At 42.3% G+C, this 108187-nt stretch overlaps 1 protein-coding gene, 1 long non-coding RNA gene and 1 other non-coding gene across 10 annotated transcripts; 2 read left to right on the top strand and 1 right to left on the bottom strand.

Annotated features, from left to right (window-relative positions):
- Positions 1 to 38612: 38612 nt before the first annotated feature.
- On the bottom strand, positions 38613 to 83127 carry LOC148791853 (uncharacterized). Its single transcript, XR_016076094.1, has 2 exons — positions 82153 to 83127; positions 38613 to 39955 (listed from the first exon to the last, which is right to left on the bottom strand). It is a non-coding gene; the product is annotated as an uncharacterized LOC148791853 (long non-coding RNA).
- LOC148791854 (small nucleolar RNA R71) lies at positions 39374 to 39480 on the top strand. The gene has a single exon (XR_016076890.1). It is a non-coding gene; the product is annotated as a small nucleolar RNA R71 (small nucleolar RNA).
- Positions 83128 to 98817: 15690 nt separating the features above from the next.
- LOC104610179 (SUN domain-containing protein 4-like) lies at positions 98818 to 106947 on the top strand. 8 transcript variants are annotated; one of them, XM_010276686.3, is made up of 6 exons: positions 98818 to 99212; positions 99381 to 99453; positions 100044 to 100229; positions 100641 to 101923; positions 102015 to 102100; positions 106687 to 106947. In XM_010276686.3, exons 3-6 carry the CDS (start codon positions 100070 to 100072, stop codon positions 106913 to 106915), a joined length of 1758 nt encoding a protein of 585 aa, XP_010274988.1. In that variant the 5' UTR covers positions 98818 to 99212; positions 99381 to 99453; positions 100044 to 100069; the 3' UTR covers positions 106916 to 106947. The 8 variants fall into 8 exon arrangements, with proteins under 8 accessions (XP_010274988.1, XP_088744020.1, XP_088744021.1 ...); XM_088887894.1 differs by having other exon boundaries at positions 98899 to 99212; positions 99381 to 99428; XM_088887895.1 differs by having other exon boundaries at positions 98899 to 99242; positions 99381 to 99428.
- Positions 106948 to 108187: the final 1240 nt, after the last annotated feature.

Below are 108187 nucleotides of genomic sequence, written 5' to 3'. Positions count from 1 at the left end.
CTCTGGGGCTTCGACTCATGCATGTAACTCACTGCAGGGGTTCAGGATAAGCAAAAGATTGAGTGACGGAGAAGTAACTCTTTACTTGGGGACTTCTACAAGTGTTGCAGCTATGGCCATAGGAACCGTAGAGTTAATTTTCAGAGAATGAATAATTGTACTCAAAGATTATCTTTATGTACAGAATTTGAGAAGAAATTTGATTTCTTTTTCAAAATTGTGTGCGGATGGATATTCTATTCTTTTTGGTAATACGATTATTATTAAAACAAATAACAAAATCATCGCATACGGAGAACTTGAGAATGGTTTCTATGTTCTCCATCCTTCTCTAGAAACTAACATAGCCGAAACAACGTCGGTTGATATTCCCAAGAAAAGAACCCGTGATATAGTTAATCCCACTTGCTTGTGGCATTACCGACTTGGCCATATTAATATAGATCATATCCCAAGGTTTGTAAAGGATGGTCCTTTGGATTTTTTAATTGTAGAAGATCTTCCCACTTGCGAACCTTTTCTTCAAGGTAAGATGACGAAACGGCCATTTAACGGTAAGCCTGAAAGATGTACAAGCACGCTTGACCTTATACATACTGATGTATGTGGTCCCCCAAGTGTTAGAAATCATAACCAGCACATGTATTTTATTACATTTACCGATGATTATTCTCGGTATGGTTATGTATACCTAATGAGACACAAGTCTGAATCATTTGAAAAGTTCAAAGAATTCAGACAAGAGGTCGAGAAACAGTTAGGGAGAGAAATTAACACCCTTCAATCGGATCAAGGTAGCGAGTATCTCTCTGACGAATTCAGGGACTACTTGAAGGTCAGCGGGATAGTATCACAGTTAGCTCCTCCTACTACACCACAATTAAATGGTGTTTCAGAGATGAGAAATAGGACCTTATTGGATATGGTCCGGTCACTTCTCGTGCACTCAGAGTTGCCCACATCCTTTTGGGGTTTCGCATTAGAGACTGCGATATACGTGCTGAATCAGGTTCTAACCAAATCGGTTCCGAATACTCCATATGAACTTTGGACCGGAAAGAAACCAAGTGTTAGACACTTGAAGATTTGGGGTTGTCCAGCACACGTTAAAATAACAAGTACAAACAAATTGGAATCCAAGACCAGTCGTTGCCTATTCGTAGGCTACCCCAAGGGCTTTGTGGGTTACCTATTCTATGATCTAGGAGAACAGAAGGTGTTCTGTAGCCGAAATGCCCATTTCTTGGGTTTCTAGGCCTCCGGTTTGTCTCGGCTATGAGCAAGATAGTTACCTAGTGGAAGTTACGACCAATGAGGAGGATCCCGTGACTTATATAGAAGCTATGTTGGACATAGATTCCTTGAAGTGGGTAGATGCCATGAGAGCTGAGATGGACTCAATGAAGACCAATGGAGTCTGGACTCTAGTTGATCCACCCCCCGGGGTAAAAGCAATTGGTTGCAAATGGATCTATAAGAGGAAGAAGGGCCCCGATGGTAAGGTTGAGACCTACAAGGCTTGTCTGGTGGCAAAAGGGTATACTCAGAAAGATGGCATTGATTATGGGGAAACCTTTTCGTCGGTGGCCATGCTTAAATCCATTAGGATGCTGCTAGTTGTAGCAGCATACCATGACTACGAGATTTGGCAAATGGTTGTCAAAGCTGCGTTCCTGAATGGAGATCTTACTGAAGATATCTATATGTAGTAACTGCAAGGTTTCATAGCTATGGGTCAAGAACACATGGTATGTAAATTAAATAGATCCATCTGTGGACTTAAGCAAGCTACTAGGAGTTGGAACATCCGGTTTAACTCTACTGTCAAAAAGTTTGATTTTGAGCAGAATTCGGATGAACCCTGTGTTTACAGGAAATCCAGTGGGGATAAAGTTACGTTCTTGGTTCTGTATGTAGATGACATTCTACTCATTGGGAATGATGTAGGAATGTTGACTACGGTGAAAGTATGGCTTTCACAACAATTCTCCATGAAAGATCTTGAAGAAGCTTCCTATATACTGGGTCTTCGACTCTATAGAGTTAGATTGAAGAGGATAATAGGATTATCCCAATCTGCTTACATTGACAAAATAGTCAAGAGATACAGCATGGAGAACTCTAAGAAAGGAAATGTTCCTTTCAGGCACAGAGTCATTCTCTCCAAGGGGATGTCTCCCAAGACTCCCGAGGAGATTGAGGGCATGAAGGATGTTCCCTATGCCTCAGTCGTAGGGAGCATTATGTATGCCATGCTGTGCACTCGTCCTGACATTGCTAAGGCAGTGAATGTGGTAAGCAGATTCCAGGCCAACCCAGGGCAGGAGCACTGTGAAAAAGATACCTAAGTACCTTCGAAGGACAAAAGAATTTTGTCTGGTATTCGATGGTAGCTCACTACAGATCCAATGGTATACTGATGTTGATTTCCAGTCAGATCCAGATGATAGAAAGTCTACATCTGTGTATGTTTTCATGATAGGATCGTGTGTTGTTTGCTGGAAAAGCAGCAAACGGGGGTCCACCACAGATTCCACAACCGAAGCCGAATACATTGCCGCAAGTGAATCTGCCAAAGAAGCCGTATGGATGAATAAGTTCATTCATGAATTGGGAGTAGTTCCATCCAGCACATCACCCATTCCGTTGTTTGTCTGACAACAATGGAGCTATTGCTTAGGCTAAGGAGCCACGAGCCCACTCGAAGTCGAAGCACATCGAGAGGAAGTACCATGTACTGCGGGAGATAGTTGGAAGAGGGGACATCCTGATTCAGAAGGTAGCATCAGCGGAGAATGTAGCAGACCCATTAACTAAGCCATTGACACAGAAAGTGTTTGAGAAACGTGGAAAGTATGGGACTCCGGCTTATACCAGATTGGACCTAAGTGCAAGTGGAAGCTGTTAGACAGTGTATGCCCTTAGCTCCAATCAGAATGATGTACCTTATGACATTTAATGTAAATGAATAAAGTACATATTTGATTCATGTTATTCTGGTGTGTTTCTGTGTAATACCCTTAAACTAGACACATATGAGAATCGTGTTAGTTTAAAATGTTCACAGCCGTTGGATAGATCTGGGGAGATTTATCCTGATAAGGCTGACACTGATGTGCCGCCAAGTTGGTTGGGGTAGCCTGTCTCAGCTGCCAGGGTGAGACCCGAGGTACTTGCAGTGTAGGTTTACTTGAAACCTTGAACCGGACCAGAATTCCAGTATTGTTCTGGACCTTGGTGATTAGTGGGCAAAACTGCAAAGTTACACCTGACCCCTAGACTTGATTATGATACTGCACTAGGTGTCGGATTGGGCTGTCTTTGATATGCCAATCAGTGAGATCCTTAGAGGGGGTCAAAACCTGGGTATGTTGAGACAATCTGAGAATTCATCTGAGTGGGTGATCATAGTGACAGGATCAGCCCCTTTGTCGGACAAAGGTAATGATCGGGGATGCACTCTCTTTGATGGAAACCAAAGTTGCCGGTAGCCGATTTCAGTCGTTGAAATTTGTTTTTGCAAAATATATTTATATAAAGATATACATATATATTACGGTTTCAAAATGTTTGCAAAATGTTTTAATTCTTGGGATCCATGTGAGTAGAGAGTGCAGCACTGTTCTTTGCCACCGAGGGAGAGGTCCTCTCTTTTTAGGCAATGTTTGATCATTTTGGGCTGAGAGGTTAAGTGTAAGACCAATGAGGGTAATACCTGATGGGTTAATCTTGCATCTGCCCATAGTCCCTGGGTTTTTATAAGGTGGCTTGGCCCAAGGACCGCGTAGTGTAAGTGTTGGGCCCATTAAGAGCCCATGGTGATGACATTAGGGGTTCACTGCCCATAACAGTGAATTCGGCCAGGCCTTGTAACAAAGGCTTAGATGAACCCATGTGGTTGATGTGTAGATCAATGTTTGGGTCCCACGCCATACAAGGAAGCTCAAATGGGCAGCAGTCTGGAAGGTTAGTGAGCACATGGACTTAATGGGCCTAAAGCCCAATTCGAACTGGTCTAATTTGATTAGTTAAAGAAGGGGCGGATCTGGGATTTGGATCAGTAGATAGGATAGAGAGCTATCCCTATCCACTCAGAGAGTCCAGATCCAAATACAGATTTGGATTTGGAAACTCCTAATAAGATTATGAGGGTTGATCTAATCTACAGATAAGATAAGGGCTTATCCGTATCTCTTAAATAGACGTCCTGATCCACATACATATTTGGATTAGGAAACTCCTAATGAGATTAGGAGCTCTCTTTAAGGCTATAAAAGGAGTAGGAGGGCGAACATCCATTCATCTCAAACAATAAGATCTCAGATCACAGAAAAAGAGAAGACAACTACAGTAAGACTGTGCCATTTTCTGCTCTTGCGCCCTTCTTCTGCTGCCGCCATTTCCAGCTCGATCTCCACCGTAGGAGCGATCAAGAAGTGTTCTTGATATCAGTCTTTGGAGAAAGGCCGCTCTGAAGTCGTGCTCACACTCCATCCATCGAATTCTTGTTGAAGAATTTGGTTCTTGTGAAGAACCTACTGATTTTGCTCCACCCTACGCTGTGTCATCTTCGGTGGGAGTAGTTTTTGGAATTTTCCTTGGATGTGAACACCTTCGTTGGGAGTTACTGCTACTCTGTATCTGGTATATCCCTTTCCTACCTTTTAGTTTCTGATCTGGTCCGGCTTAGGTTTAAGATTGATCATTGAAAATGCAGATTTTCTAAAACAGGGAATGTGATTCCCACATGGGAGAGAGAGAAAATTTTGAAGTTTCGCCCTACCTACCTGCAGGGTTTGGCTATCCATATGATGGATCTCTCATCTCTCCACCGTTCTTCAGGTATCCCGATAAATCAATTCTCCTGTAGGTATTTAGAGGCAAGGGCTTGTACTTCTCTATCTAGGTTTACGAAGGTAGAAAGTATTGAGGCTTCTTCTTAGTTCACTATGACTACAAACTCTATATTTGAGTGAATGTATGAGCTGAAATTTTCTATTTTTTCTAGACATGGAGATGGTTCCCTTTTTGAGGGAGGATAAAGAGGTGTAAATCTATTGGATTGATAAGTCTTGGAATTTCCTAAGTTCTTATTAGATCTCTGGTTTGATCTTTGTGGGAAACTCCTGCTACTACTTGCCATTTTTCAAATTTCCCTATATATATATATATATATATATATATATATATATATATATAATCTCAAAATCAAAGACTTATAAAATGGCCTGCCACCAGGCAAATATCTGTTTTGAGAGCATATTTTAACATCCTTTTCTAAGATTTCTTTGGCTTTGCAATCTATTTTCACAACAAAATGCGGATTTATAAAGTCACTTGGGAATTTGGCTATGCACAATACTATCCTTAGCATTTCTTTTTTAACAGTGGAGCAATTCTTTTGGGTCTCGTTCCATGTTCTCTGAGTAGACCATGAGTCACTCTCGGAGCCTAAGGGCCAGGATGCTGAGCTAACATGACCTCGGCACAACAAGACCCAATTGCCTCCACGGCATGGGCAAAATTCAGAGGCAGACTGTCACCCCCTCAGTCTAAGGGTTAAAAGACCAAGCCATCAAAGACCTCAGAATCAAGAGAGACAGTCACCTCGGTGGCAAAGGCAATGTCTGAAACATCAGAGGCGTAAGCAGCTCGGGTTTTAACCCCACCAAGCATAGCTCGTCTCAGAATGTTGGTTGAATTAAGGAATCGCCGACAAGCGTATAATTCAGGCCTACATGGTAACCACTTCACAATATATCATAGAGATGCCCTAAACGGTAAGGGACAGCTCGGGAAAATGACTATTGAACAATAAAGGAATTATTGTTAACAGCTCGGGCGGTGAGCTCGCTTTGGCAAAAAATAGAGGGAGCACGCCATACTTTGAACAATAAAGGAATTTCATTACTGTCTCAAAAAAAGAGAGAGAGAGAGAGAAAGAAAAAAGCAACAACCGGGCTAAAAAGCCCAAAAAGTCTGACAAAAGGGCACAACTGCCTAGCAAAATATCCTGTCAAGACTGGGTTTAGGGCACCCGGGAGCCACCAGAAGTAGTAAGAGATGATCAAACGCCGCCAAAGCCTCAAGAATCCGCCTCCTCCTCATCCTCCAGAGAGTCAGGCTCCTCTTCCTCCTTCTAGTCCGCCGTCTCGGGAGACAGGCCCTTCATAGTGATGCCATCAAGGTTGAGCCCAGAGAATTTCTTCCGGACCAACCACAGGCAAAGCTGGAACCCAGATCGGTAGGAACTTGAGCCATACTCTACCTAGAGGTCATGAAATTCTTGGGAATCTTTGAAGTCCCAGACCGCCTTCTCTAGCTCGGCCTCCACCATGTTGTCGAAGTTCCGAGTTCGGTTTAGAAGAGTGGACTCCAAGTCCCGAACCTGTTGGCGAAGGAGCTCTCTCTCTGCTGCAAGCCTCGACGACTCCTCCCTATAGAGCGTGCTCTCTTCAGAAAGCCTGACAATCTGCGCCTCCTGGTCTCGGACGAGCAGCTCTTGGGACTCATTCCCCTTGTGAGTGTGAAGGAGCTCGCCCCGAGTTCGGTCGAGCTTGCCCTGAAGCTTCTGAATGTTCACCTTCTGGTTATGAGCATCGTAGGAGTGGACATGCGTCTGGAGGACCATGGCGTGTATGGCGGTGTTTACCTACCAACAAGAGACTGGAGTCAAAAGACATCAAAAAAGGAAAGAAGGACAAAGGAGGATAGAAGGACCACTTACCACCATACATTGAGAGGCGGCAAAAGTGGAAAGATCCCCAGGCTCCATCGCTCCCCACTTAGCGACCTCCTCGTTGCAGATTGCTCTCCAGCTCCTCCTATGAGCCACGACGAAGTCGTTTACGCCCTCCCAGTTCCACACTAGGAGCCACGGATAAGGAAACGATCGAGAAGGACCCGGGGGGACAACCTCTTGCTGTGGGAGCTCGCCCTCCTCGAGGCTGGCCCCGCCGGCACCTCCTTCGCATGAAGGCGGCGGAACTTCGTGCGGCGGAGAGGTGAAGCCCGGCTCAGCAGACCCATACTCGGTACCCCCAGAGGGGGGAGTCTGGTCGGGGCGCGACCTCTTTACTTTGTGCCTCTGGTTGGTTGATAGAAGACGACACGAATCAACACCAAACATGATGGCTGCCAGGAAGAAACCATAAGGTATTAGTTCGGTAAGAACAAAGTATATGTATATATACAACATTGTGACAATGTACTACGCGACCTAAAGAGGCAACCTACCCGGGCTCAGACCGGCCTGCACGAGCTTCTTCTTGGTCAAGTAATCCGAACAAAGGAAGCCAACTGATGCCCAGGACAGCATCATTTTTTGAGCATCAGGGTCCAGCTCGACCCCGGAGTCTTGAATGGCGCCCCTGCAAGAAGAAGGGAAGGGCCACCCCTCAGGGTTGCGGACCAAAAAATAATCCCGCTTCTAGGCAGAAATTTTATTCGGGAGCTCATATAAGAGCTTGTAGCCACGGCGGGGAGAGAAGTAGTAGAGACGCCTCTCCGGTGGAGCCCTGGGAATGGCATTCTTTATATAGAGGATAGCAGAAAAAAAATCGAGGTTCAAAGGAAGACAGTATTCACAGCACAAGGATATAGTCCCAACCATGTTCCGAATGGCGTTGGGATGAAGCTGATCGATAGTGACGTTGAAGTGGTTTAGCACTTCCACTATCAAGGGGTGTAGGGGGAGACGCAGGCCAACTTCGAGCTGCTCCTGGTAGATAACTATCTCGTTGGGACCATGCTCCCACAGAAAGTTACCGGTGGGAATGCAGTAAACAAGGTCCCTGGGGAGGTGGAAATAGCTTATTAAAGACCTAAGCCTCCCCTCCGTCATAAAGGAAGGGATGAAAGTATCGGGCTCCCTTCCCCGGGAAGTGGAGGCTCCATCACCGGAGGTCTCCTGGGCCCCCTGGCCCTGTTCCCAAGCTCCTCCCGAACTCGAGGGAGCATCATCACCCTGGCCACTGCCCCGGTGGTGACTATGGTACGGGCACCCTGACATGACTGAGTGATCGAGACTCACCGAAAAGGACGGGATGAAGTAAAGTGAGGAACTCGAGTAGACTTGACAGATGCAAGACCATAGAATCCGAAGACAGCAAGATGGCGTGAGAGAGTGAGACCCAGAGGGCCCTCCTATTTATAGGCTCCGTGCCTCCGAATCAACGGCCCAGATTAAGGCAGATCAGACAGTTCGCAGGTGTGCTGACCGCACTCCTTCTGAAACCGAAAAGCGATTGGCTGCACGTCTCCCATGATTGAGGTAATGACGGCTGCACGACATTCGGAGTTAAAAGCCACCCCAGCACGTTTTCAGAATACGAAAGGTCAGAAAATCTCCTGATTCCCGCGAATACATTTAGTGTGATCAGTCAATCAAGTTTGAATTTTGGTCAAATCAGTTCATCATACTTCATGAACTCCTTGCACTCAGGCAACACTCTTAGCTCAAGGAGTGGGGGGCAATTGATGGAGGATGATTTGACCTGACCTGTGAAATAATGGCACGTGGACCTGACTCAGCACGGGCAACAGCTCAGTATCATAGCCTGATCACGGCTAAGTAACGAGCCCATAAAGCAGCTCACTATATCATAGTTCGCTGTAGAAGTTCTTTACAACACGAGCTCTGGGTTCCCCGAGCTACCCAAAGGGGGATACTCCAAGACTGCTTTAGCTCGCGTACTAGGGAAACCAGCTTGCTCCAGTCCCCGAGCAGATAAGTCACCCCAGAGAACAACCTTAGTAAGGGTAACACTGAAGTATTCCCAAGCTCGCTACAAAGTAGCTCGTGAGTAAGCGGCGCGGATGTTTGTCAGGAAGCTTCTACCTGACGAACCATACCGATCAGTATGTGCCACGTCTCCTAACTGACAGCGCAATCCCCTGTCCTTTCGATAGTCTGCACCCACGTCTCTCAGTAGGCGGAAGTGTGCCTGCCCCTTTAAGACGTGTCACTCATCCGAGCAAGAGGTACGTTGCAACGATCACCTGCGCAGCCCTGGCAGGTAACGACTGTAGCAGGGGCACAGTGGCAGTTACACTTGATTTGACAGTAATTCCCCTATAAAATCCCTGGAGGCAAACAAGAAGGGCTCTCTCAGACTTTTGAATACTTTCGCACTCATATACTCAACCTGAGTCTTTGCTTGCTCGCGAGCTAATCTCTCAAGCACATTGATAAGGCGCGACCTACACTCTTAGCTTTTGCACTCTTTTTCTTCTCCTTCCCCAGCGTTTTGACTTAAGTTTCGGAGTATTCCCACCGGGTAAATCCTTGAGAATCCTTCTTTCCATCTTCTCTGGTGCCGTCCGTTGCCAACAAGGACCCAATCAGCAGCCAGCTAGGAGTGCCTGGATCGTGCCGCATCAAGATGCTCGACTAATTCTATCAGGGATGACCTTGCAATAGGAAGAACCTATATTCTCGGTGTAATTTTAAGGCTGCATTGCTAAGGGCATCAATTCAGGGGTATTTTCAGCCTTAGAATAGTCAAGGTATGCTTTTTTCCTAGTTGATTTCAGTATTGTGACCTCTGAGGGTCCCTATGCAAATTTTGTAGAAAACTATGGAGGTTTCATGGCTGAAATGAAGTTTTTGGGAACCCGGCGTGAAGTCCAGCTGAGAGAGGGGGTGTTTTTGTGAAAAACTAAAAGCAGGAGGGCGCCTCCTATCTGCTAAACCCAGTTTGGCGCCCCTCCTACTGTATTAGCATGCTCCCCATGCCTTAGCTAAATCAAGGGTGCCTTTTAACCTATTCTTTTCATCCTTAGCAAACCTTAGCTGCCCTTAGCTGTTTAATCTTCACCCTCCACCCCTTCTAATCTCCACCGTCCATTCTAGGGCACTCTCCCTTTAGCATTCTAACCCGAGGGAGCCACCTAACTTCTAATCTTCGCCATTCAACCTTTAGCCATTAAATCTCAGCCCTACATAATATTGCACTACCTCTCCTTCTATTCTTAGCCTTAGGATCACCTCAAAACCATCATAACCCTCCATTAGAAACCATAGGGCACCCATAACTTTTCTAAAACCCAGCTGACACCCCCTTCTTTCTCTCTAATCCCAGTTGTGTCCACCCTTCTCTATAAAATGGACTCAAGAGCTCCTGAGAAAGGGTTGGATTCTGCTCCCAGGTAAGACAAAAGGCTGATCTTGAGTAGTTCAAGGGTAGAGGAAGGGGAGGACGCCCAGGCAAGGGGAGGGGTTCCTACTTGTAGGAAACAAGAAAAAACAATTCATCCTTGTGGAACCACAAGACAACAACAAAATATCTGCCTTCCATGAAACCAATAGATTTAGCTTTGTTTTTCTTTTATAGATAAGTTAGATTTACCTTTGTTATGGTTGCGTTTGGTTTAATTTATTCTATTTCATATCTTAATTTATATGGATTATTGAAAAGAATAAGACATGTATTTGGATATTTCCCTTCAACTATGCAATGTTGTATTTTTTATTTATTAAGAATAGTTGAAGTGGTTTCTCCGAAGAGAAGATGGATTATGAGAGTGTGTGACTTGAACTATTGATTGAGCCGTGCGGCAAGGAAGCTCAGGCCATACTTCCAAGCCCACAACGTCCACGTGCTTACCAACCAACCTCTCAGACAAGTGTTATAGAGATCGGAAGCATCTGGCCGCCTAATTAAGTGGAGTGTGGAATTAAGTGAGTTAGACATAGAGTACGCTCCGCGACCTGCCATCAAGGCCCAAGCCCTAGCCGATTTCTTAGCGGAGTGCACATTTACAATACAGGACCCAACCCCAACACTACAAATATGGACTCTCCATGTGGACGGTTCATCCAACAAGCAGGGTAGCAGAGCCGGCCTCATTCTCTTTGGGACAGAAGAAATAGTGCTCAAACATGCCCTGAGGTTCGAGTTCATGGCCTCCAACAACGAAGCCGAGTATGAGGCTCTGATTGTCGGACTCTGACTTGCACTTGACCTCGGTGCGTGGCACATAGAAGCCTTCAGCAACTCCCAATTGGTGGTTAACCACTTCTCTTGGTAGGAGGTATCTGACTGGATTGGAAAATGTCCTCTCTTTAAAGGATGAGAGAGTGTCTGCGAGGGAAAAGGGTCTAAAGAGGTAAAAAGGGTTGTAACCACTTGGGAGTTTCAGTAGCAAACTACCTAGGATCCGTGATGTCTAACACGAAGGGGACCCCCTTATTTATGGAGGTTCCAAGACCCCGAAAGGTAGGAGGTGGGGATATTCGCTCTATATCAGGAAAATGAAGGGATGAGAGATCCATCGTATGGACGCCCAAATCTTACGGAATAAATGGGTGAATTTCAAAAATATTTCTCTCCCTTTCAACTGGGAATCACATTCCCTATTTAGAAAATCATATTTTCAATGATCAATCTTGAACCATAAACTGAACCAGATCTGAACCAAAAGGAGTAGGAGAAAATTATACCAGATCTTGAACCTTTGCTCCCCATTAAGCTTATGTGCTCACTTTACCTTCCTAACTGCTGCCCAGTTGGGCTTCCTTGTATGGCGTGGGACCCAAGCATTGATCTACACATCAGCCACATGGGTTCGGCCCATCCTTTGTTACAAGGCCTGGCCAAATACACTGTTATGGACAGTGCAACCTCTGAAACCCATCAAATGGGCTCTATGGGCCCAACACTTACCCTAAGTGGTCCCTGGGCCAAGCCACCTTGTAACACCCAGGGACTGTGGGCAGATGCAAGATTAGCCCATCTGGTATTATCCTCAATGGTCTTACACTTAACCTCTCAGCCCATAATGATCAAACACTGCCCGACAAGAGAGGACCTCTCCCTCGGTTGCAAGGAACAGTGTTGCACTCTCTACTTATATGGATCCCGGGAATTAAAACCTTTTGCAAACATTTTAGAAACCATAATATATATATTTTTATATCTCATATAAAATATACTTTGCAAAACAAATCTTAACGATTGAAATCGGCTGCCGGCAGTCTTGGTTTCCATCAGTGAGAGTGCATCCCCGATCATGACCTTTGTCCGACAAAGGGGCTGATCCTGTCACTATGATCACCCACTCAGATGAATTCTCAGACTGTCCCAACATACCTAGGTTTTGACCCCCACTAAGGATCTCACTGATTGGTACATCAAAAACAGCCCAATCCGACACCCAGTGCAGTATCATAATCGAGTCTAGGGGTCGGGTGTAACTTTCCAGTTTTGCCCATTAATCTCCAAGGTCTAGGGCAATATTGGAAATCTGGTCTAGTTCAAAGATTCAATTAATCCTACACTGTATGTGCCTAGGGTCTCACCCTGGCAGCTGAGACAGGCCACTCCAACCGCTTGGTGGCACAACAGTGTCAGCCTTATCAGGATAGGTCTCCCCAGACCGACCCACTGGCCGTGAACATTCTAAACTAACACGAGTCTCATTGAGTGTCCAGTTTAAGGGTATTACATTGAAACATACCAAGGGAACATGAATCAAGTATGCACTTTTTTTTATTTACAATAAACTCATAAAGTACATCATTCTAATTGAAGCTAAGGGCATACAAAACTGTCCAACAGCTCCCACTTGCACATAGGTCCAATCAGGTATAAGCTGGAGTCCCATGCTTTCCACGTGTTTCTCAAACACTTTCTGTGATTGTGGCTTCATCAATGAGTCTGCTACATTTTCCGCGGACACTACCTTCTGAATTAGGACGTCCCCTCTACCAACAATCTCCCTCTGAATGTGGTACTTCCTCTCGATGTTCTTCGACTTCGAGTGGGCTCGTGGCTCTTTAGCCTGAGCAATGGCTCCATTGTTGTCACACAACAACGGGATGGGTGATGTGCTGGACGAAACTACTCCTAACTCGTGAATGAACTTCTTCATCCACACGACTTCTTTGGCAGCCTCACTTGCGGCAATGTACTTGGCCTCGGTCGTAGAATCTGCGGTGGACCCCTGTTTGCTGGTTTTCCCGCAAACAACACACGATCCTATCGTGAAAACATATCTAGATGTAAACTTTCTATCATCTAGATCCGACTGGAAATCGGCATCTGTATACCCTTGGATCTGTAGTGAACTACCGTCAAATACTAGACAAAACACTTTTGTCCTTCGAAGGTATTTAAGTATGTTTTTCACAGCAGTCCAGTGCTCCTGCCCTAGGTTGGCCTGAAATCTGCTTACTACACTCTCTGCCTGAGCAATGTCAGGACGAGTGCACAACATGGCATACATGATGCTCCCTACGACAGAGGCATAGGGAACGTCTTTCATGCCATCAATCTCCTCAGAAGTCTTTGGAGACATCTTCTTGGAGAGAGTGACTCCATGCCTGAAAGGAACATTTCCTTTCTTGGAGTTTTCCATGCTATATCTTTTGACTATTTTGTTAATGTAAGCAGATTGGGATAATCCTATTATCCGCTTCGATCTATCTCTATAGAGTCGAAGACCCAGTATATATGGGGCTTCTCCAAGATCTTTCATGGAGAATTGCTGTGAAAGACATACTTTCACCGTAGTTAACATTCTTACATCATTACCAATGAGTAGAATGTCATCTACATACAGAACCAAGAAGGTAACCTTATCTCCACTGTACTTCCTGTAGACACAGGGTTCATCCGGATTCTGCTCGAAATCAAATGATTTGACAGCAGAGTCAAAACAGATGTTCCAACTTCTAGAAGCTTACTTAAGTCCATAAATGGATCTATTAAGTTTACATACCAAGTTTTCCTGACCTGCAGCAATGAAGCCGTGCGGCTGCTACATATAGATATCTTCAATAAGATCTCCATTCAGGAATGCAGTTTTGACATCCATCTGCCAAATCTCATAATCATGGTATTCTGCTACAGCTAGCAGGATCCTAATGGATTTAAGCATGGCTACAGGCGAAAATGTTTCCTCATAATCGATGCCCTCTTTTTGAGTGTACCCTTTTGCCATCAGACGAGCTTTGAAGGTCTCAACCCTATCATTGGGGCCCTTCTTCCTCTTGTAAATCCATTTGCAACCAATTGCTTTTACCCCAGAGGGCGGACCTACTAGAGTCCAGACTCCATTGGTCTCCATTGAGTCCATCTCTACTCTCATGGCCTCCACCCACTTCTGGGAATTTATGTCCAACATAGCTTCCGTGTAACTCACAGGATCCTCTTCACTAGTCAAGGTTTCCACCAGGTAACTATCTTGGTCATAACCATAACGGACTGGTGGCCTGGATACCCGAGTGGATCTTCTAGGTTGGTTACTACCTGGAACTGGTGGGACATCTCCCACTGCTCCTGAACTCTCCCCATCATGGACTATTTCCTGACGATGGGTGTCTAGGATATAATCGGTTTCCAAGAACTGTGCATTTCGGCTGCAGAACACCTTCTGCTCACTTGGGTCATAGAAAAGGTAATCCACAGAGCCTTTCAGGTAGCATACAAATAGGCAACGGCTGGTCTTGGGTTCCAACTTGTCTGCACTTGTTCTTTTAACATGTGCTGGACAACCCCAAATCTTCAAGTGTCTGACACTTGGTTTCTTTCCGATCCAATGTTCATATGGAATATTCGGAACCGATTTCGTTAGAACCCGATTCAGCACGTAAATCGCAGTCTCTAATGCGTAACCCCAAAAGGACGTGGGTAAGTCTGAGTGTATGAGAAGTGACCGGACAATATCCAATAAGGTCCTATTCCTCCTCTCTGAAACACCGTTAATTTGTGGTGTAGCAAGAGGAGTTAATTGTGATACTATCCCATTGTCCTTTAGGTAGTCCCTAAATTTGTCAAAGAGATACTCGCCACCTCGATCTGATCGAAGGGGCTTTAATTTCTCTCCCTAACTGTTTCTCGACCTCTTGTCTGAACTCTTTGAACTTTTCAAAGGATTTTGACTTTTGTCTCATTAGGTACACGTAACCATATCATGAAAAATCATCGGTGAAGGTGATGAAATACATGTGTTGATTTCGTGTCCTAACACTCAGGGGACCACACACATCACTATGTATAAGGTCAAGTGTGCTTGTATATCTTTCATGCTTACCGTTAAATGGCCGTTTCGTCATCATGCCTTGCAGGCAAGGCTCACAAGTGGGAAGATCTTCTATAGTTAGAAAATCCAAAGGACCATCCTTCACCAACCTGGTGATTCGGTCAACATCGACGTGGCCAAGTCGGTAATGCCACAGGCACGTGGGATTAACTGTATCACGGACTCTCTTCTTGGGGATTTCAGCTGACGTAGTTTCGGTTATGTTAGTTTCTAGAGAAGGATGTAGAACACAGAGACCGTTCTCTAGTTCCCCGTATGCGATGAATTTGTTATTTCTTTTAATAGTAATCGTATTACTAAAGAAGACAGAATAACCATCTGCACACAGTTTTGAGACAGAAATCAAATTTCTTCTTAAATTTTGTAGATAAAGGCAATCTTTCAGTACAATAGTTCATTCTCTAAAAAGTAACTCCACAGTTCCTATGGCCGCAGCTACAACAATTTCAGTAGTCCCCAAGTAGAGCGTGACTTCTCCTTCACTCATCCTTCTGCTTACCTTGAACCCCTACAGTGAGTTACACGCATGAGTTGAAGCCCCGGAGTCAATACACCAGGACGCAGAATTTACCAATAAGCTGGTTTCTTTAACACAAGTTTTGAGATTACCTTTCTTGGATTCTAGGTAGGCAGGACAGTTCCTTTTCCAGTGGCCGGTCTTCTTGCAGAAGTGACAGGTATCCAATGCCTTGTTCTTCCTTTGCTTCTTGGGTTTGGTAGCCTTCTTCTAGGGCTTTCTCTTTGCCTTCCTTTTCTTGCCCGATTTTCCAGTTTCAACAAGCATGGCAATGGGCTCATCCTTTTTAATCAATTCTTCGGCCCTCTGCAACATATTGCTGAGTTCCTGCAAGCTGACGTTCAACTTGTTCATGTTGTAATTCATGATGAATGGATTAAAGGATGGAGGGAGAGAGTTGAGAATAGCATTGATCTGTGTTACCAGATCCAGCTCAGGTCCATGAGCCTCCAATTCGTTGATATAGCCCATCATCCAGAGACAATGGTTGTGAACCGGTTGGCCCTTGGACATCTGCGTGGTCATGAACTGTTTCAAGACCTTCTACCGAGTAGAACGATTCTGCTCTTCGTACATTGTCTTGAGACTGTCCAATACGTCCTTAGCAAGTTTGATCTGATCGAACTACCTCTGAATTGGGTTGTCCAAGGAGGCAATGATATAGCAGCGGGCAAGGGAGTTTTTCTCATCCCATTCTTGGTATTTTCTTCTGCGGGCCTCAGAAGCCCTATCTCCCGGACGATCCGGGGCAGGATTCTTGGCTACCTTGTCCAATTTCTCAGAGGTTAAGACCAACATAAGGTTCCTGTACCCGCCGGCATAGTTTGGGCCCTTCAGCTTGTTGTTATCAAGCAACTTTGCAAATTGTCTGTTTGCCATTTTCTGATAAAAGAGCAAACATCAGTCCACAACCTAATTTGATTCATGTTCTTTACATAGATATGGATTTTAATCTATGTTCCATTTCCATTTATTCATCTCTGAGATTTCCCTCCTTTCTCAGTGACGGAGACTGCGAGTTGTCTTTGGAAATGTAGGAAATCACATAGGGTGCATGGAGCCAATTGTTTCAGTTGCATAACCCCACCACCTTTCTGTGAAGGATCATATCCACTCATCATATGAGCTTTCCCTTTGGCCTCTGTTAGACAAGGTTCAGAGCCGTTTTCAAGTAAACCTTTCTGTCCAGTGAGTGCTTACCCATCATGTTCGTGAATGCCAAGGTACCGTGAGAGAGTTCCCATTTTCTAGTGAAGCCCCTCCCACATCGGTCTATGAAGCCCCTATCATCTTATGAAACATTCAGACAAGCCCAACAGCAAATGGATAGCCCATTTTCTGGTGCATTTCCTCATTACTGAAGGACCCATCCTCATGCTAATGATGGAAGGCCTTTAGAGAGTTCATCATATGAATCTCCCTATCACATGCACTCATATTAGCTGGAGGGAACAGTCAATTACGCCCTAGTTTGATTTAGGTCAAACCCAAGTGGTTCCCACTGACTTTCATAAAGCTAGATTTCAGTGGGCCTAAATCGGCTAGGATTCTGCACGTAACCTCTCCATGAGGTGTGGGGCCCACCACTGAGAGAGGTCATCAAATGACCAAAAGGGACACCATGGCAATGGTGTGCATTCAGCCATGGTGTGCGCAAGAGCCACTGTCGATTGATTATGGGCCAAGCATTTATGGCCCATGTATGTAGCACATCACACATCCATACATCACATGCAAGGATAAATTGATCAAATCAATTAATTATCTGTAAAGCGCATTTGAAGCCCATTTTAAATCCATAATATTAACCGTTAATATTATCTAGGTATATATATGGGCCGAATTAGGGTTGATGGGTTCGGCCCATATAGCTTTATCCGTAGAGTGGGCTTTTAGCAGTATTAACCATTTAAAACTGGGCCTTTACAGGTAGGGCCGAATTGACCATTTAATTAAATATCAATCCTCAGGACCATTAGTGGGAAAATTAGGGCTGACTTTCAGCCTTGATTGAACCCTAGATTCAGTCCAAACAATTTGTACCAATCTTGGTTCGAATGGGTCTAGGGTTTGATCTTTAATTAAATCTTCAATTCAAGAAAATAATCTGAAATTAAATACTGATAAAAGAAAAACAATAATCAGTCTCATAGGGCTGTTCGCACACTCCATCCTGCAAAACAGAGGTTAGATCACTGGTTGCAGTTTCACAAACTGCTAATCGCAAATTGCAATTCTCCCATCTGCGAAATCTCCTTCTCTGCGCCGCCTTCTTTGATTCAAAATAAAATAAAGAGAAATCCTAATTTCTATCAATAATTACATCAGATCGAATACCTATACATTCAGTCTAAAAAATAAAAAAAAAAATATTTTACAGACCAAATGTAATAAAACAATCCATAAACATAAAAACGCAGGTTCCCTACGCAAATCAAGAATTCGATCTCCTCTTGTAAGAATAGCCCATAAATCAAGAAAATCATAAAGAACAATTCTAAACAATAATCAGATTTATATAAAAATTAATTTCAGATTATTCACCCATAATTTTGGGAACAAATTTCCCAAAACCCATATTTGCGCAAATTGGGTAGAACGCCTTCTGCCCATTTGCACAGGTTCAGATCTGAAACAAATTGGTTCAAGATTTGAACCTGACTCTGATACCACTGAAGGGATGAGAGATCCATCGTATGCACGCCCAAATCTTGCGGAATAAAGGGGCGAATTTCAAAAATTTTTCTCTCCCTTTCAACTAGGAATCGCATTCCCTATTTAGAAAATCATATTTTAAAGGGTCAATCTTGAACCATAAACTGAACCAGATCTGAACCAAAAGGAGTAGGACAAGATTATACCTAATACGGAGAAAAAGTATATCCCAACGAAGGTGTTCACGCCCAAGGAAGGATCCAAAGACTGCTCCCACTGAAAAAGGCGCAGTGCAGAATGGAGCAGAATCAGCAGTATTCTTCTCTAAGAATTCTGTCCTTCGCAAGAAACAGCAGGATGGCACGTGAGCACAACTTCCTATCAATTCTTTCTCAAAGAACTGATGTCAAGATCGAATCTTGACTTCTCCCACAACTGGAGATCGAACTGGATGTTTGGCAGTTGTAGGAAGGAGGCGGCAAGTGTCCAGTTTAAGGGTATTACATAGAAACATACTAAGGGAACACGAATCAAATATGCACTTTTATTCTTTTACAATAAACTCATAAAGTACATCATTCTGATTGATGCTAAGGGCATACAAAACTGTCCAACATAAAAGAAATATACTGCTCACTGGAAATTATTGGGTACGCTACTAGGTATCGCCACATGTTTCATGAAGATATCCTCAAGGATCAGCTTTCCTTATCCTCGAGTTTCCTCATTACCCACATGTGCTACCACCTTTTCTACGCACCATCACTAATCCTACATGGAGGTAATGACATCACTGTCCAAAAGTCGATATTCATTAATGTCCTGCGGCGATTTGCGAGGTGCTTCTTTTTAATAGTCCCACGTGTTTGGGTACACGCTCGGGTCTCGCCATACGCTTGGTTCATTGTCCTCATCTATCGTGAGTGTGTCTTCATCGCACACTCGAGTGTGCTTGGTTCTTGTAGGGCTGATCTTTCTGAGGCTTGGTTGATTTTTGGTTACTGATTGGATTTGGTGGGTTGCGGGCTTATCATGGTTCAATTTAACAAGCTACGGATTCATCTCAACGACCACGATAGACTGTAGGTTAATCGTAGCGTGGGGAGCTAACCGTGGACTATTTGTAAGTATTTCTGTGGTGGTATTCTTGGTGTCTGAGTATTCTTTGAGGGCCTAAGTAAGTTGGACATACCAACATTAGCCCCCCTGCTTATTGATAAGTAGGAATTTATCGACAAGCACATTGCTTTTGTTTTTGAGTTAGGGCAGTTTTGTAGGGTCTGGTGTTTTGTTTACTTTGCAGTTTGTACGAATCACATATACCTTATATTTTGGTTTGGTAGCTTATTACGGTCTAAGGTATATCCCCCCTATCTTTTGGTGAGTTGTTTTCTGTCAATATTCAGTGTTATGTAAATCATGTGTTTTGGATCCCCTTTTTTTTTAATGTTGTCAGAAAAGAAATTACTGAAAGATAACTAGTCGGTTGGTTGCGGGTACATCTATTCCGTTACCCCCTTTGTAGATGCACTAGTGGTTAGGTTGCGGCATCGGTCATCATTTCTTTTGTGTCAATACGACAAGTGCCACATGCAGCGTTTGGGTTCCCGCTGGCTCAGTGACGATGTTAGATTCATCATTACTTCTAATGATGCATGTCACAACGATGTATTTGTTCCGAGGCGTATTGGTGAGGAGTGTTGTTTTGTGCCTCGTGACGAATCGTCTAGGTGCACCTTTTCGGTTTCCCCTTTTTGAGGTGTAGATTATCTATAAAAGGTATGGTGTGTCTTGTTTCACATCACAATGACTCGTCTCCGCATTCAATTTTTCATGTAGAGAGAAGCAAGGTTGTATTAGAACACTAATAGATTCAGTTCAGCAATTAATTAATGAAGTTATTCAATTGAATTGGGATTCAACCATGGTTAGGTGAAAAACCATAATGGCATGAGCAGCCTCTCTCGAGCACAACTCATCCTATCCATGGGTGACAATTCTTATATCTCTATCAAGAATTTAATCCCCATAGATGCATTAAGGGCAAGCAATTCGAAGGGCATCAATTCAGATTTGAATGAACACCAACCGAATCACACAAATTATCTCTAAGATGTATTAGATTCGGTTCTTGATTAGCAGGTCTGATTTCCTAAATTCTTTCTCAAGAAATTCAGACAATCCAAGAATCAAGAACAATTCAACCAAGACTGTTCTAACAATTAAAACCCTAACCAAGAAACATCAAGAATGAATCCAATCAATCGAATAACCCTAGAGAACTAATTACAGATCTGAAACATCATCAAACATGGTTCGAATTCTAGCAAGAAAGAGAAATTAATTGACAAAATTGCATGAAACCATAGCTGAATTCGGTTACCAATTGCACAGAACCAAAGAAAAAGACAACCTAGAATTCTGCTTCAATCTTCAATTTCTTGGATGTGATTCTCCTCCAATTCGCATTCAGCAACCTTCTTCTTCCTCTAGATTTTCTCCTTTCTCCTTTATCGTGCCTCTCTTCTCTCCTTTCTCCTTTTGGGGGTTCAAACCCTTTTTTCCCCTCTCTCTTCTCCTTTTATACTTTTCTCTTCAGCCCTCTCACTTCTAAAAGGTGGCCGCCTTTTGGACCCCTTGGGCTGCAACTTGGGCTGCCCTTGGCCTGCACTTGGACCTCCTACTTGGTGGGCCGAAAGGTCTCCCTTGGAGAGTCTCGGCTGGGCTCTCTTCTTCGTGTCCCCCATGGGCCTTTACTTCTTTATGGGCTGAAAGTGCCCTCCTTATGACTCTCAGTTGGGCCTGTCTTCTAGATGGGTCAAATTGCTTCCACATTTTCCCTCTCAACATGGTTTTATGCCTTCTTCCCCCTAAGCTGGTCCACACTCTTGAATTCCTGAAATCATTCGCAATTAGGGTGAGAAATCATGCAAATTATCATCAAAACCATGCATAAAACAATAGAAATGTTGTATTGGTTGCGCACACATCAAACTCTCCCACACTTAAGCTTTTGCTTGTCCTCAAGCAAAGATATCACCCATAAACTGATCAACCCCCAGATTATTACCATCTACCGGATGAATTTTAGGATGAGAATGCATTAAGTGGTCGGGAAACCTATATAATTATTCTGATTTATTCCTATGATTAGCCATTCTTACCACATACATAAGAGCAAAGGAAGGGGAGAATATGAGATCCTTCATGCTCCAACATTCAGTTCAATTCAATATGTATAGCAGCTCCTTGACCGCCAATATTAACCATTACTTTGAGCTCGGTCTCAAATCTATTAATGCATCTAATTGAATGTTCAACCACATTTTGTCCCTTCGAACCTCAGCCATCATTGAATTCTTTTATTTCCCCTTTTTTTTGGTGTGAGTGCATTTTATGCTCCATCTCACACTGGGCACTTTCTTCTTTCTCTTTTTTATTTTTTATTTTTTTGGTGTGAGTGCATTTTATGATCCATCTCACACTGGTCACAGGCTAGAGGCAGATAACAATACTCATATTCCAAGTTGCTAGTTTTACTATTCAGCTTGGATAGCGGAGTTGGGACTGAACTCATGTCATAAACCGCTAGTTTTACTATTTAGTTCATGACAACGGAGTCATTTGGACTTTGTCCCTTTTTCTTTCTCTTTGTTTTTTCTTTTAAAATTGTTGAACTTCATGCATTAACAGTTCGGATGTGGACTAATAGCTCGAATGATCTTTAAGATGTCAATCAAGTACATTATACACATGAAGAGAGTTAGGGCTGGTCATGATGAAAGTCCTATTCGACTTCCTTAACCTCATGCAATGTGATAAATTTGGATCATTCAGAAGAATAAATTTTAACACTTACAGTGATTTCCCTCAACTTAATGTATTACCTCTTGGAATTCACCTTATAAACAACAATAATCTTGAAGGAATTCTAGTTTATTCGGTCTATCAATGCATGTATGTGTTGGGGTGATTGAGGTGCATAGCTACGGCCTAACTCCCCCACACTTAACATGAACATTGCCCTCAATGTTCCTAGTGAGAGAATGTGAAGATGAATCCAGCAATGAGGGTCTTTTCTTGAAGAGCATTATCAAGTAATGAGAGGGGTTTAGAGGACTTCCCTGAAGAGTGTTCTGAAATCTGGAATAGCTCCCTTGTTTGGAACCTCTAGCTGCTAAGAACCACGAGAAACTGAATGGAGAGAATGATAAACACTCAAAGAGATCAGCAATCTACCAAGTTAACATCCTAGACAAGAAAACTCGAATGATACAGAAAAGAAAAGCAGAAAAACAAATGAAAATAAAAACTATTCATCGGTATTGGGTTGCCTCCCAATAAGCGCATGTTTTCAGTCTGAAGCTCGACCTTCCAGTAAGATCACCGGTCGTCTAAGTATACAGTGGAGGGAGTAGGCAATGTTCCACCCACTATATATGGCTTGAGGAGCTGACCATTGACCTTAAATGTGCCTTGTGTCAGGTGAGTGACCACAACGGCTCCATAAGGGAAAACTTGTGTGATGATGAAGGGTCCAGACCATCTCGATTTCAGCTTGCCCGAGAAACAACCAGAGACGTGAATTATACAATAACACTTTTTGGCCCACGTGAAAATTACGTCTCAACAAATTCTTATCATGCCATATTTTTGTTCTCTCCATGTAAATCTTGGCATTCTCATAAGCTGCAAGTCTGAATTCATCCATCTCATTCAGCTGCAGTCGTCTCTCGACTCTTGTGGCCTGAAAATCAAAATTTAAGAACTTTAGTGCTCAATATGGCTTATGTTCCAGCTCAATAGGTAAATGGCATGCCTTACCAAAGACTAGCCTATATGGGGACATGCCGATGAGTGTTTTATATGCAGTTCTATATGCCCACAATGTATCATCTAGCTTGATTGCCCAGTCCTTCCTAGAAGAGTCTATCGTCTTCTCCAAGATTCTTTTGAGTTCCTTATTAGATAATTCGACTTGGCCACTTGTTTGAGGGTGATATGGGGTTTCTAATTTATGGGTAACACCATATTTCCACATTAGCCGCTCAAATTTGGTGTTGCAGAAATGGTTTCCCCTATCACTAATTATAGCTCGAGGTGTGTCGAATCGGGTGAATAGCTTTTTAAGGAAGTGTACTACCCTCCTAGAGTCAGTTGTGGGTAAAGCCGAGGCTTCCACCCATTTGGATACATAATCAATAACAACTAGGATGTACTTGTTACCAAAAGAATTCAGGAAGGGTCCCATGAAGTCTATACTCCATACATCAAAAATTTCACAAATTAAGATATTACTGAGGGGCATTTCATTCTGTCGGGAGATATTACCAGTTCTCTGGCAATGGTCACATGTGGACAAATACCTGTGAGCATCCTTGAACAAGGTTGGCCAATAGAAACCTGATTGCAAAACCATGGCTGCAATGCGGTTGGCTCCGAAGTTGGCGTATTTGCCTTTTTTTCTCTCTAGGGTTTCTGAGATCCAATCTCAATCTACAGGAGGAGGTTCTTTCTTGCTTGAAACCCTTGGTTCGAATTCTAGTAATTCAAGACTAGGGTTTCTCCTCTTTCTTAGTGATTAAGAAACCTCCTAATCCTATTAGGAGTTATCCCAATCCAAATCTGTATTTGGATAGGGAATTATCTTAATCCTATCTGCAGATAAGATCAGCCCACTCCTGATCTTATCAGGAGATTATCATATTCAAATCTTCATTTGAATCTGAAATTCGCCCCTTTAAGTGGGTAATAAAAACAACCAATTCGAAATGGGCTTTAGGCCCAATAAGTATTAAGTGCTGAATAGGCTTCCAAACAGCTGCCCCGTTGGGCTTCTTTGTATGGCGTGGGACCCAAGAATTGATATACATATCAGCCATTTGAGTTTGGCCTAGCCTTTGTTACAAGACCTAGCCGAATTCACTGGAGAGCCCAATGAACCCCCTAAGCCCATCACATGGACTCCATGGGCCCAATACTTACATTAAGTGGTCCCTGGGACAAGCGATCTTATAAAAACCCAGGGACTGTGGGCAGATGCAAGATTATCCCATCAGGTGTAACCCTAAAAGGCCTTACACTTAACCTCTCAGCCCATAATGATCAAACACTGCCCGACAAGAGAGGACCTCTTCCTCGGCTGCAAGGAACAATGTTGCACTCTCTGCTTATATGGATCCCGGGATTTAAAACCATTTGCAAACATTTTGAAACCATACATATCTATATATCATATATATAAATTTTGCAAAACAAATATCCAACGATTGAAATCAATTGCCAGCAGTTTGGTTTCCATTAGAGAGAGTGCATCCCCGATCATTACCTTTGTCCGACAAAGGGGCTGACCCTGTCACTATGATCACCCACTCAGGTGAATTCTCAGACTGTCCCAACATACCCAGGTTTTGACCCACGCTAAGGATCTCACTGATTGGCATATCAAAGACAGCCCAATCCGACACCTAATGCAGTATCATAATCAAGTCCAAGGGTTAGGTGTAACTTTCCAGTTTTGCCCATCAATTTCCAAGGTCCAAGGCAATACTAGAAATCTGGTCCAGATCAAAAATTCAAATAATCCTACACTGTATGTGCTTTGGGTCTCACCCTAGCAGCTGAGACAAGCCACCCCAACACTTGGCAGCACACTAGTGTCAGGCTTGGAAGGATAAATCTCCCCAGACTTATCCAATGGTTGTGAATGTTCTAAACTAGCACGAGTCTCATTAAGTGTCCAGTTTAAGGGTCTTACACAGAACCATACCACACAACATGAATTAAACATGCACTTTATTCATTTACATTAAAGGTCAAAAGTACATACCATGTGTTACTGACCAGTAGCAATCAAGCCTTGTGGCTACTACATGTAGATATCTTCACTAAGATCTCCATTCAGGAACGCGGTTTTGACATCGATCTGTCAATTCTCGTAGTCATGGTATGTTGCTACAGCTAGCAGGATCCTAATGGATTTAAACCTGGCCACAGGCGAAAAGGTTTCCTCATAGTCGATGCCTTCTTTCTGAGTATACCCTTTCACCATCAAATGAGCTTTGAAGGTCTCAACCTTGCCATCAGGGCCCTTCTTCCTCTTATAGATCCATTTGCAACCGATTGCTTTTACCCCGGAGGGCGGATCTACTAGAGTCCATACTCCATTGGCCTCCAATGAGCCCATCTCGGCTCTCATGGCCTCCACCCACTTCTAGGAATCTATGTCTAACATAGCTTTCGCGTAAGTCATGGGATCCTCCTCACTAGTCAAGGCTTCCACCAGGTAACTATCATGGTCATAACCATAACGGACAGGTGGCCTGTACACCCGGGTGCTCCTGAGTTCTCCTCATCAAGAACTATTTCCTGACAATGGGTGTCCAGGATATAATCCGTCTCTAAGAACTGGGCGTTTCGACTGTAGAACACTTTATGCTCACTTGGGACATAGAATAGATAACCCATTGAATCCTTTGGGTAGCCTACAAATAAGCAACGACTGGTTTTGGATTCCAACTTGCCCGCACTCGTTCTTTTAACGTGCGCAGGACAACCCCAAATCTTCAAGTGTCTAACACTTGGTTTCTTTCCGGTCCAAAGTTCGTATGGAGTTTTTGGAACCGATTTGGTTGGAACCCAATTCAGCACGTAGATTGCAGTCTCTAATGCATATCTCCAAAAGGATGTGGGTAATTTCGAGCGTGTGAGAAGTGACCAGACCATGTCCAACAATGTCCTATTCCTCCTCTCTGAAACACCATTAAGTTGAGGTGTTGCAGGAGGAGCTAACTGTGATATTATCCCATTGGCCTTCAAGTAGTACCTGAATTCGTTCGAGAGATACTCGCCGCCTCGATCTGATCAAAGGGCCTTAATTTCTCTCCCTAACTATTTCTCGACTTCCTGTCTGAACTCCTTGAAATTTTCAAAGGATTCAGACTTCCATCTCATTAGGTACACGTAACCATATCGTGAATAATCATCGGTGAAGGTGATGAAGTACATGTGTTGCTTACAAGTCCTAACACTCAGGAGACCACATGCATCAGTATGTATAAGGTCAAGCATGCCTGTACATCTTTCAGACTTACCGTTAAATGGCCGTTTTGTCATCTTACCTCAGAGGCAAGGCTCACAAGTGGGAAGATCTTCTATAGTTAGAAAAGCCAAAGGACCATCCTTTACCAGCCTTGTGATTCGGTCAATTCCGATATGGCCAAGTCAGTAATGCCACAGGCACGTGGGACTAACTACATCACGAGTCCTTTTCTTGGGGATTTCGACCGATGTAGTTTCGGTTAAGTTAGTTTCTAGAGAAGGATGTAGAACATAGAGACCGTTCTCCAGTTCCCCGCATGCGATGAATTTATTGTTCCTTTTAACAGTAATCATATTACTAAAACAAATAGTATATCCATCAGCACACAGTTTAGAAACAGAAATCAAATTTCTTCTCAAGTTTTGTACATAAAGACTATCCTTAAGTACAAGTATTCCTTCTCTAAAGACTAATTCTACGGTTCCTATCGCCGTAGCTACAACACTTGTAGAAGTCCACAAGTAAAGTGTCACTTCTCCTTCACTCAACCTTCTACTTATTTTGAACCCCCGTAGTGAATTACACGCATGAGTTGAAGCCCCGAAGTCAACACACCAGGACACAGAAGCAACTAACAAATTAGTTTCCATGACACAAGTTTCGAAATTACCTTTCTTAAATTCCAGGAAGGTAGGACAATTCCTCTTCTAGTGGTCGGCCTATTTGCAGAAGTGACAGGCATCGGATGCCTTGTCTTTCTTTTGTTTCTTAGATTTTGTGGCCTTTTTCTAGGATTTCCTCTTCGCTCTCTTCTTATTGCCAGATTTGCCAGCTTCAACAAGCATGGCTATTGGCTCATCCTTCCTAATCAATTCCTCGGCTCGTTGCAACAAATTGTTGAGCTCTTGAACGCTGACATTCAGCTTGTTCATATTATAATTCAATATGAATGGATTAAAGGATGGAGGCAAGGAGTTAAGAATGGCGTCTATCTAGGTGACCAAATCTAGCCCGGACCCAAGGGCCTCCAGCTTGTTTATGTAACCCATCATCCGGAGACAATGGCCTTGAACTTGCTACCCCTTGGTCATCGGCGCGGTCATGAACTATTTCAAGACCTTTTGATGAGTAGAACGATTCTGCTCTTTGTACATAGTTTTCAGACTATCCAATATGTCTTTGGCTAATTCGATCTGATCAAACTGCCTCTGTATCAGATTATCTAAAGAGGCTATGATATAGTAGCAGGCTAGGGAGTTTTTCTCCTTCCATTCTTGGTATTCCCTCCTGCGGGCTTCTGAAGCCCTGTCTCCCGAACAATCCGGTGCAGGATTCTTTGCCACTTTATCTAACTTTTCTGAAGTCAGGACCAGCATAAGGTTTCTTTACCAGTCGGCATAGTTTGGGCCCTTAAGTTTGTTGTCGTCAAGCAACTTAGCAAATTGTTTGTTTGCCATTTTCTGGTAAAACTGCAAAACGTTAGTCCACAACCTTAGTTTGATTCATGTTACCTACATAGATATGGCTTTTAATCTATGTTCCATTTCCATTGATTCATCTCTGAGATTTCCCTCCTATCTCAGTGACGGAGACGGCGAAATGTCTCTGGAAATGTGGGAAATCACATAGGGTGCATGGAGCCAACTGTTTCAGCTGCAGAACCCCACCACCTTTCTGTGATGGATCATATCCACTCATCGAACCCTAGATTCGGTCCAAACAGCTTTGGTCCAATCTAGTCCAAAACAGTCCAAAACCAATTTTTAATTCAAGAAAGATCTGAAATTAATATTTCTGATTTCAAACAATCACAAATCAGAAATGGACTATTCGTACCACCTGCAAAACAGAGGTCAGTAATCAAGGCCTGCAGTTTCATAAACTGCAAAACGCAAGATGTGATATTCCAATCTGCAAATCTCCAGCGTCGCTACCATCTCCAATCAACAAAATAAAAAATTACAGAACCCTAATTTCTATTAATTAATTACATTCTTGATTGAATCCTATACAATCAGTCTAGAAAAATAAAAAAAAAATTATTTTACAAACCGAATAGAATAGAAATTGCAAAAAGATTGCGCATACTATCTACGCCAAATCTGCACTTCGATCTTCATGTACGAACAACCCATTAAATCAAGAAATAAATCAAGAACAATTCCAAATAAATTTCAGATTTAACAAAATTAATTTCAAATCAATCGCCCACATCCAGAAATAATTTCTTGGAAAAAACAACAATCTGCGCAAATCCAGGTAGAACAGCTTCTGCCCATTTGCCCAGGTTCAGATCTGATTTTCTTGGTTCAAGATTCGAACCTATGGCTCTGATACCACCGAAAGGAGGGACAGATCCACCGTATGGACGCCAAGACTGCAGCAGAATAGGGTGGGCAAATTTCAAAAATTTCTCTCCTCCCATGAAACTAGGAATTATATTCCCACATTTCAGAATACAATATTCAAGGATCTAATCGAACCAAAACCGGACCAGATCTGAACCAAATAGAAAGGGAAGGGTTATGCCTAATATGGAGAATCGGTATCTCCCAACATCGGTGTTCACGCCCAAAGAATACTCCCAAGATCTGCTCCCACTGAAGATGACACAGTGATACTAGAACAGAACCAGCAGTGTTCGTCCTACGAACCAAATTTTTCACAAGAATTCGATGGAAGCGAAGAGCACCGTACACAATCAGCCTTTCAGCAAAGACTGATATCAAGAACACCTTCTTGATCTTTCCCTCTCAGAGAGATCGAACTACGCAGTGAATGGCGGCGGTGGCTGAAGGAGAACTCTAGAGCTGAAGTTGGCGTATTTGCCTTTTTTCTCTCTAGGGTTTCTGAGATCCAATCTCAATCTGCAGGAGGAGGTTCTTTCTTGCTTGAAGCCCTTGGTTCGAATTCTAGTAATTAAAGACTAGGGTTTCTCCTCTTTCTTAGTGATTAAGAAACCTCCAAATCTTATTAGGAGTTATCCCAATCCAAATATGTATTTGGATAGAGAATTATCTTAATCCTATCTGCAGATAAGGTCACTCCACTCTTGATCTTATCAGGAGATTATCAGATTCAAATATGCATTTGAATTTGAAATTCGTCCCTTTAAGTGGGTAATAAAAATAGCCAGTTCGAAAAGGGCTTTAGGCCCAATAAGTGTTAAGTGCTTAATAGGCTTCCAAACTACTGCCCAGTTGGGCTTCTTTGTATGGTGTGGGACCAAGCATTGATCTACACATCAGCCACATGGGTTCGCCCCGGCCTTTGTTACAAGACCTAGCCGAATTCACTGGAGAGCCCCGTGATCCCCCTGAGCCCATCACATGGACTTCATGGGCCCAACACTTACACTAAGTGGTCCCTAGGCCAAGCCATCTTATAAAAACCCAGGGACTGTGAGCAGATGCAAGATTAGCCCATCAGGTGCAACCCTAAATGGCCTTACACTTAACCTCTCAGCCCATAATGATCAAACACTACCCAACAAGAGTTGACCTCTCCCTCGGCTGCAAGGAACAGTGTTGCACTCTCTGCTAATATGGATCCCATGATTTAAAACCATTTGCAAATATTTTGAAACCATACATATAAATTTTGCAAAACAAAATTCCAACGATTGAAATCAATTGTCGGCAGTTTGGTTTCCATCAGAGAGAGTGCATCCCCAATCATTACCTTTGTCCGACAAAGGGGCTGATCCTGTCACTATGATCACCCACTCAGGTGAATTGTCAGACTGTCCCAACATACCCAGGTTTTGACCCCCGCTAAGGATCTCACTGATTGGCATATCAAAGACAGCCCAATCCAACACCTAGTGCAGTATCATAATCGAGTCTAGGGGGATCAGGTGTAACTTTCCAATTTTGCCCATCAATCTCCAAGGTCCAAGGCAATACTGGAAATCAGGTCTGATTCAAAGATTCAAGTAATCCTACATTGTATGTGCTTTGGGTCTCACCCTGGCAGCTGAGACAGGCCACCCCAACACTTGGCAGCACACCAGTGTCAGCCTTGGCAAGATAAATCTCCCCAGACTTATCCAACGGCTGTGAACGTTCTAAACTAACACGAGTCTCATTAAGTGTCCAGTTTAAGGGTCTTACACAGAAACATACCGCTCAACATGAATCAAACATGCAATTTATTCATTTACATTAAATGTTAAAAGTACATCAGAACTGATTGGAGCTAAGGGCATACAAAACTATCTAACACCTCCCACAAATAGTGTTTCACATCAGAGAAGAATATCTTCCTCTGCTGATATGAAAGATGAGGAGGGATAACATGTCCAGCTAGATAATTTGCAAAATCAGCATACCAAGGTGATGCATCTACCTGAATGGAGTAGAGTTGTTCATCCGAAAACTCCTCTCGGATGGTGTTGATTGTCTTCTCTTCTAAATCTGCATTCTCTAACCAGGAAAGATGATCAGCAGCTAGGTTCTCGATACCTTTCTTGTCACGGATTTCAACATCAAACTCTTGCAGCAATAGGATCCACCTAATCAGCCTCGGTTTTGCATCCTTCTTTGCGAGTAGGTGTCTTAATGCCAAGTGATCTGTATAGACAATGACCTTGGATAAAATCAGATATGAATGAAACTTATCAAAAGCAAAGATTACCGCTAGTAGTTCCTTTTCTGTTGTGGTGTAATTCTGTTGAGCTCCATTCAAGGTTCTGCTAGCATAATAGATCAGCTGAAAGTGTTTGTTCATCCTTTGCCCTGGAACCGCTCCCACTACTGAATCACTCGCATCACACATCAGCTCAAAAGGAATGGTCCAATCCGGTGCTATAATGATCGGGGCATTGATCTGCTTGTCCTTCAGGATGTTGAACGCTTGTAGGCATTCATTTGTGAACTCGAAGGGCACATCTTTCTGAAGCAAAGTGCACAATGGCTTAGTAATCTTGGAAAAATCCTTGATAAATCTTCTATAGAACCCGGCATGTCCCAAGAAGCTTCTCACAGATCGGACGGATGTTGGTGGTGGCAACTTCTCAATTGTCTCCACCTTGGCTCTGTCAACCTCAATACCTCTCTGTGAAATCTTATGCCCAAGCACAATGCCTTCTGGAACCATGAAATGGCACTTCTCCCAATTCAGCACTAGATGTGTGTCCTTGCACCGCTTTAGTACCTTCTCCAGATTATTCAAACATGCATCAAATGAAGAAACAAAGACTGAGAAACCGTCCATGAAGACCTCCATAAACTTCTCAACCATATCAGAAAATATTGCCATCATACACTTCTGAAAAGTTGTTGGAGCATTGCATAACCCGAATGGCATCCTCCTAGGCAAATGTACCATAGGGGCAAGTGAAGGTGGTCTTCTCCTGATCTTTCGGTGAAATTGGAATCTAATTATAACCTGAATACCCATCCAAGAAATAAGAATACTCATGTCCGACCAGCCTCTCTAGCATTTGGTCAATGAAAGGGAGAGGGAAATGATCCATGCATGTGGCTTCATTCAATTTTCTGTAATCAATGCACACTCGCCACTCGGTGACGGTCCTAGTTGGTATGAATTCATTCCTTGCATTCTGTACTATGGTCATGCCACCTTTCTTTGGCACTACTTGCACGGGGCTCACCCATGAGTTGTCTGAGATAGGATAAATGATACCAGCATCTAGCAGCTTGATGACTTCAGCCTTCACCACCTCTTTCATATTCGGGTTCAGGCATCTTTGGGGCTGAACCGAGGGCTTGCTTTCATCTTCCATCAGAATTATGTGCGTGCATATAGATGGGTTGATGCCCTTGATGTCGGCTACCTTCCAAGCCAAAGTTGTCTTGTGTTCCCGTAACACCCTCAACAGTTATTCTTTTTGCAATTGGGTGAAGGCTGCTGATATGATCACCGGTAAGGCTGACAGTGCCTCTAAGAAAGCATCTCCAAATGCAGTGGGAGTTGCTTCAGCTCAAGGGTGGGTGGCTCTTGGGTTGAAGGCTTGCTTTTTGGCATTGGCGGTTAGTCCAAGCTCTCCATCTTGAGAAATCCTTTCCCTTAAAATTGTGGATTGGCATTCAGGTATGCTGCCATACTTTGAATCTCTTTATTTTCTCCCCTTGTAGCTTATCCATCTTGTATACATAGCTCAAGGGGATCGGCCAACTTGCTAACCTGAACGCAATCATCAACCACATAATCAATACCATCATTCATGTAACATGAATCATCACTAGAAGGTGCATGTTTCATAGCATCAGACATTTTAAAAATTATTTCATCATCTTGAATCCTAAGGCTGAGTTGCCCTTATTGGACATCAATCATTGCCTTCCCCGTAGCTAGGAAAGGTCTCCCTAGGATAAGAGAGACATCAACATCCTCTTGCATGTCTAACACAATGAAATCAACTGGAAAGATGAATTTATCAACTTTAACAAGTACATCTTCTATGATTCCCCTAGGATGCTTGATGGATCTATCAACTAATTGCAATGCAACACAAGTGGGTTAAGGTTCACCCAATCTCAATTTCTTCAAAACCGAATATAGCATCAAATTTATACTAGCTCCTAAATTATACAATGCCTTATTAATTTACAAACTGCCTATAGTGCAAGTGATAGTAAACTCCTGGGATCTTTGAGTTTCTGGGGCAGCTTGTTGAAGAGGATTGTTGAGTATTCTTCATTTAGTGCAACTGTAGCCACATCTCCCAATTTCCTTTTGTTTGCCAATATCTCTTTGAAGAACTTTGCATAATGTGGCATCTGGGCTAAAGCATCAGCAAAAGGGATATTAATATGTAAACTCTTAAACACTTCAAGAAACTTATCGAGTTCCTTTTCCAATTTGTGTTGCTTTAACCTATTCGGAAATGGTACTGATGGGATGAGATATCCATCGTACGAACGCCCGAATCTTGAGGAATGGAATGGGCGAATTCCAAAAATTTCTCTCCATCCTACCGGGAATTGTATTCCCTATTTTAGGAAAATTATATTTTTCAAGGATGAATCTTGAACCAAGAACCGAACTAGATCTGAACAAAAAGCAGTAGGAGAGGGGTATACCTGATATGGAGAAATAATATATCCCAATGAAGGTGTTCACACCCAAGGAAGGATCCAAAGACTGCTCCCACTGAAGATGGCGCAGTGCAGGATGGAGCAGAATCGGCAGTGTTCTTCCCAAGAACCTAATCCTTCGCAAGAATTAGTAGGACGGAACGTGAGCACAGCTTCCTATTGGACCCTTCACAAGGAACTGATATCAAGATCCAATCTTGATTTCTCCCACTGAACAGGAGATCGAACTGTCAGGTGAGGTGGCGGCGGGAAGGAGGCGGCAAGAAAGAATTTCGTAGGGTTGCTGAATTCTTCCTTCTGTGATTTCGGCTCTAAAGAGGATCTGAAAGAATATCTCATTTAAAGGCTGTCGCCCCCTCCTCCTTTTATAACTTTAAAGGGATCAGCACCTAATCCCATTAGGAGTTGCTGATCCAAATCATATTTGGATCAGAATTCCCTTTAAGTGATAAGGGTAAACCCTTATCTCATCTGCAGAATAGATCAACCTTCTCCTAATCTCATTAGGACGTTTCCAGATCCGAATCACATTTAGATCTGGACTCTCTGAGTGGATAGGGTTAAGCCCCTATCCTATCTGCTAATCCAATCCCAGAATTTGCCCCTTATTTAACTGATCAAATTAGTCCAGTTCGAAATGGGCTTTAAGCCCATTAATGTTATGTGCTCACTTAACCTTCCAAACTACTGCCAAGTTGGGCTTCCTTGTATGGCGTGGGACCCAAACATTGATCTACCCATCAGCCACATCGGTTTAGCCCATTCTTTATTACAAGGCCTGGCCGAATACACTGTCATGGACAGTGCACCCTCTAAAACCCATCACATGGGCTCTATGGGCCCAACACTTACCCTAAGTGGTCCTTGGGCCAAGCCACCTTGTAACACCCAAGGACTGTGGGCAGATGCAAGATTAGCCCATCAGGTATTACCCTCAATGGTCTTACACTTAACCACTCAGCCCATAATGATCAAACGCTGCCCGACAAGAGAGGACCTCTCCCTCGGCTGCAAGGAACAATGCTGCACTTTCTACTCACATGGATCTCGGGATTTAAAACATTTTGCAAACATTTGGAAACCATAATATATATACTTTTATATCTCATATAAATAATATTTTGCAAAACAAATCTCAACGATTGAAATCGGTTGCCGGCAGTCTTGGTTTCCATCAGAGAGAGTGCATCCCCGATCATTACCTTTGTCCAACAAAGGGGCTAATCCTGTCACTATGATCACCCACTGAGATGAATTCTCAGATTGTCCCAACATACCCAGGTTTTGACCCCCGCTAAGGATCTCACTGATTGGTATATCAAAGATAGCCCAATCCGACACCTAGTGCAGTATCATAATCGAGTTTAGGGGTCAGGTGTAACTTTCCAGTTTTTCCCATCAATCTCCAAGGTCCAGGGCAATACTGTAAATCTAGTCCGGTTCAAAGATTCAATTAATCCTACACTACATGTGCCTTGGGTCTCACCCTAGTGGTTGAGACAGGCCACCCCAACAATTGGCAGCACACCAGTGTTAGCCTTGGCAGGATAAATCTTCCCAGACTTATCCAACGGCTGTGAACATTCTAAACTAACACGAGTCTCATAAGTGTCCAATTTAAGGGTATTACATAGAAACACACCACAAGAACATGAATCAAGTATGTACTTTATTCATTTACAATAAATTCATAATGTACATCATTCTGATTGGAGCTAAGGGCATACAACTGTCTAACAGCTCCCACCTAGCCTGAGCAATCACTCCATTGTTGTCATACAACAACGGGATGGGTGTTGTGCTGGATGGAACTACTCCCAATACGTGAACGAACTTCTTCATCCACACGGCTTCCTTGGTAGCTTCACTTGCGGCAATGTATTCGACTTCGGTTGTGGAGTCTGCCGTGGACCCCTGTTTGCTGCTTTTCAAAAAAACAGTACACAATCCTATCGTGAAAACATAGCCAGATGTAGACTTTCTGTCATCTGGATCCGATTGGAAATTGGCATCAGTATACCCCTGGATCTGTATTGAGCTACCATCGAATACCAGACAAAACTCTTTTGTCCTTTGAATGTACTTTAGTATGTTTTTCACAGCAGTCCAGGGCTCATGCCCTAGGTTGGCCTGAAATCTGCTTACCACACTCACTACCTGGGCTATGTCAGGACGAGTGCAGCATACATGATGCTCCCTACGGCTGAGGCATAGGGAACGTCCTTCATGCCCTCAATCTCCTCAGAGGTCTTGGGAGACATCTTCTTGGAGAGAGTGACTCTGTGCTTGAAAGGAGCATTTCCCTTGTTGGAGTTTTCTATGCTGTATCGTTTGACTATTTTGTCAATGTAAGCAGATTGGGATAATCCTATTATCCACTTCGATCTATCTCTATAGAGTCAAAGACCCAGTATATAGGAGGCTTCTCCAAGATCTTTCATGGGGAATTGCTGCGAAAGCCACACTTTCACTGTAGTCAACATTCCTACATCATTCCCAAGGAGTAGAATGTCATCTACATACAGAACCAAGAACGTAACCTTGTCTCCACTGGTCTTCCTATAAACACAGGGCTCATCCGGATTCTGCTCAAAGTCAAACATTTTGACAGTAGAGTCAAATCTGATGTTCCAACTCCGAGAAGCTTGCTTAAGTCCATATATGGATCTATTTAGTTTACACACCATGTGTTCCTGACTTGCAGTTATGAAGCCTTGCGGCTACTACATATAGATATCTTCAGTAAGATCTCCATTAAGGAACGCAGTTTTGACATCCATTTGCCAAATCTCGTAGTCATGGTATGCTACTACAGCTAGCAGGATCCTTATGGACTTAAGCATGGCCACAAGCGAAAAGGTTTCCTCATAATCGATGCCCTCTTTCTGAGTGTACCCTTTCGCCACTAGACGAGCTTTGTAGGTCTCAACCCTACCATCGGGGCCCTTCTCCATTGAATCCATCTCAGCTCTCATAGCATCTACCCACTTAAGGGAGTCTTTGTCCAACATAGCTTCTGCATAAGTCACGGGATGCTCCTCACTAGTCAAGGCTTCCATCAGGTAACTATCCTGGTCATAACCAAAACGGACTGGCGGCCTGGATACCCGAGTAGATATTCTAGGTTGGTCACTACTTGGAACTTGTGGGACACCTCCCACTACATCTGAGCGCTCCTCATCAAGAACAATTTCCTGACGGTGATTGTCCAAGATGTAATCATTTTCCAAGAATTGTGCATTTCGACTGTAGAACACCTTCTGCTCACTTGAGTCATACAATAGGTAACCTACAGAGCCTTTTGGGTAGGCAACGATTGGTTTTGGATTCTAATTTGTCCGAACTCGTTCTTTTAACGTGTGCCGGACAACCCCAAACCTTTAAATGTCGTACACTTGGTTTCTTTTCGGTCCGAAGCTCATAGGGAGTCTTCAGAACTGATTTGGTTGGAACCCGGTTCAGCACGTATATCGCAGTCTCCAATGCATATCCCCAAAAGGATGTGGGTAACTCTGAATGGACGAGAAGTGACCGGACCATATCAAATAAGGTCCTATTCCTCCTCTCTGAAACACCGTTAAGTTGTGATGTAGCAGGAGGAGCCAACTGTGATACTATTCCGTTGACTTTCAAGTAGTCCCTGAATTCGTCAGAGAGATACTCGCCACCTCGATTTAATTGAAGGGCCTTAATTTCTCTCCCTAACTGTTTCTTGACCTCTTGTCTGAACTCTTTGAACTTTTCAAAGGATTTAGACTTTTGTCTCATTAGGTACATGTAACCATACCGAGAATAATCATCGGTAAATGTAATAAAGTACACGTGCTGGTTACGGGTCCTAACACTCATGGGACCACACGCATCAGTATGTATAAGGTCAAGCGTGCCTGTACGTCTTTCAGGCTTACCCTTAAATGGCCTCTTTGTCATCTTACCCTGAAGGCAAGGCTCACAAGTGGGAAGATCTTCTACATTTAGAAAATCCAAAGGACCATCCTTTACCAGTCTTGTGATTCGGTCAATACCGATATGGCCAAGTCGGTAATGCCACAGGCACATGGGATTAACTGTATCACGTACTCTTTTCTTGGGGATATTAGCCGACATAGTTTCGGTTATGTTAGTTTCTAGAGAAGGATGTAGAACATAGAGACCGTTTTCCAGTTCCCCATATGTGATGAATCTGTTGTTTCTTTTAATAGTAATCGTATTATTGGAAAAGACAGAATATCCATCCGCACACAGTTTTGACACAGAAATCAAATTTCTTCTTAAATTTGGCACAAAAAGACAATCTTTAAGTAAAATGGATCATTCTCTAAACAATAACTCTACGGTTCCTATCGCCGTTGCTGCAACACTTGCAGAAGTCCCCAAGTAGAGCATCACTTCGCCTTCATTCAGCCTTCTGCTTACCTTGAACCTCTGCAGTGAGTTACACGCATGAGTTGATGCCCCGGAGTCAATACACCTGGACACAGAAGCCACCAATAGATTGGTTTCTATGACACAAGATTCGAAATTACATTTCTTGGATTCCAAGTACTGAGGACAATTCCTCTTCCAGTGGCCGGTCTATTTGCAGAAGTGACACGCATCTGATGCCCTGTCTTTCATCTGCTTCTTGGGTTTGGCAGCTTTCTTCTGAGACTTCTTTGCCTTCCTCTTTTTCTTGCCCGATTTGCTAGCTTCAGCAAGCATAGCCACAGGCTCATCCTTCCTAATTAAATCCTCGGCCCTCTGCAACATGTTGATGAGTTCCTGGACGTAGACATTCAGTTTGTTCATATTGTAATTCATTATGATTGGGTTGAAGGAAGGAGGCAAAGAGTTAAGGCTGGCATCCACTTGCGTGGCAAGATCTAGCCCGGATCCAACGGCTTCAAGTTCGTTGATGTAACCCATCATCCGAAGACAATGGTCAGGACCCTGTTGTCCCTTGGACATTTGAGCGGTCATGAACTATTTCAAGACCTTCTGCCGAGTAGAACGATTCTGCTCTTTGTACATTGTCTTCAAACTATCCAATATGTCCTTGGCTAGTTCGATCTGATCGAACTGCCTCTGTATTGGATTGTCTAGAGAGGCAATGACATAGCAGCGTGCTAGGGAGTTTTTATCCTCCCAATCTTGGAATTCCCTCCGTCTGGCCTCAGAAGCCCTATCGCTCGGACGCTCTGGGGTAGGATTTTTAACTACCTTATCCAATTTTTCAAACGTTAGGACCAGCATGAGGATACGGTACCAATCAGTATAGTTTAAGGGTATTACACAGAAACACACCACTAGAACATGTATCAAATATGTACTTTATTCATTTACACTAAATTCATAATGTACATCATTCTGATCGGAACTAAGGGCATACAACTGTCAAACAGGTACTTGCGGCTGTTGGTTTTTCTCCTTCTTTGGATCAGCTTGCTCTTCCTCCTTCTTTTCGGTTTCAGGGGTTGCATCCACCTTGTCTTCAGCCCTTGCTTTCTTCTCCACTTCTTGCAGCTCCTTATCACTTCTTAAAGTGATAGCCTACACTTGCTCTCTTGGATTCACTTTGGTATTGCTGGGTAGAGTGCCCGGTACTCTAGCTGATATCATTTGTGTCAACTGCCCGACTTGATTCTCCAAGTTCTTGATTGATGCTTATTGGTTCTGAAATCTTGTTTCTGCACTTACTATGAACTTGGTCATCAGCTCCTCTAAGTTTGTTTTCTTTTTCGGCTGATTGAAGTTTTGGGGGAAGGGTTTCACCACATTTTGATTTGGCCAAGACTGATTCGGGTGGTTCCTCCATCCGGGGTTAAAGGCACAAGGGTACTGATTGCCTTGCAACCTTTGCAAGTTACCAACAAAGTCTACCTACTCGAGGGACTGCACAAACTGATTTCCAACTTGACATTCAATGCTGATATGACCTCCCCCACACCATTCACAAGTCACGGTCTGAACATGCATAGCGGCTATCTGCATCCCATCCCAGCTGCAGCATCCATAATGGTCTTGTTGGCTTCGGTCAGCCCATTATAGAAGGTTTGGACTTGCAGCCATACGGGAAGTCCATGAAGAGGGACCTTCCTCAACAGCTCCTTGTAACACTCCCATGACTCATACAATGACTCTTTGCCCTGCTGAAAGAGAGTGGTGATATCATTCCTCATTTTTGTTGTTTTGGATGGAGGAAAATACTTGGAGAGGAATCGGCTAGCCATTTCATCCCATGTTGCTATAGATCCAGCCGACAAAGAATTCAGCCCAATCTTGGCTTTGTCCTTTAATGAGAATGGGAACAACTTGAGCCTCACCGCATCATCACTAACCCCATTGTGCTTGAATGTATCACAAATTTCCAAGAAGTTGGCAATGTGAGTGTTCGGATCTTCATGAGCCATGCCGCAGAACTGAACTGTGTTTGGTATCATTTGAATCATGGTTGGTTAGATCTCAAAGTTGTTAGCAGCTATAGCAAGTCTCACAAAGCTTGAAGCAGCCCCGGTGAGGGTTGGTTTGGCATAGTCCACCATGGTTCTGGGTTCGGCCATCTCTTCAATTTCAGCTCTCACTTGCCTAGAAGCTCTAAGGCGGCTGCGGAGAGTTCTTTCAATCTCGGGATCATAGGTGATGCTCTCCGTTTCACTTCTGCGTGTCATAAATTGTACAAGTCAAAGTCATAAAGAGGTGAATATATACATATCAGAAAAGCAATCTACCAAACCAAGAAAACTGAATACTACCAAGAAAAAAAAAGAAAACCAAACAAAGACAAAGCGCAAGAAGAAAGGAAACTACTTATCAGTAGTGGAGGCTAATATACACATATCAGAAACATAATATACAGAATTAAAATCAGATTAATAATGGCTAATGGTTCTTAATATTGTTGTAATAAATCCCCGGCAACGACGCCAAAAACTTGATGCGTATTGCTTACACTAGCAAGTGCACTAGCCGATCAAGTAATAAAGTGATGAGTAGAGTACCGTTCCCACGAAGATTTTTCCAACAACTACTATTAAGAAATTAGTCAATAGTTATCTAGTAAACCGAATTCTTAACCTAATCAAAATATGAATTCCTAACTAGCAAACTATCCTAATCAATTCGGATCAAACCACCTTCATGTAGAGAGAAGCAAGGCTGTATAAGAACACTAACAGATTTGGTCCAGCAATTAATTCATGAAGTTATTCAATTGAATTGGAATTCAACCATGGTTTGGTGAAACCCTAATGGCATGAGCAGCCTCTCTTGAGCACAACTCATCCTATCCATGAGAGACAATTCTTATATCCCTATCAAGAATTTAATCCCCATAGATGCATTAATAGCAAGCAATTCGAAGGGCATCAATTCAGATTTGAATGAACACCAACCGAATCACACAAATTATCTCTAAGATGTGTTAGATTCGATTCTTGATTAGTAGATCTGATTACCTAAATTCTTTCTCAAGCAATTCAGAAAATCCAAGAATCAAGAACAATTCAGCCAAGACTGTTCTAACAATTAAAACCCTAACCAAGAAACATCAAGAATGAATCCAATCAATCGAATAACCCTGGAGAACTAATTATAGATCTGAAACATCATCAATCATGGTTCGAATTCTAGCAAGAAAGAGAAATTAATTGAAAAAATTGCATGAAACCCTAGCTAAATTCGGTTACCAATTGCGCAGAACCAAAGAAGAAGACAACCTAGAATTCTGCTTCAATCTTCAATTTCTTGGATGTGATTCTCCTCCAATTCGCATTCAGCAACCTTCTTCTTCCTCTAGATCTTCTCCTTTCTCCTTTCTCGCGCCTCTCTTCTCTCCTGATGTGTGGCTCATTGTGACACTAGCAAGTGCACTAGCCGCTCAAGTAATAGAGTAGTGAGTAGAGTATCGTTCCCACGAGAACTTATGTAGCAACTACTAGTAATAAATCAGTCTACTGTTATCTGATCAACCGAAATGTAAAATTAATGAAAATCTGAAATTCTAACTACAAAGCTATTTCTAACACATTGGACCAAACACCTTGTATGCAAGTGTGGAGACAAGCTAAAGATGCATAGAAAAATAAATTCAGCAACTACTTTTCTAGGCAATTCGAGTAGAATAGGATTCAGCCTAGGTTTGGTGAAATCCCAAAGCAATGAACAGCCTCTCTCGAGCGCATGTTCAATCTATGCATGAGTGATGGTCCTTATATCTCTATCAAGGATCTAATCACCATGCATGCATTCAGATCTAGCAATTCTAGGGTTTCATTTCAGCTAGATGATCATCAACCCAACTGAATGAACACCAACCGAATTGTGCAAGTTATCTCTAACCTTGCACTCAATTCGGCTCTTGATTGGCAGATCTGGAATCTGAGAGTCTATCTCAAGCAGTCTAGGAATTCCAAGAAAGAGGAACAATTCGGCCAGACTGAATTAAACCTACCTGAATTCTTTCTCAAGTAATTCAGGTATTACAAGTTCATGATCTGAAATCACAGATTTGATTTTATAGAATAACAGTTCGAATCTCACTATTTTTAGATCTAAGATTCGAAAATAGCAATTCAAACCTTGTAAATTCATGATCTGAAATCTCAAATATGAGATTTCAGAATAGCAATTCGGCCAACAATCCACAATTGATATTCCAAACAAGAAACTTCAAGATTGAATCTACTTTACTCAAATGAACTTAGAAAACAAATTACAGAATTGAATTTGCATAATACATGCTTTGATTACAGCAAGAAAGGAAAATTTGATGGAGAAATTACATAAATCTTAGCTGAATTCGATTACCAATTTGTGCAGAAATCAAGTGAGGATGAAACCTTGATCTCCAATTGCTTTCTCCCCCTTCGAATTCAGCTTCTTCTTCTCTTGAAGCTGCTTGTTCCTCCTCTCTTCTCCTCTCTTGTGCCTATCTCTCTCTCTCTTCTTCTCTCTTAGAACAAGAGCTCAATGAGAGTTTGAAATCAGATGTTGGACCCTTTTTCCCCCTCTAGAGACCTCCTTATATAGGCTTTCAATGAAGCTCTTGCCTCTTCTTGAAGTCTCTAGAATTGGGTGTATTACACCCCTCATGAACCTTCTAGAGTACTCCCTCCTTCTCTTCAAGAAACTTCTAGGAGTTGCCACCCCTAGCTCCCTTTGGGCTGCTATTTGGGCTACAACTTAGCTTGTTTTTGAGCACATGTAAGCTGCACTCTAGGCTGTTCTTTGGGCTGAAAATGGGTTGGGCCGAAATTTCCTTCTTGCTAGGCTTCTTCCCTTGGGTTTTCTAAAGAGTTAGCTTGCACTACTTGGGCCGAATGAAACTCCCTTCCTCTCAAGGCTGGGCTGGGCTGAACTTGATAAATTTTGGGCTTTCTTTTCTTGCTTTTGCCTTCTTTTTCTTGAGTTGGCTGCCCCTGAAATCTTTCTTGCAATTAAGCTAAAAATAGGGGAAAAGTTAATTAAATCGGCATAAAATTTCATGCAAAAACCTCATAAAATATAGATAAAATGTAGGTTCATCATCTCCTTTCTCCTTTTGGGGGTTAGAACATTTTTCTCCCCTTTCTCTTCTCCTTTTGTACTTTCTCTTCAGCCCTTTCTCTTTTAAAAGGCACCTTTAGGACCCCTTGGGCTGCAACTTGGGCTGCACTTGGGCCTCCCACTTGGTGGGCCGAAAGGTCTCCCTTGGAGAGTCTCGGTTGGGCTCTCTTTTTCGTGTCCCCCATGGGGCTTTAAATCTTTATGGGCCGAAAGTGCCCTCCTTGTGACTTTCGGCTGGGCCTGTCTTCTAGATGGGCCAAATTGCTTCCACATTTGCCCTCTCAAAATGGTTTTGTGCTATCTTCCCCCTAAGCTGGTCCACACTCTTGAATTCCTGAAATCATTCTCAATTAGGGTGAGAAATCATGCAAATTACAATCAAAACCCTGCATAAAACAATAGAAATGTTGTGTAGCTTGCGCAGACATCATTGTCCCTTCTGGATTTAATGGTTGGTTAGGCTTGGATAGGTGACACTTGTTGGTAGTGTCATTCGACTGGCGCTTGCAAAATTATTACACATCTATGGGAAACTCGGTGACTGCTATGGTTCGGCGATGATTACTGGCGTGGTGTGCTATTTGAACTAATGCGCCTTGCCGGTCCCGCCTTACCAGGGGTAATTGAGGGATTTCACATAATTGCTTACACTCTAAGTAATGCCTCAAGATTTTCACGGGCATCTGTTTGTGTGTGCTGCTACCGTTCGCTCTGCTATGTGTGGCAGTGTTCTAGGAAATCTTCATAAGACGGGGTGGGCAAACGGGGCAGTGCTTCTTGCTCGCAGCTCGTGTGTGAGGTTACCTCTGCTCCAAAGCCCCTTTTGTAACGTGCTTTGGTTTTTATTCATGGCTCTGCGTCACCGCTGGGATGTTAGGGTTGCCAAGGGGCAGGGGGTGACAAAAACTGAAAAGAGGGTTGAGTGCCCTTTTGTGGATTTCGTGAGGATGGTCGATATGTCGGAGATGCTTCTGGAGAGGGAGGCCACCTTAACAGGGGAACAGGGGTTTTGGCCTCCGGTCCCTATGACAAGAGGCATAGAAGGCATATTCGACTCTATTCAAGGGACCGAGTTGTTGTGCCTTTGTGGACACTCTGAGCCCTGTGCTAGGAGTCGAGGACTGACAGCTCGAAGTCTCCTAACATCTATTCAGCATGGATAGAATTTGCACTCGAAAACCCCATGTACTGTCGGATGTTGTAGGATTCCAGCTTACTCGTGCTCGTAGATTGCTATACAACCCTATCCAGTAGAGAAGGCGTGAAATATGTAGGCCGTTTGTTGGAATTGTGGTGTTGTCGCACACACATTCGTTGTAGCTTTTGGAGAATTCACGGTGACAGTCGAGGACGCGGCTGCCCTATTGGCATTGCCTGTTAGTGGTGCTCTGTCCGCCCATCATCTGCAGCACATTGAGTCAGTCCTAGCAGATTATAGAGAACTGTGCGATGGGCTTCTTCACGCGGTAGGTTTGTTCAAGGCGCAAGAGGATCAGACCACATCGTGTAGGAAAATTTCATTAGATCACTGGATAGAGTTTTGGTTTGAATCGCATGGCAGATGCGATGTAATGGTGTGGGGTAGGGACAGTCAATGTCATCTTGCGGCATTTATCCTGTACGTGGTGTCCCGATTCCTCTTCCCAGGTCTGCTAGACTATGGGTTGCAAACTTCCCTAGTCCCCCTCACCGTCCTTGCCGGGACTAGACACCAGCTTCCCCTGGCTTCTATGTTCGTGGGGTATCTACATGAGCAGTTGGATGACACAGTGAGGCAGTTGGTGGATCCGAGTTGCAAATGCCGTTTCAGCTACATCTGTGCGAGCAGTTCGATCTTAAAGTTACCCCACGTCAGCTTGCACGCCTCAGAGTTCCAGTGGCAACTCTACATGGAGATGAATTCAATGACATGACTTTTGAAGTATGCAAAGGGAAATGGTGGTTACAGGCCGTTCGCCATAAGAGCTTTAGGATAGCTGAAATTAGTGTCTAGCTAGCCTCTTTAGGTGGGTTCAAGTGGAGGCCCTATTCCCAAATGGTTTGCGACACTATGCCATTTTGTGTTGGTGTGCCCATCCCTAGTTATGCGAACGAACATTGCACTCTAGATGTGGACAATGTTGTGGTGGGCATAACACGGTTGATTGCATAGCCCGAGGTCATAGCTTATCTCGATCGCAACATCCAATTGCAACTAGTTTTGTATCGTCCAGACCGGGTAATGCATCAATTTGGTATGACGATATGGGTGGGTAGTTCCTACACCCTACCGGGGAAGATGTGTTCTGGACCCGCCAACACGGTCGCGCTTTCTCAAGTTGCTCGCGTTTGCCAGTTGCCGGTTTCTACAAGGAGCCATGGTGCAAGGCCCTGCAATTGGCCTATCTATGTGCGTTGTTGGCGGGTTTCCAAGAAGTGGTCAGGAAATCCCCTAGACCTCGTCACTCCCTAACGCCTTCGGAGGGTCATGCCACCAACCGGGGTGCCACCCCTATTTCTGTTACGATGGGTCCTTCAGAGAGGGGTGTAAGTGAATGCAAGAGGAGTTCATTGTTGTCAGGAGAAGGGCATAGAAGCCGCCCGCCGGTTATCAAAAGGGTGCGATCTGCAAGGGTATTCCATCCATGGCGACAAGGGAGTGTGTCGAATCCTCCTATTATCGATCTGTTGCATCTATCCGTCGACGACTCAAAGGCTCAATCAATAGCATCTGAGGGTGCGGCCGCGCCGACGACCCAATGGTCACTGGAATTGCCAATTTTGGATCTTGTTGTTGTGGGGGTTGTCATCTGGTTCTCAAGTGGATGGATAAAGAAAAGGGTTGCTCCTCGCTCGAGGCGTTGCCATAGAGGTGATTACACAGTAAGCGCCCCTCATTTTTTATGACCACGATATGTTGTTCCTCTATGTTCCGACCGTGGTTTTGCTCATGTACTCATTCGTTGTTATTGCAGCCAGGGGAAAGCGAAGGCGAACGGACTATCAATGAAATATCAATGAGAACTTCAGATCAGTCGATGTGGGTTGCGCTCGGCTCCCATGATGGGGAAATTTTGGTAAGTGTGTGAACCTATGTCAGTACTTAGTATATGTCGTGTGACTTCGGAATTGACTATGGGGCCATCTTTAATCCTAAAGTGAATAGATCACAGTGGTGCCTGACCCGATGAAGATGTCAACGGGGCCAGTGAGCCTGGTCATGGTGTAAGTTATAACTGTTCTCCCGTCGACCCTCCATTATTCTCTCTCTTCTCTTGGGTTGTAGTGTGCGTTTTTTATACTAACTAGTTGTGTTTGATTTGTTACATGGTTCATTCACCGAGCATCTCGATGGTGCCTCAGATGCCCTCCTGTTTGGTCGTTCAGTGGAGGAGTTAAGGGTAGAGCAGCCCCTAGGGCTGAATCCGTGAGCGGTATAGGGGGTGTTGGTTTTGACGAGAATGTCTGCGATGTGGCAGCATCGGCGGCACACCCGGTCAAGCAAACGACAGGAAGCTCGCATACAGCAACATCGCGTCAGGAGGTCGTTGTTGCTGCCAACAACATTCATGTACCAATTAGTGTAGAGGAAAGGGAAACTGCAGATGATGGTGATGACGTTTCTCCTCGATCGGGAGTCGTCGGTGATCTGGAGTGCTGTCCCTAAATCGAAGGAGGGAATCCAACATTTACCCTCACTCTCAAAGAATTATCGTATGAAGAAGAGTTGCTTCATATACGACAACAAATGTTGGGGTATTGTGATTGCCACAACATCCCTCCCCTACATTTCCCAATGGTGGACCCAGTGTTGGTCCAAGGTAAGGAATTCAAGTATAGCATATCCAGTGCTATCACCTCATTCACGTCTCATGCGATTCAGGCAGGGTGGTTGCCGAAAGGAAAGTTACACCCCGAGTTCATGGGTCCTATTCTGAATACTGTAGCGACCTTGATGAATTGCATAATGGGTTAACCATTCGAGGAACTATCATGGACTGATTTCGCCTGGCTTGTCGAGCTTTTTCATCAATGGGCTTTTGTGTGGGTCGAATCGAAAGGCATATTGTGGTACTAGCACATGCTTTCTGGAAAGCAGGCCGAGATATTCCTCAAGTAGACGTGTTTCGTTCATTGAAGGACGCTCGAGACCATCGCCAGGTTGTCGAGGCCAGCATGAAGAGGGTTACTAATAAGCTTGCAAAGCTGAGGGATAAGTGTGTGCGACAGGAGCGAATCCTTGAAGATTATAGAGCAGAGATGGACTCCTTAAAGAAATATGAGAAGACCAGCGGGGTAGTGGACACTATAGCGGCTAGACGTAGGGAATGGACCAAGTGATTTCGTTGTAATAGACTAACGCTAGATCATCCTGTGTTTTGAATAATAGAATCTTTGTATCAATAAAACTTGCGATGTTTGTTTGTACTATGTGATTGTGTTGCGCTAAGGTTGTCATGTTCTTTGGCGGGTTTACATAATCTATCATTACTTATTCACAGTTTTCGATGTCATAAAAGAACATTATCGCGTATGTCAAATGCTTGTTGCGACTAGTATCAACGTATATGTCGAATGTTGATCAAATCATTTGGAATTGATTATTTTGTACACTCTATCACAAATAAGTAGTTTCGTGAGCATTATAGGGGTAAATTGCAATTGAGCACTGTTGTTGGTGTAATCGGCAATGATCGTGGGTACTCCTTAGTTTTTTGATAGTTGAGAAGAAAGAAGGCCACATGTGTCTGATAACTCTGTATTTTTATGCCTTAAGGGCATCATTTCAGGGGTATTTTCGGCCTTAGAATAGTCAAAGTATGCCATTTTCCCAATTAAATTCAATGTTGTGACTTTTGAGGGTCTTTGTACAAATTCTGTGCAAAACTGGAAAGGTTTCATGGCTGAAATGCAGTTTTTGGGAAGTGGGTGTGAAGTCCAGCTGAGAGAGGGGGTGTTTTTGTGAAAAAATGAGAACAGGAGGACGCCTCCTATTTGCTAAACCCAGAATGGCGCCCCTCCTACTTTATTAGCATGCTCCTCTCTCCTTAGCAAACCCTAGGGCACCTTTTAACCCATTCTTTTAATCCTTTGCAAACCCTAGCCGCCCCTAGTTGTTTAATCTCCACCCTCCACCATTTCTAATCTCCACCATTCATTCTAGGGCACTCTCTTTATAGCTTTTAAACCCTAGGGCGCCACCTAACTTCTAATCCTCACCATTCAGCCCCTAGCCGTTAGATCTCAGCCTTCCATTCCATTCTCTATCTCAGCCATCCACCCTACGACGCCCATATCTTTGCTAAAACCCAGCTGCCACCCCCCTCTTTCTCTCTAATCCCAGTTTTATCCACCCTTCTGTATAAAAAGGACCTAACGGGTCCTAAGAAAGGGTTGGATTCTGCCCCCAGGTAAGACGGAAGGCTGATCTTGAGAAGTTCAAGGGTAGAGGAAGAGGAGGACGTCCAGGCAAGATGAGGGGTTCCTACTTGCAATTCGCCAACACCACTACTGCCACCTCTAGATTCGGATCCCAACCATTTGTCTTAGATTTAATTTGTGTTCTTTTATTTCCAGTTCTGTTTTTCTTTTCAGCAATTTACTTTCATTCCGTTTAAATTTCGTTTTCTTTTCTGCAGATTTGGAATTCAACCAGGTAAGATGGAAGGCCTAGGTCGAGAAGTTTGAGGGACAAAGGAGAGATCTGGAGACTGCTACCTTTGATCATATTACAAACATTTTAATTAGTTTCTTTTATTTATTTATTTTTTTGCACTTTTAATTTTCAGCAATGTTCGAATTCTATTTTTCCAGTATAATTAATTAATTTCTGTAATTCTGCAACTCCTACTTGTGTTCTCTTTCTCGGATTTAAGTACGTTCCAGTTTATTTATTTTTCTGTAACAGTTTTTCCTTTGCTTCCCTGTGGATATGACCCATTCTCACCATTTTACTGCATTTGTAGTTGTTTGAAAATCGAAAAAAATTTATAAATATTAAACTAGTGTTTTGAAGTGCTTAACGACATGCTTCCGGACACACCAGTGTCCACTTTTATTAGGAGGGATTTCACAGGTGTTTTGTAATAAATGCTGGGAATACTAAGGTTTAAGTGATTCAGGGTCGAGCACCCGCTGGGCAGTGCGATCATGGTCAAGGGTTGTTGTGTCTTTGGAAGATGGGGACCTTCATGGGCGACGCCATTAATGTTCAGCCATAGTACAGATAATTAGCGTAAGTTGGAATTTTATTGCAACCATGTTTGAAGAACAAAATGTTGCTCGTAAGCAGAGTGTTATTGTTAGTGTTAAATCGGCTAGGAATTATACTTGCGTCAATAGAGTCTCCCGAAAGCTACAGGGAGGCATGGGCATGCTTGTGTTTTCAAGGCTTTTGCGGTGCCCAGGGTTGCTGGAGCTTTTTCTATGCCTGGGGTTACTAGGGCTTTTTTCTGTACCTGGGGGTTACCAAGGCTTTATGTGCCTAGGGTTATTAGGGCTTTTTTGTGCCTGGGGGTTATCGCTAAGGTGCCTGGGGTGTCTAGGGCTTTTATTGAGATGCCTGGGGGGTCGGGGCTTATCGCTAAGGTGCTCGGGGTGTCCAGGGCTTTTATAGATATGCCTCCGGGGCTTATCGCTGAGGTGCCCGGGGTGTCCAGGGCTTTTATAGAGATGCCTGGGGGGCCGGGGCTTATCGCTGAGGTGCCTGGGGTGTCCAAGGATTTTATAGAGAAGAGAGGTATATGTGTGTGCAGTCACATGAACATGTCAAGCGTATGTGTTTTAATCAGTAAAAGGCATATGTCATGGTATGAGACTATAAGAAAGCAATCTAGAAGTACTATAAGAAAGAAAGTGGTTTCATCATCGTATGAGACTATAAGAAAGGAATCTAGAAGTACTCAGGAAGAGAGAAAGCTAGTATCACAATGCAAAAAAAGAAAAGTATCATGGAGCAAAATGGAGTATATGTTTGTAAGGAAACATGATTACACAAAGTAAGGTTTCAACCAGTAGCTACTTATGGTTTCTTCATCATCACCCGTGTCTATAGTTTTCAGTACATAGTAACCTGATTTGTGGGCATCTTTTATTAGATAGGGCCTTTCCCATGTCGGTGCAAATTTCCCTGCAGACTTTCCCTGCCTAATGTTAAGGGTTATCTTTAATACTTTGTCCCCTTCGTTGAAGCTTTTTGGTCTCAAGTGTCTATTGAAGTTGGATGCAAGTGCTTGTTTATATTTGTTTTGCTTCTCTACTGCTTTGTCTCTGATTTCATCTACCACTTCGAGTTCATTTGCAAGCAAATTATCTAGATCCTCTAGTTTGATCTTCTTACCCATCGTCGCAGCTACCGGGCGGACACAGCCTTGATCTCTGCCAGCAGTACTACTTCTTGCCCATAAACTAAACAGTAGGGGGTCGCATGTGTGCTTTTCCTAATTGTCGTGCGATAGGCCCATAGCGTCTCTAATAGCTTCTCTGCCCAATCCTTCTAGTTGTCGGATAATATTTTACTTAGCATTTTTAGCAACATCTTGTTCGTGGCCTCCGTCCGGCCATTGCCTTGGGGGTAGTACGTTGTTGATGTACCCAATCTTGCCCCATACAGCCCGTAAAGGTCGTGAACCTCTTAATTTTTGATGGACATGCCGTTATTCATTAGTATCCGCATTGATACCCCAAACCTATGGACAATGTTTTGTCGTAGAAAGTTTGCTATGTTAGCGGCACAAATTCGTCGTAAGGGAGTGGCTTCCGCCCATTAGTGAAGTAATTTGTTGCAACGATGAAGAAACAATACCCCTTGGATGGTGGGTGTATCTTCCCAACAAGGTCTACTCCCCAAGTGTGAAAGGGCCAGGGTGTGATAACAGGGTGCAGGGCATTGGCAGGTTTACGAATCCTCTCCCTGTGAACTTGGCACTTGTGACATTGGCGCACATGCCGTTGCTGGCCATCCATCATAGTTGGCCAATAAAATATAAGGTGTAAGATGTGGTTATGTAAGGCAAGCTGGCCCTAATGGATTGCGGGTTTGGAATTGTGGGTTGCCTCTAAGATGTCGTCAATTTCCTCGCCAGTCAAGCACCGTAGGGGTTTGCTTGTGTAAGACTTACTGTACAGCATGCCGTCTTGGAGGTAGAGTCTCTTGATTTTGGACAATAACTTCCTCCACAAGTGAATATCAATTGGAAGTATGCGATTTTGCAAGTATTCGATATATATCTTCCTCCAATCTTCACTGCAAACCATCAAGCATTCCTTCTTGTCTGTTTGTGGAATGTATTTACCGCATTCCTACTGCAATCTAACCGAATCCCATTTCATTGTAGGCCAATAATACCCCAACCACTGTAATTTGCGAAACAGGGGACTCATGACTACCCCACAGGTGGCCTCATTAATCTTGCCCTAGGTGGCCTCCGCTTCCTCCTTGCCTAAACACCTTGTCGTTATGTCGTTCGACTCTCGATAGTACAATACCCCACGCACTAGCTGGAACGTTGCGATCAATCTAATGTCTTGAGTCCCCATGGTCTGCCCCTTTACTTTCGGTATTATCTCATATCTCCAATCGTCAACACTTATCTGCTTTTCATTTTCCACTTGATCCTTCAAAGTGACAGTCGACTATTTGTTGATGGTTTGAACGGGTGACTTCTATCGGCTCGGGGCTAGCTCGTATCTTGGACCCTAATGTGGCTAAGGCATCGGCGAACTAGTTCTTGGCTCTATTTTGATGTTCGAAGCATATGTTGAGATCGTAAACTAGTTATTGTATCAGGGTTCTATAAGGTAAGATAGTGAATTCTTTTATCATCGTGCTTCCGTCGAGCTGCCCGATTACTAGCTTCGCATCACTGAACACTCTTATCTTCTTCGTGTTGGCTTCAATCGCCTTTAGCTGGCCAAGAACCAATGCCTCATAATCTACTATATTGTGTGAACACGGGAAAAGGAGTTAAAATGAAAAGGCTGACGTCATTCCATCAGGCGAAGTCAGAGTTACCCCAACGTTGGTAGAGGTGCTTGTGTTGCTCCCGTCGGAGGTTAGGATCCACTCACTACTTCCTGCCAAAGCAACCATGGGCATGTCTCTAGGGCTTTCTTCTGATATAGTGAACTCAGAGGTGGACGGGAAAATGTCTAGTAAGTCGGCGGCAACTAGACATTTAACGGCCTTGGGTTATGTCATACTCATTAAGCTGCATCATCCATTTCACGAGTCGGTCGGACAAGGGAGGCCTATCCATGAAAAACTTGATCGGATCACTTCGTGCGATAAGCCTCAGCTTTTGCCCCAGAATATAATGCCTAAAATTCTGTGTAGCGAAGACTAGGGCTAGACATTGTTGTTCCATGTGGGAATAGTTCTTCTCTGCCATTTTGAGGGTTTTACTAGTGTAGTAAAAATTTCTAGTTTTCTTTCGTCTTCCTTTGCCAACATGCATCCTATAGCTTCCGGCCCTGTCACGATATACATCTTGAACTCTCATCCATTTTTAGGAGGCTACATCACGGGCGCTTTGGCTAATGTTTGTTTTAACCGTCCGAAAGTGTCTTGGTGCTCTTGGGTCCATTCAAACCCAGCAGTTTTCTTAACCAGATTCATTAACGGCAAGGCTGAGTGTAAAAGACTAGGGATGAATCTCCTTCAATAGGACACTGTCCCGAGGAAAGTCTTCAACCGGGACTGATTCACTGGCCATGGAAAGTCTAAGATGGCTTTGACCTTGTTCTCATCTGGGTGTATCCCATCCCAGTCCACTCGGTAACCTAAGAATTTGCCTGGTTGTACTCCGAACGCACATTTCATGGGGTTCAGTCTCAGTTTGAATTCCCTGCACCTGGTGAAAATTTTCCTTAGGACTTTGGGGTGTTCTTCGTTCATCTTAGTTTTGACGACTATATCATCCACGTAGCACTCTATCTCCCGATGGATCATATCATGGAAAATACTGGTCATTGCCCTCTACTATGTGGCCCCAGCATTCTTTAACTCGAAGGGAATCATCTTATAGTAGAAATTTCCTACTGGCATTCTGAAAGCTATGTGAGGGGTATCCTTAGGGTTCATAAAGAATTGGTTGTATTTGCTGTAGGTGTCTAGAAAGGAGAAGAGTTCATGCCCCGCTGTTGAATCTATTAGTACTTCCATATTAGGGAGAGGGAACTCGTCTTTTGGACAGGCTTTGTTCAAGTCTCTAAAGTCAACGCAGCATCTCAAATGTCCGTTCTTTTTCTTCACTGGGACCACGTTGGCTAACCACTGGGGATGCGCTATGGGCTTGATAAAACCTACCTTCAGAAGTCGTTCTATTTCTTTCTTGATTTTCAGTGTCACATCTGGCTTGAAAACCCTTTGTGGTTGTTTCACCGGTGGAAACTTTGGATCTATACAGAGGGAGTGGTGAACTAGCTCTAGCTCAAGTCCTAGCATTTGGTAACCTAGCGGATATGTACAAAGATTTTTTGTCAGACCCATCTGCCGCGAGGTTAATTTTTGTTAATGGCTCTTCGACGGTATCGATGGAATCCATCATGCTTTTTGGAGGTATCCTAACTTCATTGCAATATTCTCGTGTGTCACCTTCCAATTCCTTCATGCTTAATTCAGGGGTCAATCCGTCGCTGGTTGAAACATCACTCAGAGTCTTTTTAAAAAAAAAATGCACTGATTCCCCCTTTTTAATAGATATTCTTTTGGAAACATGTAAAGGGTGGGATACATGTTGCGATTAAGTTATACTAAGTAATTATATATGAAATGAAATTATCTTCATACCTCGGGAATGGCCTTCTTGATCACGGGCGATCCATTACTCTTGTAGTCTTCAACGATGGTGTAATATTCGCTCCCATCATCCCCTATCATCCGTACACATCTGCTCCTCTTCCATCGCTCTAATGTCCCCGCGAGCTTCGCTCTTGGGTGGCTATAGCAGCTTCATCCCCTCGGCTTTGGCTATCTGGGCCTTACCGTTCTCCGCAAACTCTGTGAAGTAGATAGCATCCCGAAGGTGTGTTTCGGTCTTATTGAATGGAGCCCTAGTAGCCAGAACCCTTATCGATCTCCCATGATATCTTGCCTTGATACATACATTGATGGTACGTCGAAGGGACAAGCGCCAGGTCATGTATCGGTGGTCATCCTAGGAGTGCGTGATAAGAGGTTTTTCCTTGGACTACTTGAAATTCTTGCATTATGTTGAATGGCCCAATTGTGACTTGTAGCTCTATAGAACCCTCGGTGGTCGAAGGGATTCCATTGAAATCCGTTATTTCCAGCGGGAGCCCTTTGACATCTTCCTTTCTGATGCCCATAAGTTCTAGCGTGTGGGTTGGGATAATATTTACAGAGCTTCTGGGTTAACCATTGATTCCTGCATGTCATACCCCCTATCTTTGCCATGATGTATAGGGGCCAGTTGTGGAGGGGGTTGGCTACTAGCATGTCATCTGTCGTGAACTCCACGCTACTACGATTGCCACGGTACGGTTGTAGGGGTAACGGAACACTTCTTCCAATGCCTTGATGGCTAATTTTTATGTTGCCGTGTTGCCTCCTTGCTTAGTGAAGAATTGGCGTAGTTCTTCACTCCGCTCCAATTTGTCTATCAAGCGTCTGCTTGGTGTAGTCCTGTAGCCCCAACTACATTAATGCTTCCTCCTCGAGTATGTGCAGGAAAGGGATTGGTCTCAACGCGAGCTGGTGCTTTTGTTACAAACTGATCTAGTTTTACTTTCTGCGTGAATATCCTTCTAAGGGAGAAGTAGTCCATCAATTCATGGCGCGGTGTTTGGTGGTAGTTGCACCATCCACCGCCGTGCTTGCCTTTCTCTCGATTTACTCCCAGGGGCGGTGGTGGCAAGCTGATGATCCTGTCTTCTGCTAATTTGTTCATGATCATGATCACTTCTTCTTTAGTACAGGGAAAGGGGGGAGGTGTTGGAGCATCTCTTCTTCCTTGGGTTTTGCTTCTCTCGTACAGTCCCTATCTGGCCATCCCCTGACTCCGTGGCCTTCTATCGACCGCGTATGCCTCTTCCCTGCCATGCGGAGTTGTGCTCCTAATTGTTCGTGTTGTTCTCTCTGTGAATTTCTAGAGCGGGATAAAAGTTTCCACTACGACATTTTCGATGTCGATCCGGTATTCTGGTCTTATTCCCTGAATGCATTGTTCGATGAAAACTTCCTTTCCAGCATAAACAATTTCAATAGGAATTTCTTGGCTAACTCTCCCCATGAGTCAATGCTCCCAGGAGTGAGATTCACGACCCATGTGTATGCTGATCCTATCAGTAATTTTGAGAATTCACGCACCTTGAGGTCCCCGTCAAGAGAAAAGGGACTGAGAGAATCTTCAGACTTGTTGATATGCTCCTGTGGGCTGCTTCTCTATCCGTCATATTGTGGCCATTGTTGAGGAGAAGCATACTCGGTAGGATACAATTTGTACAGGATACGATCGGAATAAGGCTTCTGCAAAACTGCTGAGTCCTGCGCTCGGCCACGGCTCTCGACCACTAACCCTTGAATGAACTCCTTTAATTCATCCCTGCTGAGGGAATTTTCTAATAGTGGGTCGATGCTGGGTGGAGCACGAGGTTGGAAGGCAGGCGCAGATCCTGCTTGGAATGGGGATGGTTTTGAACCTGCATGAGATGGAGTTGGATTGTCCCTATGGTGTTGTTCGGGGACTCCAGGGAAGGTGGGCATGACACTAAGAGTATGCCAGTTGGGATTTGGAACGTCAGGAATGGTAGCAGTGGGTTTTTGCTCCGTGATTTGCTTTATCCTTTTGAAGCGTTCTTCAAAGAGCGAAAGGGAAGCCTCAGATCCATAGATCTTGTTCGACAAGATCTCAATATCAGCCTGAATGGGTGTCTCGGTCTCGAGCTGGTTCTCGGTCCCAGGGCTAGCATTCTCTTGAACATCACCCTGTTCCTCAGGGATGGTAGTGAGATTGATTCTTCTTGAGGCCATCATCCGTGATCAAAGAGTGAACCAGAGATTCTACTATTGGTAGGAGGTATCTAACTAGATTGGAAAACAGTCTCTCTTTGAAGGATGAGGGAGAGCATGCAAGGGAAAGGGGTCTAAAGAGGTAAAAAGGGTTGTAAGCACTCGGGAGTATCAATAGCAAACTACCTAGGATCTGTTATGTCTAACACGAAGGGGACCCCCTTATCAATAGCAAACTGGCTATATCATGAAAAGAAATATACTACTCGCTAGAAATTATTGGGTACGCTACTAGGTATCGCCACGTGTTTCATGAAGATATCCTCATGGATGAGCTTTCCTTATCCTTGAGATTCCTCATTACCCACGTGTGCTACCACCTTTTCTGCGTGCCATCACTAATCCCACGTGGAGATAATGATGTCACTGTCTGAAAGTCGATATTCGTTAATGTTTTGCGGTGATTCACGAGGCGCTTCTTTGTAAGGGTTCCGCGTGTTTGGGTTCACGCTCGGTTCTCGCCACAGGCTTGGTCCATTCTCCTCCCGATCTATCCTGAGTGTGACTTCATCGCACACTCGAGTGTGCTTGGATGTTGTAGGCAGATCTTTCTGAGGCTTGTTTGAGTTTTGATTACTGACTGAATTTGGTAGGTTGCGGGCTTATCGTGGTTCTATTTAACATGCTACGAGTTCATCGCAATGGCCATGACAGGCTGTAGGTTAATTGCAGCATGGGGAGCAAACTGTGGACTATTTGTAAGTGTTTCTGTGGTGGTATTCTTGGTGTCTGAGTATTCTTTGAGGGTCTAAGTAAGTTGTACATACCTACAAGTTCCACGGCCAGTTCGAAACACAGACACCGACGATGGCAAGTTACCTACAAAAGGTGCAAGAGCTCGCTCAACGGCTCGATCACTTCACTATCCAACAAATCCCTCGAGCTGAGAACGTCCGAGTATATGCACTCTCCAAGTTGGCAAGTTCACCACAAACCAACATCAATGCAACAGCCCAGGTCGATGTCCTGGCCCAACCCAGCATTGCTCCAATGGCACTCCTCATCCTCCCCATATAGCAAGGCTCGTCTTGGATGGATTCCATATCGTACCTACAAGAAAGCAAGTTGCCCAAAGAGCGCACGGAATCAAAGCAGGGAAAACTCTACCATCAGTCTCACACTCTCCCCAACCTAAAATGCCTCTCCCCTTCCAAGGCCAACTACATCCTCAAGGAGATACACAAAGGAATCTGTGGGGATCACCCCGGCACCCAAACCCTGGCTCACAAGGCACTTCGGCAAGGGTACTACTAGCCAACCATAAAGCAGGATGTCGCCCAGCTCGTCAGAAAGTGCGACCGATGTCAAAGGCACTCTAACCTCCATCACCAGCCAGCGATTACCCTAAATCCGATCACCAGCCCATTGACCTTCGCGCAATGGGGAATGGATATCCATGGGCCATTCCCTATCGTGGTCAGGAAAAAAAGGTTCCTTCTGGTCGTCGTAGACTACTTCACCAAGTGGGTGGAAACCGAGAACCTGGCATGCAACACCACACACAATGCCTGGAACTTATTCTAGGAAGGTGTTGTCTGCCGCTTCAGCATTCCACGGGTTCTCATCACCAACAATGGAACGTAGTTCATTGATCGGAAGTTCGAAGCGCTCTGCACCGAGCTGAAGATCGAGCACCAGACCACGACCATACAGCGACCACAGAGCAATGGGCAGACCGAAGTTACTAACCAAACCCTACTGCACGGCCTAAAGATTATACTTGATCAGGCTAAGGGAAGGTGGGTCGAGCATTCTCTGGGCATATAGAACCACACCGTGGACAACCACCAGAGAGACACCCTTCAGCTTAACCTACGGGGCTGAAGCCATGATCCTTGTAGAAATAGGCTCACCAACTCTCCGGGCTGAGTTCTATGATGAAGAGCAGAACATTGAAGACCTCCACGGAGAGCTTGACTTGGTAAAAGAAGCACAGGACCAAGCGCACCTCAGGATGGCCGCGCAGCAACAAAGAATGGCAAAGTACAATGACTCAAAAGTCCAAAGGAGAGAGTTCAAGACAGGTGACTTAGTTCTTCGGAAGGTCAAAGTACCCGCACCAGGAGAAGGGAATCTCGGACCAAACTGGGAGGGACCATACCATGTCACCAGAGTGGTCAGACCCGGCACCTAGAGGCCAGAAGACCTTGATGACAAACTTATACAGAGGAGCTGGAACACCAACAATCTCCGAATGTATTACCAATAGTTCTTCATTAATAAATATGTTGCTTTCTCTACCAAGCGGATTATCCAATGCCCGGAACAAACCATACACACAGCACGGCACACACTGCACCGCACACTGCACAACACGCAATGTCCAACCAAGCTAACTGAAACATCCACGCACTGACTCGGCTGATTTGTAACAGCTCGAGCCCATAACGCACAGCTAGTAACTAGATCGACAGCGTATAGCTGACCTATTGACTCGGCTGATTGACGGCCAGAGCCTAAAATGGAGAAGATCGCTCCCGCCTTCCAAGGCCAGACGGCAGTCACCACACTCTGTAAGTCACTAAAAAAATGTCAGACAAAGCTAGCTGGAGAACGGCTAACCCACGAAGAGCCGAAAGCTCTCGAGACCAGCAAATAAGCATCCCTCCAAGAGATGAGAGCTCGGATAACACCTCGGCCAAAAACCGGGGACCAAAGATCTCATCCATGCATAACCTTGGTCGTAAGAAGATCAAGGCCTACGACAAAGAAAAGACGAAAGGAAGCGGTGCAAGTACACAATCTCAGAGCACAAAAACATCCCTTCATTAATTTAGTGAAAATTTTGTACAAGTCCTAAAGCCCAGCATACCGAGCTGTTTACATAAAAAAAAGGACGAAAAGGGGTATCAACTAAGCAGAACGAGAACACATACAGGCAGTAGTAATGGTAGTAGGCGACAACTCACTCTTCGGTAGGAGGATCCGTGGCTTCTCCATTCTCTTCGACCCTGACATTCTCTTGAAGCACGTCTACGGTAATGTCATCCTCGGTAGGTGGGGAAGCATTGTCAAGGGGGCCCCAAGTCTACACAACCTTGGCGAAGTCAGGATAACGACGCATCACCCTCCTCCTGAAAAGATTGAACCCTGCCTCAAAGGAGCTCATGGAAAAAACGTCCATCGCATGCTGGTACTCCACCGAGGACTTGAACTGATCAACGGCCTGCTCACCAGCCTCCCTCTTCAACCACTCCTGCTCTTCCTTCAAATCAATAGTGCACTTCTTGAGGCAACGGATCTCCTCAATCACGTTGATCTCCTCAATCTTGTTGATCTCTTCAACCAAGAAGGAGGTGTATAGAATCACATTGATCCCCTCAATCATGTTTATGGCCACTCTCTCCTCCTCGGTCAATCTACGCTGCTTGGGTTGCGGCACCTTAGTCCTTGGCTCCTGGAGCATGGAAGGAAGGGGCGAGCCCCCGAGATAGCACATGAAGAAGAATCCCCCCTTCCAGATCTTCACTGAGGATGGGTCTCCGACTAGCACCTTAATGCGCTACCTAGCTGAGAAATAGTAATAACACTGTTGGTGGTGCTTCAACTAAAGAAAATAACCCACCATTCCCAGGATAAGCTCGTGATTGTGGACGAAGCAATATGACATAAGGCCGATCAAAAACCTAAAAGAGTTCGGCATCAACTACACTGACAACACCAGATACCACTCAAATACCCCAATTATTCCCTCCTGCAAAGGGAACTTCAATCCAGCCTCCAAACTACTTTCATACACACAAAGCTTGCCCGGCTGAGCATCTGTGGACCTCTCACCAAGTAGGGAACACCTTAACTCGTACTCCACGGGAATGCAGTACAAAGCTCAAATCCGAGCAATATCCCCGGAGTCAAACAACAAGGGGTGGTACCTAATCCTCAGCCTCGGTGGCTCTCCCAGGCTCTACACCCACAAAGTCCGCAGCCTCAATAAAGGACCCCGGCTCAGACTCATAGTAGGAAGAGCTAAATCTAGAAGAAAAGGAAGAAGAGGAAAAATGGAAGGATGAGGAAGACATCTTACCGAAATTAAAATCACGGAACCAAAGCAGACTTCGAGCACTACAAACCATCCATTGTCGAGCTCTTTAAGCAATTCCACTCGCAAATGACAAAGGAGAAATGCTCTCCCCCTCCCCCTATTTAAAGACTCGCGAAGGGGTCAATCGAAGCAAGATTGATGGTGAAGATCAAGGCTGCTCTGACAAGCCGAGGAAGGCCAATCGGTGCAACTGCTCATCGCACGCGTACGGCCTCGGGAACCAAAGTGATGCTTCTAACGACTCGTTTCGGAGATGGTGTAGTCATTGACCCAGCTGGTTCATCCTAGAAAACCGGTCCAATCAAGCCCGTAGACCCCCACGATGCAGTCAACAAAAACCAACTTTGCAGGCCTCAACCAGCGACCAAGGAGTCCCCGCTACACCTCGGTCGAGCACTCCTCTCCTTGACTTCAAAACTTGGGGAGTGGTGTTCGGATCTCGAATTCTGAATTCAAAGTTCATTAGCCGGTAATCAGAGAGATCTTCAATAACATCCCGCAGATGAGCACTAAAGGGCAATGCATGGATTCCAAATTTCGGCAAGCTCTACGTAAACAAGACCAGGTGCTCAGATTTTGAATTTCAGCAAGCTCTACATGAACCAGACCAGATGCCCAACCAGACCTCAACTTTGAGTTCCTCAGTCGATAAATAAAGCTCTCTTTCGTGCTACACTTCTGCTGAGCACTTTACACCTCGACTACAGAATTGGGGAAGTGGTGTTCGGGTCAAGGAAAAATTGGCTCTGGGCGCCACATGGCCGTCCAATCACTTCGGCCACGTCAGTGCCGCGCCACCACCTCCGCGGCCTACCTTGACTCCGCGGCCATGACAGTGCTAGGCTACCTCCGTGGTCCCCACCTTGTCACCCCAAACAGGTAGACTCCACGTCATGCGGATAAGCATGACCAAGACAGGAGAGAGGATGGGGACAACTCTACTAGGGATTAGGTCTCATTCCAAAGACCTCGGCGGTTGACCTCATCTCGACAACCCCGAAAGCCTAATCCAATCAGGACACGGATCTTCGGCATTAAAAAGGTACTCCCCACTCGAGGTAAGGGATCCAACTTCTAGTTCTCATATCGTTATACTGCTCGGACCAGCACTGTTCTCCAATTGCTCGACCTGACTACCTACTACCCTCTACTGACTTAAGCATCGGAGTATCTACCTGGAGATACCTCCTCGGACCTCTGACATTTTCTTGTTCGCAGATCTCACTGTGCGGCTTCATCCTTCCACCTCAGCTCCTTCCTGTTGGCAAGGACTATCTAAATGTGACTTCAGTTCTTGCATTACCTAGGATTGAGCAACATCAAAGGCAAAACTCACTTGTTTAAAATCCATACCAACCAGGCATTTAACTTGTTTAAATATAGGGTCCAAAATTGGTAATAATGCTTATTGTGTAAATACTAAATGGAACTGGAAAAGGTTATAAATGCATACCCACTGACGCAATGACAACAAAAGATGCATAAATGATTTATGAACAAAGTACAAGAGAGAGAGCATACACAAATACTTGAATACAGAAGCAACCAAAACAACATCTATGATAATTTTATGGCCACATCATTTTCATTCAAAAGAAAAAACAAAATATAATAGCTACTTCACAAAAAATGGAGAAAAATAAAGAAATAGATCCAAAACATTACCACATTGGCCCTAGTTGCCTCATCCATTAGGGATGCACCAACAAGCATTTCATTAACATCTATTCCTTGAAGCAACACTAATTTAAGAATAAGGAAATATATGAAAAAATAAAGTTTTTGGATACTCAATATAACAAACACATACCCGGAGTGCTTGTTAAACAGTGTATGCCCGTAGCTCCAATCAAATTGATGTACACTAAACATTTATTGTAAATGAATAAAAGTACAAAATTGATTCATGTTATGCTTGGTATGTTTCTGCGAAACTACCCTTAAGCTAGACACTTATGAGACACGTGTTAGTTTAGAATGTCCTCAGCCATTGGATAGACCTAGGGAGGTTTATCCTGCCAAGGCTAACACTAATGTGCTGCCAAAGTCAGTTAGGGTAGCTTGTCTCAACTGACAGGGTGAACCGAAGCACATGTAGTGTGTGTTTACTTGAAACACTGAACCCGGACCATGTTCCAGTTATGCCCTAGACCTTGGAGACTAGTGGGCAAAACTGGAAAGTTACACACAACCCCTAGATTCGATTATGGTACTGCACTGGATGTTGGATTGGGCTGTCTTTGATATGCCAATCAGTGAGATCCTTAGCAGGGGTCAAAATCTGTGTATGTTGGGGCAGTCTGAGAATTCACTCGAATGGATGATCATAGTGACAAGATCAACCCCTTTGTCGGACAAAGTGAATGATCAGGGACTACACTCTCTCTGATGGAAACCAAAACTGCTGGCAGTTGATTTCAACCGTGTTTGAGATTTGTTTTTGCAGTGTATATATATATATATATATATTATGTTTTAGAAAAAGGATTGCAAAAGGTTTTAATTTTTGGGATCCATCCGAGCAGAGAGTGCAGCACTGTACCTTGCAGCCGAGGGAGAGGTCCTCTCTTGTCGGGCAGTGTTTGATCATTATGGGCTGAGAGGTTAAGTATAAGACCATTTAGGGATATTATACCTAATGGGTTAATCTCACTTAACACCATAGTCCTTGGACCTTCATAAGGTGGCTAGACTCAAGTACCATTTAGTGTAAATGGTGGGCCCATTAAGAGCCCAGATTGATGGACTCAGGGGTTCACTGTGTGGAGCAGTGAATTCGGCCAGGCTTTGTCAAAGAAGCTAGGCTGAACCTATATGGCTTTTGTGAAGATCAATGTTAGGGTTCCATGCCATACAAAGAGATCCAAGTTAGCCAGCAATCAAAAGGGTACGTGAGCGCGCTTGCTTAATAGGCCCAAGGCCCATAATAAACAAGATTAATTGGATTAATCAGTGTGGGCAAATTTGGAGGGGGATATGGGTTGGGATCAGCAGATAAGGATAAGAAGATAAGTCTTATCCACTTAAAAAGCCCATATCCAAATAAAGATTTGGATCAGGAAGCTCCTAATTGGATTAGGAGTGCAGCTCTTAAAGCTGTATAAATATAAGAGGGCGAACTTCTCCAGGTTTACACACTGCTCTCAGTTCTCCCTCTCCTTCTGCTATTGCTGCCATATACCCTGTTCGATCTCCATTCTTGAACAGATAAAGATCAGTTCTTGATTCTGATTTTTGCAAGAAAAATCAGATCTGAATTCGTGCTCACCTCCCTTGCTTGATCCAAGCCATTGGATTGCAGTTCTTGCTGAGGGACTGCATTGTTGAACCTGCTTCATCTCAAGCTGTGCCATTTTCAGAGGAAGCGGGTTTTGGTACCCTCTTTGGGTGTGAATACCTACTTTGGGAGCAACACGGGTGGATTCCGTATCAGGTATTTCTCTCACTTTCTTTTGATTTCAGATCTGGTCGAGTTTGGATAAAGAACGGTCCTTGAAAAATGCAGTTTTTCTAAAACTGGGAATACGATTCCTGAAAAGGAGAAAAGAAATTTTTAAAATTTTGCCCAGCCACCTTCAATGGTTCGGCCATCCATATGATGGATCACCCTTCCCTTCAGTGGTACCAGAGCCAGTTCAAGTCTTGAACCAAATTTAGATCAGATCTAAAGCAGCACAAATCGGCAGAAACTATTTTACCAATTTGCGCAAATTAGCAGGATAAATCTCCCTAGATCTATCCAACGGCTATGAAGATTCTAAACTAACACGAGTCTCACAAGTGTCCAGTTTAAGGGTATTACACAAAAACACACCATATAACATGAATAAAAAATGTACTATTAGTCATTCACAATAAATGCACCAGTACATCAATCTGATTGGAGTTAAGGGCATACACTGCCTAATAGCTTCCACTTGCACTTAGGTTCAATCGAGTACAAGTCGGAGTCCCATACTTTCCACATGTTTCTCAAACATTTTCTGTGTCAATGGCTTAGTCAATGGGTCTGCCACATTCTCTGTTGATGCTACCTTCTGAATTTGGACGTCCCCTCTACCAATAGTGTTGTCACACAACAGTGGTAGGATTCCAAATTCTAAGATGAACTGTGAACTGTTATTCTTACTACACAAGACCCCATCGTGAAGATGTAACCAGATGTAGACATTCTATCATCTAGGTCTGACTGGAAGTCGGTATCAGAATATCCAACAATCTGTAGTGAACTACCATCGAATACCAGACAAAACTCTTTTTGCCCAGTGCTCCTAACCTGCGTTTTGATTGGTATCAACTTACCACACTCACTGCCAAAGCAATGTCAGGCCAAGTGCACAGCATGGCATACATGATGCTCCCTATGGCTGAGGCATAGGGAACCTCTTTCATGCCCTCAATCTCCTCAGGAGTCTTGGGAGACATACCCTTGGAGAGAGTGACTCAGTGCCAGAAAGGAACATTTCCTTTCTTGGAGTTCTCCATATGAAACCTATTAGGGAAGCAACCTAGGGTTGTTCAGTAGGTACGACGAAGTATAGAATTAAAAGGTAAGATCAATGAAAAGATTATTATTTCACTTGATTGAGATACCTTATTTTTTATTTTATTATCGTCGTCGAACAGAAGCACCCCTGCCCGGGCTGCCTACGTACCCCTCATGAGGGATCAGACCGAGCATAGTTTAGATTATTTATAACCTCGACTAAAAACAAGAGAACAAAGGAACACAAAAAAATAGATGCTCAAAATTTGCGGTATTCCGCTAAGGCTGAAAGATTCTACTATCAATAAGACTCCATATTGCAAGCCAGAGAGGGATACACCGAACAGTAGGATGTCCAAGCATTTGATGATAATCGCAAAATATACTCAATTTGAGTTCTCAAGGAAAACGGATTTGAAAAGGACTTGGACAAGGCAGATTTGCAATTCTCCAGGGTTATCTGATCCTAATGACATGATATTCTTTGAATCGATGTCTAAACTCTTTTGGAACTAGATGCCATGGTCTTGAGGAATCTCTCTGATGCAAAAATGTGATTGGTAGCTCCATCTTTTTTTTATTTGTTTTTTTTTCTATTCTCTTTTTTTCTTTGCTTTATTTGCTCTTTTTTGGTTTTTATTAAGAACTGGACAACCAAAGGGAATGAGAAAACTACTAAGGGCTATGTAGTGTGAGGTCATACCTAAGGTTACTAAGGCAAAATATGCATAATGCTGAATGTATGTGAAAACCATGCAGTGTCGACAAAATATCGAGAAAACAACGGTAAAACTGGTCTAACCCTAGTTCAAAACCAGATGGGGTGAACACCAGGGCAGATAAAGAAATATGCATGAAGTTGGGAGTGGGTTGGCCATCTACAAAGTGGGTAGACTGCTATGGACTGGCTATCTAATTATAAAGTCCAAGGGTAATGTTGGAAATGTGGGTGTCAAGGAGCTGAGTGAGAGGAATATTGGTTTATTAGGCTCTAGTTGCATTAGAATGGGAAAGAGCAAAATAAGGATGGCAAGGAGAAGAAATATAGGATGCTGGCTCAGGATTGCTCTATGGCTGGAAAAGCTGCTAATGCCTCTATAGCCGACTAAGCTTAAGGAAATGCAAAATGCAATACGGTGGAAATGAACTGGACCTCTATTGTGAAAGAAATAAAAATTAGAGAAATATTTCCAAAACACACCAAAAAACTGAGGAAAAACCATATCTGCCCCCTTATTTAACTAATCATATCAGCCCAGTTCGAAATGGGTTTTAGGCCCATTAAGTCTAAGTGCTCAAACTGCTTCCAAACTATTGCCCAGTTGGGCTTCTTTGTATGACGTGGGACCCAAGCATTGATCTACACATCAGCCACATGGGTTCAGCCCAGCTTCTGTTACAAGGCCTGGCCGAGTTCACTGAAGAGACAGTGAACCCCCAGAAGCCCATCACATGGACTCCTAATGGGCCCAACACTTACACTAAGTGGTCTTTGGGCCAATCCACCTTATAAAAACCCAAGGACTGTGGGTAGATGCAAGATTAGTCCATCAGGAATTACCCTCAATGGTCTTACACTTAACCTCCCAGCCCATAATGATCAATCACTGCCCGACAAGAGAGGATCTCTCCCTCGGCTACAAGGAACAATGTTGCACTCTCTAATCACATGGATCCCAGGAATTAAAACCTTTTGCAAACATTTTGAAACCATAATATATATATATATATATATATATATATATATATATATATGTATATCCGTATATAAATATATTTTGCAAAACAAATTTCAATGGTTTGAAATCGGCTGCTAGCAGTCTTGGTTTCCATCAGAGAGAGTACATCCCCGATCATTACCTTTGTCTGACAAAGGGGTTGATCCTGCCACTATGATCACCCACTCAGATGAATTCTCGGATTGTCCCAACATACCCAGGTTTTGACCCCCGCTAAGGATCTCACTGATTGGCATATCAAAGACAGCCCAATCCGACACCTAGTGCAATATCATAATCGAGTCTAGGGGTCAAGTGTAACTTTCCAGTTTTGCCCACTAATCACCAAGGTCCAGGGCAATACTGGAAATCTGGTCCGGTTCAGGGTTTCAAGTAAACCTACACTGCATGTACCTCGGGTCTCACCCTGGCAGCTGAGACAGGCCACCCCAACACTTGGCGGCACATCAGTGTCAGCCTTAACAGGATAAATCTCCCCAGACTTATCCAATGGCTATGAACATTCTAAACTGACACGAGTCTCATAAGTGTCCAGTTTAAGGGTATTACATAGAAACACACCACTATAACATGAATCAAATATGTACTTTATTCATTTACAATAAATGTCATAATGTACATCAATCTATTTGGAGCTAAGGGATGTCATGCATCACATCCCATGTGTTAGCCTAGTCATTTAGGATGTCAACCACCTAATTTGTTTGCTTGCATACCCCTTGTGGGGCCCACATCAAAATAATAACATAAAATATAAAATATAAAAACAAAACAAAAAATGTTTAAAATGTAAAGATTCCAATAAAAATAAAATAGGAATAGGATAATAGGATAAAATATGTATAGGTAAAAAAACTAAAAAAGAAATAATAAAATCATAAAAAATAAAAAGGGGGATAGGAAGACTAGGCCCAAATACACCTAGAAAAACATCAAAGAAAATAATAAAATGACAAATTTCAAAGCAATCAAAATCCCATAAAAATAATAATAAATAAAAATCAAGTAAAAGTAAAAAAAAATAATAAATAATCATAAACGAAAAAAAACACAAAAAGAGGAAAAAATAATAAAAAATAAACATAAAGGGTAAGTTTAAAGGAAAGGAAGGAAAAATAATAATAGAAAAAAAATAAGGTAAAAGAGAGCTCGCATCGAATCCCCGCAGGCCCCCACCTCCGAGCCCGAGCTTCCACAGGCTCCTACCTCTGAGCCTGAGCTCCCTGATGTACCTCCAATCATCGATTTGGAGGAGATCTTACCACCTCGGGAGCTCGAGACATAGGTAGAGCCTGTTCCAAAGGCAGCTACGGAGCCCGATGTCACCTCCGAGGTCGCTGATGCAGTGGCTGAAGCTTCCGCCGAGCCCATTTGCACAACCGAGATGGCAATTTCCAGCTCGAGGAGCCAAGAGGGAGCCCGGAGTATCCTGATCCCACACTACAGCCTTCGGAAGAGCAAGGGGGTTGTCTACACCGGGCTTCCACCAACTCAATGGTGGTAAGCTCTAAAGACTCCTCCCCCCTTTCTTTTCTCCTTTTTTTTTGTTTCTTCGGTGCTAACCAATCTTCTTTTGTCAGGTGAACTCCACCGTGCACGCTTTGACCCTTCAATCCGAGAGGCACCTGAAGCGGGCTCTGGCTACTGAGGACTCGGCTCGCGCAGCCCACACCGATCTGAGGGTAGCTCGCGATCAAATCCGACGGCTGGAGAGCGATGCTTCAGCTTAGAAGAACATCATTGAAGCACTGATGGCGGAGAAAGAAGAGCCGGCATGCGAGAGGGATGGGTTGAGGAGCGAGGTGAACGCCCTCAAGGCAAGCAAGGGGGCCTTAAAGCTCGAGGTGAAAGGCCTCAAGGAGGATAAGGGAGCCCTGGAGCATGAGGAGGAGTTCCTCAAGGCTAATATCGAGGAGAAAACCGAGATCTTCACCCAGGCCATAGAGGAGACTAAGGCCAAGGCCATCATGGACTATGTCAAGTCCGACAGGTTCGATACTATGCTGGGGGAGGCCTATCGTAAGGGCTTCAAGCTTAGCAGGTGGTTGATAAGGCACACGTACCCCGAACTCAACACAAGTGCCATCACCACTTCACGGATCATGAATGGCATAGCCCGACAAGCTATAGAGGATCCGGACTACGAAGAAGAGGGTGGCGACGACGAGGTAGATGTCACCGACCTGCCCGAAGCTCCTGAGGAGGTCCCGAGCAGAAACGATGAGCCAAAATAGTTGTATAACGAGCCTGCGAGCTCAACTTTAGTTTCTTCTTTCTCTTCTTCTCTTTTTTTTTATTGATCTCGTTGTATAGAACTCTTCCATTAATGAAATTTATTTTTTGCCAAGTGTTGTTACTTGCCGAAGTGATTTGTTTTATCCGAGCTATCAGAGTTAAGTGCATGAAGTAGGGTTTCTCAACTGTCGCCACCCCAAACTGTCTCCCAGTACCTTGTAGGGGTGGTTTTTATAATGTACACTGAGGTGAGCGACATAGTTAGGCATATGCCCGAACTGTCTCCTAGTACTTGATTTGCTGGTTGTCCCTAGCGGGTCCAACCTGTTGCAGGCCGAGGTGGGCTATGCACCGTAGGGTCCATACCCGAGCTGCTTGCGTCCTTGGCGTACTATGCACTACAGTGCCGAGGCCCTTGGTTAGCTTAGTGTTTTAGCCCATTGGCTGGGGGGAGTGACTTAGTCACACTCTCCTAGAGTCTGCCCATGCCGAAGAGGCGACTGGGTCTTATAGTGCCAAGGTCATCGTTAGCTCGGCATTTTGGCCCTTAGGCTCTAGGAGCGACTACGGTCCACCCCCTCCTGGAGTTTGCCCATGCCAAAGAGGCGACTGGGTCTTATAGTGTCAAGGTCATTGTTAGCTTGGAATTTTGGCCCTTAGGCTCAAAGAGTGACTTGTAGGTCACTCAACTCGACGATCATGGGTAATATTGCCTTAAGTTGACAATGTTCCATGCCCGAGGTACTTGTTTCCCTTCTAGGGTTTCGAGCTCATATGCACCTTCCCCAAGCACCCGCTTTACTCAGTAGGGTCCTTCCCAATTAGGCCCGAGCTTACCAACGACGGGCTCAAGCACCATAACTTTACGAAGAACCAAGTCTCCGACGCGCAAATTCCGCTTTTTTACCTTGGTGTTATAGTACCGAGCAACTCTTTGCTGGTAGGCCGCAGTCCTGATATATGCGAGGTCTCGTACCTCATCAAGTAGGTCGAGGTTGGTGCGTAGCTCGTCTTCATTTGCCTTGTCATCATATGCTTCTAGTCGTAGCGTGGGGACCTCGATCTTGGCTGGGATGACTGATTCAGTGTCGTAAGTGAGGTTGAAGGGAGTTTCGCCTGTTGCGGTCTTTATTGTGGTCCGATAAGCCCAATAATACGTTGGGCAGCTCGTCTGCCCATAGTCCCTTAGCTCGGTCCAGGCGTGCCTTTAGTCCGCGGAGGATAGCTCTGTTCATGACCTCCGCTTGACCGTTTGCTTGGGGGTGTACCACCGAGGTGAAGTTCTATTGAATTCCCATGTCTTGGCACCAGTTCTAGAATATAATGTCTTCGAACTGCTTATCGTTGTCAGAGATTAGTACCCAAGGTAGTCCAAAACAGCACACTATGCTCTTCTAGAAGAAGTTCTGCACATTCCGAGTTGTGATTGTTGTGAAGGGTTCAGCCTCAGCCCACTTAGTAAAATAATCGACTGCCACCACTAGGAACCTTCTTTGCCCTGTTGCTGGTGGGAATGGCCCGAGTATGTTGATCCCCCACTATGGGAATGGCCACGGGCTAGTAAGGTATTTTAGGTCGGCGGTAGGCTGGTGGTGGATGTTGGCGTGCTTATAACACTTGTCGCATTTTTTGACGAGCTCGGTCGTGTCTGCCTTCACCGTTGGCCAGTAATACCCCGGTCACAGTGCTTTCTGGGCGAGGGCCCTGCCCCCCAAGTGTCCGCCGCACAGACCCTCATGAGTATCACGGAGGACGAGCTTAGCCTCAGAGGGTCGCAAGCAGCGCAAATAGGGGAGCATGTAGGATCTTCGGTACAATCATTCGTCTATCATGACGTATTTGGCTGCATGACGCTCTACCCTTCTGGCGGCATTACAATCTGTAGGGAGGGTTCCGTGTAGCAGGAAGCTCGCGAGCGGATCGATCCAGCTCAGCTATGCTTGAACAACGGGAGCGACCTCCTCTGCCCCCCCGAGAATGCTAGGCCGAGGTAAGTTCTCTATATACACGGTTCTCATGGTGTTATCACTAGTGCTGGATAATTGGGATAGGGCATCAGCCTTAGCATTCTTTGATCTCGGGATCTGTTGGATGAAGTGTGACTAGAAGTTGAGCAGAGCCCCTCTTACTTTGGCTAAGTAAGCGATCATGGTTGGCTCGCGAGCTTCGTACTCACCCGTAACCTGGTTGACCACGAGCTGAGAATCACTACAAATGACAATGTGCTTGGCTTTCACTCCGTTTGCTAGAGCCAGCCCGGTGAGCCAGCCCGGTTAGTAACGCCTCGTACTCTGCTTCATTGTTGGATGTCGCGAACTCAAAGCGTAGTGCATACTCCAGTTTCACACCGCTTGGCCCGTACAGAATGACCCCAGCTCCGCTGCCCTACTAGTTTGACGAGCCATCTACGTGAAGGATCCAGGGCTCCTCAACCCAGTTCGTGCTTGGTCTAACTGCCGCACTGGTTGCTACTTCACGATGCTCGAGCCCAACCGGCCTGGGAACCTCAGGCTCGCCGAGCTGGGGGCCTCGTGTTCGACCGACCTGGGGACTTCGGAGCTAAAGGTGCATTCTGCGACAAAATATGCCAAGGCTTGGGCCTTGATAGAAGTTTGCGGCTTGTACTGGAGCTCGTACTCGCTGAGTTCGATGGCCCACTTCGTCAACCTTCCGAAGACCTCGGGCTTGAGCAGGACTTGCCTCAGAGATTGGTTGGTAAGGACAATGATGGTGTGAGCTTGGAAGTACGGACGGAGCTTCCCTGCTGCAATGACTAGTGCATAGGCTAGCTTTTCTATCTCTGGATACCTCGTCTCTGCTCCCTGCAACACTTTACTAACATAGTAGACAGGTCATTGGGCCCGATCTACTTCTCTTATTAGTACCGAGCTGGCCACCTTGTCACTTGCCGAGAGGTACAGCTCTAAAACATCACCCTCTTCGGGTCGAGTTAAGACTGTGATGCTGGCGAGGTACTTTTTGAGCTCATCAAATGCGAGCTGGCACTCTTTGGTCCATTCAAAGCCTTTGCTTTTTATTGCCTTAAAGAAAGGCAGGCAGCGATCTACCGACTTGGACATGAAACGGCTCAGAGCGGCTAAACGGCCGTTCAATTTCTGAACCTCCTTCAATTTCCAGGGTGGTCTCATTTCTAGGATAGCCTTAATTTTGTCCAGGTTAGCCTCAATACCACGTTGATTGACGATGTACCCTAGGAATTTACCCGAGGTGACACCGAAGACACACTTATTCGGGTTCAACTTCATGTTAAACTTACGCAGAATTTCAAAAACTGAATGCAAATCTTGTATTAAATCATGTGAAAATTGGGTTTTGACGACCATGTCGTCTACATAACAATCTACTTTCCTACCAATTAATGGCTCAAATAATTTATTTACAAGTCTTTGAAAGGTTGCCTTAGCATTTTTTAACCCAAAGGGCATGACTTTGTAACAGTACAGGCCGAGCTCGATTATGAAGGCAGTCTTTTCTTCGTCAGCTGGGTCCATCCTAATCTGGTTGTAGCCCGAATAGGCGTCTAAGAAACTCAACAACTCATGCCCTGAGGTCGCATCCACCAGACGGTCGATCCTGGGTAGTGGGAAGCAGTCCTTCGGGCAAGCTCTGTTTAGGTCGGTATAATCAACGCACATTCGCCACTTACCATTAGCCTTTTTTACTAGAACGGGGTTGGCCACCCAGCTCAGGTAATGGACTTCCCTGATGAAATTGGTTGCGAGGAGCTTCCCGACCTCCTCGTCAACTACTTTCCAGCGCTCTAGGGCTAAGCTGTGTTTCTTCTGTCTAACAGGCCTAACTATAGGATCAGTATTTAGCTTGTGAGTTATGATGCTAGGGTCTATGCCGAGCATCTCTGCCGCAGACCATGCAAAAACATCTAAATTTTCAGGTAAGAAACTTACCAGTTAGGATCGCAGAGGCTCCTCAATAGAAGCGTCGATCTGAAGTGCCCAAGCTAGGTCCTCTATTGATGTCGAGATGGAGACAGTCTCTTCGGTGGGTGCGGCTCGCTCCTCGCACTGCTCCACAGGACGCTCCAGCTCAAGGTCGTCTACCACCTTGGCTTTTTCCTTGAGGGCGGCGACGTAGCACTTGCGGGACTCGAGCTTATCACCTCGCGCCACCCCGACTCCGAAGTCTGTAGGGAACTTCATCGCCAGATAGTAGGTGGAGACCACTACACGTAAGGCGTGGGTGATGGGCCAATCTACTATGGCATTGTACGATGAGGGAGTCGCGACCACCAAGAAATCATGGTTGAGCCTTACCATGCTAGGTCAGGTGCCGACTATTGGACAGTTTTTGTATGCCCTTAGCTTCAATCAATTCTGATGTACTGTTGATATTTAATGTAAATAAATGAAGTACATGTTTGATTGATGTTCAGTGGTATGCTTCTGTGTAAGACCCTAAAACTGGACACTTAATGAGGCTTGTGTTGGTTTTGAATGTTCACAGCTGTTGGATAAGTCTGGGGAGATTTATCCTACCAAGGCTGACACTGGTGTCCTACCAATTGTTGGGGTGGCTTGTCTCAGCCGCCAGGGTGAGACTCAAGGCATATGCAGTGTAGGATTAATTGAACCCTTGAACCGGACCAGATTTCCAGTATTGCCCTGGACCTTGGAGATTGATGGGCAAAACTGGAAAGTTACACCCGTCCCCTACACCCGATTATGGTACTGCACTAGGTGTCAGATTAGGCTGTCTTTGATATGCCAATCAGTGAGATCCTTAGCAGGGGTCAAAACCTGGGTATGTTGGGACAGTCTGAGAATTCATCTGAGTGGGTGATCATAGTGACGGGATCAGCCCCTTTGTCGGGCAAAGGTAATGATCGGGGATGCACTCTCTCTGATGGAAACCAAACTACCAGTAGTTGATTTCAATCGTTGGAATTTTGTTTTTGCAAAATTTATATATATGATATATATTTAAGTATGGTTTCAAAATGTTTGCAAATGGTTTTAATTCCCGGGATCCATGTGAGTAGAGAGTGCAGCACTGTTCCTTGCAGCCGAGGGAGAGGTCCTCTCTTGTTGGGCAGTGCTTGATCATTATGGGCTGAGAGGTTAAGTGTAAGGCCATTTGGGATAATACCTGATGGGAAAATCTTGCACCAGCCCATAGTCCCTGGGTTTTTATAAGATGGCTTGGCCCAGGGACCACTCAGTGTAAATGTTGGGCCCATAGGGTCCATGTGATGGGCTCAGGGGTTCATTGGGCTTTCCAGTGAATTCGGCTGGGCCTTGCAATAAAGGCTGGGCCAAACCCATGTGGCTGGTGTGTAGATCAATGCTTGGGTCCCATGCCATACAAAGAAGCCCAACTGGGCAGCAGATTGGAAACTAATTGAGCATTGATTACTTAATGGGACAAAAGCCCATTTCGAACTGGGCTGATGTGATCACCCACTTATGGGGCGGATCTGAGATTAGGGTTAGCAAAAGGATTGGACTTTTAACCTAATCCACTCTTGGAGACCAAAACCAAATCAGATTTGAAACTGGTAATCTCCTGATAAGATTAGGAGATTAGCTAACCAAATCTACAGATAGGATTAAGATCATCCCCTATCTAGATGTTGATTTGGATTGGGATAACTCCTAATAGGATTAGGAGATTTCTTAATCAAGAAGAAAGAGGAGAAACCCTAAGGATGACTAATAGAATTCGAACCTAGGGTTTAAGCAGAAAATCCTCCTGCGAATTGAGATAAGGATCTCATACACTCCAGAGAGAAGAGAATCAGCATTCGCCATCTTCATCTCTGGAGTTCTCCTCCAGCCGCCGCCATTCACTGCAAGATTCGATCTTTGAGAAGAGGAAATCAAGAAATCAGTTCTTGATTTCAGTTTTCCAAAAAGAAACTGATCAAGTTCGGTGCTCATTGTTTCAAGAGGATTCTTCTGAAGAATTCGATGTGTAGGACGCACTCTACTGGTTCCGTTCCATAGTTGTTGTGTCATCTTCAGCAGGAGCGGATCTTGGTGTCTTCTCTAGGCGTGAACACCAACTTTGGGAGATATTATTTCTCTGGATCAGGTATAATCCGTCCCTTGTCTTTTGGTTCAGGTCTGGTTAGGTTATGGTTCAAGTAGGATCCTTGAATATTGTATTCTAAATTTAGGGAATATGATTCCCAGTTGGAAGAAAGGTAGGAAATTTTTGAAATTCTCCCACCCATTCCGCAACCCTTTTGGCGTCCATACGATGGATCCTACCATTCTCTCACCGACCTCCACAAGTACGGCGACTCTTCCCAGGGGCCTGACTTCCTCTCCGCTGAAACCCACCAAGGGAGTCCTCACAGGCTTGAGATCGCTCTCCCAGAGCAGAAGTTTGTCGAATGCTGTTTTGAAAAGGATATATGCCAAGCTGCCAGAGTCGACGAGGACACGCCTAACTTCAAAGTCATTGATCTTTATCTTTATGACGAGCGCGTCATCATGGGGGTAGTGGACCCCGCCTGCATCATCCTCTGTGAAGAAGATTGGCTCTTCCATCCTTGGCCGCTTCGGGGGATTCTGCTCTTCCTTGGTGGCCTCGCGAGCAGATGCCCAAGCTGCAGTCGAGGTGCAGCCCGCGACGATTGAACCTCCAACAATTACATGAATAGTTCCCTGAACTGGCCTTTCTTCAGGGGGCTGCCTCTGCGGCTGCTCTGCTTGCCTGCTGGATTCGGGAACATCACTACTCTGCTCCCCCTGTCGACCTGTTTTATTATTACTACTATTCTGTACAAAATTTCTTAAGTATCCGCGATGGATGAGCTCCTCTATCTCGTCACGGAGGTTTTTACAATTTTCGGTACTATGACCGTGGTCTTTATGGAAATTACAATACAAATTTTTATTTCTTACACTAAGATCTGCCTTCAACCGAGGTGGCCACTTCACATACGAGGCGTCCTTGATCGCCATAAGGATCTCGGCCCGCTTCGCGTTCAGTGGTGTGTAGTCCTTCCTCTCTACCGCTAGAGCTCGGAAAGGCTGTCCTGGCCTTGCCCCCGAGCTTGGTCCTTCTTCTTACCATCGCCCTGAGTTGAGAGCTCTGTCTCCCTTTTCCTTTTCACAAGGGCCTATTCACCTTTCTAGTTGATTTCCTCCATCCCTATAAACTGATCCGCGAGCTTGAGGAACTCAGTCACAGTCTTGGGCTGATTAACAACCGCATGCCATTGAACTCCTTGTGCATGATGCCCCTTTTGGCCACAGTGAGCTGGACTGTGGAGTCCAGGTCGGGTATTTGCAGACAAGCGTCATTGAACCACTTGACATAACTCCGGATGGACTCTCCCTCCCTCTGGACTATGCCAAGGAGGCTCTCCTGAGTTCTAGGGCACCGCTTACTAGTGACAAAATGAGAAGTGAAGATCTATACGAACTGTGCCCAGCTCCTTATTGATCCGAGCGCAAGGTTCCGGTACCATGTGCGGGCCACCCCTTTGAAGGTGGTGGAGAAATCCACGCACATGCAGGACTCGCTGGCCCTCGCCAAGTGCATCTGGGACTGGAAGGCGTCAACATGGTCATTCGGATCAAAGGATACATCATACTTATCCAACGGGGGAACTTTAAAGTCTTTGGACATAGGAACAGCAAGGAGTTCTGGAGATAGGGGGGATGGAACTGAGAGAAGTGGAGTAGCTTTTACTTCACCCGAGCTTACCTCTTTCTTACCCTTGAGCTCGGGCAGGTCGTGAGTGGCAGCTCGGTGAGCTCAGCGACGCCTCCACTACTTCTTTGCTGGTTCGACGTTAGTATTGATGGCCTCTGTATTACCGAGCTCGATGGGCCCGGGGAGGGGCTCGGACTGCTGCCAGTAGCTGCGAACTGAGGGGCCTTGCCTCAAATATGTGGCCAGTACCTCAAACTGGTTTTCGGCAAGCGGGAGCTCGAATTGCGAATGCTGAGGCGACGTGGGCGTAACTAGCTGGGAGGCCCCCGACCAGACTACAGCCTGTGAGGCAGGGGTAGCTGGTCTCTCTTTCCTACCGTGAGATGATGCTGAGGTCTCCCCCAGCGAGAAGGAAGTTCGTTCCGTCAGCGAGGCTTGGCTTGCTACGTAGCCGGATGCCGAGGAGGGAGTGGTTGTTGGGCCTGAGGTAGTGGAGGAAATTGTTGTTGATACTGATACTGTGAAACTTGGTGCAGCACTCGCTGCGGATAGAGTTGAAGCTGCTGGAACTATTCCATTTGAGCTTGCATAGCTCACATGCACTGCATCAGGTCTTCAAGCTGGCTTTGGCTGGCCACTAGAGGAATGATGGAGGGTTCAGTTAAGGTTGTTCCGGTCGTGGAGGGAAGTGGAACGTTCACAGGTGCCACGGTCTGAGGCACCTTCAGGCTGGGAACTTCGTCCGTAGAGAGGGGGATGGTGAACTGTCCAATGCAGATAGTGGGAAGTTGGGGTTGTTCCCCAGAGGCATTTCGGTTTGCACCTCATCCGGCATTGCTGGAGGAAGCCATGGATGCTGAGTTCTGAGAGTTGCAGAGATTGGAGGAAGGCTTTTTGAAGCTTTCCCACAGACGGCGCCAAATGATGTAGCGCAATCCGGACACTCCTAGTTGGCAGAAACCGGGCTCCTAGCTGGTGACGGACGGTACCTGAGATGAATAGGAAAGTGAAGAATTCCCGGGGAGCTCGCCCGGCGGGAACACTCCAATGCTTAAGTCAGAATTCTGAGAGAACTGAAGAGGATGCAAAGAGAGAGCTAAGAGGGCAGATGGCACAAGTTTAGTACCTTTACTCCTTGGGGCTCGGGGTCCTTTTATATTGAAGGTCTCTCAAATCAGGTGTAACCGCCTCTGCCACAGCCGTTACTGCCAGAGCCGAGGTGGCGGATGAAGGCAGCCATTGTAGAGTACGGACCTGTCAGGCGTGCCACATCTGGCAGAAATGGCAAGCACGACGCCACCTGACAAGAGACGTGGGCACAGCGCAGCCTCCAGATTCGGCAGGTACTATTGTCAGGCAGATCTTTCCTGCAGGTTGCCGAGCTACCTTACGTCGGGGTGCTGGGGGTGCGCCAAGGTGCTTATGCTTGAGGCGAGCCTTAGGCAAGTAAGGACAGGAGTGTTAATGGGGCTGACCCGAAGTGTTTCCACTCCGGGATGCTTATCCGTAGATCGGGGTGTTCCCTTCTCAGGAAGAAAGAGTTCGGAGCTCACTGGGAGGAGCTCGGGTCTTGGGAGGAGCTCGGGGCTCCTCGCTTGGAGGGAGCTTGGGACGCTCCTCCCTTAGGGAGAATTCGGGGTAGGCTGGATATTACTTCTCGGCGATTTGCCACGTCCACCGAGCTGTATGGTCGGGCTCCTGAGGGGATGAGAGATCCATCCTATGGACGCCCAAAGATTGCGGAATAAGGGGCGAATTTCAAAAATTTTTCTCTCCCTTCAACTGGGAATCGTATTCCCTATTTAGAAAATCATATTTTCAAGGATCAATCTTGAACCATAAACTAAACCAGATCTGAACCAAAAATAATGGGAGAGGAATATACCTGATACAGAGATGTAATATCTCCCAATGGAGGTGTTCACGCCCAAGGAAGAATCCAAAGACTGCTCCCACTGAAGATGGCGCAGTGCAGGGTGGAGCAGAATCAGCAACGTTCTTCCAAAAGAACTTGACCCTTCTTAAGGATCAACTGGACGACTTGAGTACAGCTCCAACCAATCTTTTCCCTAAAAGATTGAAATCAAGATCCAATCTTGATTGCTCCCAAGAACTGGAGATCGAACTGAAGGAATGGCAAAAGCAAGAAGGTGGCGGCAGGAGAGAATCGCAGTATGCAGGAAATCTCTCAATCTCTCTTTCTTCAAAGAGAAGAATGCTATGGATGTTGTTGTGTAGTAGGCTGCCGCCCCCTTCCCCTTTTATAATCTCAAAAGGGATCAGCTCCTAATCAGATTAGGAGTTGTTAATCCAAATCATATTTGGGTTAGAAGTCCCTTAGTGATAAGGGATAACCCTTATCTTATCTGCAGATAAGATCAGCTGTCTCCTAATCTAATTAGGAGGTTTCCAGATCTAAATCCCATTTAGATCTTGGACTCTCTGAGTGGATAGGGTCTAAGCCCAATCCTTTCAGCTGACCCTCTTTAGAATTCGCCCCCTTTAAATGACTGATCAAATCAGCCCAGTTCGAAATGGGCTTAAGGCCCATTTAAGGTTATGTACTCAAAAGGCTTCCAAATTGCTGCCCAGTTGGGCTTCCTTGTATGGCGTGGGACCCAAGCATTGATCTACACATCAGCCACATGGGTTCGGCCCAGCCTTTGTTACAAGGCCTGGCGAATACACTGTTAATGACAGTGCACCCCCTGAAACCCATCAAATGGGCTCTATGGGCCCAACACTTACACTAAGTGGTCCCTGGGCCAAGCCACCTTGCAACACCCAGGGACTGTGGGCAGATGCAAGATTAGCCCATCAGGTATTATCCTCAATGGTCTTACACTTAACCTCTCAGCCCATAATGATCATACACTGCCCGACAAGAGAGGACCTCTCCCTCGGCTGCAAGGAACAGTGTTGCACTCTCCACTTATATGGATCCCGGGAATTAAAACCTTTTGCAAACATTTTAGAAACCATAATATATATATATATATATATTTATATCTTATATAAAATATATTTTGCAAAACAAATCTCAACGGTTGAAATCGGCTGCCGGCAGTCTTGGTTTCCATCAGTGAGAGTGCATCCCCGATCATTACCTTTGTCCGACAAAGGGGCTGATCCTGTCACTATGATCACCCACTCAGATGAATTCTCGGACTGTCCCAACATACCCAGGTTTTGACCCCCGCTAAGGATCTCACTGATTGGTACATCAAAGACAGCCCAATCCGACACCTAGTGTAGTATCATAATCGAGTCTAGGGGTCGGGTGTAACTTTCTAGTTTTGCCCATCAATCTCCAAGGTCCAGGGCAATACTGGAAATCTGGTCCAGTTCAAAGATTCAATTAATCCTACACTGTATGTGCCTAGGGTCTCACCCTGGCAGTTGAGACAGGCCACCCCAACCGACTTGGTGGCACCACAGTGTCAGCCTTGTCAGGATAGGTCTCCCCAGACCGACCCACTGGCTGTGAACATTCTAAACTAACACGAGTCTCATTAAGTGTCCAGTTTAAGGGTATTACACAGAAACATACCAAGGGAACATGAATCAAATATGTATCTTTATTCATTTACAATAAACTCATAAAGTACATCATTCTAATTGAAGCTAAGGGCATACAAAACTGTCTAACAGCTCCGGCGAGTTCGTTACGCCGAGTTATGGCCAAGCTGTCACGCTGAGTTGTCACTTATGCTAGGTTGTGTCCACGTGTCCCTGTGCTACGAGGTCGGGCCAAATCACCCTCCATTAGAAACCAAGACTGTCGACAGCCGATTTCAAACCGTTGAAATTTGTTTTGCAAAATATATTTATATACGGATATACATATATATATATATATATATATATATATATATATTATGGTTTCAAAATGTTTGCAAAAGGTTTTAATTCCCGAGATCCATGTGAGTAGAGAGTGCAACATTATTCCTTGCAGCCAAGGGAGAGGTCATCTCTTATCAGGCAGTGATTGATCATTATGGGCAGAGAGGTTAAGTTCAAGACCATTGAGGGTAATGCCTGATGGGCTAATCTTGCATCTGCCCACAGTCCCTGGGTTTTTATAAGGTGTCTTGGCCCAGGGACCACTTAGTGTAAGTGTTGGGCCCATTAGGAGTCCATGTGATGGGCTTCGAGGGGTTCACTGTCTCTTTAGTGAATTCGGCCAGGCCTTGTAACAGAGTCTGGACTGAACCCATGTGGCTGATGTGTAGATCAATACTTGGGTCCCACACCATACAAAGAAGCCCAACTGGGCAACAGTTTGGAAGCAGTTCGAGCACTTAGGAGATAGGATAGGGTCTTACCCTATCCACTCAAAGAGTCCAGATCTGAATTCAGATCTGGAAACCTCCTAATGAGATTAGGAGAGAGATGATCTAATCTGCAGATAAGATAAGGGTTTATCCTTATCTCTTAAAGAGAACTCCTAATCCAAATACAGACTTGGATTAGAAAACTCCTAATGAGATTAGGAGCTCTCTTTAAGCCTATAAAAAGAGGAAGGGGGCGAAGCATTCAGATCATCCCAAATACTCCAGCCTTCTAGAGATACAAGATCACAGAGCACAGAGAGAAGTCGAATACAGTGTGACTGCGCCTTCTCCTTGCGTTCTCCTCCTGCCGCCGCCATACTGCTAATTCGTTCTCCAGTTTTGTAGGAGTGATCAAGATCAGTTCTTGATAACAACTTTTGGAGAAAGACTGATTTGAAGTTGTGCTCACTGCCTCCATCGAAATCTTGTGAAGGGTTCGGTTATTGGGAAGAACACTGTTGATTCTGCTCCACCCTACACTGTGTCATCTTCAGTGGGAGCAGTCTTTGGAGATTTTCTTTGGGCGCGAACACCTTCTTTGGGAGATATTATTTCTTCGTATCAAGTATAACCCTCTCCTACCGTTTTGGTTCAGATCTGGTTCAGTTCTTGGTTCAAGATTGATCCTTGAAAAGTGCAGTTTTTCTAAAACAGGGAATGTGATTCCTAGATGGGGAGAGAGGAAATTTTTGAAATTTTGTCCTACCTTCCTGTAGGGTTCTGCCATCCATATGATGGATCTCTCATCCCTTCACATTGGACAAATGGGCTTCTCAGGTTGGTGGTTGGTTGAGAACCATTAGCACGGCCAGCAAGTACTTAGATCCCGTGGCTTAAGCCTCTAACCCTCTCCTAATAGAATAATAGGATTCTAGAATCTAATGCAGGATGATGTGCAGAATGTGTACAAGCAGATAAAAAAAGCAAAAATAAAGCAATAAAGAGTTATCACACAAACATAAAGAGATAATCAGAGATTATTCTAACAGATAAGCAAGCAATATATACAAAAATGACAATAAAGCCAAACGGGCCCCATGTGGGCCCCACCTATGGTCCAAGAATTCCCTAATGGAGTCGCCAATCTGTAAGCATTGGAAAACTGACTCACTTGCCAATTGGGCTAGAAATGGAGTCGCCATCCATCAGTTTAGGAAATGGAGGCGATGGGACCTCCTAGAATGATGTTCAAAAACATTTTATTTCTATAGTGACTCCAAAGCCCAAAGGCACCGGCTAAACCAGTTCGGGTAGGTCTTGGATGGGAGAGGGAAAGGATTAGGCACCCCTCTCCTGGTTCCAATAGGTGGGGCCCACATGATATCCTAGTCAGGTATGATAACAATCAATTAAGCAAATGAAAAACATGACAATAACGGACAAGAACAATAAATTTGTCCTACCAAATTCAAACAATTACTAAACTTATATTAGAACAAGGGAGCACGAAGAAACTATAATCTAATTAACAGGCTTAAGGAAACAACCCAAATGAAAGAAACGAACGAGATTCAAATTCTGTCAACTTTAACCCATCTAAAATATAATCTACCGACATTGATCAAGAAAAGAAAGAACAGATTATAATAAGATCCCTAAATAGCTAGCAATTTTATAGTAAGAACATGCAAAATATGATTACAGCATAGAAGGAAAATCTACGACAGAATTGGGCAAACAGGAGCTGATTTGGTGGAACTTCATCACCGACTCTGTCAGCTTTCCCTCTCCTCAAATCCCGACAGCAACAAGATACAAGGTGATGAAATTTAAAAAAGCGAAAGAAGAAAAACAAACAACGAGGAAGCGATGACAGGATTACCTAGTAATGTTCGGTTTGATGTTTTGTTTTGAACACCACAACGGGGAAGTGTGAACTTTGCTGGGTTTTAGATCGTTCTAGAGTAAGATCGATATAGGCTTGCAATCGGGAGCTGATCAAGGATAGTGCTGCTTAGCGTAGATCGTGTTCAGTATCAAGAGAAGGCCAAAACACCTGAACAACAACTGGAAACTATGTTCAACCGGTGAAGAGAACAGAGCGGGGAACTGATCTTTGATCGCGGGACTGAGAGAATGTAACTGGTAATTTGGTGTGAGGAAACTAGCTCCAAAATCGAGTTCCGCCTATCAGAGAATCTGCGGTTTGTCGTCGCTGCTACATCGGAGAAACGAAGCGATGCCGCCGCTGCACTCTGTTCATTGACGGGAGAAGGAAGACGAACAAACAGTGTTTTCGGTTGCCGCTGGTTTGAGTTCGATTTCCGCTGGAGACCGGCTGGTTTGAGTTGAGTTCGCCTGCCGCTCTTGCTGATTTAAGTTTCGTCGCCACAAAGAAGAAAATGGCGAGCAGTGACTAACAGAGGATTCGAATGAATTTGGAAGAGGAAGGAGGAGAAGCAGAAGGGAGCGAGGGAAAGAACGAGCAGCACAACCATCGCTGCCCGAAGTTGCAGCAGCGATGGGTAATAGGGGGTGAAGCCGGGGAAGAAAGACGAAAAGAAGAAGGTGAGGAAAAGAAGAGGCGGAGAGAGAGAGAGAGAATAGAGATGGGAAGGGTCGAATCTACCGTCGCCGCGAGTTGCAGCTGCGGTGACAAAACGGAGGGAGAGACATATTGGGGGAAGAGGAGAAGAAGAAGGAAAAGAAGAAGGAGAAGAGGGAAGAAGGAAGAAGAAAGAGGAAAGAAGAAGGAAGAGAGAGGGAGAGAAAACGGTCGGAGGTTTGGGGATCGAAACCACCGCTGCTATGCTTCTGGGTTCGAACAGGGAAGAAGATGAATAGTTAATTCGGAAAAGTACGGACAGGAGTTATACAGATTTCTGATTCCGGAAAGCTATAAATATTCAAAATTCCAAAAACCACACTTTGTGTACTTTGAGGGCTTATCGGTCATTTTCTCTAGTTGATTAGGGCAAATAAATAGTTTAACTTGAAATTTATATTAGGACTAAGGGGTAGTTTTGTAAATTTAGGGAAATTCGGGGTGCTTTTGTAATTTTGAGAAAATTAGATCAAACCGGTCCAGGGGTTCAGACCAGGGTCATGGTCAATGATGGGTGGTTCCGGGTCAAAAAAAATTGGAGGATTGAGATGGGTCTCATGGTTGAAAAGGGTTTTGATGCGTGCGGACCAATAAAAATGACCGAAACAAAATCATTTTAGACGCAAGAGTAAATGAGGGTGTTTTAGGCTAAGATTACACAGGGTAGGGTTTTCGGACACTTTAAGTTGATTAGTAGGGTTGAATTGGCCCGACTGGGCCCGTATTAGGCAGATCTAGAAAGGGTTTGATTTGGTTAATTTATGGCTCGAAATGAAATCTTTGTGTAATGAAGGGGAAAATAAAGGCAGTTTTGGGTGAAAATTCTCAGGGTAGGGTTTTCCGGTAGTCTGAGATGATTGGTAAAATCAGATTGAGCCAATTGGGCCTGGATAGAGCAGATTTGTAATCCGGTCAATTTGGAACCTTGAAATGGAATCTTGGTATGATTTAAGGTAAATGGAGGTGTTTGGGGCTGAAATTTTACAGATGGGTATTTGGAGTTGTACACTATCTGATGATGAGATCTGATCAGTCTTAGAGTGTCAAGATTGTAGGAATTTGGGCCAATGAGATATTTTGGAGTGGAATCTTGGTTTGATGGAAGGGCAAATGAGGGAATCTTGAGTTGAAACTTCATGGGAAGGCGTTTTGGTGTGTCTGGAGTTTAAGAGTGTGGTTTGATCGGTTTGGATGTGTCAAGATCAAGGTAATCTGGGTTCTGAGTGTTTAGGCTAACGTGAGAGGTCGAAATGGAATCTTCATTTGATGAGGGGTAAACAGGGGAATCTTGAGTTGAAATATTATGGGTAGGTGTTTTGGGAGATCCTGGGTCTGATGGTTTTGTCAGATCTAGTGGTTGAGGTGTAAGTAGGGGTCGATTGGGGCCATCGGATTGGTATTGGACAGGTTTAACGGTGGATCTGAGGGCTCACAGGGTGAAACTTGGGTTTTTTGGGTTTTTAGGTGTTTTGGAGAGGTCAAAAGGGTATGATCGGGTTTTTGGGGTGAATTAGATGCTCAGGTGGCGAAACGAGCAAAAATCGTGTGTTGACAAATGTCAACCATTATGTTTTTGTTTTTTATTTTATTTAAAAATAAAAAATAAAATAATTAAAATTTACAATCATATTAGAAAAGATTCAAACATATTCAACAATATTTTTAAAAATATTAACATATAGACATATGTGTACATATATACATATATAAATGTATGCGTATATATACATATATATTAGCGGGGATTAGGGTCCACGGAGGGCAGGGAGTGCTCTCCCCGTCCCCACCAACGGGGATGAAAATTTCCCCATTTTCATTCTCAGGAGGGGAATCGTCGCCATCCTCGTCCCATTCAGGTTCAAGGTAGATCCCCCTGGGGGTCAAGGGAAATGGGGAAAATTGCTATCCCTGAATTTGATAAATAACCCTATCTGAAATTAATTATTGTTATTTTTGTATTGTAAAAAATTATTAAAAGTACTATATAAAATATAAATGATTATTAATTATCTATACTACTTTAAAAAGCACGAATGACCTGAAGAATATTTTTAGAATTTTCTAAGGACATAATTTACCCCTCTATATTTAAATTTATTGATAAAAAATGAGGGAAAATTGGGTAATCGGTTCTTGATATTAAATGAGTTGAAATGAGGTAATTTTAAGATATTCAATGCATTCAATTCTCTCATTAAATCCTATATTTAAGTTATTAACTTGCACTCGTGTTCATTGAATCCATACTTAATAAATTTTAAGCCATTTTTGTTTATTCTCATCATTAAGTTCTATTAATTAAATCTATACTTAATAAATTAATAATTCCAATAACATAAAAGCTTTTACTTTAAAAATCTACCTAGCAAAAATAGTGTTTTCATCTAGGTGGTGGTAAGAAATTAAATCATTTTGGATCAAACAAGCTTTAGAAATATATCAAATGAAAAAAATAGAAATTAAAAAAAAATTGGGACATTTTTAACATACATATTAAACAATAATAAGTATGATAAATAAGAAGTGTTTTTATTAATGATGGAATTGAATGTAAAATTTAAAACCAATTTGAAATAAATATATTTTCCTATTCTCTCTCATTAAATCAAATATTTAAGATATATTTTTTGTCATCATTAAATTCTTGTAATTAAATCCACAATATTATTTTTAATAATATAAAAATAAATATTTTGGAAATTAATTTGAAAACCAAACCATTTTCTTCCCTCTCGGTGGTGGGCAAGCAATTAAACCATTTGGGGTCAAATGGACTAGTAAGTAATTCCATAATTAAATAATAAAAAATTAAAATAAATAACTATAAAATTTAAGAAGTATTTTTTATTAATGATGAAAATGGAATGCCAAATTTAAAATCTACCTAGAAATGAAATGATGTCATAGTCAAATAATAAAATTTTTAATAATAGAAAATATAAAGAATCACAAAAATAAAAAAAAAAACAAAGATAGAGAAAAATTTAGGCACATATCTAATGTTATATATTTATAAAAAATAAAATATTTGGTACATCTCTAATATTATGAATTCATTATATTTAACAAAAATAAGTTTTATATATAAGAAATAATTTTATCAATGATGGAAATGTAATACAAAATTTAATGTCAACCTAGAAATCAAACTATTTCTTTTTAGATGGTGGGTTAGTGGTTTGAGTCATGATACCATAGACAAACAAAAATTAAGTGTGATAAGTAAAAAACATTTTATATAATGTAAATGAAATATATAATTTAAAGGAAAAGAGTATAGTCAAAGTCGGTTGTACATTTAAAATTAGGTTGCAGGTTGGTCCAAAAACCAACAAAACTCTATCAACCAACTCTACATTTCAAATTATAAAAATCCCCACTATGTCATCGGAGGCTTATGTGGTTGTTGCAAACATGAGACTCTTAGTCCATGTTGGACACAACAAAAAGCCTATACCAAAAATAGGTTTTTAGTTTCTCTCCCACTCCCTCTATCTCTCGATCTCCCTCCCTTATCTCTCACTCTCATAGTCACCTCTCGATCTCCCACTCCCTCTATCTCTCCTGCTCTCTCAACTTCGGTTTGTAGCCAAACCAAAACATCTCTCTCTATCATTCTCTCAATCTCTCTCATTCTTCTCCCTCACTCTCCCTCTTGGTCAATATCTCCTTCTCCCCCAATCTCTATCATTCTCCAATTGGTGTAAATTTCATAGCAAGAGTTTCTTGTGAATTTTTATCAAATTGGTATAATGATCTTTTAACCATACCAAGTTGGTCTCATGTTCTTTTATATGATTTGATTAATATCATATAAGTGTGTAAGAAAATTAAAAAAAAAAGAACAAAAGAGGGAGCAAGAGAGAAACTATGGGAGAACGATATAAATTAAGGGAAAATGAGAGGTCGACCAAGAATGAGAATGAGAGAAATTAAGGGAGAATGATAGATAGAGAGAGAATGAGAGAAATTGATATAAAGAACGTAAATACAGAAACCAAAAACCATTTTTATTTATGTTCAAATTACACAGTCGTTGAGTAGATAAAGATGAATATGAGAGTAAGAGTCTGAGGGATACGCTTTTTGTTGTGTCCAAAATGGATTAAGAGTCACATGTTGGCAACAATCACATAAACCTTTGATGACATGGCGAGGTTTTTATAATTTGAAATGTAGAGTCGGTTGTTAAAGTTTTGTTGGTTCATGGATCAACTTATAGCCTAATTTTAAATGTACAACCAACTCCAATTATAATTTTCCCTAATTTAAAACTAATTCAAAAGTAAAGTTATTTTCTTATCTAGATGGTGGGTCAATGATTCAAATTTTCAAAGAAACCCATGATGTCATAATTGAATAATAAATATTTAAAAAAAAAGATAAAACACCAAAAATAAAAATGTACAGAATTTTTTCAAAAACATTTGAGAACATTTATGATGTTATATATTCATCATATTAAATAAAAATAATTGTTAGAATAAAATTTATTTTTATTTAAGACAAAAATGCAATACAAAATTTAATAATAACAATTGTTATTTGCTAGGAGCATTTAGGTTTATTTTTAATCATATTGTCACTTTTCTTAATTTTTAATTTCTATCTTAACTATGATTATCTGAAATTCAAGTAATTAATATGAAGAAAAAATTTTCATGTGCAATGCATGTTCTTAATTACTAGTTATATAAAACAATTATATACTCTTACATGTTTCTATTGTTTATCTATAGTTTAACAAATCCCATGTATCATACGGGTCCCCACTAATTATTATATAAATATGTTATTTTTATTACTAGCCAATATTAGTTGTTCTTATCAACTAAAATTCCTTTTAAAAATATGAAAATTTAGAGCAAATGGTTTCTTACACTAGTACATTAAGGTTGTGTTTGGTTTGAAGAAAAATGTAGGGAAAGAAAGAAAAAGGTAGGAAAACACATTTATGTATTGGTTTTTCTTACTTTTCCCTTCTTTTCGTACATTTTCCTTCAAACCAAACGCAGCCTAAACATTCAAAAATCTAATAAAATCTCTCAAGTTGACTGAACTCAAATTTCCTTCTTCTTTTGCCATTGAGGACGAGTTGTTGTCACCGTACAAGAACCTCACTTTCGGGGAAGGAGCGGTGGGGTGGGGGCCATCATGAGACCAACGTAGGCGCCCTCCATACTCCTTACAACGGACACTTCACTGCACAGCCTGTTTTTTATGCTGCCACGTGGTAATCATCATGCTCATTCTCCTTCTTCATTATAGTGTGAGAGGATGCCCTCAACGTGTCAGAAATTTGAAGCCGAAAGTACGCGCTTTTCCCATCAACATCCAATTTGATGTCTTTTTCGAATTATGTGTTTATTGCACCGCTCGCTCGAAACATTTTCGGATTTCGTCGTTCTCATATCCATACCCATACAGTATTCGGGTCATAATTGAATTGGATAAGGATGTCAAGTTACAACTTCTGCGGCCATTCTCTCTCTAGTCATGTCGGCATCATGTATAATGAATGATTACAACTAAAAAGTATCCTATATGGATGAGGAAACGGACTCCGCCGGGGAAGAGGAGACATCTTGAAGATCTTGACATACGATCTCATCCCGATAACCCTAGAAATATTATCCACTTAGAACATGGATATCTAACTATAAATAGGTAATTTTCGCTCGATATAAGAGATTTTTGAAAAAAAAACATATTATGAGAATATCTTTGCACCATCTTTTTTACTCAGACCAACACTATTCTCACTTGCTCGACCCGACTACTTTCTTCTCTATTCAATTGACTTGAGTGTTAGAGTACCTACCCGAGGAATAATTCCTCGAGCCCTCTGACTTTTCTCCTAGTTGTAGATTTCAGTACGTTATTTCGTTCTTCCACCTTGGCCTCATCCAATTTATAGGACTATCTCATTATGTATGTAGTTTGGAACACCTCGGATCGGACAACATCAACACCACCACCGTGTATTGGGAATATCTCCCTATGAATGACAAAGGAAATATTTCCAATGCACAACTGTCATGTCTCATGAGTAGAAATGTGGAAATAGGGGCAGAGCCAGGAAATTTTTATAAGGGGGACCAAAACCTAAATGAAATATAGATAGACCCATAGGGGGGCCAACCATTAAAGTGGACAATGGAAAGAGAAAATTTTACATAAAAAACTGTATTATTATGAAGATTTTTTGAACCATAGGGAAAACCATGGCTCCCCTCGATCCCCCCAGCTCCGCCCATAGGGAAAGCCATTCCAACCCTCTATTAATTTGATCTAACACCATTTATTTCACTATAAAACTAAAATCCATCATAAAAGTAGAACTCCCGATCACCTGCCAATAAAATAGAGATTCGGAGTCGGATCACCTGCCAACCAAACACGTTCCAACCCTTCACCTATATGATTTTACACTGCACATGGCGGATCCACTTTTATGATAGGACCCAATCTTATGATAAGATTTAATTGGTAAAGAGTTGGAACGTGCTTTATTGGCAGAAAATCTCAACTGAGTTGAGTTGGGATTTGGGATTGGAGGCAGCATATCGTATTCAACGGGTCGGGTCAACTACCTACGCTTGCTAATGATCCCAACGGAAAAGTAAAGGCTTACTCGGGTCAACATTAGAAAGGTATGGATTCGTATGAACTAACAAATTGAATTTTGAAATGGACTAGACAAACTCTTTATAGTGTGCGGGTCCCTCCATTCATTAGGTTATGGGTCCATCTCCATCCAGGAAGTTGCCGAAAAGCCTCTATCTCAATCTCAACATGATTCGATGATTCTTTGCCATGGAGATTGGAGAGTATCCCACCCTTCCCGGATCTATTTAGTCTGAGCTATGTTGTGTGTTTTGGGTCATTTATTAGAATACCATTATAGTTTATAGATTTACTTAGACCTATATGGTATATTATAGTTTTCACACTCAGAGTTTGCAACCTTTTTTACTTAATCGACCTTTCACTAAAAATTATTTATTTTAACATTTGAAAATAGTAATATGGCCTATGATTATTTATTTCAAAATTATTTCTAATAATTCCTAACACAAAAAATAAAATTGACCAAATATAGTCAAATAGTGGTTGTTGGTATCTTATTTGGGGTAAAAATGGTATTTTAATTTTTTTGTTTAATTAAATTTATTCAAATTGCCATTAGGTCAAAATTTTCATTTTCCATTATCATCTAATGGAAGGTCAATTAAGTAAATTGATTACAAACTATAGGAGATGTTTTAGTAAAACACAAAGTATAGGGTAAATTTTAGTAAATCCATGAAACTATACGGGGTTCTTTAGTAAATGACCTTCCTATTACAAGGGATGAGCAAAAATGGTAGATTTAGGGGTGTGAGCGAGTTGAGCCCACTTGTGAGCCATTTGGTCTCAGTTTCCTAAATACTTGAACTCAGCTTGAAGTAATTGAGTTCGAGTTGAGTAGTTGGTCCTACTGAGTTCAAGCTTCACAATACCTAGCTTTAGTGGCTTGCAAGACTAATTGAGCTCATAATAAAATACTAATTTTTAAGAATACATAATTGTTTTATATTTTTAATTTTTTAAATAATTAATAATTATTTATATTTTATATACCACTTTTAATAATATTTTACATTACAAAAATAACAATAATTTATTTTTAACTAGTATTTCCGACGGCTTTCGATCAATACTTGACCCAATGTTTTACTTTTAATAATGTTTTAATAAGAGTACACAACTTGACCCAATAGGATTTTCCCTAGAACTGCGATCCCCCTTCAAGAGAGAACAAATAAAGTCAATGGTAGTTAGGGCTTGAGTGGTAACAAGTCCAATCTCTCAATAGGGAATACTTTAGGTTCCCATTCCATTATTAGCAGGACCTAGATAACATAAGAAACAAAGGTCCTTGGATCACTTATGACCAATGGTAAAACCTGGTTGAGTGGTAGGAAGGTAGAACCCAACGTCAATGGATCCTAAGCTGAGCTAAAGTTTGGCATCAAGTTCATAACCTTCCATTCAAACTTGTGTAGGATAACATTGCACAAAGAATTGGTTCGCCTTTCTTAGCTTGTAGGCAATCTGAGTCGTTAGGTTCTTTTATCCGTTTAAAAGTGGTAATTAAACATCCTTTGAAAGTTGGAGGATTTATAACCTCTCGAATCTGGGTTGTTTACCAGTATGGAAATCTTCCTAGTGCCTATTTCATTTGCAGCCATCTAGGCCATGGTTACTGCTGTTGTTCTCGACAGTTCTACTTGCCATCTAACCCTAATTCGTTACTTGCTAACCATCCTATGAACCACTTTGGCCTGTCGCTCAGGGTGGAAAATCAGTTTAGAGAGGAGTTGTATCTACCCTCGCTTCGAGGCTATCTTGAGGAACAACGTGGGCGCAAGCTTGTTCCCCATTCTGCTCCAAGCTCTAGCCAACAACAGTTAGAGAGTAGACAGAGTTGGGAGACATGTAGTTCCTCGGGAATGGGTGGGAACAGTGGGGAAAGGGCAATGCAAGAGTTGGTACATTCTCATGATAGCATCAAAGAGCATCAAGCTCAAAATGGTGGCGAAAGATTTGCTAACCAGGTTACCAAGGATTTACTGATGCCAGCCTGCCATATTCTAGAATCTCTTCGAAAGTATGCTCTTGGATCCCCCTCAAGTGTTTTGGATCCAGGTCCGAGTGGTAACAGGCCTTCCCTGAATCTGGGTAGTGGTTTTTCGGGTGTGGGTTTAGGTCATTCAAGACATGAACCCAAAAGGGCTCATACTAATTTTAAAGGGGAGGCTTCTTCTGCAAACATAATGGGAAAGACTAACAGGCATGGGAAAAACCCAATCTTCCATGAGGATATTAATGATAAATGTGTGGCCTTCTCAACTAGAAATCAAGGCATTCGGATTAGGGAACTAGGGCAAGGAAGTAGTCAACCTCGAGGTACTTCAGAGCCTCAGGTGCAGGAAGATTCGGATGGTAACTCTGAGGAGAGTCAGGTTGGTATCTTTCAAAACCTTCCTTTCCATAATATGCACACTGCTTTGTCCTTTTTTGATTGGAACTGTGGAGGGGTAGCTAGGAAATCTTTTTTTTTTTTTTTTCAGAATATTGTTACTTTTATCAAGCACAAAGCCCTATATTTTTTATTTCTTTTAGAAACTAAAGTTTTTGAAGATAGAGTTAAATTGATTGGAAGAAAACTTAAGTATCATAATTATTGTGTTATTCCCCCTGAAGGTGGATGTTCAAGCCTCAAGTATGTTTATTTTGATCTCCATAAATTTTCTTCATGTTTCCATGAATTGTTATGTTTGTTTCTTATATGTTGAATCTCATAAAGGAATAAACTGAATTTTTGGGAATCTTTTTGTAAATCCATTAGCTCTTGGTTTTGATGGAATAGTAGAGGAGGACTTTTCTAGACCAAACCAGTCAAATTATTATAAGAATAGAAATTTGAGAATTGTTTTCCAAAATTCCTCTTAGAAAGACAACTTTAAGAGATCTCCATTTACGGGGGACAGAAAATTGGACCAATGGGCAACAAGGTTTAGCAAGGGTAGAGAAAAAATTAGACAGAATTTTTCTATCTATGGAGGTCTTAAGAAAATTTCGGAATATTTATGGCTATGTTTGCCTAAGGTGGGGTTCTAATCATAAGCCTATCATTCTTACTCTTAATTCTGAACCCCTAAGGAGACCCTAACCCTTCAGGTTTATTGAAACTTGGATTGAAGAGGAGGAATGTGCCCAAATTATTAAGGAGGAGTGGAGTTCCCCAGTTAGAGGCCATTCTAGCCACAGGGTTGTTGTGAAGTTAAATCGGGTAAACATAACTTAAGAAAATGGAATTGGAACTCCTTTCATCACATAGATAAAAAGGTGGATCAAGTGAATGGGGCTATTATTAAATTGGAGCAAATGGAAGATACAGTTGAAATCACATACTAATTGAGATCTCTAGTCCAGATTAGAGCCAAACTCTTATCCCAACAAGAGTCCTGTTTTTGATAGAGATCCCAACAACTTTGGTTAGCAAAGGGTGATTAGAATACCTCTTTCTTTCCTAATGAAGCATTGTTTCGGAGACAAAGAAATAGTATAGACAGGATCAAAGTGGAGGATGGATCTTGGATAATTGATCGAGAACATATCTCGAAGGCTTTTGTGGAATACTATAAGGAGCTTTTTACCTCGACAAGGGAAGCTGAGTTTGCTCTACCCCTGATTTTTTGAAAGAGTTGTCTCTGAAGAAGATATCAAGAAGCCTCTAGAACCCCCTACTATTGAAGAAGTAAGGTCAGTGTTCAACTCCTTAGGTGCTTTAAAGGCTTTGGGGCCTGATGGGGTTCTTGCTATAGTCTTCCAAAAGTTTTGGGATGATATGGTTCAAAACTTGTACCAGATGGTCTGTGAGCTTTCCCAAAACAAAAATTTTTTAGCTGAGATTAACCACACCTTTCAAACCCTCATTCCAAAGGCTAAGGACCCTCACAGGATCAAGGACTTCCGGCCCATTAATCTTTGTAATGTTCTGTATAAAATCATGTCCAAAATCCTTACCGATCGTCTAAAGCCTTTGCTTCAGAAGTGCATCTCTAACTTCTAGAGTGTGTTTGTTCCCAATAGGCAAATTCATGATAATATCATAATAGCTTAGGAACTCATTTACTTTGCTAAAAAGAAAAGGAAGACAAGGGGTCATATGGCGATTAAGCTTGACATTTCTAAGGCTTATGACACTCTAGAGTGGGATTACCTACTGACTATTTTAGAAGCCTTGGGTTTTTGTAGTGATTTGATTGATCTTGTCAAACAATGTAGCTCCACCTCCACTTACTCCATCCTCATCAATGGGGTCCTTGAAGGTCATTTGAATCTACTAAGGGTCTTAGATAGAGTTATTCCCTCTCCCCATATATGTTTGTGTTGGCCATTGAGGGGTTGACTAGGTTGATACAATGAGCTAATTTTGAGGGTAAAGCCAAAGGGATCAAAATTGCTAGAGATGCTCTAGAAATTTCCCATTTATTGTCTGTTGATGATGTTCTCCTCTTTGGTAGGGCTAATTGGGAGGTTGTTGTAGATTTCTTGGAAATTTTAAATAACTTTCAATCATTGTATGGCTTATAGATAAATTTTCAGTAGTCTAGGATTTGGTTTAATAATTTCTATTCCCCTTAAAGGCCAGGCTAGTAAATGATTAGCAGGAAACTTAGAATGGCCCCCTGCTAAGAGATGCCAAATACTTGAGGGGTCCCTTTGCTTTGGAGGAAGAAGAGAAGGGAGTCCTTGGACTTCATTTAGACAAAGTTAAAGGCAAAATTCAACTCTAGAAAGCTTCATGCTTCTCTTATGAGGGTAGGCAGGTTTTAGTCCAATCCACTCTACAGTTGATCCATGTGTACTATATGAGTGTAGCTTAGTTCTAGAAAACTTTGCAAAATTTGGAGAAATTCCAAAGGTCCTTTTGGTGGCAAGGCTCTTCCAATAGGTCTAGTCTCAAATGGTCTAGTTGGTAGAAGCTTACTACTCCCGAAAAGAGAGGCGGCCTGGGTTTCAAGAATTTAGTTTTGTTAAACCAAGCTCTCCTAATCAAAATAGCTTGGAGGTTTCTAAAAGAGCCAACTCACTCTGTGTGTCTCTTCTGAGGAGTAAATACCTCACAAACAATGAGCTAATTCCCTCCAAGATACCAGTGTCAGTGTCTCATTTTTTGAAAATCATTTTCAAGTCTCTTTGATCCCTTGCTCGCAATTTGGGAGTTCATGTGAGTAGATCTTCTAATCTAAATGTTTGGAACTTACCGTGAATTAGAGATCAGAGAGCGTTTAGAACCCCAATAGTTTCCCCCAATTATGATGATCAAAAGATCCTTGTCATAGACCTTATTCGTGACTTAAGATTTTCGAATGCTCCAGGACTTTCTAACCTCTTTAACCCAAGGGAAGTGGATGTGATTCTAGAGACCCCAATGCCCCACTCTCTTCAAGAGGATAAATTCATCTAGGTACCTGCCCAAAATGGGTCATTTTCAATTAAAATCTATTACAACTTGCTTTGGCCTTTTCAAAACTCTTCCCTGGATAGGAGGGTGCTGTTGACAAGGAAAAGAATATGGAAGCTGAAAGTTCCTCCTAAATTTAATTTTTTTTATGGAAATTGTCCTAGGACTTTATAGCCACAAAATAAGTTTTGTCTGATAGGAGGGTGTTGTTTTTGTCTTTATCCTTCTGCTCGAGCCATCATATTTGCTTCCCTGTGGGGATTATGTGTTAGTAATAGCCTTTTTGATTCTATCTCATCTTTCATGAAGTTTCTTTTTGACAATGTCAAGTTGTTTGACCAATTAGACCCCTTGCTATCTTGGTTTGCCATTCCTTTGTATTATATCTGGTTGTCCCGTAAATGGTATGGTTTTTAAAAATTTAAATCATTCAATTTATTAGGTCCTTAACCTCTCTAGGAGGACTTTTTTTGGAGCTGAGTATTAATTTTGATGACATCATTTCTAATTTTTAGAATGTTTCTGATCATTTGGATTGCCCTTATAGCCTGCCATCTTTGGATGCTTTTGAAACCATTATAAAATGTGATGGTGGAATAATCAAGGGGTGGGGAATCTCTTTGTGGTTTATGTGCATTTAATAATACAAAATCTTTTCTTCTAGTTGTAGGTGGTAAGTTTATGGGCCCGATTTTGTCAATGGAAGCGGGGCTTTTTGCTATATGGTTAGCCTTGGAAGTGGTTAAATCTCACACCTAGACTTCGATATTAGTCCTTTCAAATGCCAAGAATATTATAGATTTTTTGAATCTTGGCTCTCCCCCCTTCCTTGGACTGTCATTAAGTGGATTGATGACATTTTAACTCTTAAGACCTTTTTTTTTTCTTTTGTAAATATTAAGTTCTACTATATTCCTAAGAACTTTAATATGCAAATTGGGTAATTGGGTAGTTTTCTCAGGAAATGAAAACTACGTCTAGTATGCAAATTTTTTGGAGCAGCCCTCCTTCTAGTATTGTATAGTTTATTTCAAAGAAAGAAAGAAAAAACAACAATGGGTAATTGGCTTTCTTTATGTTCTCTCCCCTAATGCAATCATACCTTTTCTTGACTTTCTCAAAATTAGTGATATTTAAGCAATTTAAAGAAATCCTTAAATTAGTTTATGCTAAGATGTAATCTTTTGACTTGGATGGATTTCCCTTAGGCTTAAAAATTAAAAAAAAAAGTAAAATATAAAAACCTCTTTCTGACAATCATAAAATCCTCCCCTAAGGTTTCATTTTATTAAAAGCCTCCTCTATAGTTTTGAAAAAAGCTTGCAATTACCTTACTTTGGTTATTGTTCCAGTAATGAAGAAGTAGAATTTACCAAGTTTCCCTTACTACTTGTTAAGGCATCTTTCTACATACTTTAAAATGTCAAATTTGCCCTTCTATATTTCATCTAGTGTACAATTTTACAAAGTAAAACTACTTTATTCTTTTCAGTTTGACCAAGAAACTGTTTTAGGGTCCGTTTGGGTTCCAGGAATAAGTGCTTGGAATCAGAATTGGAATAACCCATTCCAATTCCTACCGTTTGTTTGGCAGGAATGGGATTTCGATTCTCATTCTTGGGGGAATGGGATACCCATTGTAGAGTCTATCAAGATGTAAAGAAAAAGAACTCATGAGAAAAACCCCCAAACCTTGATATTAATAAAATAATAAATATTATTAAATTAATAATAAGATAATAATAAGGGAAAATGCTTGATCAGTACTATGTGCTTTGGCTTGAGTGACAATTTGGTCCCCGAACTTTAAAATGCGACAATCTAGTACCCAAACTTTCGAAACACAACAATTTAGTACCTACCATTAACCAGTCGTTAAGTGGCATGTGAAAAGACACAAATGCCCTTCAAGTGTCATCTAATTTTATTTATCAACCATCAACTAAAATCAGAACCAACCGTCAAGTTTTTCATCCTTGTGACAACACTTTTGTCTTTCTTCTCCTCTGAATATTTCATCATCTTCAGACCAAAACCAAAGCAATTTATGGGAGAAAAGTTTCGTAATTATCTTATCTGAAAAACGGAAAAAGAGAAAAGTCTCTCGCCACCATCACTGATCTCTCTCTCTCTCTCTCAAGTATCAAGACAAAGCTTCCAGTTCTTCTCCTCTCTTTTACCTGTAGGAATAAAATATTACCGTGTTAAGTTAAAAAATAAATAAAAATAAGTTGTATAAAACCTGGAATTTTTTGTTATTGGCAAAGACTTGCAACAACTTTGCAAGGGAAATTTTGACATGATGAACAGTGTGTTTTATTTTCAAGGGAAATTTTGACATTTTCAAAAGTCTTAAATCACACATGAGGTCATGTGATATACATAACTAACAGTCCATTAACAGTAGGTACTAGATTGTCGCATTTCGAAAGTTCAGGTACTGGATTATTGCATTTTAAAGTTCGGGGACCAAATTGTCACTCGAGCCAAAGTATAGGGTACTGATCAAGAATTTTCCCTAATAATAATAAATAAATATTAATAAACCATTAACTTATATTAGTAAAATAATAATAAAATAATAATACTATAATAAAATATTGGTAAATTAATTATAACGAACAATGATATCAATTATTAAATTTAATAGTAATAAAGTATAAATAAAATATCAATACAATATAATTAAAGTAATATTAAGATAATAATAATACAATAAGAATATATTAATAATTAAAATAATAAAAAATATTAGTAAAATATTAATAAAATAATAGTACTACAATAAAATATTAATGTATTGGTAATGGAAGGCAAAGATATTATTTATTTAATAATAATCATAATAATAATTAACTATAAACAAAATATTAATATATTATAATTAAAGTAATAATAAAATAACATATTATTTATTAAATAGTAATAAATTAATTTTAAAATAATAAACAACAATAACAGAGCATTAATAAAATAATAATAAAATAAAAGTGATATATTTATAAAATATTAATAAAGTAATAATAAAATAACAAATAAACTAATAATTGATTCAAATTCCAAGTCCAAATGAACCAAACGACAACAATTGGAATCTAATTCTAATTCCTGATTGAACCAATTAGGCGTTAGAAATAGATGATTTCAGTTCTGATTCCTAAAGGTAAAATTGATACTTAAAAAAAAGAATAATGCATTATACCAACATTTTCCTAAAAGGGAAAGTAGCTGCAGCTTTTTTAAAGCTATAGGGAGATTTTCGTTGGGTAAATTGCTAAAACCCCTCATAACAGTATTATAACAAAAAGATATACACTATCTCCACAAAAAGTTCAGAGAGGTGCCAAACTTCAGGAGAGGTTTCGGTTTACCCAAAAAAAATCTTTCCCCGCACGAAACGCCTACGAGGACGCCTTGTGTCGTCCATATACATGCTCCCTGATTAGAAAAGTTTGCCGTGGGCACGACGAGTTAATAGCCGGATTTTACACGAAATTAGCTCCACAATGACCAACAGGTCCAACACGCTACGAAATCTGATTTGTAATTTTTTCGGAGCATTTAGATCCGAATCCAGCGGTACATGAATTGTACTTTGGAGCCTTTAGTTCCTTAATTACATCATCAGTTATAGAAAGCTAGGTTCGGACTCCAGACACTACTCTGAACTGAACTCTGAAGATCTGGCTCCAGGTGGAGGCAAAAGCAAAAATTATATAATTTTTAACCTTTTTACATTTAGTGAAAAATCCTAAGGCTGTGTTTGATTGAAATGTAAATAAATTTGTACTCATACAAAATTATGACGGTACAAATGATTTTAATGTACATTCTGACCGACCTATTTTTGTTATTAAGACATGAAGAAGAATTAAGTAAAACTCAAAATAAAATTAAACAATTGCATTTATTTCATTTGCACTCCTATACTTTTATACCAGTGCAAATAAAATTACACTACAACCAAACACCTAAATTACTTATTAACTTAGAAGTTAGAACACAGATTTTGAATTTAATGGAGAGTGCGAGAGAGATTTCAGACATTCGGCGCAAACAAAGACATATAAAGCCGTTATGAAACAATCCTATCTCAAGAAATAATAAATAAAAAAAGTGAATAAATACATCGGCACGACAACACATTAAAATATGGATTTTTTTCGTTTTAATTATCGGTAAGATTTCAAAATTTATTCTTTAAGCCTTCGGAATTTCGGATCCCTCCACCTCTCGTTTTCTCGTCCCGAAATCGTCACGAAGACTTGAATTGGGCCGAAGATCTCGTGATTGGCAGGCGATCTTTGTGGTCCGAGAGGTATTGCGGATCGTCGATCGTGTTTCCTCTGTATTGACTTCTCGTTTTCTGTTTATTTAATTCGATTTTAATTTCAATCTCATCCCAGTTTTAAGATACCGGTGAAGGCTTTCGTTCAAGTTCTTTGTTTCTTGTGATCTGATTATGGTTCCTGTTTCCTTGTTTTAGATATTTTTGAGACCTTGTGGTGAGATCTGCTTTCGGTCGATCTTGCAGGCAAGATTTCATCTCAGCTATTGAGGTAACCGTAGATGGTGTCTTTCTGTAATTCTGTTTTTGTTAAACTTGGGTTTTCTTTTCATGGATTTGTTTCAAATGATGAGTTAATAAGCTTAGTATCTGGGTTTTGGATTGAGATTTTGAAGATAGAAGGACATAATATATTTATTCGCTGCGATAATGCCATAAAGGAAAGGTTCTTTGACTTTATGGCATAAAGAGAAAATAAGAGGCGCTTTTATTCTAGATAATGAAACTAGTATAGAAAAAGAAAAGGGTATTGGGTATTCTTTCGTTGTTTCTTCTCTTCTAATTCACCTGAAGGCTTAGGCTATTTCGAGTCATTTCGCCATCCATCTTGGTCGGCTGTCGTGTTTCTTGTGAGTAAAGGTGATATTTCTTGAATGCCAAGATGAATTTTCCTGTAACAACCATTATGACACATCGATTTGGACACGATTGGAGCTTGAATTGGAATCCATTTGTCTTTTTTGTTTTCTTTTTATGGTTTTTGAATTTGTGATTTCTTTTACTATGCAGAGCAGGAGCAAGTGCATCGGTTGGTAAATGGGTTTCTAATTCTTTTGTCTTTCCGTTTCTGGTGGTTTACAGTCCATTGTGGATTGGATTAATGTACGATGCAGAGGTCACGTAGAGCTCTTCTTCGGAGAAGAGCTTTGGAGAATGCCATTACTGGAAGGAAACGGTTTTTCAAGGTGTCTCTGTCTCTGCTTGCTGCTCTATGGGCTCTTGTGTTCCTCTTAAACTTCTGGATTAGTCGCAGTGATGGGTATAGAGGTAAGCTCGGTAATTGCTTTCTTCCCCTTTACCAAAATCTTTACTGGTGACTACCCCTTTTTTAATTTTTGAATGCATGCACTGAAGTTGCATCAAACTAGATTTGCCAAAACCAAGAGTTGCAAATTTTCTTCATCACTTGCTTTTATTATATTAGTTTCCATCATTTTTCCTTGTGTGGGTGATTAGATAATCTACTTAATGCAATGCGGTAATAGATGTAATATGCAATGTGTTTGTTTAGGAAATTTATATCCTCAAATTAACTCTTTCCCATTTTTCATCTTGGTTGAACTTTAAGTATTTGGTGTTATTCCGGCAGTAGATTTGGTGTTATAATTTAGAATTTTCATATATTCAAAGATTTTCTTATTAACTGGTTGACATTCTCAACTATTTGTAATAATGTAGATGAATCAGGAATGCCAGTTGATGAATCAGCTTGGCTTGAAGAAGCTAAGCTGGGACTGAGTAAAGGGTCTGATTGTGGAGTTGAACTTCCATCTGCAGAAGCTAGTTCCAGGCCTTCTGATCAGAGGTCATACACTTCTGGTGCTGAGACCAAGCTCAGTAATTGTGAATCACAGGCTAGTGAAGGAAAACTAAATTATCTGTCAGCTGTCAAAGAACAAGCAGATGTGAGAACCTCTTGTTTGGGGGCAAAGCTAGAAAAGGATACTGCAAAGAGTGACAGGTTAGGTCGTACTGCACCTCTTGGTCTTGATGAATTCAAAAGCAAAGCAATCAATCCTAAAGGAAAACCTGTGTCTGGCCAGTCTGGCAATGTGATACACAGAGTGGAAACTGGTTGGACAGAATATAATTATGCTTCTGCTTCAAAGGGAGCAAAAGTATTGGCTTTTAATAAGGAAGCAAAAGGAGCCTCTAACATCTTGTGCAGGGATAAGGACAAGTACCTCCGAAATCCATGTTCAGCTGAAGAGAAATTTGTTGTCATAGAACTTTCAGAAGAAACATTAGTGGATACAATTGAAATAGCAAACTTTGAGCACCACTCGTCCAACTTGAAGGATTTTGAACTGCTAGGCAGTTTGGCTTATCCAACAGACAGCTGGGACAAACTTGGGAATTTCACTGCTGGAAACGTGAAACATGCACAGAGGTTTGCTCTTCAAGAGCCAAAATGGGTGAGATATCTCAAGCTGAATCTCCTTAGCCACTATGGTTCAGAATTCTACTGCACATTGAGTTTTGTGGAAGTGTATGGAGTGGATGCTGTTGAGCGCATGCTGGAGGATTTGATTTCTGTTCAAGAAAATATATTGGGATCTGATGAACCAACTGCTGAGCAGAAGCCAACACCCCCTCAAGCAGAGCCCATAGAGAGTGAGGATGCTTATCAAAATCTTATTACAGAAATTGACTCTGAATCTGGACTTGAAAACTCCAACTCAAGACGTGAAGTTCCAAAAACAAATATTCCTGACCCAATCAAAGGAATGCGACCTCAGCAGCTGGGAAGAATGCCTGGCGATACTGTTCTTAAGATACTGATGAAAAAAATACAGTCACTGGATTTAAGTTCTTCAGTTTTGGAGCGTTACCTGGAGGAATTGAACTCCAGATATGGCAGCATTTTCAAGGAATTTGACAATGAATTTGCAGAGAAAGATGCACTTTTGGAGAAAGTAAAAGTGGATATTAAGGAACTTTTTGACAGCAAGGAGGTCATTGTATGTGATCTATTATTTTAATTTTTTGTTGATTTGCTTTATTGTTATCAACTCCATCAATTTATTCTCTAATATCTAAATCTCCTTGCAGGCCAATGATGTTGGTGACCTCCTTACTTGGAAATCCCTTGTTTCCTTGCAACTAGATAATCTACTCAGAGATAATGCAATTCTCAGGTTGAATTTAGTCCTTAAACATATATATTTTTTTCTTTTATATTTACATTTTATTGCATTCCTTTATTTTGAGTTTATGCTGGATTAGTTGTGCATTAACCCCTTTTTTATCAGAAAATTGTGCATTAACCCTTGACAAAAATACATTTGAGTATATTATTATTATAATATGCATATGATATTCAGGTTATGCGATGAAAGTTAAAGTTGTGAAAATTTTTAATTATATTTAGCCATGAAAAAATGCTAGCTCTTGTTGCATTGCAGACAGATGGAAAACATAGATGTGCAATGCAAAATATGGGGTTTGTATTCACTGTATCAAGTAGTTGGGAAACCCCACTTGAAACTAGATGCATATTTCAAGAAGGAAATTCTGTGCTTCTAAGATTTGAATCTAGTCTGATTTTGCTTATAACTGATACCATGACAACATGAAAATGATTTCCTTTATCTTCCATCCATCCACCTCTCCTGCTGCAATACAGCTTCTGGAAGAAGATGGGTTATGTCAAGATCCAATAGTTGCATAAACAACCATACCAAATATTTGAACTGTGCAAGATGTAATTTGTGCTCTAATGGGCATGTGATGGGAATTTGATAAATAGACATAGCATCTTGCTTGATTAGTTTGAAAGTTCCTTACAATAACTTACATAGAATTAAGAAGGGTGTGATCAAATGGACTATGACATAGGCTACATCTTGCTGAAATAAGGTTTTGTTCAGTTGAATTGAGATAAGTCATCTAATGTAAGTTGTTGGACTGGGCTTTGTTGAGTTTATGGACCAATATTTTATGTGGCATGCTGCTGGTGCAGCATACCTTCAGGTTAAGGGCATATTTGCCTGCACCTTGAAGAAACTTCACAAAAAGGGAAGGAATTAGAAGAGGGAAAAAGAGAAAAGCAGAAAAAGTAGAGTACGGCCATTTGTAGAGAGACAAGAATCCATAACCAGAATATTTTCCATTATATTCTTGAAGTATTCTTTTCTGATGTCTTTCATTGTGCTTCTATGACTAGTATCAGCAAACATTACAAGAGACCCTAGAAGAGGTGAAAATAATTCAAATTACAAGTGAGCCCAGAATGATCCCTATTAAACCCTTGGTTTGCTAAAGCATCTGCATCCCATTAGTTGTTCCTCTTTCCCATTGAATTCTTGGAGTCGTATTGGAATCTCTTGATTTCATCCCTATAAGTCCATATTGCTGCATCCAGGTCCATTGAACCATCCTACCACCAGCTTAGGATCCCCTTCAATGACCAATTTGTTAAAGATCAACTGTCTGCTAGCTGTACCTGTGTACCCCTTGGAGTACAACAAGAGTTTAATCGAGTCCCCCACATTGGCTGGTCTTAAGGAAAACATAACAATATTTCCTTCTTTATTCTTGAACACACTCCTTACACCCGATGGACCTGGGTTACCCTGATTGCTCCTATCAAAGTTTAGTTTAATAAAACCTTCTTCAGTGGGTGACCAAAGGGGAAGTAATCTTTTCCTTCTTTGAAGAACTTTTTACCACTAAGCCCCAATTCCTACAAATATCATAAAATGAGAAATGTGAGAAATTGTCCAAAGTTTTAACCTAATGTATCACCCTTTGTCACTAAACACTCCATCCCTGCTTCCTCATTTCTTTCTTTCTCTAGTAAGATTTTTCCTTTTTCTTTTCTTTACTTTTTGATTAGCAGTTTCTCTAGTAAGATTCTAGCATTTCTTTAAAATAGTCCAAACCAGGGCCATCCTTGTACACCTCCAAAGAACTCTCCCCCTTCTCTTGGGCCATATAAACATGGAAGGGTCAAAAAGCCTGTTTAGCTCCTAAGGCAAGATCCACCTACACCTAGAGAAAGGAGAAAACCTTTCCCCAAATAGCTGCAGCCAAAGAACAAGAGATTAGTACGTGATAATGGCTCTCCCCATTAGCTTTGCAAAGACATCAGTTTGGAGACAAGCAACGGAGAGGTCTTCTCTTTTGCACTAGAGTTGTGATCTCATGGAGTGAGTATTATGAGGAACACTAGAACAGCATTACTTTGGAATTCTTGGGAGGAAAGAAATGCAAGAATATTTGAAGAAAAGGAAAGAAGCAAGGAAGCCTTGGGGTGTTTTCAGACTTCAAGATTGAAGATTTTTTCAGAGCTTGGGGTGTTATTGTTGTGTCCTCATCTACAAGACAGAAATCTGTTGAGACATGGTCTCCCCCAATAAATGGATGGAAAAAACTGAGCTTTGGTGGGATCTGTTTGGATGATCCAGGCCCTTCAGGTAGGGGGGGAGATGGCAATTAGGGATGAAGATGGGAACATACTTGCTTTATACTCCAGTCCTGTGGAGCCAAGGTGATGTGGCAAGGTCAGAGCTCTTGGCTGCAGTGTATGGGGTTGAGAAGGCAAAAGAATGGGGTATTAGTAGACTGATTATTGAGGGAGACTCGAAAACTGTGGTAAAATTTCTGCATAAGGGGGAGCAGGTGACATGGCATTTGAGGAATGAATTCAGGAGATTTAAATCGCTATCAGAGGACATGTCAGTCTGAGTGAGATGGGTGATGAGAACTGCCAACAGTTTGGCAGATAGCTTAGCCAAACAAGGGGTTCATAGAACACACATGTTTTGGTCTCAAATGTAATCTTGGTTTGGACCAGCTTCTAAAGCTGGTTTTTATTTTCACAACTTCTTGTTGTGACCTGGTTTTGTCTAATTAATGAAATCTTTTGTGTTGCTGATAAAAAAAGTAGTGTGTGTGAGAAACACTTGGAAACATTTGAAAACAAGGAAAATCATGTTAACATTCTTGGTTTTTCTTCAGAAGTTTCAGAAATTGATGGTGAAGGAAGCTGCTAGTTCTGGCAGAAGAGAAAAGTAAGTTAAAATTGATGCTTACACTGGAGCAAACATGGTACAAGTTTGTAAAAGATGGTTTATGTGGAAGCCATTGAATGATAAGCATAATAACATAACCTGTTGATTTTTCTTTTTTTTTTTTCCACTAAGTCTATGGATTAGGATAGAAATGCTAATTTTTATAATAAGGATGTGAAGGATTTTGAAACATCTTATGGGGAGGATGGTTTTGTTAGTGCTGGTAGTTAGATCGAGTTTCTGATTTTTGTTATTAGCATTTAGGTCATCAAAGAAGTTTGTGACTTGGAAACCATAGTATGTGAATCTCTAGTGTTTTAAGAATGGTTTCTCTCAGTCATAGAGCAGACCAAACAGGAATTGTGCTTGCTAGTAGTAGGGTGGGTGAACTGTTCCACCTGTATGATTTAACAACCCTCCCAGTGCTGCTTAAGGATGATTATTTCCAGCCTGGTCCATAATGCCTGGCCCATCCAGCCCATGGTCACTCCTTTTGGTGCAACTGTGACAAGATTCCCTAGATTGGAGTTCAGCACATAGGAATTGTGATAGACAAGTGGAGATGGCATTTATCATCATATATGATCTCTCATGATTTGAACTTCTTTTTGACATTGTTTTAGTATGGTTATTACTGCATGCAATGAAAAAGGCGTGCCTAGGCCCTAGGTGCACAGACAAGGTGCGTTTTAGGGTAGGCGCCTCGCCCAGGTCCTAGGCGCAGCCCATTCAAAAGGCGCACGCCTGGTGCACCTTGCGCCTTAGCCCAGGCGCTAGAGGGATTAGGTGTTAGACCAGAAAAGACATGGCTAGAAGTGGTAAGAAATGATTTGAGCACCAATAATTTAACAATGGATATGGCATTAACTAGAATGGAATGGCGAAACAGAATTCATGTAGCTGATCCCATATTGGTGGGATTAGTCTTGGGTGATGATGATAATGAGTCTGCCTGTTGGATCTCTCCTTTGTTCTCCTTTTTTATCAATAAACCCTTTTTGTTATCCATAAAATATTAACAACAAGAAGCACCTGAAATAACTACATTATAATCAGATACTAGGGAAAATATTTTAGGAGAGAAAAATATATTTAGATTGTATTCATGGAAACTGCAACATAGAACCCAGATAAACGCACAAGGCTTCAATTCCTGATGTTGGCATCTCATTTCTCCTGCTTCCACTCAACACTGTTTGCCTTGGTTTGTCATGCTATCATACCGTTTAGAGTTTGTGATCCTTTGCCACAAAACATGGTGATATTTTAACTAAGACCTTGGGGGTGATAAACTCCAACTAGATGATTCAGATAATGGTGAAAAGAGAGATTTGCGATATGTTAATTAGGTCGTCATAAGTGACAGATGATAGATCCAAGCAAGTGAAATGAGTATTTTTTTGGTAATTTATAACCCTGCTCTGGTTAGTGCGCTAGTCTAATCATTCTTCTCTTAGATTGATTTTGTTTTTTTCTTTCATTTGGGTCTTGGGATGGGTAGACAATACCTATCCTCAATGACCCCTTTCTTTATTTTTTTCCTCCCTTGGTGGAATTCTAGATGTCAAACCAATGCTCAATAATATTGACGGATCTCAAATGAAAATGCACGTTAATAATAATGCCATTGCTTATTTTACCTGTTTCGGCTATTCATGGTTCTGTTTGATACTGTTTTAAGAGGATTAAAAGGTGTCATTGTTTTGCAGATCGGAGGTTGAAAGGGTGCGGCAGAATCAAATATACATGGAGAATAAGGGCATCCTTGTTTTTGTTACAAGCTTCATTTTTGGTTCCTTAGCATTTGTGAAGTTGTTTATAAATTTTGTGCTGAGTTTGAGTAGAATAGAGAAATCCGGGAAACTTTGTAGGACAAGCTCTTCCTGGCTTGTCTTACTGTTGAGCTGTAGTATCATAATTATTATCATCCTTTTATAATCATAATATATATTGATTTACTTGTCTTACTATTACTATGAGATTTAACCCATTCTACGGTTTCAAGCTTTTGATTTCCCTGGTGATAAATCTGAACCAATCTGATTTCTGTAATAATCACAAATAGAAGTTTAGTTTTTGGAAAACTGTTGTGCATATAATGTTTTTCATGTTTTCATATTATCACAAAAAATTTAAAAAAAGTTGTGGATTAAATGGGCATGAATGTTCACTGGTTCTTTTTTTTTTTAACTATAAAATTAGTGTAAAAATGGGAGGAGCAATATGCATCCATTACAAGCATAAACAGAAAACAAAGAGAGCATGTGGGTGTGGGAACCCAGGACCATTGATGGTTTTGGGGACCCGAGGCAAATGAGCAGGTTTTATGATTTTTCTCCAGTTGATTTGAAGATTGTTTAGGAAACCGTATTCTGAAAGAATATTTTTCCTAACAAAATTAATTAGTAAGGGCATGCATAATATGCTTTTTTTGTTTATTTATTTATTTTTGAACAAAACTTGATTGAGTGACATGTGAAATATGGAAATATAATTGGGTTATTCATAATAAATGTGTAGTATGTGAATTACAGATTTTAAAGAATATGGGATGTTTTATTTTATATATTTTAGAGTATATACATGCAATTAAAACTTTAAATTATGCAAATAGGCATGCTCACAAAAAAAATGTTTTTTGGATTTCTAGATGATTTCTTTGTCATCTTCTATTCTTCTCCAAAATTTGCTCTTAAAAGTGCCGTGTCACAGATTTTTAGATTTTTTCTTGACTGAAATTGCCCTATTTCAATTTGACCCATTACTATTATGAAGGCAGAAAGAAAAACGTGTTTAGGAATTCAGACTAGAAGCAAAACCGTTTTTTCTTTTTTTTTTTTCGTTTTTTGAACAAAACTTTATTGGATGGTATGTGAAATATGGAAAAATAATTGAGTTATTCACAATAAATGTGTAATATGTGAATTACAGATTTTGAAAAATATGGGATGTTTTATCTTATATATTTTAGAATATATAAATATGTAATTAAAACTTTAAATTTTGAAAGAGATTATAGGCACGTTCACCCAAAAAAAATGTGTTCTTTTCATGTTTTTTGCACTTTCCTAGATGATTTCTCTGCCATCTTCTAATCTCCAGATTTTGCTACTAAAATTGCCAGTAGGGTCTCATATTTCTAGACTTTTTCTTAATCGAAATTGCCTATCTTTGAATTTAACCTAAGGGTAGAAAACATAATAGTATTTA

This window comes from Nelumbo nucifera, chromosome 5, assembly GCF_055504915.1.
Source record: "Nelumbo nucifera cultivar China Antique chromosome 5, China Antique-T2T, whole genome shotgun sequence".
Lineage (NCBI taxonomy): Eukaryota > Viridiplantae > Streptophyta > Magnoliopsida > Proteales > Nelumbonaceae > Nelumbo > Nelumbo nucifera.
The sequence above is the reverse complement of the archived record's forward strand: the minus strand, read 5'-3'. Positions and strand labels throughout refer to the sequence as shown.

Coding starts and splice junctions, on each gene's coding strand:
- LOC104610179 (XM_010276686.3), top strand. CDS start 100,070: ATGCAGAGGTCACGTAGAGCTCTTCTTCGGAGAAGAGCTTTGGAGAAT. Junction 101,924..102,014: donor TTGACAGCAAGGAGGTCATT/GTATGTGATCTA, acceptor ATCTCCTTGCAG/GCCAATGATGTTGGTGACCT. Junction 102,101..106,686: donor AGAGATAATGCAATTCTCAG/GTTGAATTTAGT, acceptor ATTGTTTTGCAG/ATCGGAGGTTGAAAGGGTGC.